Source organism: Aspergillus affinis (genome assembly GCF_023601865.1).
Source record: "Aspergillus affinis strain CMG 70 chromosome Unknown NODE_71_length_185320_cov_88_639011, whole genome shotgun sequence".
Classification (NCBI taxonomy): Eukaryota; Fungi; Ascomycota; class Eurotiomycetes; order Eurotiales; family Aspergillaceae; genus Aspergillus; species Aspergillus affinis.
Window position 1 is genome coordinate 1 of NW_026515852.1, and position 142,512 is coordinate 142,512.

General features: G+C 44.1%; 25 protein-coding genes across 25 annotated transcripts; 18 read left to right on the forward strand and 7 right to left on the reverse strand.

The window, feature by feature from the left end:
- Positions 1-415: 415 nt before the first annotated feature.
- KD926_009775 (uncharacterized protein) lies at positions 416-1,593 on the forward strand (the record flags this gene model as incomplete). Its single annotated transcript, XM_053102256.1, has 3 exons — positions 416-932; positions 989-1,302; positions 1,378-1,593. 3 exons carry the CDS (start codon positions 416-418, stop codon positions 1,591-1,593), a joined length of 1,047 nt encoding a protein of 348 aa, XP_052954215.1.
- A 542-nt stretch (positions 1,594-2,135) lies between these two features.
- On the forward strand, positions 2,136-5,604 carry KD926_009776 (glycoside hydrolase family 47 protein; the record flags this gene model as incomplete). The annotated part of the gene is made up of 4 exons (XM_053102257.1): positions 2,136-2,239; positions 2,316-2,686; positions 2,755-3,317; positions 3,385-5,604. 4 exons carry the CDS (start codon positions 2,136-2,138, stop codon positions 5,602-5,604), a joined length of 3,258 nt encoding a protein of 1,085 aa, XP_052954216.1.
- A 2,202-nt stretch (positions 5,605-7,806) lies between these two features.
- Positions 7,807-8,535, forward strand: KD926_009777 (gamma-glutamylcyclotransferase family protein; the record flags this gene model as incomplete). The annotated part of the gene is made up of 1 exon (XM_053102258.1): positions 7,807-8,535. One exon carries the CDS (start codon positions 7,807-7,809, stop codon positions 8,533-8,535), a length of 729 nt encoding a protein of 242 aa, XP_052954217.1.
- Positions 8,536-9,111: 576 nt separating this feature from the next.
- On the reverse strand, positions 9,112-9,814 carry KD926_009778 (adenine phosphoribosyltransferase APT1; the record flags this gene model as incomplete). The annotated part of the gene is made up of 2 exons (XM_053102259.1): positions 9,112-9,266; positions 9,322-9,814. The coding sequence occupies 2 exons, from the start codon at positions 9,812-9,814 to the stop codon at positions 9,112-9,114; spliced, it is 648 nt and encodes a 215-aa protein (XP_052954218.1).
- Positions 9,815-12,676: 2,862 nt separating this feature from the next.
- Positions 12,677-13,153, forward strand: KD926_009779 (uncharacterized protein; the record flags this gene model as incomplete). Its single annotated transcript, XM_053102260.1, has 1 exon — positions 12,677-13,153. One exon carries the CDS (start codon positions 12,677-12,679, stop codon positions 13,151-13,153), a length of 477 nt encoding a protein of 158 aa, XP_052954219.1.
- Positions 13,154-13,766: 613 nt separating this feature from the next.
- Positions 13,767-15,517, forward strand: KD926_009780 (uncharacterized protein; the record flags this gene model as incomplete). Its single annotated transcript, XM_053102261.1, has 2 exons — positions 13,767-13,916; positions 14,138-15,517. The coding sequence occupies 2 exons, from the start codon at positions 13,767-13,769 to the stop codon at positions 15,515-15,517; spliced, it is 1,530 nt and encodes a 509-aa protein (XP_052954220.1).
- A 316-nt stretch (positions 15,518-15,833) lies between these two features.
- KD926_009781 (Endoribonuclease L-PSP/chorismate mutase-like protein) lies at positions 15,834-16,800 on the forward strand (the record flags this gene model as incomplete). Its single annotated transcript, XM_053102262.1, has 4 exons — positions 15,834-15,987; positions 16,113-16,126; positions 16,309-16,482; positions 16,654-16,800. 4 exons carry the CDS (start codon positions 15,834-15,836, stop codon positions 16,798-16,800), a joined length of 489 nt encoding a protein of 162 aa, XP_052954221.1.
- Positions 16,801-17,367: 567 nt separating this feature from the next.
- Positions 17,368-23,368, reverse strand: KD926_009782 (C2 domain protein; the record flags this gene model as incomplete). Its single annotated transcript, XM_053102264.1, has 9 exons — positions 17,368-18,258; positions 18,328-18,915; positions 18,987-19,458; positions 19,520-19,705; positions 19,766-21,625; positions 22,554-22,579; positions 22,681-22,992; positions 23,073-23,175; positions 23,274-23,368. The coding sequence occupies 9 exons, from the start codon at positions 23,366-23,368 to the stop codon at positions 17,368-17,370; spliced, it is 4,533 nt and encodes a 1,510-aa protein (XP_052954222.1).
- Positions 23,369-23,719: 351 nt separating this feature from the next.
- On the forward strand, positions 23,720-28,768 carry swr1 (putative SNF2 family helicase/ATPase (Swr1); the record flags this gene model as incomplete). The annotated part of the gene is made up of 1 exon (XM_053102265.1): positions 23,720-28,768. One exon carries the CDS (start codon positions 23,720-23,722, stop codon positions 28,766-28,768), a length of 5,049 nt encoding a protein of 1,682 aa, XP_052954223.1.
- A 6,836-nt stretch (positions 28,769-35,604) lies between these two features.
- Positions 35,605-38,736, forward strand: KD926_009784 (uncharacterized protein; the record flags this gene model as incomplete). The annotated part of the gene is made up of 3 exons (XM_053102266.1): positions 35,605-35,732; positions 35,798-36,698; positions 37,738-38,736. The coding sequence occupies 3 exons, from the start codon at positions 35,605-35,607 to the stop codon at positions 38,734-38,736; spliced, it is 2,028 nt and encodes a 675-aa protein (XP_052954224.1).
- Positions 38,737-40,090: 1,354 nt separating this feature from the next.
- KD926_009785 (NAD-dependent malic enzyme) lies at positions 40,091-42,279 on the forward strand (the record flags this gene model as incomplete). Its single annotated transcript, XM_053102267.1, has 8 exons — positions 40,091-40,168; positions 40,232-40,453; positions 40,517-40,720; positions 40,781-40,909; positions 40,966-41,099; positions 41,150-41,416; positions 41,487-41,839; positions 41,951-42,279. 8 exons carry the CDS (start codon positions 40,091-40,093, stop codon positions 42,277-42,279), a joined length of 1,716 nt encoding a protein of 571 aa, XP_052954225.1.
- A 513-nt stretch (positions 42,280-42,792) lies between these two features.
- Positions 42,793-43,680, forward strand: KD926_009786 (uncharacterized protein; the record flags this gene model as incomplete). The annotated part of the gene is made up of 2 exons (XM_053102268.1): positions 42,793-43,061; positions 43,131-43,680. 2 exons carry the CDS (start codon positions 42,793-42,795, stop codon positions 43,678-43,680), a joined length of 819 nt encoding a protein of 272 aa, XP_052954226.1.
- Positions 43,681-44,755: 1,075 nt separating this feature from the next.
- KD926_009787 (uncharacterized protein) lies at positions 44,756-45,166 on the forward strand (the record flags this gene model as incomplete). Its single annotated transcript, XM_053102269.1, has 1 exon — positions 44,756-45,166. The coding sequence occupies one exon, from the start codon at positions 44,756-44,758 to the stop codon at positions 45,164-45,166; it is 411 nt and encodes a 136-aa protein (XP_052954227.1).
- A 916-nt stretch (positions 45,167-46,082) lies between these two features.
- Positions 46,083-50,678, reverse strand: KD926_009788 (putative mRNA processing protein; the record flags this gene model as incomplete). Its single annotated transcript, XM_053102270.1, has 5 exons — positions 46,083-46,110; positions 46,204-46,861; positions 46,927-47,693; positions 48,306-50,482; positions 50,589-50,678. The coding sequence occupies 5 exons, from the start codon at positions 50,676-50,678 to the stop codon at positions 46,083-46,085; spliced, it is 3,720 nt and encodes a 1,239-aa protein (XP_052954228.1).
- A 1,450-nt stretch (positions 50,679-52,128) lies between these two features.
- Positions 52,129-53,055, forward strand: KD926_009789 (SSH4 family protein; the record flags this gene model as incomplete). Its single annotated transcript, XM_053102271.1, has 1 exon — positions 52,129-53,055. The coding sequence occupies one exon, from the start codon at positions 52,129-52,131 to the stop codon at positions 53,053-53,055; it is 927 nt and encodes a 308-aa protein (XP_052954229.1).
- Positions 53,056-59,969: 6,914 nt separating this feature from the next.
- KD926_009790 (glycosyltransferase family 2 protein) lies at positions 59,970-62,264 on the forward strand (the record flags this gene model as incomplete). Its single annotated transcript, XM_053102272.1, has 4 exons — positions 59,970-60,007; positions 60,146-61,015; positions 61,288-61,579; positions 62,151-62,264. 4 exons carry the CDS (start codon positions 59,970-59,972, stop codon positions 62,262-62,264), a joined length of 1,314 nt encoding a protein of 437 aa, XP_052954230.1.
- A 1,098-nt stretch (positions 62,265-63,362) lies between these two features.
- Positions 63,363-69,172, forward strand: KD926_009791 (Oxysterol-binding protein; the record flags this gene model as incomplete). Its single annotated transcript, XM_053102273.1, has 6 exons — positions 63,363-63,657; positions 63,730-64,493; positions 65,319-66,504; positions 66,554-67,929; positions 67,990-68,343; positions 68,402-69,172. The coding sequence occupies 6 exons, from the start codon at positions 63,363-63,365 to the stop codon at positions 69,170-69,172; spliced, it is 4,746 nt and encodes a 1,581-aa protein (XP_052954231.1).
- A 780-nt stretch (positions 69,173-69,952) lies between these two features.
- Positions 69,953-70,894, forward strand: KD926_009792 (putative Ras family GTPase (Rab4b); the record flags this gene model as incomplete). The annotated part of the gene is made up of 1 exon (XM_053102275.1): positions 69,953-70,894. One exon carries the CDS (start codon positions 69,953-69,955, stop codon positions 70,892-70,894), a length of 942 nt encoding a protein of 313 aa, XP_052954232.1.
- Positions 70,895-71,283: 389 nt separating this feature from the next.
- KD926_009793 (NAD(P)-dependent alcohol dehydrogenase) lies at positions 71,284-72,470 on the reverse strand (the record flags this gene model as incomplete). Its single annotated transcript, XM_053102276.1, has 3 exons — positions 71,284-72,204; positions 72,267-72,389; positions 72,453-72,470. 3 exons carry the CDS (start codon positions 72,468-72,470, stop codon positions 71,284-71,286), a joined length of 1,062 nt encoding a protein of 353 aa, XP_052954233.1.
- A 522-nt stretch (positions 72,471-72,992) lies between these two features.
- On the forward strand, positions 72,993-75,012 carry KD926_009794 (FAD-binding oxidoreductase; the record flags this gene model as incomplete). The annotated part of the gene is made up of 4 exons (XM_053102277.1): positions 72,993-73,272; positions 73,348-74,622; positions 74,684-74,859; positions 74,920-75,012. 4 exons carry the CDS (start codon positions 72,993-72,995, stop codon positions 75,010-75,012), a joined length of 1,824 nt encoding a protein of 607 aa, XP_052954234.1.
- A 188-nt stretch (positions 75,013-75,200) lies between these two features.
- Positions 75,201-77,842, reverse strand: KD926_009795 (Het-C domain-containing protein; the record flags this gene model as incomplete). The annotated part of the gene is made up of 4 exons (XM_053102278.1): positions 75,201-75,369; positions 75,449-77,201; positions 77,264-77,436; positions 77,511-77,842. 4 exons carry the CDS (start codon positions 77,840-77,842, stop codon positions 75,201-75,203), a joined length of 2,427 nt encoding a protein of 808 aa, XP_052954235.1.
- Positions 77,843-79,226: 1,384 nt separating this feature from the next.
- Positions 79,227-82,988, forward strand: KD926_009796 (Clr5 domain-containing protein; the record flags this gene model as incomplete). Its single annotated transcript, XM_053102279.1, has 3 exons — positions 79,227-80,560; positions 80,986-81,231; positions 81,326-82,988. 3 exons carry the CDS (start codon positions 79,227-79,229, stop codon positions 82,986-82,988), a joined length of 3,243 nt encoding a protein of 1,080 aa, XP_052954236.1.
- Positions 82,989-83,474: 486 nt separating this feature from the next.
- KD926_009797 (WD repeat protein) lies at positions 83,475-86,147 on the reverse strand (the record flags this gene model as incomplete). The annotated part of the gene is made up of 5 exons (XM_053102280.1): positions 83,475-84,064; positions 84,116-84,203; positions 84,399-85,195; positions 85,254-86,008; positions 86,062-86,147. The coding sequence occupies 5 exons, from the start codon at positions 86,145-86,147 to the stop codon at positions 83,475-83,477; spliced, it is 2,316 nt and encodes a 771-aa protein (XP_052954237.1).
- A 2,162-nt stretch (positions 86,148-88,309) lies between these two features.
- On the forward strand, positions 88,310-90,413 carry KD926_009798 (uncharacterized protein; the record flags this gene model as incomplete). The annotated part of the gene is made up of 4 exons (XM_053102281.1): positions 88,310-88,441; positions 88,688-88,810; positions 88,862-89,009; positions 89,071-90,413. 4 exons carry the CDS (start codon positions 88,310-88,312, stop codon positions 90,411-90,413), a joined length of 1,746 nt encoding a protein of 581 aa, XP_052954238.1.
- Positions 90,414-100,779: 10,366 nt separating this feature from the next.
- KD926_009799 (Zinc finger BED domain-containing protein DAYSLEEPER) lies at positions 100,780-102,693 on the reverse strand (the record flags this gene model as incomplete). The annotated part of the gene is made up of 4 exons (XM_053102282.1): positions 100,780-101,153; positions 101,276-101,411; positions 102,106-102,254; positions 102,324-102,693. 4 exons carry the CDS (start codon positions 102,691-102,693, stop codon positions 100,780-100,782), a joined length of 1,029 nt encoding a protein of 342 aa, XP_052954239.1.
- Positions 102,694-142,512: the final 39,819 nt, after the last annotated feature.

Below are 142,512 nucleotides of genomic sequence, written 5' to 3' on the forward strand. Positions count from 1 at the left end.
TTTAAAGCGCCCCCAAACCCCCCCCCCCCCACCCCACCTTGACACCCGTTACCACAAAATCGTTCTTTCCTTTGCCTTTTTTTTTTTTTTTTTTTTTTTTTTTTTTTTTTTTTTTTTTTTTTTTAAAAAAAACCTCTTTCTAAATATATTCCTTGCATACTATTCACACATCACAAGACGATCCGTTTTAAGGCAACTGTTGTCGCCTTTGGGATTTCCGCCCCCCTATATTTGTGTTTTAACGGATGCGGAAGTCGGAATAGTACATACATACCATTGAATGCCAAACTCGGCCGCGAACTGAGCGACAGTTTTCGTTATAACAGCGCAACTGGGCAGTGGATTGCGCAAAACAATCCTTCTCTCTATTCACCCGATACTTCAATGTGCCCGTTTGACTAAAACACCCCTCGACATGGAATCGGTTCCGCAATCTCTCTCCGGATCATCGCATCCAAGCGCTTTGGGTTCACCCACCTTGATCAACACATCTTCCAACCCGAATCATACTGGCATCAGTGCGAACGAGCATTCTCAAAGGGAGCGCCGCCATGAAGAACAGCCTCCATCCTTCAACAACCTCGGCAATCGTCCCGACACCGAGGACCAGATTCCCAGCAATCGGACTCCGCATCGAAATAGTCGGCAATCAAGGCGACTTACATTGCATCGCTCAGCGGCCAACGGTATAGCATCCACATTTGCGACAAGAAGCTCGTATATCCAAATCGATCCGCAGTCGACGACAGAAGGAACCCAGTTGAGCGATAGATCGGGGCTAGGGTCGCATACCGAATCGCAGCGGCATGCGTCGGCGCACCGCAGTTATCGTCCGCGGTCTTGCACATCATTGCTTAAAGAGAAAGGACCCAGGAGAAAGTTCATTACATTAATCACATCTGCCGTCTTCCTTATCTTTATCCTCGCTCTATGTAAGGCCCGCCTATCAAGAATGCTCGTGGAACCCAAGTGCTAACTAGCCTTGCAGATCTCGCATTTGCTGTTTCCCATTCGAACCTGGGCCGAGAACTGCATATTCTTTTGGTTTTCATGATTTTGATCCTCGCCATTGTTCTATGCCATTCTTTGATCCGCTTTATCATGGTAGTCTTACGAGATCCGAGAACGCTCGCTACCAATCGCATCCCGAGTCGATCGGGGCCTACTGGCTACGCGCAGCCGGAGCGTCCTATTCCTGTTGTCCTTGCCAACGACGAGGAGGCTTTGGCCGAAAGCCAGGGCCCTAGTCGGGAAAAGGTTACCGTACCTCCTCCAGCATATGGTCTCTGGAGAAGCAGCGTGGTAAGTGCCCGATCTCCCACGCTCGGTGATCCATGTCTTCAACAATCGACTAAAGTGCTAATTGAAATAATTCAGAGAATCAATCCCGACCTACTATATTGGCAAAAAGTGAACCAAGAAGCGCATCCGATGTCAAAGCGCATGAGTCGATCGGAGCAACCCTCCAACGCCAAAACTACGACGCCACGGCCGCCTAGCTATACATCTGACAATGGCATTGACTATGTCGTTGAAGCACAACCGCGGTCGTTCTCCCATTGGAACATTCCTGAAGAGCCTGAGCATCGTTAACAATCATAAATCCAACTAAGCATTTTCTGTTTCAAGCGAAGTCTGGGAAATATTGTTGCATCGTCTGTTCCGGAGTTTCTTGATTTTTTTTGTGCCCTGAAGATATCCTTTTTTTTTTTTTTTTTTTGGTTTCGATTTTACAACTATGTGGTTAGAGCGGGCGTTATATGCATTAGCAGCGAGTCATGTGTATTATTGTCCATATGTAGGATTCTGACTAAATTGATTTAAGCATGATTTTATTGAATCTGCGGTGGTCTCCAGAAGGACATCTACATATGGAGTATAGTTGATAAATAGTTGAGGGTGTCTATTAGTGGACGCCCCGCGGAGTAGCAGCATATCTGGCCCGTCACTCCCCCCCCGACTCTCACGTGCGGCACAAGCTGCTACCACCAACCGGTCATTGATGAACCCTCCATGAAACCAGTTTCTTCCCCTCAACAAGACTTGCTGTAGCGCTTGGGAATTTACCACGCTCCCATGTTATATACAGTTATTCCATTACTGCGGTAATGCGCTCGAGATGTTGCTGGTCCCCAATGTTTGAATCCCGCTCAGCATGGACGATGACCTGGGTCTTGCTTTTGTCGCTATGGCTGTCCCTGGCCCAGGGTATGAGGACAGAAAAGATCCATGAGCTCAGGTGGGTATTTTGCGCTGTTTGCGTTTGAACTCTTTTGAATCGAAGCTGACGGATCGGACGCGGTTGGTGCTTGCAGGAAAGAAACACAGCATATGTTCTACCATGGATTTGAGAACTACCTCGAACATGCTTTCCCGGAAGACGAATTACGTCCCCTCTCCTGCCGTCCATTGGCTCGCGACCGAGATAACCCAGGACACGCCGAGCTGAACGATGTGCTGGGAAATTACTCCCTGACCCTGATCGACAGTCTCTCGTCGCTTGCGATCCTGTCTTCCAGTGACGACGATGGAAAACGCGCGTGGGGATATTTTCAGGACGGCGTGAAGGACTTTGTTCGGCTGTACGGCGACGGGTCGGACGGCCCTGCTGGACAGGGTGAAAGGGGGCGGGGGTTCGATCGGGACAGCAAAGTCCAGGTTTTTGAGACCGTCATTCGTGGACTAGGTACGAGATTCCTTGTCGACTGGCTGTGTTTTTGGCCCCCTGCTCACATTGCTGTTGTTCTTCTCTAGGTGGTCTACTCAGTGCGCATCTCTTTGCCGTAGGCGATCTTCCCATTGCCGAGTACAATCCTCCGGAGACAGAAGCCTATTACGCGAAAGCTTGGGATAAATCCGATTTTCCGGAGGGCAGCGGCGGAATAGAGTGGGAGAATGGGTTTATCTACGACGGTCAATTTTTGCGACTTGCCTCAGATCTGGCGAACCGCATTCTCCCGGCATTCTACACGGATACCGGCCTTCCCTACCCCAGGGTAAATCTACGTTATGGAGTACAACGACAGCCATTCTACGCAAATTCGCCCTTGAATGTTGAATCATGTCACCATCCCAACCTGGAATCCTGTCAGAGAAAACGACAATCATCCCCGCCCGAGATCACAGAAACATGCAGTGCCGGCGCCGGCAGTCTGGTCCTCGAATTTACTGTCTTGAGCAGGCTCACAGGAGACGGACGATACGAGGAGTTGGCCAAGAGAGCCTTTTGGGCAGTGTGGGAGCGAAGAAGTGAAATTGGGTTGATTGGCTCGGGAATTGATGCGGAATCGGGCAGATGGGTTCACTCTTATACCGGGGTAGGTTGTCCCTTGGTTGGGGGTGCACAGAGGACTCGTGACAAGAATTAACTCGAACCTTCCGCAGATTGGTGCTGGCATTGACAGCTTTTTCGAATACGCTTTCAAGTCGTACGTCCTACTGTCCTCAGGCAATCGACCCCCGCACGATCTAGACAATCCGTGGCATGCATTCGACCATCATTTCGGCCCTCTGACCGAGCATGAACACTCGGCAGATGCCTTTCTGCAGGTGTGGCACGAGTCCCACGCGGCGATCAAACGTCACTTATACCGGGGAGAGGGCTATCAACATCCGCATCTCATTCAGGGAGATGTCTTTACTGGCGCCACACGGGCGTTTTGGATCGATAGTCTCAGCGCCTTTTATCCGGGACTTCTGACGTTGGCAGGAGAGCTCGATGAGGCGATTGGAATCCATCTCCTGCCGACGGCCGTTTGGAATCGTTTTTCTGGTCTCCCAGAGAGGTGGAATGTTGTCACGGGCAATGTTGAGGGGAATCTCGGATGGTACGGCGGCCGTCCGGAATTTGTCGAGTCCACTTATTACCTCTACCAAGCCACAAAGGACCCGTGGTATTTGCACGTCGGTGAAATGGTCCTGCGGGACCTCAAAAGGAGATGCTGGACTAAGTGCGGCTGGGCCGGTCTTCAAGATGTCCGCAATGGCGAGTTGAGCGACAGGATGGAGAGCTTTTTCCTGGGAGAAACTACTAAGTATATGTACTTGCTCTATGATCCAGCACACCCCTTGAATAACCTGGATCAGCCGTTCGTCTTCTCGACCGAGGGACATCCTCTCATTATACCCAAGAGCACGACAGGAGCGCAACGTCCTCAGCCCCGGAAGCAGCAACAGCCGCCGCAACCGCAGCACAAGGATTCTGTTTGTCAGTCAGCGCCCTTGCCCCCAACCTTCGGCTTATCCTCGACAGCAGCGCGGCCGGATGTCTTCCATGCTGCGACTCTGGCCCGGCTACACCTGATGCCAAATCGAGGGTCGGCGGAAGGGCCTCTCCTGGACCACGCGAAGGACCACCCAAGCGTGTCAATGTCTGACCTGTCCTCCCCCACTAATTACACCTTCTTCCCGTGGACCTTGCCCCCTGAACTCGTTCCGTTTAACGCGACGAGCTCTCCCATGACCGTTCGTCCCACGCTGGACATCTCATTCCCTAGCATCCCGGGCATGGTTCTAGGGTCGAACTCCCTGGAGCGGATTCGAGAAGGGATTCTCATCAAGGCCATCGGCGGACTGCGGTTAAGCATGGTGCAAGACGTACCCTCCCAAGATGCACCAGAAAACCCGGCGGAGGACGAGTTCCGGATCCAGGTGATCAACAACGTGCCACTTGGAAAAGATGAGAAGGTATTCCTCTCGCGAGAAATCACATTTGACGTCCTGGATCCCACCGATCCGAACTTCACCCGCATGCGTGACTCCTCAATGATTGACATCGTCATTGACGTTATCCCAGAAACCGTCCGTCGACGAAACGATTCAGATGATCATCAAGAACCGGCTGCGGCAGAAAACGGCCAAAACCCCATCATCCACGAGTCCTCCACCTCCACCGACGGGAAACTTGGCTACCTAGACCCCTCTTCCCCGAGTATGAGGACCGTACTGTCTTCCCTGATGAATTCGGTGTCAGCGTTGATTCGCGACGAGCCTCAAGCGCACCTGTCCTGGTCGTCGTCGCCGAAACAACCGTCGCTACGACTGGCCTTACCGGCCGCGGTCTCCTCTGGCCTAGGCTCCGCTCCTCTCCCAGAAGTAAGCGATGCAATGACCTTCTCGGTCACAGGCGACCCGTCCAAGAACCGTCTCACCTGGTCTACGATCTACTTCGCCGGCGAGCTCTGCGATCAGCGCATCCCGCGAGAAGTCGCGCAAACTCACCAAGTGCTGGTGGTCAAGCGCGGCGGGTGCAGCTTCTCGCAAAAGCTGCAGAATATTGCAGCATATCCACCCTCACGCCGCGCCCTGAAGCTCGTCATCGTAGTCTCGTCCGACGAGCAGCCACCGGACGACGAGGCCTCGGAGTTCAATTCCCACAACACCTTGGCCGCCATCCGCGCAGGACCCTTCCTCGCCCGGCCCTACCTTGACGAGGCCCAAATGACTGCCGGGGGGACGCCGCGGCGCCATTTGATCAGTATGCTGATGGTCAGCGGAGGTGACGAAACTTATGAATTGCTCCGCCGCTCAACGGGCATCGGTATCAAGCGACGATATACGGTGCGGTCGCAAGGCATTCCTATCAATAATTTGTACGTTATTTAAGTCAGTAGATTAATATTTTCTCCTATGGGGGCTTTCCTGCATCGTGAATTATAATTATAAGTAGGTGTTTAAAGGAGCTATCTACGTGCACAACAGTGACAACATATCCCATGTTTATTCACACAACACCTACTACCAATACAGAAGGCAGTCTATTTTACGAATATAATATTATACTCCGCAACTTTCTTAGGGATTAGGGATTACTCAAGGTTTTTTACGGTGTAGAGACTGACTACTTAGGGCTCTTTAGGGATTTTTTAGGGCAAAATTGATTCGGGTTATTAGTTTATGGTCTATCTCTTCATTTTATCCTTTATTGAGGTGATTAGAGTCATTAGCAAACAAACATAGAAAAGAGAAATAAGTTGATACTAGTTATTAATAAGGTAAGGTAGATGGTAGATTAGTCAAGCCATGTTGTTGCAGCGGGCTGCCGCCAGAGCGGAGGAGTGCGGTTATGGTCAATATGGTCACCCCTAGTTTCCGGCCACTCCACAGTAGTGTCGTCGGCCTTAGTTGTTTCTTTCTCCTCAACACCTCTACTTCCTACCATCAATTTGATCGTCAGAAATCGACTTTTAGCTGCATCTGTTCAGGAAAGGGGGGAGAAAAAAGAGAAAAGGGCCCAATCCGCGATTCGAACGCGGGGCCTCGCCCATTCACTGAATGTAATGGCTTCAGGGGACATCATGTGACCCGAAGGGCGAATCATACCTCTAGACCAATTGGGCTCCAGATAACATTATGGGCGCTTTAATGACTAAGATACTGAGTGTTTTGACTCCTCAGATCCAATCTGTTGTGACAACATCTGTTAAAGAGTGTGATTGGAAGTGATTGATGTGGGCCTTGCCGCCCTTGGGAGGCTCCCGCTGTTTTCTGCCCTACCCGTCTCACCGCCTGACCCTCCGAGCAGCTTAGTACCCTACCTGAAAATTTGGAAGGCACGTACAGTACGGTATCTTTCGGTTTCGTACCTTCCTAATTAGTCTATTTTGACTATACGGTAGGAAGGAGGTGCCAGGGGTACTCTGGAGTAGGCTACCGAAGTGGTTAAAAATGAATAAATTGATTGATGAAGATAATCAACTATTGAGAGGTCAAAGGAGGCCCTTATATCTTCAACGTCTCGTGGTCTTCGTGGCCAATTTCATGGAATCTTCCGCGTCGTGTAGAGATCTTCAGAACTCAGATCTTCTGCATACCAATTAGGAGCGCGGTAGATACTTTTGATATAATGCCATATATCTGTCTTTCGTCTGGGGAGGTAGGCAGCGCGCAGTCGCAGTTCCTTGTTTTGGTAATAATTGTTCGACTAGCATAATAAACTCCACCGGACATATATCTAGATAATCGTCCCAGCTAATAAGTCTTGTCTTTTGCAACACTTCGACAGAGTTATAACCATTACTTCATTCAGCTATATAACACCTGGTAAGAGATTTAAGCAATCCAGATAGGCCAGATCTTCTTTGGTCAAAGCATACTTAAATTATATCACTAGGCCCAAGGTCCTAACAGAGAGGGCCGCTGGCGGACAGCTTAGCAAGTTCCGCAGATCTCTATACGAAGCGGTTCCATGAATGAAGCGGAAAACTCCATGAAATCGGCCATGAATATCACGTAAATATGAAGATAAACGGGCCTTCCTATACGACCCCTAGATAGTTGATCATCTTCATTAATTCAATCGTCCTTGATCACTTCGGCAGCCTGCCCCTGGCATCCAATATTCCTACACAATCGATGCGTGATTGAGCCGGGATATGATGCCATTCTACTTGAAACTAGGCCGAAGTCCAAGGCGCTAATCGAGAAAGTATATTCTCCCGATGGAATAGCACGCCAATTCCTCTCTAGAACACAGTAAGCCCCTGATAATAATCGTAGTTCCAAGAAAACTAAGGTAAATAACATACCCTAAGGTAGTAAACATGAACAAGGTAAGTGAGCTGTGAAGGCAGACTTTATCGATAAGAAAGTCAAGGCAAGGCGGGGGCATGAGACTCCACGTGAAGCACCATTCCAACTTAGGCAATACAGAATACCCACACTCTTCTTCCTACTTCCCTACCTTAAAGATACCCATCTTCCTTTTCTCTCCTTCTAAACTCTCAATTCCTTTCTCAAAATTCAGACACACACAAACAACCTTTAGAACCCACCGGAGAAAAAAAAGCAAGAGAACGAAAAAGAAAAATGCACGAACAAGACCCCCCCGCCAACACCACCGCTTCCACAACCATCACTATCACCACAGACCCTCCCCCCGCCCTCACCCCTCCGAGCCCTCCCAACCGAGCCCTCTACTTCGCCTACGGCTCCAACCTCTCGTTCACGCAGATGCGAATGCGCTGCACCCACAACCCCGACCTCTCGTCCCGACCTGTGGCCATCGCCCGTCTTGACCACTGGCGCTGGCTCATCTGCCAGTACGGGTACGCGAACGTGATCCCGCCCCAGGGGCTGCGCGTCGGCAGACAGATCGAATCCGGCGGCGAGGTGCCGATCTCCGGCCGCGAGGATACCGTATACGGGGTGTTGTATGAGATGGATGAGGCGGATGAGACGCTTCTAGATGGGTATGAGGGTGTGGATACGGAGCGTCCGGAGTCTGGGCAGACGGGGAAGGTGCCGCTGAGTGTAAGGCCGAAGGAGCAGGGGGGTGGGTCTTATAATAAGTGGTATGTGGATGCTGGGGTGACGAAGTGGTTGGTGGATGAGGAGGAACGGAGGCGCTGGATGGGCGATGGGGATGCGTCGACGACGAGGGTCTTGGTGTATGTGGATGAGGTGGGCGTGGTGGTCGATAAGCCCAATGATGAGTATATTCCGAGGATGAATCGGGCAATGCGCGAGGCCGAGACGATAGGGTTTCCGAAGGATTGGACGGACGAGGTGATGAGGAAGTTTATCCCGCCGAACTAGAGGATGAAAGTAGGCTTGTTCTAGAAGCTTCTGCCAGGGGGGGGTTACGTGAGATTCGAGATCGGATTACGACAGTGTATTCAATCAAGTCTATAGAGGTACTCGGGAAAGATAGACAGAACAAACAAGGAATACCGATGGCCCTCGGCAGACATGCACAATCACAAGTGTCCCTAGCGATGCCACACATCAAGCTCATAGAATGTAGACCGGCGATCGATCCAATCAAATCTGGTGTTTCATCCAAACATGAAGGGGGGACCCGAACGCCCAAGGGGGAGCCCCGTCGCCTGAACGGCTCCCGTGCATGCATAGAGCATGCAGAATATCCGCTGCAAGATGCAGCCCAATTCATGATTGAAAGGTGGTGCCGCTCAAAACGGCCGAAACAAAAAACTGGAAGGCATTGGCGGGCATGAGGCGCGAGGGAAGGGTCCCGAGCAAGGGGATTCCAAGATTGTTTCTTGTTCTTCTTTTTCTCTTTTTGGTAGTAACCAAGCCCGCCGGCAAGCTATGCAAATCAAATTCGTCACACAACAAAAGGAAAGAACAGGCGTTATTTTGGTATTATTGGACTTAGTTCTTGCTCTCCTGGCCGGAAAGCAGGGTGTAAACGGGAGCAGGAAGCTTATCCCGGCCCTTCAAGAACTCAAGCTCAAGGATGAAGATGAAGCCCATGAGATCACCGCCCATCTTGTTGATCAGCTCACCCGCCGCCCAAGCGGAGCCGCCTGTGAAATATCCCGTTAGCCTTGATCAAACTATGTGTAATAAAAAGACACGTACCGGTGGCAATTATATCGTCCACAACGATCACCTTCTGACCCGGCTTGATGGAATCAGCTTGCATCTGGAAGAAGTCCTGGCCATATTCCTTCTCGTAGGCCTGGGTCTGGCAGGGGCCCGGGAGCTTGCCCTGCTTGCGCACGGGGACGAAGCTGGCGCCAAGTCGCAAGGCCAGGCTAGGGCCGAAGAGGAAACCACGGGCGTCAAGCCCGACGATAACGTCGGGCTTCTGATCGGCGTGGGCCTCGCGGATGTGAAGCTCCAGAGAGCGGAGGAGGGCCTCGTGCAGCGAGGGGTCGGCGAAGATGGGCAGGATATCTTCGAAGAGGATACCGGGGGAGGGGAAGTCGGGGAACTGGCGCAGAGCAGAACGCAATTTTACTTTAAGATTGGCGAGTTCGGCGGTGCTGGAGGAATGGGAGGAGGACTGTCCGGCGACTTGGGCGGCGGCATCGGGAGTCTGGGTAGTCTGGCTGGAGGTGGATTGGGACATGATGGAAGAGGAGAGGGGAGAGAAGAGAAGAAAAAGGAGAGAGAGAGGAGGAGAATGAGGTGAGGGGTTGCAAAAGATAGCAAAAGGTAAAAATAGTAGAAAAAGGACGTGATAAGCGGAGGGGGGTAAGAAAGAGGGACGGTGCTAGAGGGTTAGAGACTAGGTTAGAGGGCTAGAGGGTTAGAGTAGAGGGGTTGTAAAAAATATTCAAAAATTATAAATGAAAAATTAAAATTCAATTAAAAAATAAAAATAAAAAAAGGCAGAAAGTAGAAGGAGAAGGAGGGGTCCGTGGATGGGACAATACCGACTCTTACACCGCCTGAGGAACGGCGGTCAGTTACCTCTCAGTAGAAGTCTGTATGGCGGGGTATTCCTTACCTGAACCCTCCTTCCGTCTTTGCCAACGGAGAGTCTAGAATCCTTCCATTTCTTCTTCCTCTTTCATCCTCCGGGATTCCTTCAATTCTTCCCGTCTGCATCTAACCATATACTGAGTACCTCTGTACTTCCTCCATACTTACTTCTTGTTACTACCAATACTACCAATTACTCAGTACGCAGAGTCCAGAACTACTGCATCACACTAGCCCTACAATCTACTTACTTTACTACCCTACATCTACCCCTCCATCCTGCATTTTCCCTTCACCTGTGCGCGCTAGAGATGCTAGAAACTAGAAAGGTTACTGCAGGCTACAAGTACCCGGCCATGACTGATTATTTTCTCTGCCTAGCGTGTAAGAAATAGCACGACGCCATCTGCACCCTGTTAGTGGCATGGATCAACAAAGCCACCCCCGATCGTCCGTTCGACGGCCGGCTACGGAGTACCTCTCGTCTTCGGTGGAGTTGATTTGGCAATCCTCACTAACCCTCCTCGGTCTGCCCACCGTCGCATCCTGGTCGTCCGCCGCGGCAAATGGCAATTCTCCAACCAGAACGACAACGCAGCGTGAGTCAGTGGTGATACCCGTGTAAGTTGAGTGGGCACCGTGGACGTCCATGATTTGCCAGGGTCTTTTTTGTCGGTGTACGCAGTCTGGACACTTCACACGTATACAATTATATACGACCCTTTGTCTTTTCCCGGACTTTGTGACACTCTGGGACGGGTGCTACCTGGGGGCCTGGGGGGGATTCCAGGATCTCCCCTCCGCCTTTTAGTAATGGCCGAACATTTGGAATTAAAATTAAATCAAGAATATAACTTGGAACAAAAAGACGACGACAAAAATACAAAAAAGTACGTTGAAGATGTGTCGGCAGGATCCAGGCACGACTCCCTTTGTATCTCCACTCAACCTGCATATCCGAAAGAATCCGGCCTAGAATGCTCCGGTGCATGGGACTATCTTCCCGGAATAACTCCCCCCCCCCCCTCCAGCTGCGGCCTTCAATGCCCCCCGGAGTCTGTGTGATCACGATTTACCCTGTCATTCTCGATGGCAAATCCTGACTGCTGAATGTATTACCCCTTGCGATCGACCTAGACTCCATGACCGACCCTTATACATCATGACCCCATACGGAACAGACCATCCGACTAATAGGGACGAGGAAGACCCAGCGACGCCTGGCTTGTCTCCCCACTCCTGCATCCGACCTGCAGCCTCCTGCAGCGCCGTCCCTCCAGTCCGCATGCATAACGCAGACCGTGCCTTCCCGTGGTGCTGCTTCCCTGTCGCGCTGCGTTCCAGGTGGCATGGATCGCTCATCGCCATCGAGGAGATGGGTGCAACGTAATCTGTCGCGTACTAGATCTAGAATCCGATGGAATTGAAGTATACCGAGAGATAAAAACAAGAAAAGAGAGAGAGAACGCGGCTTCTCTGTTTCAACCGTGGAGATCATTAGCTTTCTTACGCGCTTTAAGTGAGTTAGGGCTCGTGCTTAATGTAGTACGCATGATTCAGGACCCATGTCTTGCCATCCATGGTCTCATGTCTATTTATGAGGTTGACAGCATTGTCTAGTCCCGATACCCTGACGGAGTTGTCTCAGCATGTATTCTATGAGATGAGACAGTCCTCCTAGCAGCGGTTAAAAGCAGGGGGTACTTGGTATGTGGCTTGTAGTCCTTCGGCATATGAAAGACATATGTACATACGTTTCACAGGCTGCATGCTTGATTGGATAGTCATACGAACTAGATGCAGTCTCTGATATCAACGTTTTTCTGTCTTTGGATCATATAGGCAATCGAGAGATCAAATTGATTATTGTAAATGCTTTCCTGTCACTAGAAACATGATCTTGGTTATGAAAAACGCAGCACCTAGGAAAGGTTCTGGCATAAAGAGCAAGGATAAAGTAGTGTCTTGCTCATCCGGCCAGGAATCCGAACATGGAGCTATGGTGTTGCTGTTAGTTCCCCCAACAAAATTCATCACATGGAGATAGGCAATTTTAGTTAAAGCAGGCATAGGCTCTCGCAGAGTGCTTGAATAAGCAAATGTGGCGATGTCACGCACATAGCAATCAACCGTAAAGAAGCTGTCTTCATACAGAGGGCAGGGCTGGGTTGGACTAGAATAATATGTTCCTCCAGAAAATACCGTCAAATCGCCTTTGAATATGATAAAGCCCGTATAAAAGTTAATAATGCTTTTCTCTGGTCATGCACAGAACGGAACCGTATTGTGATGATTGCAATCCATACGTACAGATGTTACTGCACATGAGCAAACTCAGGGTAGGCGTAGTGACCACTGTAGCGACGGGGTCGCCCTCAACAAACATCTCACCCTCTTCCCTTTCTCTGTCTCATCCACCGTCTCGTCATCACATCATTTCATTATCCATCACAATTCTTTCAAAGCACTGACTAGCCAATACAAACACAAGTGTCACGTCAACGCAATGAACCCACCCCCCGGAAGCCCCGAGCCCGAGTACCAGCACATCTGGGAAGAAGAAGAGCTGCGCCGTCTTCGTCAAAACTCGATGCCTAAGCTCGCAGAGCGCTTGAACGAGGAAATTGCCAATGACCCCGAATTGAGCGCGCGCTGCATCGATCATGTCAACGGAGAACCGAAAGCTGATGATACCCAGTCGTCGAACACTAATGGCTTGGAGGGAATATCCGAGCGCAATACCGAGCAGGGCGTAGGCTGTCCCGAAGCGGAAGAGGCAGCCGAACTCCTTGCCACGGTGCCAGTCGAAGCACCTTCCCAGACCATTGATTCTCAACACGAGGACCAGGAAAACGTCCCACCTGTGCGCGGACGATTCTATCCGAACAGCGACAACGAATCGCCCGAGCCTCTGATGGCCCCGCCATCCTCACCAGTCGCAAAACACCTTCACGAGCATCCCTATATCAACGGAACCAAGTAGCTCGACGTTCACTTGTGAGAAGAATTCAACAGCCGCCCGGGGGGGGGGGGAGAAGAAAGAGTTATTTGTTCACATGAAAATTCCTGTTCACACGTAAGCATTCCAGTCAGTCAGGATGAGAAAATGGACAACCACTGACAAGTTTCCCAGACATTGTTGAGTCTTAATACTCCGGATCAAAAGTGGATTTGTATTATTTTATTGTATTCTTGATGGTTAATAACGCGAGGAGAACATATTGCTAGCAAGATGAGAGAGAGCCATACCGGTGAGGGCCAGTGAGGGCCGGTGAGGGCCCATCAGCCGGATGGAGGACTATGGGGATATCGATATGTTCTATCAGCATGAACTGTATGTACTTACTCCGTAGGCGCAAGCAGTCAATGCATCACGTGGACTGCACAGACCATCTCGCTTAGCTTAGCTCCGGATCTCGCCATATCTTCGGGCAACGATCTTCCGCCCGATTTCTTCCCTTTCTCTTTCTTCTGCCTCCCGTTCATCTCACTCTCCATGCCCTTCCGCCTGTGCTTCTGCTCAGAGCAGAAGTGCTTGAGAAGTCCAGCAGATGTGATATTTATCTCCCTTTGTAACATTATTGCTTGATCGCATCATGTCTCCTGCACCTGTGGCTGCTGAGATGCAGCCCGATCACTCGCTACAAACATTAGCCCGAGCTTTCGAAGCTCTTCTGCTAACCACCCAGCAATTCAGCTGCAAGGAGAAGAGCTTGCAGCAAAGGCTGAAATATGCCAACAACGAGGTATTTACCCACCTGCGCCTGCGTTTACCTTTCTATCCCCGGTCACCTCCCCCCAACGTCTCTCATGATGAGAAAAAATGATTAGCTCTAGATCAGGAGGCGCTTTTTTCAAAGCGTCGGTGACGGACATGTCATGTATTATCTGACTGAGACTTCTATTACAAATTGTTCTGGCTTCATCTGATTCTTGATGACGTATACTAACGTTTACACTCTTGAAGTATATGAAACTCGCAGATCGACTTCCCGATGGGCCGGATACCCATACCAAAATCGTTTCGGAGAAAATTCTCGGTCGATACACCGAATATGATCACACTCAGAAAGAACCTTCGAATCCTCAGGCTGTAGTAAAATCTCTCGCAGAGTCTGGAAACGTAGGAGATCAGGCTCTGTCTGCCATTACGGATGGGCTGGCTTGCTACCAGACTGTCGTCCCTTCGCAAGAAAATGGGCTGATGCCTGACCTCAACCAATGTATCGTTGCTACACGAGCTGGCGCCCCCCGTCCCTTGGAAAAGGATTTCACGACGCGCGGCATGAAGGGCAGTTTGCGCTGCCCGTTCGCCAAGTCTCGCAATAAGCCCTCTGAGAATGGAGCATCGAACGGGGTCGAGGGTCACTCGAACGTCCCCAATGATGCTTGCGGACACGAGGATGCGGACCCCATAAAAGCTGAGCAGAAAGATAAACAATCTGTTCACACACCCTCCGCAAGATCCTCGACCACCCAATGCCAAGTTTCAAAGTGCCCCATTAGGTTCTTAGATCAGCATAGTCCCGAAGAGGTTGCCGATTATGTCGAGAGACATAAGCACGAGATCCCTCGGAGTCATGCCATCTGCGTGCAACGATACCAGAAAGACTCGTCGAGCATGCGGCAGTTAGACGCAAAGTATGGTAATCTGATCAGTATGATACGGGGTCTGTCCGTTAAGCACCAGGCTTTCCTGCCAAAGAATGGGCAGAGTAACGGGCCAACGTCCAGTTCCTCCGCCGAGCGAGTGGAAAAATGGGCTGAGGACGTTGGCCTGAAATCGGAAATGCAACCATCCATCAAAGAGGAGGAAGAGGAGGAGGAAGAAGAGAGAAAGGGGCACTTTGATCGCCCACTACGAGAGGTTCGAGTCGGTGAATCCCCTAGCAGGCCTTGGGGGATCCCTGTGCCTGTTCCCTTGCCTGCGGCGCCAGCAGGACCACATTCGCCGGCAGCTCCAGTTCCGGCTTCTCTCAGCCATCCGTCTCCAAAGTCCTCTGACAACACCGATGCGGATGTCTCTTCTATAGCGCCGCTACAAGGCCCGTCTCACGACACGGCAGACGCCGCTCCGAAACTTGGCCGCTGCCCCTTTGGCCATGGAGCACCCCCGGCGGATAACTTGGCACCCGAGACTGAGACTATTCGCAATCCGGATCCCATCAACGACACCCCCGAGTATACTACTGGACAAGACTATGAAGCACCTCCAGAGTTCCATGGTCCCTCCGGCAATCCTGCGGCCAACGTTGTCTTCAACGGGCCAGTGTTTTTTGGCTTCTCGCCGGACCAGACGGCTGCGTTTCTACAACAATTAAGCCGCCTAGGTCATAACCCAACATGACACTATATATATTGATACGACTCAGGACAGTCGAGAACTGCACATATGATGACGATTGATGATCTGTAAAGCTATTTGCATATTTAACTACTGTATATATCTACTCTTTTACCTTCGAATTCAAATTGAATCTTGATCAACGGAAAAACACGGCTCCACCGATGTCGGGGGAGGGCGACCAATCGGGCAAGCAGCTTTCCCGCGGAGTGTTGTCTATACTCCGGCCATGTCTTCCTGGCCTTTCTCAGGCAGGTTCTCTCTCCTCTGGACGCATCTTTCCTTTTGGTTTTGCCCCTCTCTCGTCCCCACTCCCCTCATGCTTCGATTCACCCCTCGTCATTCCCTCTTTTCTTCTCTTCCCTCCCTCTCTCCCATCTTCGTCTCTCATCTCCCTCGTCCTCGCTATTTCTCAACGCAACCCATCGCCATGTCTGCCTTCACTCCCGTCACTGCTGCCGGCGCTTGCCCTCGTATGTTCACCCAACTCCGATTCCAAACACCAGAGCCCACCGGAATGGAATGATCGCAATTATTCCTACGGGTTCCCGCTGCCCTTCAAAGAACAACCCAAATACTAACTATCCGTTATCTTTAGCTGCCGGTCCCTACGTGAGTTCCTCCCAATGAACAATGCCGTTAAACACCCCCTTCAACCATCGGATTCCCCATGCAACGAAAACAACCCCATGTCAAACTGTTACGTCACAGTTTCCCCCCTCACCTCGAGCAATACACCAATTACCACAAAAGACACATCTCAATTGACCACTTCTTTCTTCGCGTACATCTAGTCCCAGGCTGTCCGCGCCAACGGTCAGGTCTTCGTCTCCGGCCAGATCCCCGCCGACGCTTCCGGAAACCTCGTCACCGGTAACATTGGCGAGCTGACCCAGGCTTGCTGCAATAACATCAAGGCCATCGTTGAGGCTGCCGGCTCGAGCGTCGAGAAGATCGTTAAGGTTAATGTGTGTTGATAGATCCTTTCCTTCTATACTTTCATTCCTTGATCCTGCTGCTCCCTACCTATCTGCCTTTATGATGAGGAGAGAGAACGGGGAAAGCAAAGAATCGGGTCCAATATCTAGTGAATAGCCAACAGTTCAAGTTACTAACCAGACCGTGTGTGATTCGAATAGGTCTTCCTTACCGACATGGCCAACTTCGCTGAAATGAACGCCACCTACGAGAAGTTCTTCGCTCATAAACCCGCTCGCAGCTGCGTTGCTGTCGCTCAGCTGCCTAAGGGTGTGCCTGTTGAGATTGAGTGCATTGCCTTGCAGTAAATGTTGCGTTGCTCTGCCCTCCGAACAAAAGGATTATATATCTATGAATTGAATGGAATTGAACCAAATGAATAAATAAATGCGTATGTCTTGCTTTGCACATGTATAGGGTTGAGGAAAGAGGAAGAGGAGTGATGAATAGTCTTGGAGGTGGAGATTGATAGAATGACCGCTCTTAGGAGCCGCAAAGAATGTGAGACTTAACTTATACATTACTAGACTACGGATTCTATACAAGACTGAGAGAAGATCTTTCCTTAATTAAACAATTCATTATAGGTTAAGCGCTGCAAATCCCTAGTGGGATACAACCTGGCAGGCACGAGAAACAATCGTAACGTCGCAGAGACAGAAATAAAAAGAGCAGACCAGAATCGGGAATCATTATGCTAGTACCGGAATAGCCAAACGATGCTCGGACGCGCGCAACTTCATGACAGGAAAAGGAAAAGGAAAAAACAATCAAGACGGGCAAAACAAACAAACAAACAAGATAATAAGATAAAGGATGAGAAAAAAATGCAGCGATTAACATCAATATTCCATGGAAGACTTTCATGCAAAGATTTACCGTCGTCCCAGAGTCCCCGTCATTCGTCCTCCCCCGGTCATTAGACTCTGCTTCACAATGGCGTCGGCCGCTGCGGCTGCCGCAAGTCGTTCTTTCTGACGGCTGCGATCGCGCAGGTAGCCTGCTGCCTCCGGCCTCATGCGGAGAATACGCAGAATCATATCGTCGTTGGGCTCCGCTTGGGCCTCGCGCCGCTTCTCCTCCTTCATCTTCCGCATGGTGCCCAGGTTCCGAGAGAGCATGATACTCTTGGCTCGTCGCTGGCTGGGAAGCCCCAGAACGCTGCCCGTGCCGCTCGAACCAATATGGGGCGGGGCAGACGCTCGGTTTTTGCTGGCTTGCTGCCGAGAGATGGTTGCCGAGGCCATCCGCTCGGACGTCCGAATCAGAGTTTCGGTGGGCTCGAAATAGAAAAAGTTCAGGGTCTGGATCTCGTGATACTTGGGCGATTTCAAGATATCGATCGAGACACCATTGGCCTCGCCGGTTTCATCATCGATGGCATGGAAGAAGTTCAAGAGAAGAACGAGCCAGCGAGAGACGATGTCGACTTCCTGCATAGTGAGAGGCTTCTGGTGCGACGGTTTGTCAGACAGAGGAGGCACCAGTAAACTCTCGATGGTGCTCAGCACCTCCTTCCACAAGCGAGCCATGACCATCTTCATGGCTTCCGAAGTGAGAGTTTTGTTCATGATGGCAAAGTTGTCGTTGAAGTAGTCGAAGAGCGGTGTCAGTGCGTTTTCCACGTCCGCATTGGATGGCATGGTGGTAGCAGACTGCGCACGGTTTCGATTGAGGAAGTTGGAGACAGTGGATATGCTCAGCTTCTGAGAGAGTAGAGATTTCAAGGTTCGACGCGACAAGCAATGGCTAATATATGCAGACAACTAGAGATGGGGGCTCTCGTTAGCGAACAGATTACGATCTAAGCGAGGGGTGACTCTTCAAAGCCTTACCTTCTCCGTTATTTTGCGCGTCATATCTCTCTCGGTGCGCTTCAACGTCCGGAATGATTTGCCAAAGTAGAATTGAATGTCGTCGCGCTCACCCTCCATGCTGACTCGCAAAAGCAGACGACCTTGGGTGTCCAAGTCCAGCCAGTACTCCCGTGGCAAGAAATCACTGAAATGCACCGGGTCCAGCTTAATGGAAGTTCGGCCCACGTAGTCATGATCTCCAACTGCATCCCAATCCCAGATAGTGGCAATGATGTTCAGTGGTCCTTGAGTGGTGATGTCGACGGTGTCGTCCCACCGTGGGTTCAGATTGTTATAGATGATACGAGTCTTGGCAATACGCTTCTGATATTCATCCGCCAACACGACGTATGGATCACTGCCTCCGTTCATATCGCAGGCCTTCAAGTCTTCGGCTTCCACGATCTTGATTGTGAACACGTATGTGGTTGACCTGCGTATCTTTTGTTGAGCTTGCGGAGGGGCATGCTGTGCTATAACGTCCGCACACCCGTCGACATTGATTTCATGTTCAAGCTTGTCGAACTGAGAGAGCGCATACTCAATATTGTTGAGCTTCACTAAGGACTGTGGTCGATCGTTAGCCATGCCCGCGCACGATATATGAGGGTAAAGGGTGCTTGAGCGAGCATTCTTACCTCGGGAAAGAACTGGAACGGCTCGATCTTTTCTTTGCTTGCCCAGGCCTCCTTGGCAATTTGCATCAATTTCTCCTGGGTTGTCTGGTTCATAGCGGCCTCCTGGTCGGGAGAGAGTCGGTCCATTTCTTTGGCAAACATTTGCTCCAATGCTTCGCAGTATGTTGAGACTCCTTTGCCAATCGATTTGGACAGCGCAGTCATGAACTTGGCGTACTGGAGGTCATCATCCCACTCGAGTGAAATCATCTGTTCCACCACCTGGTTGAATGAACGGAAAATGTCGATGACAGAGACGCTATGCCTGTGGTCTTCAGGAACCATGTCGGAGTTGGGGTCATCAGCTCGTACAGTGAACACATCTTGTCTGATCGCCTGTTCGACCCAGTCCATAACCTTCTGGTCGGTTAAGTGGATCCATCGCCACACAAAATCTTCCAGTAGGTCTTCCACCTTGAATGGGAACAGGACGCTATAAATCTAGCGTTAGTGCAATGAACTTGACCAAGGTAGAATAGAAAGGCCGGACATACTCTGGAAGCGCCTCCGTAAAAAGAGCGCGAATAGACGTCAATTGCTTGTAGAGGTCAAAGCCATCCTCCATCGCAATTTCTTCGCCCCTGATTTTTTCCTGCTCGAGAATCCTAACGACCATTTCATGGGCATCTTCGGCAAAGATAGGGAGGACATTCGAGAGCAGCGTGGTATAGGGATTGACCCTGTATTCTGTTAGTTCTGTGGGCCAAGTTGCTTGTAGGGAGCGAGGAAAAGGTGCTTACCCCATGATCTCTGGGTTATGTCTATACCGCTTGCGGATCTTTTGCCCTAACTTCGCGATAGCATCACAGAGTTGAATGATGTGGTTTAGCTCCCACGCCTCCTGCTCTACCGGGACTTCCTGCCCCAGAAGTTCTTGGTACTTTTCTGTCGCCTTTTGTGCAAGTCCATCCTGCACATACGAGCAGAAACGGTCCATGTCTTCTGCATCCTCCGTGTAATTGGGATCCAGCTGGATATGATTCTCTAGCACGTACATGACGGGGCCGAGCGGACGAGGTTTGGCCTCGAAACAATCCATCATGACAACATACAGCTCCCGCAGCAAAGCTTCGTGCAGGGATGATAGTATTTGCTGCATTAATAGAAGATCATGAATTGTCCACTTTTGCCGGTCAAAGATCGCCGAAGCCACGAAGCTGCTGCGCTTTTTACCATCTGATGGAGTCTCCTTGGCAAATGTAAATGCTGAATCCAGGGTGTCAAGGTTAATCTCATTGTCGACAAACTTTGATCGCGCGACATCCAGGAACAGTACTATCCGAGAGAAGCTGGGTAGCCGCCATCGTAAACAGGCCTCATTCAGGAGCTCCGACGACTGCTTGGAGAGGAGTTTGAGCGAGGGGGCTTCGGATGTAGTTTCGAGGTCGCGATCCCTAAGGTCACGGCTCAATGTTTGGGACAGGATATATCTGTACATTGAACGCGGGTCTGGCGGTATATAGGTATACGTGTCCGACTCGTCCGATTCGTTGGTAGCGTCGTCGCTCAGCGACAACGAACTAAGATCAATGGGCTGATCAATAACATATGATATCGGTCTATCGGTGTTGGTTCTCGTCAGCTCCCCATGGGCTGGGTCGAGGTTACTATTTGGAAGGGCCCCAGGTGTGCTTTTGGCAATTTCAGGGTTTGATTGCATGATAGCAAGCATCATCTGGGACAGATCAGGGCCTTCGCTTTTTTTCCAATGCTCATACGCCTCTTCGTTCTCAAAATCCTCCTTTGATAACGTTTTCCGAGTGTTGAGGTTCAAATGAGCCTGGTAGGCCTTGAGGTCTTTGAGGGCCGCCTGGGCCGTCCAGACGCCTCGGTGCTTATCGATATCGGATTGGACCTGCGAAGTGCTCATGTCGAAAATCCTCGCCACATGTTGGACGAGGTGCATGTCCTTCACATCATAGCTCACCGGAGCCAAGACCTCCACGGTCGACGCACTATTCGTTTCCACCAGATCCTGGTCCTGAGAAAGAAGCTTGTTCTCCAAAACCGACAATCGGTTTGCCAGCTCCGGACGATCTTTGGCCCAGTCGTTGTTCTTCAAGATCAGCCCAAACAGCCGGACAAAAAGGGCGACATGTCGGTCCACCATGAATTTCCAGTGATCATCATCCGGGTCCTTGCCCTTGCTCAGTTCCTTGGTGGCGTTCGAATAGAAGATCAAGACCAGGTCCTCCGCACGTCGGTCCTTCTCCATGCGTTTTTTGAATGACTGGTCCTTCAGAGCGTTGAGGAAGGCAGCGAATGTCCTCACCACCAACGGATCCTGGTACTCCTTCCTCTTTTCCTTCTTTGTCAGGATCCCCGTCAACCGTTTCTCCAGTTCCGATATGAAGCCATGGGGGATTCTCGTGCTCTTAGAATCGCGGACCAGGGAGAAATCACTCATAAGATCGTGAAACGTAGTCGCTCTTTTGGGCCGCTGCTGGGGGGTTGGCGCAGTCTGAGCTCGGCGCATACGAGGCTGAAGGAGGTGGGAGAGGTAGGCCACGCGGAGGGCATAATTGTAGGCCGTGGAGGAGTTCACGGGGCGTCTGCGAGAGCCAGAAAGATTGCGCGAATGGCGGACCTCATTCTGAAGGCTGTTAATCCGTCGGTTAATACCCCGGGATTGACTAGAAGCTGTCGACATGGAGTGGGCGTGTCTATCTCGATTTTGCGGCGATCGGGACGAGGGGAGGAGCGGGACGTGGCACCATGGGTAAACAGTTCAGGAACCGAACAGAAACCACCGAGGGAGTAGACAGTAAATCAACTGCTTATAAGGCTCCTCTTGACCCGCAAAATCCAAGAGGCGCGGAGGGGGGTGGGCGTCTTTTGGTTAAGAGGAGGGGAGAAGAGAAAGAAGGAGGGGAGTTGGAACTTTGGAGCTGCGGAAAGCTGGACTGGCGGTTTGGCGGTTTGGCAGTGAAGAAAGGGGCGGGTTGGTTGCGTTTGGTTGGTTTGCGTGCGATGGCTTTTGGTGACCTGAAACAAAACAACCCCAATAATAAGCGATATGGCCAGTGTTACCTCCTGGTATTCATTTGCAAATGATATTGACAAGGTCTGTCATAATAACCAGCAAGTTTTCTTTGACGTCTGTTGCTCGTTGTGTATCTGGGCAGAGCATGTAAAATATATAAATAACTATCAAAGAATACGACGACCCTTAACTACAGGCTTTGATGACCGCAATACACTTTTTACTATGTCTAAGCCCATTGTCACCCGTAAAAAGAACATTTCGAGGAACATGATCGTCGGCGTCCTGCTCTGCTCCATGACGTATTGAGCAATGGATCGGTTGGAACTTGGTGTTCCGCAGTTTTCCTTTGCCTCGTATAAAAAACTATGGCACAAAAACCGAAAGATCTGGAATCCACTGTGGTTGTCAAGTAGCTGACGAGGCGATTACCTTCTTTTCCCCAAATGAATCGACCTGATATCAGACCTTCGATTGACGCCGAAAGACCAAATCGTACTGTATTTATTTACATTTACACAACATGAAGTTAAACGCCCAATTACCAAGATTCCTCACCGGACTTGCGAGCCTATACAATCATATCGGTCATTAGCCAATGGTTCGGGACCAGACGAGGGATCCAATCTGAAATTTGGTCCCCCAACAAGAGGGAAGAGGGTGTCAACGCACCGGAGCGGCATACGATCCGCCAAGTTCCTTTTCCAGACCGTCGGGGAACGTTCGGGGAGCGCTGGGCTTGTCTGGATAGTAGAAGCTCACAACGCCGCAGAAGCTCAAGAAGGTCGCGACAAAAATTCCCAGGTGGAAGAAGCCCCGGCGAGCGGTGACGTGGGTATACTGCTCGGGACTGAAGACACCGAGAATTTCGTTCTCTTCGTGGACCGGCTCGCCGAAGTTGCGCTTTTCCTGCTGGTCCCACCAGCCACCGTAGGGGTCTCTGAAGGCACGCTTCACACGGGGAGGGTTCTCGTAGTTGTTGTTCTGTGGGACGAGGTCAGACGAGTCCAATTCCCACGGGGGATTGCGGATCGACCGCAAGTACGCCGGAGAAGGCATCATACCTGCAACGGATCGGGGTCATTGACCTCCGCAGCCGCAAGAGAGCGGACGTGTGAGAAAGAGGCGCGGGGGACGGCGTAATGGGCAGCGACCTGAGGCAGGCGCCTGGTCAAGAGCCGCTGAGACAGCATCTGTATTTCTAGCCATTAGCATGATAGACCGATATGGCAGGATTGAGTCCGCACGGAGAGGTTGGGACGCACCTTGGCAGTAGCGGGTTAAGATGGAGGGAGGTGAAAGGGAAGCAATCGACAGGGTAAAAAGGGCAGGAGCGGCGGATGAAGTGCAAAGCGGCCATGACGGGGATGTGGATTAGCTAATCACGACAGAACTTAAGTGCCTGACTGCCTGACTGCCTGAGGCCGCGCGCGCTTACCTACACGTCGGGAGGTTCCCCCCGTAGTTGCTGATTGCTCCTCCGTCACGGACAGGAAAAGGAAAAAACCACCTCTCCACGCTATCTGCCCGTCCACCCGCTCTTTCCGTCACCAGTCGCGCTAAAGTGCCGATAACTATGCCAAATCTTTGGTGGCACCTCCACTCAGTTACAGCTACACGTTGATGCCAATTTTTCCCATATTGACCGTGTCCTCGTTGGGAAAACTGGGGTCAGCTGAATAGAGGGCCCCTGCCTCCGTCGTTACGAGACATGCAAAACGGCAGCTCCGATGGCCTTCACCACCAAAATGCACGCGTGACCCCCGATCCCGACACAAATCCGTCTGCTCCCCTCACGCACGATCTTCCCGTCGATTCTGCGACTATCGATTCGATTCCTCCGGTGCCCAAAGAAGACGAATCCGTTATCAACCACCCGGAAGGACCGCCATCGAAGAAGCGAAAGCTGGTGGACTCGGCCGCCTCGCGACGGTCGAGCTCCCGCGCAGCGTCGCCTCCATGGAAGAAACCCGGTGTTGATGGTCCGACCTCCTTCATCCAAGATGGCAGACGCAAGTCCTCTCGAGTCAACTCCGTACCCTCTGCGCTGCCACCCCCGTCCGACAAAAGGCCGACGCGAGCGGGTCAGAAGTCAGTGGTCGGTAAAAATGTCGGCGGTGGGGGCAAAGCTGCTGCGTCTTCGCCCTTGTCGGCATCTTCCTTACACCACGAGACGAATGGGAAGCCCCTTGGTGGTAACGCGACTCGAACTGGGTCACCGAAGAACGTCTCTGTTCGGGGCGCCTCTACTCGACGACCACGCGTATCACAGTCGCCAGTGTCAAAACAAGCACACACGCGAACAAGATCCCAAAGTTCTGGCACGCCAAACTCCGCTCGTCGGCTTCCAAATGGAGGGCTCAACGGCTTTGGCAATGGGATGAATGAAGTGAACGACAATGCGGGAGGACTTGGATTAGCTGAGATCGAGGGTGATGAGTCGCACCAGCGAGTTCCCCGCCTGCGGATCAAGGTCAAGAAGCCGTCGATTGGTATTCAACACCCGTCTCACGTTTTACCTCCTCGCAAATATGGGTCGTTTAGAGAGTGGCTTGATAGCGATGACGGGCGAGCACGGGATGACACTGTTCTCACACCAGAGGGGGCGCATGAAGAGGCTCAGAAAAGGCACCGAATCGCGGCAGCGGCAGAACCGGGCGGCCCGTTGAGTTCTGATGTATGCTCTGCTTATCTCCCGGAACAACAGGAAGAGCCACCGCAACAGTATTCGCACCAGGATCATCTTGTTGCGCACGCCTTGTACTTCAAGAAACTTCTTGACCAGGAACATAGACGTCATCGCCACACGGCAAGGCTTTTTGCGCAGTGGTGCGCCGACGCCTGGAGGAAGCGAAACAAGGATCCTGAAGACATTCTCCGGGAACAGCAGGATGAGGTACGAGGAAAGCGCAAGCTGTTGGCCAAGGATCTTCAGAAAATGTTCGATCTCACTCGGGCAGAGGTGGACAGAATGCGCCTGGCTCACTGGGAAGAAGAACGGAAAGCCAAGGACCAACAGGCTTTGGACCGTGCCATCAAGCAATCCACTATGCTCTTTGAAAAACGACGAATGGAAATCCTCGGCGAAACCGGAAGTGATGCCCCTGATACCAGCGACGGCGAGGAAGCAGAAACAGATGATTCAGCCGACGATGAAGACAACGAAAGCAATATGTCGTCGACGGACTCTGAAAGCGACGGGGGGAACTATGTTGATGATGACGAGGGTTTAACCGCCGAAGAACTCCGGTTGAAGTATGCCAGCCTCTCGGAGGCTAACCAAATATCAGACCGCGCGTCTGTGGAATCCGATGAAACCGATCCGTCGGATAGCGCCGGTGTCTCACACGTACCTGACGCAGTTGAATCCGAAGTACTTTCGGAGGAAGTCGATCCCAAGCCAGTCGAGCTGGATGAAGTTGATCCCATGCTCATGGACGACAGTGATGAGGCATCCACAGACATGGATGACGACATGGGAGAGACCGATGAGGACAGAGATTCAGATGATGCCGACTCCGATGAGGATGACGGGCCTGGTTTATTCGGTTTCTTCTCTGCAAAAGATATAGCCTTGAATGACAACCAATCCCGAAGCGATTCTGACGATGCCGACGATAACCTGGAGAGTCTTTATGGAGGTGACATGAAATTGGCCTCGGTTGATGACGAGGACGAAGAGCCAAGTGATCCTGATGAAGTCTCTCTTGTTCCTAACGGACCCGCCAATCGAGATTCCATCTCCCAGGATATGGATATCGCCGAGACCCCTGTTGACGACGTTCCTTCTGCCGATGTCCCCTCCGTCGACACTGCTCCCGCCGACGACAGTCAGACCAACGAAATTGAAATGACTGATAACCCACCTCGCGAGAGTAACCCCCCCGAGAGCGAAGCCGTCTTCGAAGCACCAACTGAAACCAATACTGACTCCCAGGTGGAGATGTATCCGGACCAGCCTGATGCTTACAATAGTGGCGAACCTTCTAGTGAAGCATCCCCAGGAACGCTCGCCACCAAACCTTCCGAGCCTGAGTCAGTCTCCTCATATGACGCCGCAGCCGAAAAGGGCCGCCAACCGAGTGAGTCGCCAGCTCCAGGGTTGAAGACACCGGTGCCGCATCTACTCCGCGGGAACCTGCGAGAGTATCAGCACTTTGGACTGGACTGGCTCGCCGGTCTCTACACAAACAATATCAATGGTATCCTCGCCGACGAGATGGGTTTAGGGAAAACCATACAAACGATCGCTCTACTTGCTCACTTGGCCGTAGAGCATGAGGTATGGGGACCGCACCTGGTCGTTGTCCCTACCAGTGTGATCCTGAACTGGGAAATGGAGTTCAAAAAGTGGTGCCCGGGTTTCAAAATCATGACCTATTATGGCAACCAAGAGGAGCGCCGTCAGAAGCGCAGGGGATGGATGGATGACACTAATTGGAACGTGCTGATTACTTCCTACCAGTTGGTTCTCCAGGATCAACAGGTCTTGAAAAGAAGGAGCTGGCACTACATGATCTTGGATGAAGCGCACAATATCAAGAATTTCCGTTCCCAGAGATGGCAAGCACTTCTCACCTTCCGCACTCGCGCACGGCTCCTCCTCACCGGTACCCCTCTCCAAAATAACCTAACAGAACTGTGGTCTTTGTTGTTCTTCTTGATGCCCTCGGATGGCGGCGACGCTGGCATCGAGGGTTTCGCTGACCTACGAAATTTCTCTGAATGGTTCCGGCGCCCGGTGGAGCAGATCCTGGAGCATGGCCGAGAAACGATGGATGACGAGGCCAAGCAAGTGGTTACCAAACTTCATACTGTTCTGAGGCCTTACATTTTACGCCGTCTGAAGGCCGACGTTGAGAAGCAAATGCCAGGAAAATACGAACATGTCGTTTATTGCAGGCTCTCGAAACGCCAACGGTACTTGTATGACGGATTCATGTCTCGGGCGCAAACAAAAGAAACCCTTGCCTCGGGGAACTACCTTTCCATCATCAACTGCTTGATGCAGCTTCGAAAGGTGTGCAACCACCCGGACCTTTTTGAGACCCGACCTATCTCGACCTCGTTTGCAATGGCACGCTCTGTAGCCACGGAGTTTGGGGTAAAAGAGCTCCTTGTTCGTCGGCGATTGCTGTATGAGCACCCGCTCAACAGGCTGGATTTGGACTTCCTAAACCTGGTCCCGATATCAAGAGAGGACATATCCCGAAGACTCGCAGATGATAGCACGAGGCTAATGGCTTACGGTCCATTCAATACACTCCGGGAACGTCAGTACCATCGGACCAACTGGAACATGGTCTTCGACGGATCTACGGTGCAGTCTGCACTCCAAGCGCTAGAGAACGACTGCAGAAAAGTTCGGATGGCTGAGCTGGAACGGTGCCTGTACTTCGAATCGAAACGCCACGGTCGTCGCCCGGTATACGGAACCAGTCTCCTTCAGTTCCTCACGGCGGACAGCAAACAGCGACCAACTTCGAACGGCCCGCTCCGGAAGAACTCATTGGCAGATTGGCTGTCTAGCCGGTCCTCTGTCCTGGCGTCCATGATCTTATCGGTCGAAGAGCGTGCGCAAAATCTGGATGGCTATGTGCAGAGATATGCTTGCATCACTCCGGCTGCAGTTGCCTCGGGGATTACCGAGGCAGCCTTGACCCCAATTGAGACTCGACATCTCACTAAGAAGGAGAGATTACCGGCCTATGACCCATTCCACGAGGCCCAGATGCGCCTTTCCATCGCCTTCCCCGACAAGAGGTTGCTGCAGTATGACTGTGGTAAATTGCAGAGGCTCGATAAGCTACTCCGAGATCTGAAGGCTGGTGGACACCGCGCGTTGATTTTCACCCAGATGACTAAGATGCTTGACATCCTGGAGCAGTTCCTCAACATTCACGGCCACCGATATCTTCGATTGGATGGTACCACCAAAGTCGAACAGCGCCAGATCCTTACTGACCGGTTCAACAATGACAACCGCATTCTGGCCTTCATTTTGTCTAGTCGGTCTGGTGGTCTTGGTATTAACTTGACGGGGGCTGACACCGTGATTTTCTACGACCTTGACTGGAATCCGGCCATGGACAAACAGTGCCAGGACCGTTGCCACCGTATTGGGCAAACGCGCGACGTGCATATTTACCGATTCGTCTCAGAGTACACGATCGAATCCAACATTCTCCGCAAAGCGAACCAAAAGAGAATGTTGGACGATGTCGTCATCCAAGAGGGTGAATTTACCACGGACTACTTCACCAAGCTTGATATGCCTGACATGATCGGCCACGAGGAGGGCCTGGAGAGTCAGGATGAGGCAAGCGCTGCTATGGATCGTGTACTCAACAATCGGGTTTCCGGTGGCGGCGGGTCTCGCGTGGTTTTCGAACAGGCCGAAGACAAAGAGGATATCGACGCGGCGAAGAATGCGCAAAAGGAACTCGAGCATGCCGACGATGGCGATTTCGAGGACCGCAGTGTCTCGCAAAGCACACCTGCTCAGACCCAGGCAGGCACGCCGCTAGCAACCGGTCCTGACGACGGAACCCCGGGACCGCAATCCTCGACCACGCCGAATGTGCAAGGGGAGGTCGACGAATTCGCCGACAAAGAGCCCCAGCTGGGTCATATTGATGATTATCTACTACGATTCATGGAATGGAACATGAAGGACGAACCGCTTGTGTTGCCGGTGGACAAGAGCAAGAAGAAGTCGAAGAAGGGCAAGGAGCATCGGCTTCACAAGAGACGTCGTTAAAAGGAATTGGGATTGGAATCAGATAGTGACGGACCGAAAGTGTCCCCTGTAATTTTATTTGTGCTTTATTACTTTTACGGTGTTACCCTTTCGCATCTTCTCTTCACTGTCATTTTTATTGTGTTTGTGTGTGCACGCGTTTGCCCTCATCACGAGCCACAAAAAGAAGGGTTGTCTGGAGTTGGAATGGCGTTTGTTCATATCAGGAAGATGGAAGAAAAAGAGACTAAAAAGCTTTACATGTAGAAGGTGGTTTTGGTGCAGTGCAGTCTTTCCTTCTATGTCTCAACTGAAGGGGAAGGGGGTCTGAGCGCTTCTCTTCTCATTAGCCTCATATTAATCCGATCGATTAGTTTCTCTTCTTCTTTCTCTAGTTTCTTCCCTTCCACTTGTCTCAAGTCTCTCAAGTCTCAAGTCTCAAGTCTCAACTCCTTTGCTTCCCCCTACACCTGAGTCTGCCTTGCTAAAGGATTCATCTGTTCCACCGGAGAGTTTCGACGGCGGACTCCTGGACAGACTAGCGCACAAAAGTGTCCAGCACCAAGAAGTTGAACTCAAAATTGAAAGACCAAGGAGGCGGAGAGAGAGGGAAAGCGAAGCGACGAAAAAGAAGGAATCAATTAAGCGAGATGGCCCCATGTCATTTAATTCCCAAACACCAGCATACTTTGTGCTATGTATGAGAATTTCTGAAACATCAGCAGGGCCTGAGACCGAGACCGAGACTTTCCTGTCTGGCTTGTTTGTCTGCCATTGATATGACGCGCCGATCGAGACTGGAGCATAGAGTGTAGGGATGGGATGGACAGCAGAAAAGCTAATTTTGAGATTAGGATCTGGATTTCCGAGTGAGGTCTGTGAGTCGCCACGATGCACGTTGGAGTCTAGCGCAGGCTCTGTTCTGATTCAATTGACTGGGGGAGAGGGACTGGGTCTAGATTGTTGCAAAAGCCTCCACATGGTCGATGGTAAAGGTCGGCTATGATGATTGTGGACTAGGGGCTTCCAGCGTCCAGGGAAGCATTCCATATGCAGGAAGGAGAGTAGATGTTAAGTTCAACTATACAGCTTTTCGTTTGAAACATACCCACATATACTGTGCAGACTATCTCAAACAGGCAGGTGATGCTCCGGAAGGCGTCGGATGGGAAAAGTTATCCCTTTCTGGCAGTGAGACCGTCATTGTCGGTTTGGCTCTATTTCCCTTCTTTCCTTCTTACTATCTTTTTTGTTTGGTTTTTGGCCCTCTACCCGTCGCTAAATGATTTGATGACAAGAGAAAGAAGCGTCTGGGAAACGTGCTTCGACCCAGACCTTTCTCGAGGGGGAGGACCGGATGATGATGCCGATATGATGCGAAAACCGGACAGATAGTCGGGAAGAAGAAGGGAGTCAAATTGCCGAGAGGTCCCCGAGAACCCTAAGGGTAGAAAAAAAGGCAATATTATTCATTGCGTTGTGCAACTTCTGATTAAGGTTAAACCCCGAACCGAGGAAGTTGATACGTAGTGGTCCAAGTTGGAGTCAGCGCCGCGAAACTTTCAGCACGAGCAACAACGGTCTGTCGTGGCCCTAATGACTCAACCGTGGAACCGCGACGACCCTACCCACCGATCAGCACCGGAGACAGAAAAAGGGCTGGGCTGGGACTGGAGAAACATGGAGGTTGAGGATCATCTATCCTTGGTTGATCTGGCTTGCCCTCGTGGGCGGCGAGCGACATTCGGACCATGGCAACAGTCCGCATCCCATTCCATGCCGAGAAAAGGAAAATCGTCCGTCATACACTCGGACGAAACTCCAAAAGTATCAACCTATCGGAGGACTGCTCGCATCCGGAGACTCCCAGCACTTGGTGAGCTTGAGCCTCTTCTAACTTTGGGGAGAAAAACCCACGATGCTGATTAGGGCAGGGATTGCCCCTGGCTGTCCCCATCTCGAAGGGGGTTCGTTCCGATGCCTGGTTTAGCGTGCACGCGAAGGCCGTTAGGAACTTTAGGGGGAGAAAAAGAAAAAAAAGAAAAGGAAAAAAAAAGACGTGGTACATACAATGGAGGATGGCGGACTGGATTTGGAATCATGCCTTGCACACTGCACCGAGGCCTCACGATCTGCGTGTCGAGTTCCTTATTCGGCCGCAAAGGATCCCCCGGGATTCGATTCCTCCTCCTGCTCGCTGCTATCATCTCTAAACCGTCATTCCGATATCATAAAACCAGCTGTGCTGAGGTGTGATCCCTCCTGGGGGATCCTCAATCCCTCCGTCATGGACTAGAGGATCTCTCGGCCCTACGGAATGGCAGCCTTGGTTCCGCTCCCAATGGGCGCTGGTCTCTGCTGGCGACCTCTATACTTTCCCCTCCTTCTTTTGGATTTAGACTTCCAGCGTGAAACGTCCACGTGGGTACCAAACCCCCCTGATATTCGCCGTTGGCGTTGGAACGGATCTCCAACTGTCCCAAAACGGAGGGTTTTCGGTGCTCTTGCACGCTTTCAGTATGACTACCGCGAGGCACGACCAAAGTCAATAATGGTCCCCTGGTTAACGGTCGAATTGGCCTTATTCGGTACCTTCTACCGATACCTTAGGAGCAGTCGCAGAGTTCAGACGTCCGAGGTGTAACATTTCCGTACTTCGTAGTCGGCTATCGACTCCACTGCTCCGATTTCGTCGACCACGAGTCGGCCAAGATAACACGGCAAGCCCACGCCGTAGAGTGGACAGAGTACAGGATAATCAAGGCCAGCAGATATGACGGAAAGATTGTTTTCTTGCTTGGACATGGCAGAAATCCTTATTTTGATCGGCTTCGCTAGTTCGGTCAGCGGAGTAGACACTGACAGCACGCAGGACCTTTTGGCATAGGTTTAACAAATCACCGCCTCAAGTTGGCTGAATATCCGTGCCAATCGCGGGCCCGTATAATCAACAATGCGTCGTTACAAGTGATTGTAGGGTGTGGAGTACGTGGTTTACTGGGGGCCCTTTCAGCCTCTGCTTCAGCCAGCCCGGAAAAGAGCATGCGTCGGATGAAGATCGGCGGTCAGGTGAGCGTGGTCGCTGGCCACGGGCTGATTTACTGTGCTAATATGCCGTTGGATGGCATGGTGACGAGATGGCTCCGCTATCGCCCTCTGCAGGCGCCCCCCAGATTAGACAGGCGCGCCTGGTTAGGATGGTTCCATGGATCGACTCTGTCGTTGCATTGCTTGCCCGTGAAGAACTCACGACAGAGTCGAAACTAAAGCCCATGTTATCGGTGGGACGTTCTTCTGAGATAAAACCAAGTCCCGAGAATTGCGTGACGGATGGCGGCAACGATAGGTTAGTTAGGGGTGGTGTACCGGAGACGCAAAGGAAATACAATGACCGGTGAGTGGGACGAGATGGCATCTAACACGGAGTAGAGGGCAAATTTTGGGGGGAGGGAGAGAAAAAAAAAAAAAAAAAGAGCCCCACGGCTGTCAAGGGCCGAGGTAATGCCCGTTGATGATGGGCGGACAGATAGACAGATAGGGGGGTGTGCCGTGCACCGTGGGTAGGAAATGTTGAGATGACGAGATAATCGTTTCCGGCGTTCCACCTTTTGCAACTACTCCGTAGACAAAGAGAATCCTGGAGGGCAGGACTATTGAGGACCTTCGGGAAGATCAGTAAGAGTGATCCACCGGGAAGAGATCTTCCCTAGCGCAGGACGAATTGATGATGGTGTCCCCAGACGGACCCAGATCGACCAGGCGTCTTGGAGGGATTTGCAGTCGCTCCACTTTAGAGACCACCGACTAGCCAAATCCTTTCCCTGGAACTGAGAGGGGTCGGAATCCATGCAGGCATGCAGACAGGCATAGTCTGGCATGCACTCCGTGTGAATCGGACTGTCTCATGTTGAGCACTCCACTTCTGTTAAGGCTAGACGGACTAGCCAGTACGCTATTCCCTTTCGCCTCCTGGCAGCATTGAGCAAAGTCGATAGCGTAAAGGTCGGTGAAAGGATGGCACTAACGAGATTTTCATCCTCCGCAGTAGTATGTATGAGAGGATTGTTTACATCGAGAGGATCACGTAGAACCAATCCTTCACCGTTCTTTCTCCTCCCATGTGTCTTGCATTTAATTTTTAATTTTTGGTTTTATTTTTTATATGATTGGTGAAGGCAAAGATAAAAAGCAAGAACAGGAAAGTGGGTAAATTGGGAAGCAATTCAGCATGATTATTGAGAAAGTGCCGTTGAACACATCCGAGGGGAGTTGGGGGGTTTCCATGGTTTTCGGGGAGGGGAAGGAGAAGAAGAAGAAGAAGAAGAAGAAGAAGAAGAAGAAGAAGAAGGGGGGGCGATGATGATTGATCGCCCATCTTCAGAGTGGAATCACCTGATCCGTCGAGATCTCAGCAGCGAGCGAAGTTTATTAAATTAAGGGAGGAAGTGGAAGGGTCTGCAAGAGCTCCAGAGGGTGAAATTAAAAAATATTAATAGAAATAAAGACGAAAAAGAATTGCATCTTCATTATTCATACACTTAAACTACGGAGTTAGACATGAAATAAAATAAGAGAAATTAAAACGCAAATTGAATCAACAAGACCGACTAAATGAAATCATGATTGGCACGTAGCGCCCTGCAATGACGATCCAAACGAATGCTAAAGACTAGTCACTAGAGGCTGTTAGCCTGTTAGTAAGAGGTTCAACGCCAACGAGATCGAAGCCACGGAGCAGGATGATACTGAGCAGTGAGAAGAACTATGACTGAGTTAATCTAATTGACTTCTGGGCTGGGCTGGACTGGACTGCACCGTCGATCCCCACGCCTCCGAGCCAGGAGACTAAGAGGGCCCGAGGTATTTTTAGGTGGTTCTTCCATCATCACTGCATCAGTCATGAGTACCCGTATCTTAGCCGAATCTTGTCCGTCGATGAATCACGTTTCATCCAGATAGCGTCGGCCGGGATGCTGCAGCAGAATGCCTGACGATGGCACGATGGCTGCCGTAGCTCATCTTATCGGCGTGTTTGAAGGGGTGGAGGCAGAGAGAAGTGGAAAGGGCAACGTAAAAGTCTGTATGCATCTCGATCGATGCAGAAGTCAAGTGCCCCGTACTCTATCGCCCGGTGCCTGGACTGACTATCGATCGCTCTACTACTGCGCCGTGACTCTAGTGAGTGTACGGAGTAGATTGAGTACTTGACGGGGGCAACTCGAACGCTCTCCATACCTACCTGGGTAAGGCACCTAATCTACGGTAGGTAAGGTATACGTACTGTACGGCGCTAGGATCATTCCTGGATCTGGTTGTCTCCAACCGGCGTTTGCTCCCGGTGGGGGCCCAATCACGCCGCCCGATAGCTGCGCCAAGTATCAGAAGAGGACTAGCGCCACCTGGATTGGGTATCCAGTGCGGTACCGGATAATACAGCATTAGTACGGTACGGTAAGCTTCCTAGTAACGCGATGGAGATCCTGGGGGAGTTCTTCCTGCCCAGGACGCTGCATACATTTTTGAGTCGACCATCTAGCTTTCCGAATGAGGTTTGAGATGACTATCCTCATCTACCCACTGCTTCTCAGACATAGGAGGAGTTGCGTCAGGGGCTCGCTGACATGAACGAAGGTCTAGGTATGTCCTACCTACGTAGTACCTATGGAGGCGTCTGTTGATGGAGTACGTCCTCCGGACTTTCCCTATGGACCGAGATAGGTCAAATCGAACTATTGGCGGGATGACAATTAGAGGATCCAATGAGATTATTCCCCCGTCACTGGACGGGTCAACTGCAGGGAAAAACAGAAAAAGAAAATCCCGGTGGCCACCGAGTTGACACATCAAGCCCGGCGGTGGTGAGAAACTTCCCATTGACCGAGAGCCAACCACTCCGAGAGAGTTCATTATCATTCATCTCCAACTGCTCAACCTTGGATTCATCGGGTTCTGAAATTTCCATTCAATTGTACCAATTGGAAACACGCATAGAAAAAAAAAAAAAGGGCCTACCAAACTGACAACGCGCATGGAATCAGACACAGGGATCGACAGAAAGCTTACCTCCAACCCTCGTGGGTAAAAAAAAAAAAGATGGAAATTAAATTTAAACACAAATCATTTTTTTTTTTTGCCATCTTCCCAGTGACTCCTGGATTATCGTGAATGACAGGACCCGAGACAATGGACGTGCCACCAGTAGCCAAACCACCGAAGTCCACTTGGGTCCCTGGACCATGTGCCAATCACCTGAGGATGCCGTTCCTTGGGCATCGTCGTGCTGGTCGATCTCCCTTCCCCCCGGAAGAACTGCTTGCCCTGTCCTGACGGTGGGCACGAGCTTTCCTTCGTCGTGACTTGACCTTCGATACCCACTTCTCCTCATCGCGTGCTGTTGGTCCGGATGTATGTACCTCTTAGGTAGGTAACTAATTCCTTAGTACCAAAGTAGCTGTCCTGTGATGACCCTCTTTGCTCTAGATAGAGCCACCCCGGGCTCCATAACATCTATCGCTGCTCATTCCTCCGTACTCACTACTTATATCCAGATCCCTCCTCCCCTTTCGTTGATCTGCCCACGTCTCCATCTTCTCTGATATTACCTATCAGTTACATTGATTTACCTATCCACTTCTCCCCCCCCCAAGTCGTTTATTGATCTACCTCTCCCTCCAATTCTTATTTATTCCTTCCTTACCACCTTTCCTTACTTTCTTTATTTTATTTTGAGGCCCATTCTCAACTACTTCGCTCCAAGTCATACACCTGTTGTTGTTCGACCACTTGGTTCATTCCTGGACATCTTTTTTTCCCTCCCATCACCCCTCCTCGGACTCGAGGAAAGAATCACCAACAGAATGAAGAACTCAATCCCATCAGACGTGTGGGAGAGAAAGAAGGCGATGATTGCGAAACTATACAAAGATGAGGAGTGGCCTCTGAAACAAGTCATCAAGAAGATTCGTTCGGATGATTTCAACCCAAGGTGAGACTCAACGCTTATCATAGAGACCGACTTGTGCGCAGCGACTGACTGGTCACGCTTCCCAGTGAAACACAACTGCGAAGCAGACTAAAGAAATGGCGTGTTACCAAACCGTCTCGCCAGACGCGCAAGAAATCTTCAGATGACCAACAAGAGGCTTCGGGCAACGATGGCAGTCAACGGGATCAATCCTCTTCGGTATCGCCCAAGACCAAGTCGCGTTCTATGCAACAATCCATTGCAAGTCATGTGTCTGCCTCCGAGTCCGAATGGTTTCTCGGCAATGGCATCTATTCTCGTCATGAAGGACCACATGCCACGGCGTCATTTGACGGCCGCTCCTCGACCAGCTCTCCATCAGTGGCAGTTTTGTCGGGGTCAAATCCCTACGATCCGTCGCATACGTCGCCGCTCGTAGATGGTGCTTTACTCGACCCGTCTATGACATCCCCGTTCCATGAACCTTCGTATGCTGTCACCACTGATTGCATGCAACCACCGGTGTCGACAACAGCACCTGTTCAGTGGTCGATTCCTCAATGGTACTCCATGGCTCTGGAAGCCGGGACCCAACATCCGTCGATGCCCTTCTTTACTACGGCACCTTTGAGTCCGCCGATCGACCATGCATTGCAAATGATGCCGCAGCACTCCCATGGGTTTTACCCTCAGTCCCCTAGAGCTTCCAGCTTTTCTACGCAACATATGCCTAATTACCACGACGATGCGAAGGCCTGGCAACGCGCCGTCTCTGTCCCATACATTCCTGATGCCGCAGGCGGCCATCCGAAAATGGACCCCAAGGGCAGGCAGCACACCCCTCTGGAAGGGAAGACGTCGCTGCCTTCCAAAGCACCCAGCCAGCCTCCGGTTGGTCTGATGACTCCCCCTTCCCCTTTCTACTCTAATGGCCAGCACCCCGTTATGTGTGCTCCTATGTATCATTACCCTGGCCCAGAACCACTTGTACACAAGCCGTCGAGTATAGATCTATAGGTACTCAGACAGTTTTCTTTTCCTTTTTTTTTTTTTTTTTTGGTTTGATCGCTTTCTCCAGTTTGCCTTTTCCTGCCTGGTATCATTTCCACGCTATCTTCTTTCTCTTCATGTCTTTTCTTTATTTATTTTCCCCAATTATTTTCTCTTATCTATTCCCGGGGGTTGTCATTGGACTTCCCGACTCGTCATCATCATCTCGGCATTTTGACATGAATATTGGGTGGGGGTTGACTCGTTACATTTGTTTGATGTTCAAAGACAAGCCATGACCTCTAATCGAGGCATGGAATTCTGGCGTATCGGAGGGGGTTGGCACCGAACCAGGGCTTAAGAATTGTCCTGCTTGATATCCACACTTGCAGCAAAGATGGAGTTTTTGATTTTTTTTTGACCCTTTGGAGTTTTTCAGCTTGTACAACTGAGTTCATGTCAATATACGTTTATGTACAGGCATACACAACTTATGTATGTCTTAGTCGATATCCAACCTAGGTTTTAGGGAACAGGGTGGTTACAATACATTCAATTGGAAGACCATGTTATTATTATGATGAACTCAATTCCCGAAATTCGAGAAATGCCTAGAAGGTTCATAGTCCGCGCGTATGTGAATGGAGACAGAAAACTAGGCAGGCGCTGTAGATGCCGCCACCGTTTCGTAGATCCGAGCAGGGACCTCGGCCCATCGCAAGACGCGGGGAAACCGCAGACCGTAGCTCGCCGTACTTTTAGTTCCCTACTCCTTTTCTACTCTACTACCTACTACCACTTCTTTCCTCCATCATTCTATCCTCTCTCCTAGAACCTATTTCCTGAATTCATTACTACCTCAGCAATCATCATGAGGGCTATCCAAGTCAAAGAATATGTCAAGGTAAGTAAAACCGATGTCTCCCCCATCGACCGGACATTCTCTTATTCCTGCACCTCTGTCTTATATGCAAATTATCTATCTATATTATAACAACTTTGTCCACCTGCTAACCTGACCCCTCAATGATACCAGGGCCCCCTAGACCTCCAAGTCAGCACACTTCCCACGCCAGCGGCCTCGCCAACCAACTACCTGATCGAGATCCACTCCGCAGGCACCAACTTCTTCGACCTTCTCCAAATCCGCGGCAAGTACCAACACCAGCCGCCGCTGCCGTGGGTCGGCGGTGCCGAATTTGCCGGAACTGTGTTGGCAGTGCCGACGTCGTCACCGTCGCCACGCTTCAAGGTCGGCGACCGCGTCTTCGGCGCCACGCAGGGTGCCTACGCCACGCACGTGCTGGCCCCCGAGGCCACGCTGCTGCCCGTGCCGAGCGGTTGGAGCTACGAGGACGCCGCCGGGCTCTTCGTGACCGCACCCACATCGTACGGCGGCCTCGTGCATCGTGCTAATGTCCGCTCCGGCGACTGGGTCCTGGTGCATGCGGCCGCGGGTGGCGTCGGGTTGGCGGCCGTGCAGATCGCCAAGGCCAAGGGCGCGACGGTGATTGCGACGGCGGGCACGCCTCGTAAGCGCGAGGTGGCGCGCGAGTTCGGCGCTGACTACGTCGTCGATTATAAGGACAAGGCGTGGCCGGAGGAAGTGAAGGCGCTGTGTGCGAAGCACCGGCAAGGGAACGGCAAGGCCGGGGTGGACATCGTGTATGACCCCGTGGGCATGATCGAGGCTAGTCTGAAGTGCGTGGCGTGGAATGCGCGCCTCCTGGTGATCGGGTTCGCGGCGGGTCAGATCGAAAAGGTGGCATTGAACCGCGTGCTGCTGAAGAACGTGAGCATTGTGGGCTTGCATTGGGGTCAGTATGCCAAGTTCGAGAAGGAGACAGTGGGACCCGTATGGCAGGGCATCTTCGATCTGGTGGCCAAGGGCCAATTCCGGGGCACGGCGTTCAAGGACGAGAGTTTCGTCGGTCTGGAGAGCGTGCCCCGGGCGTTGCAGGCCCTTGGAGGTCGAGAGACATGGGGCAAGGTAGTAGTGAAGATTATTGACGATGAGGCAAAGGGCAAACTATAAAGATCGGAAATCCATCATGTCTTGTACTTAAACAAAGTATCTATATATTCCCTAAACCTAGACTATATAACTCTACAACTAAAAGAATGTAGGTGCGCAAGGAGTCATGCTCTCGTGGGAAGAGATTTGAAAGAGCTAGCATGAACTATGAAGGCCCTGTAAGAATTCCTCTAGCAACTTGGACCCCGGTCCTCCAAGGGGGACAGAAAAACCTGCGTGAACAAATTTCCCCGTCCCCCTAACAATCCAGCTCCAGTCAGACATAGCCACAAGACGTGGCATATGAAAACCGTCCCTCGAAAGCGAAAGGCCCGATGAAGCTGTCTGCTGATCGACCGGGATTTCTCCCCAAGGGGAAAAAACCTGATCGAGTTACCAGACTAGGGCAGCTGGATTGTGTGAGTTGCGATTGAAGAATCGTTGTGACTGTTATCAAACGCCATCTTCGAGTTGTACTTGTATTCAGTGTTTGTGTTTGTTTCCAGATCCTTCCTCCGGTCGAGGGTGGACGTGAGCGCGTACGTCTGCTCATCGGCGAGCGCCCCCAGCCAATGTGTCTAGCGCAAAGAATTCATTAATCTTTGATGCGCACAACACACAGTGCTGCTGCAATGTTTGCAAAGATGCAGGGCAGAGGGAAATGGTGGGAGACACGACACCGGCCGACTTGGTTGATGGGAGGAATAATAACGGGAAAAGAAAAAGAGGGATTTGTTGTTCCTTCGCTTAGCGGTGGTTAATCACGTGACCAATTAACTGTCTGAGTAAGGATCATCAGCTGCTGCGCATCCACTAACTAGTACTAGTACTACCCATGTAGTTACTCTGTACGGTGTAGGATGCACCCAACACGTCACAAGGATGCATTATGTACCCCGTAAGTTCTTGCAGGGCTGATTCAGACTGACCAATCACTGAATGAATATGCCATAGATAGGAATCAAAGCGACATGATCCCATACGCCTACTAGTTTCAATTGGTTATCCAAAATCGACGTCATTCTGTCCTCCGGTGACGTGCGGGTGGACTTGCAACGCTCGTGCTGATACTACTCCGTACTGGACCCATGCGATCAATACAACTGTGAAACAGACCACGGACTTGAGGCTTGGTTCCATGTCTTATGGATCCTATCTAGACCGGGCGAACCCAAGTCACACCAGGCTTTGCGGCCGCTCAAACCGGGATATCTCTCTCTACGTCATTCTCCACTAAGCCCTCTTTCGGAACATGTGTAACCTGCGAACAAGGCTTGTTTTAACCTAGGAGGCTGATGCGAGTGCATTTATATCTGCATCTCTTAGAAAGCCTGGTTGCTTAAACGTTATTGCTACTAGCTTCTCATCGGTAATCATGCCTCCTTCCACGGTCTCATCAAAGTTTAAGCATCTTCCACGAGCTGCATGGGGACCGTTGCAATGCCCCTACGAGGTGATGATCGCCCCGCACCGTGAACATTGATGAAAAGAAACATTTCACTGACTAGTAGAGTAGGGTAAAAGCCTCATCGCTACGGGCCAGTTTAACAAAGGCTCGGCCTTCACCAATGAAGAGCGCAAGAACTTCAAGTTGCACGGCTTGCTGCCGCCAAACGTACAGACCTTAGAGGAACAGGTTCGTCGGGCATGGCAGCAGTATAGCAGCCGCCCAGATGATCTGGCAAAGAACACCTTCATGGCGAGCATGAAGGCTCAGAATGAGGTTTTGTACTACAAGGTAAGCTCGTTGATGGCGTTGGTCAATTTTGGGGGACACTGCTTTCTAACTTTTGCAAACCAGCTCCTACAATCGCATCTGAAGGAGATGTTCAGTGTGATCTACACTCCGACGGAAGGCGACGCCATCAAGAATTATTCAAGCCTGTTCAGAAAACCCGAGGGTTGCTTTTTGAACATTAATGACCAGGATCGGATCAAGGAGAGTCTTTCCAACTTCGGCTCCGGCGAGGAAGTTGATTATATCGTTGTCAGTGATGGCGAGGAGGTACGTTGATCTTGCTTGCTCGGGTATTCGAGGATAGCTGGCTGACATCTTCACCTTCAGATCTTGGGTATTGGAGACCAAGGCGTGGGCGCCATGTTGATCTCCGTTGCAAAATTGGTCATCTCTACCCTTTGTGCTGGAATCCACCCCTCGAGACAGTTGCCTGTCGTTTTAGACTGCGGTACCGATGTACGTCCTGCGAAACGAACATCAGTGCATTTTACAAAAACTGACTGAGGTGACAGAACGAAGACCTGCTGCGTGACGACCTTTATCTAGGGCTTCGGCAACGACGGGCTAGAGGCCAGGAGTACGACCAGTTCGTGGACAAGTTCGTGACCACTGCTAAGGAGAAGTTCCCTCGAGCATACATCCACTTGTAAGTGTGTACACCGTCCTTGATAAACCCGGGCCTGACAGAAAATCCAGCGAGGACTTTGGCCTGCAGAATGCCAAGAGAATTTTGGATCGATTCCGATCGCAAGTCCCTTGTTTTAATGATGACATCCAAGGGACGGGATGCGTCACCCTAGCCGCCCTAATCGTAGCCCTTGATGTCAGTAAGGTCAAGTTAGAGGATGCGCGCATCGTGATCTTTGGCTCTGGGTCAGCGGGGACTGGCATCGCAGAGCAAATTGCCGATGGTATCGTGACAGAAACCGGCAAGTCGAAGTCGGAAGCCTCAAAACAAATCTGGTATAGTCTCCCTAGAAATCGGTTTGAGATAAACTTCCCAGGGACATTACTGACTTTAAGAACATTACAGGTGTTTAGACAAGCCAGGGCTTTTAGTCAAGTCTCTCCAGGATCAACTGACGCCAGCCCAAGTCCCTTTTGCGCGGGATGACGAGAAGGGCAAGGGTTTACTTACCGTGATCAAAGAGGTGAAGCCACACGTCTTGATCGGCACGTCCACCAAACCCAAGGCATTCACGGAGACGATCATTCGAGAAATGACCAAGCATGTGGAACGACCGATTGTGTTCCCACTCAGCAACCCTACCAGGCTCCATGAAGCTTGTCCCGAGGACATCAATCGTTGGAGTGAGGGCCAAGCCCTCATAGCCACCGGAAGTCCATTTCCGCCCGTCGAGCGGAATGGCACGAAATACGAAATTGGTAAGTGAGCTGCAGCCCACAGCCACGCCGGCCCCAATTCTTCTTATATCTGACCTCCCGGCCCCTTTCGCCCCCACGTCTGTTTTTCACTGGCACTTACCACTTTTGCAGCGGAATGCAACAATTCGACATGCTTCCCGGGCATCGGTCTTGGAGCCGTGCTATCACGAACACGGATCGTCTCGAATAAGATGCTTGTGGCGGCTGTCAAAGCACTGGCTGCTCGGTCGCCGGCACGTCAAGATCCCAACCAACCTCTTCTTCCCGACGTGGAAGACGTACGAGAGATTAGTGTGGATATTGCCAAGGCAGTTATCCAAACGGCGGTCCAAGAAGGAGAGGCTCAAGAGCAGGATATCCCCACCGCCGATAAGGAACTGGACGAATGGATCTGTGTTCAGATGTGGGAGCCGGTCTATAGGCCGCTGGTTAAGGTTTAGTGGCTGGTCGGGCGCAGGAATCCAAGCCTCGTCCCCTGTTGGTTGTCTGCACTCTTGTCACCTTGTGCCCTGGAAGTCAGTGGCCAAGGTTGCATGGCTTAGAGGGGCGGTCATTGGCAGTTTCTTTAACCCGACGCGGTTGACAAAGGATGGAAGGATGGAAGGATGGCATGATCTTTACGGAGTACTGAGTACTAGTATATGTTGTTTGAACTGTATGCAGAAAGTGCAATTCCTGGAGAATCAGGCTCGTGTTGGGGCACACGTGGATGAGGTAATCACGTAGCGCTGCGCCTCCCCACGTGGACCCTTTTTTGCAATGATGACGATTTCCGTTTCCGATTAACCACAAACTTCATTATTATCGCTTTCACAACCCGTATTTGTCTTTTCCTTTGAAACTCGCTGCAACTTAAAACCAAACCAGCAAAGATGCGCACATATAACCAACTTCCTTCCCTGTCACACCACTTCTAATTCTCTCATCCTTGCACCTGCATACTCACCGTCATCATGAAAATCACGGCTGTTACAACCGTTTTCGCTCTTCTCTGTGCGACGGCCCCGGGTCTGGGCATTCCTCGCTCCGATGTGGTCGTGTCGGACACCACCACTCAACCACATTCCCTCCTGATATCTGACCTGGAGAAGCGTCGTGGCGGTGGAGGAGGAGGAGGACGAGGCGGCGGCGGAGGAACAAGTGGTGGAGGTAGCGGGGGACGAAGTGGAGGCAGCTCTGGCAGTAGTGGCAGCAGCAGAGGAGGAGGCTCGTCTCGAACTGGGTAAGTCTTGCATTCCAAGCCTACAACATCATGCCATGATTTATCTCGAACTAACATTTTGGCGTTCAGCTCGTCAAGTACCTCTGGAGGAGCCACTCGCGGCGGATCCGGACCGCGACCCGCGTACGGCGGAGGCTCTTACTACTCCGGGGGTGCTCGCTCTCCTTATGCTGCCGGCGGACCGTCACCGTTGGGGTTGACACCTTTCCTCCTGCCCGTAGCTGCGCTGGCTTTCTTTCCAGGGCTTTGGCTATACGGCGCATACGCCTATCCTTACCACCATCACTACAACTATACGGACGAGAACACCGATCGAAATGAGTCCTTGCCCGTGGTCTGCTTGTGTGATAAATATTCCGAATGTGGATGCGACGACAACTCCAACAACACTTACTACGAGGACCTCTTCAACGGAACCCAGCCGGCAAATTCTAGTCAGGTTAGGGTTGCCGAGGTGAACGACACCAAGACAATCTATATCAACGGGACCTTACCTAACGGCACCACGGCGGATGATCCGAACGCAGACGAGGCCGCCTCATCAGCTACAAAAATGCTTGAAACCAGTGGTTACTGGATGATGACCGCCATGGTGGCCGGTACCGTCTGGGGCCTTTGATTTCCCTTTCCTTTTTTCTTGTGATCTTGCTTGTTGTTCTCTTCTCTCCTTTGCTTTTTCCTTTGTTTCTCTAGAACCGTGGTTTGTAATGGGGTGGGATTTTGTTTTTTGACTGGCTTTGTTTGGGTGGTTGTTTGAGTGTGGGTACATGTGGGCACCAAAAAAAAAGGAAAGAAAGAAACGAGAGAGAAAGAGAAACCGCCCCTGAACCCTTTACTATCCTTTACACCATCACTATCATGGGTTCGGGCCAAATTAGGGTGTTCCACGGTTCTAACGGGCACAATGATTGTGCTTGATTCATGGGCTTGAAACACTGGAAGACGGCGTTTTGGCTTCTTTTAGACATAGAATACTGGCACTGGATTTTTGTTTATTCGATAGATACCCCACGCCTAGACACTGGCGTCGCAGGATAATTCGGTTTCAAACAATGGCATTGCTTGTTCTCCGGCTTGGCTTCTGGTCAGTGTTCAGCCATACTACGGAATAAAAGCTTCATTCCCCTCCCCATGTCGGATCCGAAAGGTGTTGATGATCATATGAAAAAAAGACACTACTGAATCCGAGAAGAAGACGGATCCGTGGAACCCGCCAGGTACGCGAACAACAACCGTTCAGAAATGAGGGTCGCCAAGAACACCGGGCGAGGGGATCGACATTATGCAATCAAATGATCCAATTTCTCGTATGGCCAAATTAGCGGTGCTTCCAAACGGCCGGTCTCTTCACTAACCTCGCTTTAGCGCTCGCTCCTTCTCCCGCGACCCCCTTTTCCCTCGTTTCTTCCCCCTTCATAATCTCTCCTTCTTCCTTCCCACCCCAGTCAATCCTTGTTGCTTCCTTTCTCTCTACAAGAGCTGTCACTCGTTTCCAGCTCCATTCATTCTTTTTTGTCGTTCAGACCCTATACCAGAAAGGAGGGAGAAAAAATCTCAGCATCATTCATTCAAAAACAAAAAACAAAACAAATAAACAATCGACGATCTATCTGATCTGATCCACATCACTCTTCTTGCGACAAGACAACTCCGAATCAGATTTCAATCGCAGATCCAACAGAGAATCCTTCATCATGCAAATCACCAACATTCTTCTCGTCGCCTCGGCTGCCTTTGCGCCCTTCGCCTTCGCCGCGGAGCAAGCTACTGCGCCCGTCACTCAGATCATCACTGTCCAGAGCGTCGGCGCGCAGCCCTCCGTCACCACCGTGAATTCGTCGTCCTCGACTTCATCGGTGCTGCCCATTACCACTAGCTCCAGCTCCAGCTCCGTCGCGAGCATCACCCCGAGCTCGTCCGCGACCCCGTCTCCTACGCCTAAATGGAGAGCCTCCAGCTCCTCCGTTCGGCCGTCGCAAACCTCCGCCGTGCCCCCGGCTTCGTCGTCCGTCTCTACCTTCACCGGTGGTGCTGCCCCGGCGGTTAAGCTCTCGGGTGCTATGGCCGGTGGTGTCCTCGCCGCTGCTGGGCTTCTCTTGCTCTAAGGGACCCTTTTTTTCTCTCCTTAGTTCTTGCCTAGTGGCCTGTTCAACTGTTCTTGGGCTCTCCTATCCCTGTGGCGACTCCAACGATCAATAACATCGCCCCGGGAAATCTACGACTGAACTGTAGTCGGCCACGTTATGGTTTGATCTTAGTTATGCGACAATGCGACGGACAATGCGACGGGCAGAACAAGAACAGAAACCCACAGTCCATAACGGCTCTTTCCACGGCAAATTTACGTGCCTCTTTCATGTGATCATTTCTTATTCTCCATTACCCTTTTATATTTCTATTTCTATTGTACACACTCCTAACCGAGGCCATCTTGGTTTCTACATGACGGATTTGACGGTATTCATGTGTTGGGACGGGTTATTGCCTACACTTTATTTTCTTGTATCCTACTTAATTCTGATTCTAATCTTCCCCCCTTTCTCCTTCGAGATTGGCATTTATCTATTGCCTCTGCCGGTCCTGGCTCTTTTTTTCTTTATCAGTTCTATCTTGGTTTATACCCTATTGACATTCTTGAACTTCACCAACTACCTTTTATCTTCTCTATTTTAGTTTCTCTTTAGTTTGGTCCGAACCTAACTGTTGTCCCGAAGTAACGAATCGAGGACGAACAATGCAGTTTTACGTGTTTATTCCTACTTTGAAAGTAGATGCTACGTAGATTCCTACATGGAAATAAACCAAGTAGAGGACGCAGTTTGTCATATATTAACACATTGTAATGAGCGGAGTTTGATGCGCGCATGCTCCGTCTTGTCCGGCTTGGAGAAAGAAAAGAGCACAGAAAGCATTCCACTCCTATGCAATAATTTACAAGGGGAATTTTTGCGGCGCAGGAAGCCGAAAAGCGTCCAAAAGGAATTGAAAAACAGAGGCGACTCCGCCAACAGAAGACTGTAACTATGTTTCCTTGAAAGTTGCCTCGTACCTATAAAAGCAAGCGCATTAATTCGTTAGCGACCCATTTCATTACTGCGAAGATCTTCCCTCCTATGAATCTGATGAGAAAGATAGTACGTACCGTTTTCCTCGGAATGCCCACACGCCCCAATTGCCGCATGAAACGTCGTGGGGGTCCAGGTCATTCAGATCCCATCGTAGACTGCGGAAGATGTTCTCCCCGGGTTCCAGCAGGATGTCGAATTCCCCGGCGCATTTATCACCAACCCACTTGATGTCCCTCTCCATATCCCACTGGGTGTACCCGGTGCTGAGGATGGGGACCTTGGTTTCCAGAAGCTGCGGCAGGGTCTCTTCCCACTCGTGAGAGCTTGCCGGGTGGCCGAGACCAGGATGGAAGAGCATGAAGCAGTCCAGGTAGGGGTCGAAAGGCTGGAAATACTGCGCTTTGTACATCGTATGGAAGTAGTCGACGTACGTCGAGATCTTGAACTGTCCGCCCAGTCTGTCCTCGACGATCCCGCCGAACGGGTTTTCGGGCGTGCGCTCCGGGAGAGGGAATTCTTCGTCGCGGTTCGCCATGCTCTCCGGTCCGATGAAGATGAGGTGGATCAGGGACCGGGGGAAAATGTGACTGAGCTGCAGCCAGACATCACGGGGCAGGGACGACTCGGCGCGTGCGCCCAGGATGAAAATCCGGACGGGCGGTGCTTTCAGTCGTAGCCCTTGGATATCGGCTCCTTCTCCGGTCTTGGGGGGATGCAGGGTGTATCGCAGAGCTGCAATGGATCCAGTCAGCTCGGATGAACAAGTTGCGCCGGAAGATGGGGAGAAATTTGCTTACCGCTGACACTTTTCAGACCTTCGGTGGTGAGTCTGCTGGATTTCCGAACGCTATAGGGGCTAAGCTCATGCAGAACACTTCCAATCGTAAGCGGGTAGGTAAGCATCCTAGTCACTTGTCTCATACTCCGGTCGTCATTGATCGCGTCGAACTCCCGTGTGTAGAGGAAAGTGTCCCAATTGGTCATGTTGATGACAAAGTTCTCATCCTGCAAACCCGGATAGGCAAACTCCGGGAAGAAGCGTCCCGAGTGTAGGTCATGGTCATCCTCGTTGATCTGTCGGATAGTGTCGCAGATTTCCAGGTGCGCCTCGAAGTCGTCCATCCAATGTCCCTCCGAGCAGTAAATTGGAACACCGCAGTCGGGACATTCAAAGTGGGAATGGGCCGGTGGAAGACTCGACCCGTGCTGGCACTTGCGCGATTCGGGATCGTGGGGCGATACGGGTGCGCGCGTTTGCTGGTGGCTCGGATGAGGGCAGAAGGAGTTTTGCTTGATGAATGCAGCACGCTGTCGGATCGCAGCGGCGGGCGACTGGGTGAAAGGGTGGAATAGATTGTTAGGCTTCAGCAATGCCCGGTCCTGCGGAAAGTGACCGAATGTCGCGGACGAAGCCTTGGACCGGAGGGATTGGATATTATGCGATGCATTCTGAAGGCTATGGGGCGATGCTCGTTTTGCCTGCCCTTGCAGGTTCTTGGAGGACAGACTGCGTGAGCCAAAGTTTCGCACAGAAGCGGGACATAGTCGTCTGGAGACCGGCAGCCTTTGAAGAATTGTAACGGGTGAGGTGGGTCCAATGGCTCTTCGCTGGAGCACCTGTAAGCAGCGTCCACAGGTATGCTCGCCGGCCATGGTGTGTGCTGGTTGAGAGGTGAGGGACTAGGGGATTGAAGCTGGCGGTGGCCAGCCTGGATGGAGTACCGCCGGCCGCGCGATTGAAACTCGGTCACGTGGTCTGTCCGTGGTATGGAGAAGGGTGCTCAGTTTATATCATTTTGATGGATCCTTATCTACAGCCATGGACACACAATGGACAGTGACCAATGACTTTCTGTTTTCAGAAAGCCGCCGATACAAATAATAAAGTGAGATGATGAGTTCCTGAGCACATTCAACTCAAGTGCTCTGAAAAGCCGCCGATACAAATAATAAAGTGAGATGATGAGTTCCTGAGCACAGTCAACTCTAGTGCTTGCAACAAGAATATCTTGCCCCAGTTTAACAGATACGTGATACCCACAAATACAAAAATCATATGTTCATTCTATCAACTTGTATCACTTTCCTCACTTCCGCTTTCTAATTTTGTCTTTCACACATACGGACAGCAGTAGTCCATGCCTCGCAACATGTCCGACTAATATTATGCTCGCACCAACAACATTCCACAGTCGACGACAGTGGCACACCAGATGCCGTTTCAAGGTTTCTTTGTACCTTCTTTGATCGGTGTTGAGCATTCGTTGGCCTTCTAGAGAGAAGTCCACTATTGGAGCGAGAGTGTCGGCTCCCCGGCGCGGCAGAAGGACGGTCTGCAGATGCATGGGAGCCGGCACCAAATGTCGCATACACCTCCAATGGCATATCATGCCATGACTTGCAGTGACAACAAATAACGAATAGCTTTTTGATCGATGGCTCGTGACCCGATCGTTCCACCTTGTTAACTGGTTCCTTATGTCGTGGGAGTATTGCACTGGACGTCACATTCTTTGGGTCCTTCTCCTTCTCTAAAGGATCTGGAGCAGATCCACGAGGGGTGCTAGCTGGGTAATCACCCACAGGCGGTGGAGTTGGGGCAATCTCATCAGCCGTATCGTATTCCTCCGATCCTTGATCTTGTGATATACCGCTCGACAAGGAAACGTTTGACTTGTCTGCTTCATGGCCCCGCGCATTCTGTTTAGTATTGACTTCCCCCAAGCCAATATGTTCTCCAACCTTCGTGCGTCTCCTAATCGCATTAGATTTAACATTCTCTGGAGTAGGCTCAACCGTTGCACTTTCGTCCTGTCCGATCTTTTCTGGGAAATCTCGACGTTGCGATTCTTTCCTCAAGGGGGAGCCCATAGGATGTTTTGTTGGGTTGGATTTAAGATTATGGTCTAAAGTCGGCGCAGAAAACCTTTTTGCGTGGCTTGAAGCTGTAGTCTCGCCAGAGTCCGAAGATTGTCTGCTGCCACTGCTTGGTGATTTGAGTATATGAGACGATGGGGATGCGGGAACTTTTCTCATTTTGTTGTCGGTGTCGAGAGGAGAGCTGCGCGGCACGATCTCTGGTCCACTCGGCCTATCCATAGCGCGAGAAGGAAGCAGGGTGTGCGAGAATTTGGTGCCAACTGCTCTTCTATTGGGAACAGCTGCAGATTCTCGGAGGTTTATACGATCACTCGAAGCAGCAGTGGAACGGCGGTCAGAATTGCTGACCGTAGCAACTCCTGCGAGAGGAGATGAGGTGAATTTCTTAGAAGTTCTCTGCGAAATATTATCTGTCAACGATCGTATTGGGGCATTTCTCATTAGACTCGGATGTGAATTTGGGGTGGGGAGTTGATTATCCGGAATGCTGGCTACGTGACTGTTACCAGATGTAGTCGAAGGCTTTCGACGAGCTTTGGTGTTTTGCTGATGAGAGCCATCCATTTGCATGGTATCAGAACCTCGACCGAGCTTTAAAGTTGCCGCGAATGAGGCACGATCAAGATCAGGCGAGCCTGAGTTCAACAAACTAGGGTTAGGTCCGTCGTGTGGATTGGATCCATGTTCTGAATCATTAACCACTCTATCTCCAAGAGTCGGTTTCCGGTCTATGTTAACAGCATCTGGCGAAATCGTGCCTGGGTGTAGCTGTGTCTGAGACTGTACTGGTTGTACTGGTTGATTGGGATATGGGAGTAACGCGTTGTTTGTCACAGCCAATCCTTCAGATATTGCCGCTCCAAGGCGCACCGGTAAAGTGGTGGGAACAGGAGAGGCAGCGTCCTGCCGTGGCTCAGATGCTGTGCCTCTGACTGTCGCCTCAGTTTTGATCGACTGGCTTCGCGAGGGGTATTTATCGCCCTTGTCCATAGAGCTTGATCGGGACCGAGATGTGCGCCTTGAAAAAACCGAGGAAAAGCGTGAGGATGATTTAGTCTCATCACCGCTGGCACTCGATGCTCTGCTTGAACTGCCCAATGGTTGTTTTTTTGTAAGACGACGGGATTCTCTTCGCAAGGTATTTGACTCTTTGGTGGTTTCCGCTTGTTCAAGCTTCAAAAGTCGTTTCTCAAGTTCGATTCGATCTGCCTCTAGGCGTATTGTAGCTCGTCTGTTCTTTTTTTGGGCGACGTTGCCACCATTACTTGACTCCGGGCCTTCTTTGGTAGAAGGTCTATTTGCGAAATGTCCCGGAGCAGGGCCTTGCGTTGAATAGAATCGTGACTCTGTTTCACTTGGAACAACATCCATAGAATTCAGATGAGTGTGGGGTTGATCTTCACGCTCCTTGGTTCTCGTTGCGACGTGGTAGTCTGGCTCCTCGGGGCTTTGCTGGACGGAGACTGGCTTCGTCTGTAAGTCCGTACGTGGTTGAAAAACATTGCTGTGTCTTCGCTATGAGATATGGAGACAACATAATTTAGTGAAGCGCAACGACTTCAGAGCGAAGAAGACTCACGTTTCCTGCTTTGTCGAAATGCAGCAGGCGTTGCAATTGTTGTGTAAATGACGACCTGCGTGGTCTTGCAGGCTGGGTAGCTGGATCCATTCTGTAGGGAAACCAACCTGATGGTTTCACATGAAGATGTGCATAAATCCCCGGAGTATCACGTCAGGAGCACCAAAGATAATAATCCAAGAAAGAATAATGGGATTTTTGGAAACTGTGGACTCTGACAGGCACAAATTGTGTTGGACAGGTGATTTAAAGATGCCGAATAGGAAATATGCGGATTGGAGATGAAGAATCTCTACTGTCAGTCAAGACACACTTGAAGGGTCTTACAAGTGTACAAGGTCAATGAATTGTCAAAATAATTGATTTAAGAGTGATTGGGGGGGAAACATGTAGGTGGCGGAGTAGGCAAAACCCTAATATTTTTTGGTTGAATTGGGTGAGGGGAGGACATTGAGGAAGCCGATTAGGAGGGGAGGGGGCTGGTAAAAAAAAATAAGAAAAGGAAAAAGAAAAACGAAAGACAGATGTTGGATTGCAATCAGATCAGCGGTGGCTGACAGGGTAAGCTTGGTGATTGGGCTGAGGCTGCCAGACTAGTAGATAGGTCGCTTTTCCATCTGAAACCTCAGCCTACAGATGTATGGACGTATCTGCACCGTGGTTTGATTATTGCTACCTCCCCGGAGGTTGGATGAAACCTTGCCAGGTGGTCAGGTTGCACGAGGTAGTATTATATGTAATAATCTGCTCGATGGGAGGCGTGTGGCAGTATTAAGCAGCCCAATAGCGGGGTTGTCGATTATAGATATAATATATGTGTATATATGACACTCTTGATAGATTCTCTCAGATATCGTTGGATGCATAGCTAACTACTAGAGAGGTGAGTATATTTTCCTGTCTTCTTGATATGCAATAGTTTTGCTAGGAATGCTCAAGAACGCACACTGAGTGTGGGGTAATGGGTTGGAATACTCCGCCTTTTAGCCATGGGAGAAAAGAATGAAGGGTGATACAGCCCATCACGACCTGAAGACACCCATATCAAGCTAAAGCTAGATAGGCCCAAGAAAAAAAAAGAAAATTAACAGCAGCGTGCCTGAGATGGTACCTGGGTACTCAGTCCAGGGGATCCCCGTGTAAATACTAAGTTGTGGGTGGCCTAAGTAATTATGTATTCATTGTTCTTTCAGCATAGCCACTCTTGGCAATCTGAGCATCCTGATTCATATATATCTCACTCAACTCTGGAACAACCGGAAGGAATCCTCACATATCCTTTATCAATGGTTCCTGACGTTTTAATTCGTCATGTATGGACAGCGGATCATGTGACCGTTGACATAAAAGGGCCTCATCGCCCGCAGTCAGTGAAACGATATCTTCTTTCACACCATTCCTACCTCGAAACCACGACAGTAGGACCCCGATTCGATTACGTACCAGTTGAGTGACTGCACACGTACGAAATAATATCTAAAACCCTGGGCCCAAGATACACAGGTCAGCCATTACCAAGAACCCACCTGGGTTTGTCACCATGGCATACCGAAATCCGTTTCACGAGCCACCACCCAGCTATGAAGCTGCAAATCGCAGCTCTGGAGGCATTGCTGATGCAAATCCACCTCCATATCACAACTGGCAGGAAGCTGTCCCAGACACCGCTACCTTCCCTCCGCCTCCAATAACAGGCCACTACTTTTCAGGCACCGGGAATGCTTCCAGTGACGACGCCGAGCGTGCCCATGATTTTTGTGACGGGACCCCTCTTTATAACCCAGTCATGCCATCTCATGCTGTGTACAGTACTGTGCAAAGACACGACGTCCGCCCGGTGCAGCCTCCAGAGTTTGCTGGCCAACTTCGCCTCTCCTCCCAGGGATACTGGAAAGTGACCACAGCCAATGGGGCCCGTGACTGTTCGATCTGGACCAATTTGCCTCTCTTCTTTACTCAAGCGGACTCTCCTTTGCTGACTAGTAGAAGAAAAATCATTTATTTCGAAGTGAAGTTAGTTGGTCTCCGCAAAGGGCCAGGCGGGGATTCCCCTGGATTCTCCATCGGTTTTCTAGCACAGCCTTATCCTAGCTGGCGCTCTCCAGGCTGGGAAAGAGGGAGTCTTGGCGTTTTTTCTGATGATGGGTGCCGTTTCGTGAACGATTCATGGGGTGGAAAGGATTTCACGACGGGATTCAGTGTCGGAGAGACAGTAGGCTTGGGGATGACGTTCCAGCTTGGCGTTCAACGAGGCGACAAGAAAAACCTTGACATCGAAGTATTTCTCACTCGACAAGGCTATAAAGTAGCCGGTTGGGATCTCCATGAGCAGCAAGATGAGGAGGCTGGAGGCATCAAGGGACTGGAAGGGAATTTTGACCTATATGGTGCTGTTGGATTGTTTGGGGGTGTTGATCTTGACGTGCATTTCAATCGTTCGCACTGGTTATACAAGCCATTGTCTTAAAACCCCATCTGATTTCTTGTTTCATGAGCTTCAATAATGAAGAGAAATTTGCTTCTTTCATGGAATGTGACCTGAGTATCTTTGGACATATAGATGGCATGACATGTCTTGGCGACGAAGGAAGACATATACCAAAGCCATCTACCCCACCAAAACTCCCAAGAGGATTCAATTTGCTGTGATACTATTTATAATCAATACTTGTAAGCTGTCCGAGCGTAATCGTCAGCACAACTGGCAAAAGGAGTGTGGTAGGTAGAACGAGGAAGTGGTCTGAACTCCCGGTACTTTGTGGACGGAGTCCTTCTGGAAAATTGGAGAGCCTGCTAGGATATACCCTTGCTGACACTTGTACATACATTAGTGTATCGGGGGGAAGCATATTCTGCATTTCCGTCCAAATTTTATATGCTTAAGCTGTCCAAAATGGTTTGGTTTGGACAAGGGTGCGTAGGGCACGCAGGTTGGAGATTGAGCTGCGCCTCTGCAGGACTTGACGTCATATGTCTGTATGAACCCTAAAGGATTCTCTAGGATAGAAGGACTTGTACTAGAGCGGTTCCATAGATGTTATGCATAGGGTAACGGACTAACAATATATGTCTATGTGACTGGCTTGTGGGGAAGTGGGATGGGGGAAGTAAGCAGCACCCCCACCCCTTATCGGGCTATGGATCGATCATGCTCATCCATGAAGCTTTATTTATGACATTCCATCTTATCTCACGGGTGTCCCAACACTGTATAGCTGGAATATGTTTATATACAATACAGCCCTTATACAGCACAAGGCCTGGAATTCATAGGAGGGGATTCGATGTCTTATAATTCACCCAAATAGCGAATGAGAGTTCAATCGTAATCACGCAATAAGTCTAGGACTCTTGTATCTTAGGGATTCATCTATGGACTATGGGAAGGGCCCCAGGTTATAAATATGCGCCGAGAACTTCTTGGTGACTTACTATACTACAAACGGTAGATAGATGAATGACTCTTTTATGAGATGTTTCGTACGAATTCCATCCAAGCTTCTAGTTGCAGTATAGTGTTGTTATTATGGAGGGATTGCTTTCTAAAAGATTACATGTTTTGGGGTGGTTTCATTCAGGATGAATTGTTCTTGACGAATGGGTGCATGACAGAAATTGTGTCTATAATAGGTAATCACAAGATAATGGAATAGGCAAAAGGTCTAGCTGTACTTGTGATTGTTCTAGGCCAACGTGTGTACATGCATCTGTCTGTACTCAATATATTCCCTCTTCCTCGCCTAACAAAAGCAAATGAGTCCGGTAAATTTTATACATGTATGTAGAGCATTAATTCTAAGAGTTGAGACTTTCCACAGTATGGGCCAAGGGGCGGGTTTCCTTCTCATTCTAACGAGCTAGCTCGGAGGAAAGGGGGAAAAAGAAAGGGGGGGGGTAATTCTCTCCCATCTGTTCCAATTTTCAATGTGCTCCGTGATCATTCCTACTCCGTACTCGGAAGGTTCAAGGAGACTGAAATGACGGTGGGGATCTAGGTTGATAGTCGATGATTGGCTTGCTTAGTCGCATAAGAGGTGCATTAGTCGATGTTACCAAAATGGTCTCGCCCGGCCGAACCTTCAGTGATACGCAGTACTGTACGATGCTCCGTACGCTGTCTATGATACCTACCGGGCTATCTATCCAGCTTACTAGTCGCGTTAACAAAACTCAAGTAGGGATTTATGCGAGCTGCAACATACCAACACACCAATATACTATTATAATTAGAGAAGACCTGTTGTCCCGAACTTACGCAAAGAAATCCAAGATAAAATAGAATCTATGGTGCGATGGAGGATAGATCAGATTAATAGGGTCCACGATCGCATGTGCTATATACTCGGAAAAACCGAAGACGCAGATATGAAGATGTACTGTACATATTAAACCCTCTTAACAGTTTTATTACTGATCGACTGGGATCCCCCTAATCCCATCGCCTCTGCGGCCCTATGTCTAAACGAGGCATTGCTCCCACTTAACGATATTTCTATCAAGGATGCTCCGTAATTTGCCGCCTTTCGATGCAGTGACTTGTTCTTGATTAGCAGCTAAAAAAAAATACCAAGGGCAAAGAGCTAATCGCTCATCTTTGCCTAACATGTAGCGGGCGCAGCAGAACACTGCCTCTCAGGAGATAGGCGATACATAATACGACTAGGTACCTCGGATTTTTCAGACCATACCTGCGGTAGTATTCCGTAATGCGTCCGAATCATCTGCCAGCCGGGTAAGCGAGCCCACAAGGCTCGTGGTGGAGATTTGTTTCTGTTTTCAAGTGAATCATGAAATAGTCCGACCACGTAGCTAATAACAATACGTTAGATTCACGGAGTAGTCAATCGACTTACCTACCTGGGTAGGTAGGGAACCCCCATCATATTACCATTACTACCTATTACTAGTTAGGATGGTTGAGGCCACTTATCCACAGGCGAATGGAGATCCACCTCATCGCTGCGAGCTCCACCAGTCAAGCGCCTGCACCTGTGCACTGTCCGCTTGCACCAGGCGCTAAGGTTCTGCCTAGTCGTTAGTATAGTCTACTCTGGAGACCGAGGGCCAAGGAGAAATGAGTCTGCCGTTTCTCTATTTTCATCGGGTCACAGGGTAGTATGACTCGGGATGCCAGCCACCTTTGGAATGCAGAATAACCAGCTTCGGAGAAAATATTGAACGTTGGTTCTGGAATTCTCAATTGGTTTTTTTTTTTTTTTTTTTTTTTTTTTCTAATCGGGGTTGGAAGTGGAAGATTTCGAATGTTTGAGGCCACCCAAGCATCATGTGAACTCCCTCCGTAAGGAGAATGGGGAGGGGAGGGATCGACAGCATAGGTAGATGCATGTCATTTTCCTTAGTACCCCATGGCCTGTTATGAACATTGAACCTAGTATTCCCGTAGACGTGCCGTCAAATGCTCCATACTCGTCATTTAATGATGTTATTGTCTACTAATTCGTATACTTTTTCCTATGAGGCTGCGAACGAACTCCAGCCTGGCAGATTGAAATACTCATGCCATTAGGTTCAGTAGCAAACCTAATATTGATCGCCAGGTCAATTCCCACGGCTTACTCCGTCCGGTCTACAGAGCACCAGCCTTCAGCTTTGGGGAAGTGGACAGTGCATTCATGGGTGTGGATATCCTTTCAGCGTCCCACCAAGGATTTACTCGGAGTAATCCTCCGTTTTCACCTGCCAACGGTTCCGTGTGGATATTGTACCCTGTAATTTAGATTTACACATAGCGCACCTGGTTACTCCGTAGTTTCTCCAAATGAGCACAATTGCTGAACCTTCGAAATAGTGTCTACTATATTATAGTATTTGACCGGGAGGTTTTTCCCCCGTCCGGAGTACCTCTAAACGGATTTTCGGCCATTCCCGGGTATGAGTGGAGAGCTTGGCGGATTTTAGTCCGTGCAGCCGAAAGATACGCGTCTGTTTCACTCTCGCCTGTGATAATATCATAATAGGTATGTGTATGAGGCCCCAGGAGTGTAGGACACCCCGTACTTGAGTCGACTGTGGCTTTTGTGCCTCTGACTGGTCCGTGCCTACAAAGTACCACATGCGCCTTGATGTCTTAGCTAGGCAGACATTCGTCGGCATCCAGAGGGCCCAGTTGCCTGCGAGCCCGTCCAAATACACAGACTCCAAATTGTTACTCGGTAAACGGGATTCCGTCCATTAGGGCAGATACCCACAGCAGTAGCTATATCGCCTAACCTCAAATAGTAGTGATAAGAGCAAGTGCCAATTAATCGCACCGTGCTCTACTCAAGGCTCCGTGCGATTAATGACACTTGACATAATCCGTACAGTATAACTAACTACTCCGTACTTAACTAGCTCAAGCATTGTATAGACCGACTCAAATCGTTTCATCATTAATCAGATATATCCGAGCTGGTTATAGGTAGCGTTGGCTAGGCCTACCGACCGACCGTGGTGTAATTTATTACGCCGATACTCAATAGGTAGGTACCTTATGCTGAGAATAGACTACCTACCTACCTTACTGAGCATGTACACTCAGGGTGGTTTACTCCGTATGCATGTTCATGTAGCTAATATCATTTGCGGTTAGGGCCCTTTTTAGAGTTGGTACAAAAGTACATGTACAATGAATGATACCGACCTACGCTTACGGAGTATTATGTGGTACTGAATAAATACATACTACAGTGTAAACCCCGGCAGCTTCTGGGTCTGACTCTGAAGCATATTGCCGTTTGGGGTAAGTTGCAGGGGAATTATTCCTCATCTGCAGCCACCAAGCCGGGCGATGTACTGCCATACATATGTACTCCATACTCCGTACACCCGTGCTCCTTTTATTTTTTGATTAATTGATTTTGCGTTTAGTTTTCCTTGTCACGGGCACGAGTCCCCCCAGATCCAGCATGATGTCAATGCGAGCCAACAACCCCCATGTTGATTTGGTTATAGGAAATTTGAAATGGAGCTCGAGCCGCAAGTTGATTGCCGTCACCTACCTCTACAGCAATCCTTTCCCTATAACGCTCTACCTGGTACCTACATACTTTGTAGTGATGGGCGGAGAAATACCTCTCCTCGGAGATTACGATGGCTCCAAGGGTGATTGGCCAGGAGTTGCTCGGATATCCGGTGCCACTCTCCCTTGTCTAAATGAGGAAGTACCTACAGTGCCTACCGGGCTGACAATGCATGCAGTCCGGCTAGTGTGGATTTAGTATTTCGATTCTTTAATCTCTTGGTTGCATCATCTAAGCCCTCGAAGGCCTAGCTCCTTACTTACATTATTACATATGGCTAAATTCGTCCTGGCCTATGGTGTACAGGCTCCCACCTCCGTTTCTATTTTGAGTGACCTTTTGTCAGCTATATATGTCTAGGTAACTAGTTTATAAAATATTGTACATATGTACAAGACTATTACTGAGGAGTCCGCGGTTTTTGTCCTGTACTGTGTGCGCATTGAACGCGACATAATTTACAAAGTACTCCGTAGAGTCTTTCATGTCCATATCTATAGCGTGTCATAGTCTCAAGCGTTGCCCAAATCAGATAAAAAGGCGAACGGGTTCATCTGTATCGGTTCTAGTGCCCGTAGAAGAACTAATCAGGTACTTGATGGCCATGACATCAACTCTGGTGGCCTATGGAATTTCATTGCTCCCCCACCTAAGCTTTGTGACCTATCCACGGTTAATAACGGGCCACCGTATGTAGGCAACACGAGGCCGCAATGGGCTGATGGTGGCTTAAGTTCTGTACTGGCAGAAGGTTAGGCGATCGCCGCTAGCATCAACGTCGTGCTCAAATTTCATCTGAAGCCTAGCCGCCTTGGGGACTTATGATACAATATGCATGGACTTCCGATTGCTAGGTATTATGTAACCATTTTAAATGCGAGGATCTCGAGTTCTAGCCCTAGTAGGAGTTTCTTTCGTTGTTCCCGTATAGATTCCGACGTGTCCTATAGAACTCTTTGGACCATTTCATTCCTCCAGGGCTGTTTCTCTTTTCTTTTTTGGCTTAGTTCTGAGTAGTAGTGTCTTATCGTGTACACAGTACATATCATTAAATATGATTGCAATTCGGGATCCCATTATGTCAGAAGCTGGGTCTAGTTACTAGGAGTAACCCGATTCATCCAAACCTGCACATCTAGATCTGTTACTACTGAGGTCGTTGTTATTAATATTCCGGTTTATCAGCATCGCTTGACTAGAATCTTATTCAAAACTTGAGTACTTGGTAGACAACGGTGTAATTTATGGTGGTATACTAATGGGCAAACGGAATTACTGCGTACGATGCCCGGGATAATGAATTTCAACATTCAGCCTTCTCCTGCCACCTCAGTTGTACTTCGTACGGACAACGTACTCCGTAAATGGGACGAAACGGCCCCATTGGAAACGGCTAGTATGGCCCGCACTTGCTTTCTCAGTTAGATTTCCCGTTCTCTTTCCCTCCCAAAGTTAGAGGGCACATTAAAATAAACCGAACTTACATTCGTGGTGGAATACGGCTATCATTTTCTTGTTAAAGAGTATTACGCCGGTCCCCAACACGCGTCCGAGCAATTCGGCGACATCCACCATGCCAACTAACCAGGATAACCTTAGCTCCTTCCTTAGCGTTGTCGTCGTGCTTGAGGAAATAAACCCACACACCATTAAGTGTCTCCACCAGCAGGCCCATGTCAATGCACCGTAGCTGCATGGGCCGCCGCCAATCCCTTCTCCACTTTTAGTGCTCTCCCTCAATCCATCTAGATCCAGGGTCTCTGACGCACGAGGCAAAAATACACCTGCATGACACTCAAAATGACAAAGGAACTAGACATGGAAAAAAAGGAGAGAGAAAAAAAAACCTTTTTAGGGATTGGTTTAATGGATTTTGTCTGGATTGCGGTCTTTGGGCATGTGCCTTCCCTGCCATCGACCCATCTGAACCGAATAAAAGTCTCTAATGTTGCATGTTAGTTGAGATTCACTTGTTTTGAAAAACCCATTAACCGGAAAGATCCCTCCCTCCGGACCTTTTTGTTTTGGTTAGTAGTTCTCAGGAGCTCTCGTCATCCAGACGCTCGTTTACTACTTTTTATCTCCCTCCCTCCCTCCATTTCTTCTTTTTGCCCCCCTTTTTCCTCATTCCTTCTCAAGTGCCCTTCGTTTTGCCTTTCCCTCCCTTCTATTCCCTCTCCCCTTCTTGCTCACTCTGGTGGCAATTGATTCTCCAAGGCAGTGCTATAAGTAGGACTTGCGGCATTGACCTATATCTCTGTACGACTTGAACCTAATCTTAAGACACCGGAGAACATACCAACAAAGAAAAAGATTCGGGGAATCGGTCTGTCTTAGTATCATACAACGTCAGACCAATATGGAGTTCCCATTTATGCGAGCTTTTATCGCTCTTTTGTAAGCTTCCACACTTCTCTCTTCCCATCGATCTTTCCACCACTAGGTGGCGATTCTCCGTGCACCTGCACGATTTTCAAGATAACTTGGTTTCCCCCTCTCTTTGCGGTAGAAAGGACCTAATTTGTTTACCACCAGTCTTTACCGTTATTTTCGTCTTGTTGTGAATCTGTTTTCATTTTGGACCTTCAAGCCCATTCCTCCCCCGGAAAACCCGAAATTAACTGCACAAGATGTTACGGTTATTATCCCTACTCTTGAGGGATGCGGCGATGAATTGGTTGAGACTATCAGGACTATCCTTGATAATCACCCATACGAACTCTTACTGGTGACAATCGAGGCCAACCGAAAGAAAGCCGAGAACATGTTAAACTTGATGCCTGCTTCCAAGTCAAGGATCCGCCTCTTCACCGTGACACATCCCAATAAACGCCGTCAAATGACAAAAGCCATTCCGGAAGTTCGCACCCCGATTACGATCTTTGCAGATGACGATGTGAGCTGGCCGCGCACAGTGCTTCCCTGGATCTTAGCTCCCTTTGAGAAAGACGAGCGATACGGAGGCGTGGTCACATGCCAGCGACTTCGTCGTGCTGCTGCACCGACTTTATCTCAGCGTATTTGGGGCTTCCTGGGCGCTCTCTACCTGGAAAGAAGGAACTTCGATTGCGCAGCTACGACGCACATCGATGGCGGACTCCCCTGTATGTCAGGGCGGAGTGTTGCATACAGAACGGACATCCTTCAAAATGAAGGCTTTACTTACGGTTTCACTAACGAAGAATGGTGGTTTGGGAAATACCAATTGAATGCCGACGATGACAACTTTATCACACGTTGGATGGTATCGCATGGGTGGGAGACTTTCATGCAGTACCACCCCGAAGCCGAAGTTCTCACGACCTTGGAAGATAACCCTATCTTTCTGAAGCAATGCGCCCGGTGGTCACGAAGCAACTGGAGGAGCAATCTTACGAGCATGTTCCATGAAAAGCACATTTGGCAGTAAGTACTCAGATCCCTTGATCTTCCTTTTCTTTTTATTATTTTTCACTTCGCATTTCTGGTGGGGGGACGGACGCCCTCGCACTCCCTCGCAATACGCATGGCGATGAATGCCTTGGCAATGGCAATTTGTGGAGCATTGTCCCGCCGCTAGCAAGACAGCGCATGATGAGGGATTCATTGGAGAATAATGCGTCCAGCTGGAGCAACCCATCATTGCAGGAAATACCTCGTTTAGACCATGCACTAACATTTTGATTCTGCGTTGCTAGTCGCCAGCCTTGGAGCGCATACGCCGTCCATCTGACAACCCTGTCGCCTCCAGCTCTTTTGGGTGACTTGCTGCTTGTTTTATTATGCCATAAAGCCACGGCGTCCTGGGACGAAAGCTCGCACATTATGGCCATGCAAGTCCTCGGTGTATGGATGTTTATCAGCAAGTTTATAAAACTGTTAGGCCATTACATCCGATACCCGGTTGATGTCTTGTTACTGCCTGTGTCCATCCTTTTCGGGTATTTCCACGGAGCAATCAAGATGTACGCAGTGCTAACCCTCAATGTGGTAAGTTGCATGATTTGGATTTTTGTTGTTTCCTCGGGTCTACACAAACGCTTGTGCGATACAGGTCTTGTAACCCACTTCGTGGAGCCCTGCGCTTGAATTTAGCCCAGATGCTACCTCAAGATGAGTTCTAGACTTTGCCCTACTGAAACCTTCATCCCTCATGGTGTATTAACCCCTCATGTATTTGGGTCATGGCCTCATGAGTCCCATGTCGCCAGAATGTACTTTTGGTGCTCTCTGGCTCTGGGCAATTCGGCTCCGATGAGCCGAGTTTGATTTCTGTTCATGTTCTTGTTTATTTTTTTTTTCTTGTTCCACCCCGCGCTCTCGTCGCATCTTTCCCCCTTTTCGGTTACCCTCTGATTTTCTATTACCGTCACCCCGTATACACTTGTTTTGGTGGAAGGGGGATTCCCCCAAACTTTTATTCGCCTGTCCCCATCGCGATATCATCCCTTGCGGCCCCGCTCACATGCTCCCCATCCCATTCATTCGATTTCTTTTTCTCTATGGAGGGAAAGAGAAATTTCTCATGAAGTTTGCTAATTTAATTTCTTCCGCGTGACAGACAACATGGGGTAGCAGAGATGGTGCCGATGACTATGATGCCGAGCGCATGAAGAAACGAACAGACAACGACCGAGTGAAGCAACCGTATTATCCGAGATTCATCACTCAATAAACATGGCTAAACCAATGAATGCGATAATAGCAAGCCATTTCTCCAACATTTCAATGAACCTGCAAAATACATCTGACACTCTCAGCCTTTCCGACTTCCATCTGATTGGCAAAAATGGCGATTTGCTATGTATTGTCTTCTTTAACGATGCAATGCGTTTATGACACAATGCGCGAGGGCGGTTTGGTTCGATCATGACGCGAGATCTAAACGCTCCGAAACGCAGAACAACATCGTGATTAAGGAAGCAGTTTTTGTCTTCCTTTCACTGAAAAATCATCATTTTGATGAGCAGAATATGCAAAATTTTCTTTTTATCTCATTTTCTTTTTTATTTTATTTTGTTGATTCCCCATTCGACTCTGTCTTACTGCATTGTGACAGACACCAGGGTTAACAGAACCAAGTCTTTTGCGCTGTTGACTTATCCGTTTTTCTCTCGATCCCGCATCACCTCCCAAACTAATGTTGCCCCTGGAAGATGGCATCCAAGGGTCTTGTATATTACAAAAGCGTGGACGGGTTCCATGGTCGCTTGTCCAATTTTCTTATCATCCTATGTCGTGTTAGACTGGAAGCTTCGGCTTTTTTGCCCTTTTCTCTCTCTCTTCTTTCTCTGAGACCTTTCTCCCTTTTTTGTGGCATGATATCCCTTCTATTTCAGTGTTACTAATCTTGTTCTCATAACATCTAATGAAATTCACTTGTGACTCGTTGGAAAACTTCTGAAGTTTGACTACATTAGAACCCACTTTACCCTGAGGGTGCAAATCCATTGTATGAGTGGGAAATCCTAGTAGGTCCGATATGATAGCGACGTTCAAATTTGATTCGTATCTTGTAGTTTCTGAAGCTTGGAATTGCTTGATTCGTGACTACATACGGAGTATTGCTGGCGGTGGGGATTTGAACCTCATGTGTTGACCGCCCACGGGCGGTGAAAATAGTGTCACTTCCGAAGTCTCCATGAGGCCCATATTTTGCTATCTGCATACGCTGTCCGGGCTTGAGTGGCTTCTTGTTCTTCTATATCACCTCATTCGCGAACCACATAATACGATTATATTTACCGAACAACCGCCAGAGGTCAGAGAAGCAATGCCGGTTCTCCAGATTGCCCGAATATCTTCAAGGCACGCGATCTTATCCACTACCCCAAGATTCGCTGCTCTACAACCCCGTGGTTTCCATTCTTGTTCATCGAAGGCTGCTATAGCCCATCCCATCACTGCGCATGGCCCCCCACCTAAGGCCCCTTCTGCCGCACCAGAGTTCACTGGCCGTGTAGAACAGCAGAAGAACCAGGCGGACGAGCTCAAGTCGCAATTGAAGTCTCAACGGGAGCCGCTCAAAAAGCGTTTTTGGAAGGATGTGAACGTTGAGAAAAAGCCGGGTACGTGTGCTTCACAATACGCGTGATTTTTGGGGTTATCTGTAAACTGACTTCGTCCTTTTCCGGCTGCAGAAGGGGAATATCGAGTCCTGTTAGACGCTCGGCCCGTTCGCACGCCCACTAAGGATATCCTCTCCATCCCCCCCACGAAACCCCACCTAGCCCATGCGATTGCCTTGGAATGGGATGTCATGACGACCGCTCAGCAAGCTTTGAAAAACCACCTGATCCCACTTACCTCACTCACGGCCCGAGCGACCGACATTGCTCAGGAGGATGATCGGGGCGAGACAGGCACCAGAGACCAAATTATAACGACCTCAATGCGCTACCTGGATACGGATACTTTGCTCTGTTGGGTACCCGAACAGGCCGAAGAACTTGATGACAATGGCGTGAAATCGGAAAGCCTTCGAGACGCTCAGATGAGAATCGCCAAAGACACCATTGCCTTCTTGAGCACAAAAGTATGGCCGGGAATTGACATCAAACTTATCCTAGACAGCAACAGCATTTTACCAGTCTCCCAGTCTCAGGCTACAAAGGACATTATTCGGCTCTGGATCTCGAACCTGCATTCACATGACTTGGCCGCCTTGGAAAGAGGAATTCTCGCATCCAAGAGTTTGCTGGTTGCCGTTAGGCTGGTTGCCGAGTGGAGTGAAAACTTCCGGCCAATTCAACGGTCAGAGCCCAAGAAATTCGGTATTGAAGAGGCAGCAGAAGCTTCGAGCCTCGAAGTCAAGTGGCAGACCGACATGTGGGGCGAGGTTGAAGACACTCATGATGTCGACAAGGAAGATTTGAGGCGCCAGATTGGAAGTGTTATTGTTTTGGTGAGCGGCGATACAAAATGATAGCTCAAACATGCTCGGATAACGGGGTAGTCCAACACCAACCTGGGGTTTCCCGTCGCAGCGTGTTTGTATATAACGGTCAATGAGTGCGATTGATAGATGTACTGTATAGTATGTATGTATTATAGTTCCTAGATTTTGATGTATATGGCATAATGTCATAATGTTGTCAGGCTTTCTTTCTCCTGTCCTCTCCCTCGAAGCAGAGCAATAAATACGGTTACCTACGGAGATCCAAATGAAGAAGGGAAACAAGGCGATCGCTGCAGTCACGAGGGACTGTTGCCAAGGCACGGGAGCCGCTGTTCAGGCACGGTGGAAACCTGTGTCCCCTCTTGATCTCTTGAAAGACAGTCGGAGTTTTATTTATCAGCCATCCCTCCCATGTGGTATCAATAGATCGACTCTAGTTACCGCCCCCCTATTCCTCTTACGACGGCTATAACCTCACATGCGATTTTTCTCTAAACCACTGGACGAACTCGGTGGTGGCTCCGTGGTTTTCTAGTGATGACGGAAAAGGGCGAAGGGTAAGTTCCCTCCGGCGTTCTTGGGATAGTCAGCTTTGGTTCCATGGGTCGTCGCATGGGAGGCTGTGTCACTGTCCTGGGACTGATCATCCCGCCGGACAGTCACAACTTCGTAGTGGAACATGGGAAATGTACACATCTGCACGGCTTGTTTAGATACCTGTATCAAGGTGGCCACGAGAAGTTTCGCTAATGTATAATGGAAAAACTCCGCAGACATAAGCGTTCTCGAAGTGCGCTGGCACTTTCGCTCTTGAATCGTGACAGGTCAAAGGACAGTCACGAGGAGAGCTTTGGTCGTGACAGCAGTAGTTCATCTCGATCCTCGATTCCCTCATCAACCCTGAACAACAACCCGCCTGCCTCTCTTCCCATCCCACGAAGCTCGAGTCGTCGAAAGTCCCACCAGGAAGCGCGCCCGCCCTCGATGGCAGAAGAACCCTCCTTGGAGCCAACGGGCTCCAACCAGAGTGGCGAGAATATCGAGAAACTACCGTCGGGGACACAGGTTGATAGTAAGAGCATGTCCCTAGACCAGTCTGTGCGCACCTTTCGACTCTTCGAAACGTTACGTAGCGGGGACACGACTGCGATCTCGAAAGCCATCCGAGAGACGAAGGACTCCCAGGGCACCGGTGCCCTATCTGGCACGACCGTACTTCACCTGGCGATTCAATGTGCCGAGCCACAGGTTGTGGAATATATCCTCTCCATCGACGAGGATCTCAACGTCAATGAACGCGACCGAGATGGCAACACCCCCCTTCATCTGGCCGCCCAGCTTGGTAGGGGACCGCTGGTACGCGAGTTGCTCAACCGGGCGTCTGTCAACGACTCTATTGTGAACTATCGCAGTCAGACTGCTCTCGACGTTGCCCGTACCCCGGAGATCTTCCAACAACTTCAGCTAGCGCGGTCCCTCTTCATGGATAACAAGACCCAGGAAATGCAGCGGCTCATATCTCAGGGTGATTACGAGAAGCTGGAGAAGGTGTTAGAGGAGCCCCGTGTGGAGGGTATAATGGATGTGAACAGTCTGGATTTAGTGACTGACCCCGCCACCGCTCAGTCTGGGGGTACTTTGTTGCATGAGGGAGCGAGAAAGAAAGATACCAAGCTCATCCAAATCTTACTCATGCACGGCGCCGATCCTTTCCGGCGTGATAAGAAAGGGAAACTTCCCCAGGACGTGACGAAGGACGACAGAACACGTGCCATCCTCAAGAAGTCACCAGCTGCAGTTATTGCCCAGCGTGGTATTCAGGAAAAGGCCATCTTAGGAACGAACTCTGGCCAGGGACTCTCTGGAGGCCGCGCTAGTACAAGCGAAGCCCCCTTTGCGGGCAAAGAAGCTCGTGAAATGAGAGGCTACTTGAAGAAGTGGACCAATTATACGAGTGGTTATAAACTGCGCTGGTTTGTCCTCGAAGACGGCGTTTTGAGTTACTATAAGCATCAAGGTAAAGCTGCCATTCCCCCCAACAGCGGAAAGTTTCTAAACTGTTGCAGATGATGCGGGATCTGCTTGTCGGGGCGCGATAAACATGAAAATTGCCAGGCTCAATATGGATTCCCAGGACAAGACGCGTTTCGAAATCCATGGAAAGTCCTCTGTCAAATACCACCTGAAAGCAAATCACGTAGTTGAGGCCAAGCGCTGGTTTTGGACTTTGAACAACGCCATCCAGTGGGCCAAGGATGAAGCTAAAGAAGAACAAAGACGTCAGACGAGAGACGCAGAGATGTTACGCCAAGCGAAAATGGAGCAGATTGAAGGCCGACCGCTCGAGAGTCCCTCCGAGTCTTCTAACTTAGCAGCGGCAAAGTCAAATGGCAAAGGCCTCGCTCCTCCATCTCTTGGTGTTCCAAGTAGCAGCGGCACAAGGCTGAGCACGTACGCCTCTCGCACAACCTTGGAGAGCACGCTGGCAGACGACGATGGCTCGGTATTTGAGTCCTACGATCAAGGTGGTGGCGCACCGAGTGAAATCAATCGAATTTTCAGCCACGTGACTACTGCGCCTGATATGGAGGGTGATGATGACGACTATGGTGAATATGCATCCAGTCGTGAGATGCCGCCAGCTGATAAAGATGCTTTGAACATCACAGCTCAATCTACAAAGATCCAGCTGGATATCCTTGCCAGTGTGTCCTCTTCACTGCAGGCCGAGAAATCGAGCCACCCGGACATGTCTCTCGGTGATCCTGCTGTTGATCAAGCCCTCGGTGCTTACGAAGCAGCCGTGAGCAGCCTTCAAGGATTGGTGCAGAATCTACTAAAGATATCCAGGGATCGCGACTCGTATTGGCAATATCGACTAAACAGAGAGGCACACCTCCGCAAGATGTGGGAAGAGAGTATGGCACGAGTTGCTCATGAGCACGAGGAGCTGCAATCGAAAATGGGAGAGTCCGAGGAAAAGCGACGCCGAACCAAGCGGGCTCTCAAAGAAGCATTAGAGGGTTCGTCGACCAAGACTGGTCACATGGCTGATCAACCGCCCCATATGAAAGGTGTCGATGACGATCTTGACGGTACTCCCAGCGAGCAGGGCATAGGGACCTCGGAGTCAAAAGACGAGCCCACAAATGACCAACCTTTGCGTCGAAAGAAATCGACAGTGTCCCAAATAAGCAGCCTATATGATTCTGCATCAGACGATGAGGATGAATTTTTTGATGCGATCGATGCCGGTGAGATTGAAGTTGAGAATCTCGCCACCGCAGAAACCAAGGACGAAAAACCAGAACCTGAAGAAAAGACCACGGAGCTACGTGCCGTGAAACATTCTGAAATCGTCCCTTCGTTCAAAGGCTACGAGGAGCCTGTGAGGACTAAGCTGAAAATGGACTACGATAACAGACCCAGGATCTCGTTGTGGGTAAGTTGACACCCCTGTCCTAGTCAGGCGCGTACGACATCTAATAGTGAACTGTCGCAGGGTATTTTGAAATCTATGATTGGCAAGGACATGACCAAAATGACACTACCGGTTTCATTCAATGAGCCGACGTCGCTGCTGCAACGTGTAGCCGAGGATTTGGAATATGCAGACCTTCTTGACATAGCAGCTGATCGATCCGATTCGATGGAACGCCTGGTTTACGTTGCTGCATACGCTGCGAGTGAATATGCTTCAACCATCGGCCGTGTGGCTAAACCATTCAACCCCCTTCTGGGAGAAACGTATGAGTACGCGAGACCTGACAAGGGATATCGGTTTTTCGTTGAGCAGGTCAGCCATCACCCGCCGATTGGCGCGGCATGGGCGGAATCAGCAAAGTGGCAATACTATGTAAGAGTCCAACCCCTGTTAACCATTATCTCCATTGCATAGTACTGACAAGTTCCAGGGTGAATCTGCTCTCAAATCCAAGTTTTACGGGAAATCCTTCGATATTAACCTGCTCGGCACCTGGTTCCTGAAGTTGCGTCCTGCATCGGGAGGTGAAGAGCTCTATACCTGGAAGAAAGTTACGTCTTCCGTGATTGGCATCATCACTGGTAACCCCACCGTTGACAATTATGGGTTGATGGAGATCAAGAACTGGACTACCGGCGAGGTTTGTTATTTGGATTTCAAGCCGAGAGGTTGGAAGGCTTCGTCGGCATACCAGGTAACTGGCAAGGTGGTAGATAGTGAGGGGCTACCTAGATGGAGCATGGGCGGCCGTTGGAATGACAAGATCTATGCCCGCCACACGCCCGGGTTCGAAGCACAGGTATCAGGCCAGGATCCAGAGTCGGCCAAGACGTTTTTGGTTTGGCAAAGCCATTCCCGCCCGACCGGTGTTCCTTTCAATTTAACCCCGTTTGGCATCACACTCAATGCCCTCACCGAAGACTTGGAGCATTATCTACCACCTACGGACACTCGCCGCAGACCGGACCAGCGTGCAATGGAGGAGGGCGAGTATGACCTGGCGGCCAGCGAGAAACATCGGGTTGAAGAGAAGCAACGAGCCAAGCGAAGGGAGATGGAAACGAAGGGAGAGGAGCATCGGCCTAAGTGGTTTGTTAGGGAGAAATGTCCCGTGACCGGCGAGGAGTACTGGGCTCACAATGGGAAATACTGGGAGTCCAGAGACGCCCAGGACTGGAGTGCCTGTGACGACATCTTCTGAAACACGAAAACCATGTGTTAATTGATGTAAACGAACCATGCAGTTAGCTGGCTGGCGTGTCTTGCTTCCTCTTCACCTTTCTTGTATGAACTAATTGCTATTCTTATTCCTTTTTTCCCTCCATTTTTGGCATTAACTATTACCATGATGCATGGAGACTGCACACGGCCACATAGCGATTAGCAGATAGAGATTCCACCTCGCCTGTAGAGAGCAAGTAACCAAATCCCACCTAGAAGGTTGTAGATGGGTTGGGGTTTAGGCGCGGCCTTCCGCCCATATCAGCCTTCCGCTTTCCGCCTCCAACCCACGGACCAGGGTAAACAGCGCGGCGGAACAGTCCGTTCAGCGGCCTTCGCCATCCCTCTTCACCCCCGCCTGCCCCCCGTATAATTCTCCTAATATTGATTGACCCTACCGGAACAAGTGCGCTCGCCATTATGGTGCGCAAAAGGAGCTCATCTGATGTTTCTTCGACTTCCTCTTTTCCGGAGAGAAACCAGGTACAATCCTCCCCGCGTTCCCACCCACCGCATCCGATGGAGCTTGATATCGCTTTGACATACGCACCATTATTCCGCTTGACTTCCTTCTGACAGCATCTAGGAGCTGGAGAGTATGTATGACTATTTGGCTAAAGTCATTCTCCTTGGACCGAGCGGCGCCGGAAAGTAAGTAGCTACAAATGGATTCCTCCCCACTGGTTGAAAGGTCCGATAACTCATACGAAGTACCGGCGCATCTTAGATCTTGTGTGTTACATCGATTCGTGAAAAATGAATGTACGAATCCGACCTTCTGCTGAGCCTGTTTTATTCCCGTTCCCGACGGAATAACCGGCTCGCTAATGCAACCGTGCGCCTTCTAGGGAGAGTGCTATCGTCACAAACCATCGGGGTCGAGTTTTCGTCGAGAATCATCAAGCTAGGCACGGGCCCACGTCGAACAAGAATCAAGTTGCAGCTCTGGGACACGGCTGGGACAGAGAGATTCCGATCTGTGTCCCGTTCCTACTACCGCGGCGCGGCCGGGGCTATCCTAGTCTACGACATTTCCTCGCATGCATCCTTCGCTTCCCTTCCGACCTTTCTGATGGATGCGCGGGCCCTTGCTTCCCCGAGTCTCACCGTCTTACTGGCCGGTAATAAAAGGGATCTCGCGACCGACCCTCTCCCACATGCGAGCTTCGTCGACAACCCTCCCCAAACACCATCCAGTACATCCAGCAAACAGTCCTCTTTCCCATTCGACTCAGGCGGAGGAGGGTCCATGCGTTCTACCAGCAATATGGTAACGGGCACGAGGCTGAGCGCCACCCAGGCTCCCGAAGGTCGCCAGGTCATCGGTGATGAAACGTCCCGTTGGGCGGCTAAATCGAACATACCCGTGGCGGTGGAAGTTTCGGCGCTCACGGGAGAAGGCGTTGAAGAGCTGTTCCATAGATTGGCCCGTATAATCCTTACAAAGATCGAGCTAGGTGAAATAGACCCAGATGATCCTCAGAGTGGGATACAATATGGCGATGGCGGCCTGTACGGACACGGCACCAGTGATGTTTCGAGCATTCGCAGTCATATGACCGTTGATGAGAATGCTGTGCATCTGCATCCTAAGGGTGCAAGGAGAAGGGGTGCGAACCACTGGAGAGGTGGTGTAAGAGAATGGGAGGACGTGTTTCGACTAGGTGGTTCGCATCAGAGGAAAGGTGGCGGATGCTGCTGAATGTTCTACATACATGTCTCCGCCTGCCCATGTCTGTCCTCTGCACCAATGTGGCAGACTTCTTTGGCTCTATCTAATTCTTGTTCTAGCGCGAGGTACTTCTATGCGAGGTACCTCGATCACCTTAGCTGATACCCACAATGTCCTTCTTTTATCATACTGTTTTGCCAAAACAAGATATTTTCAAATTAATTCAGCCGCATTAACACTTTGCGCTCTTCACCAGGACTCCACATAGCTCTCTCCTCGCTATATTTTCGTTCTAATTTTTGTTTCTGCCATACCAGACGCCTTCATTTAACACTCGTATATCCATTATAGGGGTGGGGGGGGGGTTCAAGATTGTACCCGCTTCCTGACAACCAGTCTCAACTGCAGGGCGTTTGAGATCATGGCCCGGCGATTAGCGTCTTAATGCCCTTTCCGGCCTTGACCTCTTTGAAAGCATTCTCAGCATCTTCAAATTGAACAACGCCGGTTATCAGTTCCTTCACGTTGACTTTGCCAGAGGCAACCAAGTCAACCGCAAGTTTGTAATCGCCACTGCCATAGCGGAAGCTGCCCTTGACGTTCAGCTCCTTCGTGCAAGCCGCCATGATCGGGAATGTGATCTCACTCCGGCCCATGCCGCCCTGGACGTACGTGCCACCCGGCCGAACAAGGTGAATGCCGGTGTGTATCGAGGGCTCGGCGCCCGAAGCATCGATGACGACATCGGCGCCCGCGCCCAGATCGTTTTCCTTGATGATTTCGTTCGCGTTTTCCTGGGCAGGGGCCTTGGCCGGCTCGAACGTGGCCGTGGCGGCATATTTACGGGCGAACTCCAATCGAGGCTTTTGGATGTCCACGGCGATAACCTTCGAGGCGCCGTAGGCCTTAGCCACAGTACAACACAGTAGTCCCACTGGACCGGCACCGAAAACGACGACGGTTTGACCCGGGGTGATGCTGGCTTGTTTCACAATGTGCACGGCAACGCCAAGGGGTTCCATGGCTGCGCCCTCCTCCAGCGAGATGTTGCTCGGGAGCTTGTAACAAAAGTCCTCGGGCAGGACATAGTACTTGGCGAGAGTACCATCGTAGGGCGGGGTGGCGGCGAAGGCCATTTTCTCGCAGAGGTTGTATTTGCCGGCCTTACAGGGCTCGCACCGACGGCAGGGGGTGCCAGGTTCCATCGCAACATGATCTCCCACCTTCAGGCTCGTAACAGCCGACCCAACCTTGCTGATGATACCTGAGGATTCGTGTCCTAAAACCATAGGCTCTTTCACGACGAACTGGCCAATTGAGCCGTGCTCCCAATAGTGAACCTTGGATTGCGAGGAAATGTCAGTTGTTGAGACGTCAAACGTTAGCCGGAAAAGCACCTTACATCACTACCGCAGATGCCCGTAAACTTGACATTGACAATCACATCATGAGGATTTTTCAATTCTGGGATAGGCCGGTCTTCGAACTTGACCTGATGGATTCCCTCGAGGACAAAGGAGAGGTTCTAGGAAGGCAGAAGACCGTGAGCTTATTTGTTCCTTTGATTGATCTTGTTCACCTAACGTACCTGGGCGTTTGCGATCATTGTAAGGGCCTTTAGATTAGAGCCTGGGTAGCAATTTGTCCAATGTAAGTCGCTCAATAGAATTAACGGGGTGGGGGAGGTCTGTGAGAGAGAACGAGGACAAGGCGGGGGAGATGTGAGTCTTATAATGGCTTTCAAGTGGGGAAGGGGAGGGGAGGGAAGAAAAGAAAAACATGGACACACTCAGAATGGCTATACTACATGACAGAGATCGGAGAGGTACTGGCTCTGTACACCGGAGGTACAGGTCGTCGTACTACTCCGTAGGAATGGACCCGTATTTCCCCCTCCCACCCTTTCATCATGGCGGGGGGAAGCAAAGAAAGGCAAGGTCGAAGGACCGAAGGACTGAATTTAACCGCATTTACCCGGTGTCGGCCCACCAATTGGCCCGAGAAGATGACATAAGACGCCGCCCAAAAGGGACTAGTTCCTTAGGGACTAGGTAGCTTGCCATCATGGTAAGTCTTCTCATACATCACCAGTCCACCTTGAGAGAGCTTCTTCCCTCCAGCCTTTGTCATGGTCAGACCGCATCCTCTTCCCTTACGAGGGTCTCTCCGTACACTCCAATTCCAATCCAGGGTTGGCTGCTGCAGAACCCTCCCACGCTGCCCCTCGGTCCAGTCAAGACATATTCAGGCTTCTTTCCCGCGCAGTGCCAATGAGCAGAATCAGTCATTCAAAACCCAACTATACGAGAGCACTCAACAGCGGTTGAAGCGGGAGCGTGCGGAACAGGAGCGCCATGCCCAATACCAAACTCAATCCCAGGGTGGCCGCTATGCCGCGTTCTTGTTTGGTAGGTACCCAGCTCCTCGACCACCTACCGTGCACCTGCGTCTCTAACCGTATGCCAATTTCTGAACTATCACAGCCCTAACCTTCTTCTCGACGGGAGCCTACTTCCTCGGTTCCCTAAAACCCCCCGGTCTCCCAACTTCCTCGACAGCTCCCCTACTCGACGTGGAACCTTTGCAACACAATGTCTCGCAATCGAATCTCCAAGCCGCTTGGGCCGACTTTGTTGAAATCCTGGGAAAGGAAAATGTGTCGACCGAAAATGGCGACTTGGAAATGCACTCGGGGTCGGACTGGTCTTCATATTCGCGGAAGGAAAACGAGAAACCTTTTCTTATCCTCTACCCTTCAACGACCGAGGAAGTCTCGCGCATCATGAAGGTTTGCCATCAAAGGGTCATTCCGGTCACGCCCTATTCCGGAGGCACCAGCCTGGAAGGCCACTTTGCACCCACGCGGGGCGGGGTATGCATTGATTTTCGCCGCATGGATCGCATTTTGGAAGTCCACGAGAAGGACATGGATGTGGTAGTGCAACCGGCCCTGGGATGGGAGGACCTGAACGAGCAGCTCTCTACAAACGGACTATTCTTCCCCCCGGATCCTGGCCCCGGCGCCATGATCGGCGGGATGGTAGGTACAGGTTGCTCGGGAACCAATGCTTACCGATACGGAACCATGCGGGAATGGGTTCTTTCCCTGACTGTTGTGCTTGCGGACGGGACCGTCATAAAGACCAAGCAGCGCCCGCGGAAATCTAGCGCCGGTTACGATCTTACCAGGCTTTTCATTGGGAGCGAAGGAACTCTCGGACTTGTGACCGAGGCTACTCTGAAATTGACCGTCAAACCCAAAAGCCAGAGCGTTGCCGTTGCCAGTTTTCCGACGATCCACAACGCAGCAGAGTGTGTCACGCGGGTGGTTGAGGAAGGTATACCGGTTGCTGGCGTGGAGATATTGGATGACATCCAGATGAAGTGCATCAACGACAGCCAGGCGACTAGCCGGCGGTGGAAGGAGTCGCCCACGTTGTTTTTCAAGTTCACGGGAACTCCGGTTGGCATCAAGGAGCAAATCAGCATGGTTCAAAAAATAGTCTCTGGCGCTGCTGGTCGGTCGTTCGAGTTTGCTCGCGGCGAAGAGGAAATGCAAGAATTATGGAGTGCGCGAAAACAGGCACTCTGGAGTGTAATGGCAATGAGAAGGGGCCCCGAAGACCATGTCTGGACGACGGATGTGGCAGTTCCGATGAGCAGGCTGCCTGACATTGTAGAAACAACCAAGCAAGATATGACTAAAAGTGGGCTACTGGCAGGCATCTGTGGTCATGTCGGAGATGGCAATTTCCACGGTAAACCCACCTTCCCCGGTCGTCAACTAATTGCATTGCTAACCTAACGTTACATGTACAGCGATCATTCTCTTCAATGAAAGTGAAAGAAAAAACGCAGAGGCGGTTGTTCACCGAATGGTTAAACGTGCAGTAGAAATGGAGGGCACTGTGACGGGAGAGCATGGAGTCGGCCTCATCAAACGGGACTACCTGGAGCATGAAGTCGGACAGTCTACTGTGGATACAATGCGGCGGGTAAGTCCTACATACAGCAAGCGTACAATCACAGTACCGACATACTGACATCAAATGCAGTTAAAATTGGCCTTCGACCCTCTCTGCCTGCTCAATTGTGATAAGGTTGTTAGAGTAGAGCCTCCGTCCCCGGGGGACGTTAAAGAATGGTGAATTGCACATGTCTTGTGAGGCCAGCGCTTTTTACAGACTACTCCGATTAACCATGAGAATTTTAATTTTTCTCTTCCGGTAGGCTCTTGAAAGCTTGGAACCGTACGATTATCCCGGCTCCAAGCTATTACCAGAATCAAGCACCATTGATGCAAAACCAACTTCCGATCGCAAAAAGCCTTTCCCACTCAATAATCATATCCTCTTGGGTTGGCATCGTAGCGCGGACGTCCGCCGTATCCATACGAACCTTCGACATACTCGCTGTTGCTGTTGGAATAAGCGCCACCTTCCCGAGAGTACTCATCGTCCCCATACCTGTCGCGGGCATCACGGGTATAACGAGGTGCAGATTCTCTTTGAGAAGGTCAATACTTAGAGCATATATGCGGGAATTATTCACCTCAAGACTGGAGAGAATAATATTCAAACTTACTGGGACTCATAACGTCCACCCTCGCTTTCATATGCTGGATAGCGCGATTCGGTGTCATCACTCGTTTGCGCCTCATATCTGGGGCGGCTTTCATATTCGTAATGACGGTCGACGTGCTCACTACTATACTCATCGCGTCTCGAGATAAATGTCACCTGCGACTCGCGATACTGAACATCGGTATATTCCGATTGGCTCTGTACATAATCGCTTCTTCCTGAATAGTCGTAACGTTCCTGAGCCTGTTGATGGCCGTAGCCATAGTCTGGGCGATCGTCGCCTCGCTCTAATCGGCTGTCATCATGATATGAGGGTCGACGTTGTTCGTCATCGCCCGTCTGAGGTCGGTCGGAACTATTATTCAGTAACACTGAGCTAACGCCGCTCACAAGGCCACCGACCAGCCCACCAAGAGAGCCGCCACCTGTAGCTTCTGCTGCGAATTTTCCGAATTTGCTGTCATCTGCTTGGGCTTCCTCGTTGGGGGTATGGTGTTTCTGGATACTCAGTGGTTTGCCGCATCCATGACCCGAGTCATGAACTCCCTCCCGATGATTCTTCCCCTGGTACACACCGTCCCGAGATAGATGTTCCCGTAACATCTCTTTCTCCTCCTCGCTTTTCCCATGCCACCACTCTTCGATAGTGCCAAACATGGCTTGACGGACATCGCTCGCACCGTCTTCACCGAACGCGCGGAGGGCGGGATGATGAAAAACACCTGATATGATCCTATCCAGCGTTCTGTCAACATCAATGTCTTCATTGTCCCAGCATTCCATCAGCTGAGGCACCGCCCATTTGACAACCTGAGAAGCTACTCGGCCCGCAGGCTCGTTGAGTAAGTTTGAGAAATGATCTTTCGAAAGCATCGAGTGCGTCGGGTTGGAAGAGGAGTCATCATCAAATACGATATGCTGCTTCTCCTTGCTGCTTTGAATGACTTCAGACGATCCGGTTTGTAGCTCAGTCTTTACCTGCTGGAGAACTGGGAGCACATATGGCGCGATGACAGAAAAGACGAATATCGTTATTTGTTCTTGAATCTGCGCGACCAGCTCCGGTAGAACTGGGATCTTCTCAATCGCACTGTTAATGGATTTGATTAAATTATCGTGCCATTCCAGGATGGGATATATCTGCTGATGCACATCGTCCAAGTAGCGCGTCCACTCTTCGGGTTCTCGAGGAGAAACTTGTTGGCTGGTTTCTTTGGCGGATTCCGATCTCGACTTGAATTCGTTCATTTTGTCGGCCTGGCCGTTTGTGTCACCGATCAATCCATCTGGAATTTTCCCGAGCAGCTCCTGTATGAAGCTCTCGGATGGCGTCCCATTCTGTGATTCAGCCATAACACCTTCCAGAGATTGAACTTCAGACTGCGTTGCTTTATCGGACAATTCACCGAGCACGGAATGGAAGAAGTCAACACCACCAAAGGTTCCCGTGATGATAGGATAGACGTAGTCCTGGGCACCCCGGATTTCTACTTTAGTATCACGGCCAACGTGAGGGAACACGTCCACTTCGCCTAGCTCGATCAGGCTCAATTCCGCGTAATTTGAATGCGCCGCATAGTCTTCAAGACAATGCAACCCGGTTCCGAGGAGACGGAGAGCTTCGTGCAAATCTTCGTCATTTCTCGAGCTTGCGTACCGACGAGCTAGCTGGATGGATCGATGAAATACCCGTCGTACCAGACCTGCAGAAGTTGCAATCCCCAAGTCCTCGGAGGCTATGTAGTTCTTGAGGCCTACATTCATCGAGGGCGCGTCTTAGTTAGCCCTTTCCCCAAATATGATCGACCTTACGTACCAGTTCTTGGGTCAATGGAAAGTTCACGCTCCTCCTCAACTGGGCCTCTTAGTCTGGGATCATAATCCCGGGCATCCTCCCCCTCGGCATAACCGAGAGGATTATCTATGTGTTCCGTCGGTTCATAACACCCAAGACGCTCTGTTGTCACCTCAAACTCTTTGGTCCCGTAGCTAGTGAAACGTCAATAAGAATTTGAAGAGTCCATGGTTTGTGAAGATGAGCATAAGAGGGAGGAGGGCTTTACCCGAAACTGAGGAATCCCAATACCCATATCAGAATGCGAATAGCCTCAGTGCTTACATATTTCAGCGTTCCGACATCAACAGCCTGGCTATAGTCACGCAACCAGTTTCCGAAATAGACGCGTTGCACATCAAGCTTGTTGAATTTACGGCCACCAGCAACGCGGGCCAGGAACAAGGTTAAAAGGGCATCTTCAATATCCCCATGACGCCAATTTTGGCCTTCAATACGGGATATAGAAGCGATGTTTCCTGCTCCAAAGGCTTGGGTCTGCTGAAAAAAAGCAAAAAGAACGAGAAGAGAGAAGAGCGGGATCTTGAACTGGAAATCCATGATGCTCTGATTAATGTACGCAGGATTCTCAAAACCCAGTCGGCCTGATTCTGGGCGTGAGAGAAAAAGTGAAAGGGAAACGGGGGAAAGAGTAAAAATATCAGCTTCCAGATTCAAAACGTGCCGGTCAATGAAAAGGAGGCAAGTGGTTGCCCCGCCATGTACTCCATAGAGAGAGAGAGGAAAGTGGGGGGGACGCTCCTAACTTGCTGGTCTACACTCTACATAGTAGAAGTTACTCGTACAGGCAGGTGAGAGTGGAACGTGATTGCCCAAGTCCATCTTGGCTGCATGAGACAGACGCCAAGCAACTTGGCAAATCGCGTCGTTATCGTGAAACCCGTCAACACCTTCTGCTCTCTCAAGCATATGGCGGCCTGATAGGCATTAAATATGAATGAATGAATGATCTCCTCTAAGATTCATGATTTCAGATAGGAATAGGTCAAGAAGGGCAGCATTATCCATCTTGCTATTCTCTGCAATGAGTGAGCCCCCGAATGCGATCAAGTGATTTTCAGCCACTGTCTCAAGCCAACGGCTCCAGTCTCCACCCTGGTTTTGCCGGTAATCTGTAGATAGTTAGTGAACTGGAGTAGCAGTGGGCGGTGTAATCCGCTGGAAGGGTGCGTGAGATCAGCATCATGAAGGATTTGTGGACGGCGAAGTGTGGGAAGCTCCGAACAGAGTACTACCTACTACCATCCATGGATGTATATACATAGGTACTAGGTAGGTGGTAGTAGGTACGGGGTAACTTGGAGTACGGAGTAGTAAGACAGAAGTCACCCTCCGCATCCGTTGGGGCTTCTTCCCCTCTCCTGCCCTTCCGGTGGCTTGTTCGAGCCGAGTGGGTCTGTCATTCCGAGCCCGTCCCTTTTGCGCTTTTCGCTCTTCCTTTTTCCCCAACCCCCCCCCCCCCCCCAGTCTCCGACCATCTCTTTCTATGCCTCTATAGATTTCCGTGCTCTTTCTTTGCTCTACATACGAAAAGGGCGGAAAGGATGCTTGGGGATAGGACCGATCCTCAGGTCAGTCTGAATGCTTTGTACTAGATCCCGTACTCAGGTCGTCGCTACTTCTCTCCTAGGAAGTTAACCTTCAATTTCATGAACGGTCAAGGTTTGATAACATTCATATATACTTGTGCGGCCTTCTGCGGCATTGACCCTCAAATTGTGCTCCTATATGCATTGTGTTTGGCCTCCCTGTTACTGTTTATCACGACCCACTGCAGTGGAGGATTCGGAATTGCAATTTGTACTTGTCCCATTGCTCAGCGCCGTCAATTAATATGTGTCCCGCAGCACATCATTAAGAGAAAGGAGGAAGTTCACTTCTTTCAGAGAAGCCAGATAGGGGGGCAGGAAGAAAACATAAGACCATGGCGCGCTCCGAAAACCGTCTCGCTCGAGACTCACCGCTTCCACCGAGCGCTCAGCGCTTCAAGACCGGAAACCTCGTGTCAAACCATCAATCCGAGCGCAATTCTCATTATACCCATTCAAAGGTCCATGCCTCTGCAGATCTCGCAACACACCCTAGCGATGATAGAGGGTTGCTAGTTCACTCGTCTGGCAGACCTCCTATGTACAAGGATACCCGCCCTCCGCTAGATGCACCTGACGGATCGAATACACCCAAAACGAATGCTCATGGGTTTGCCCAGAAGGACAGGAGGATTTATCGCGGCTCATTAGCCCGCGAGGATCACCTGAATACAAGTCCCAGTCCGCCGTTTGATCTGCCTGGAAGCAGGGGAAATGCCGTCAACTCTTCGCCGAATAATGCCAGTATGGAAAGAGTGCATACAATGCCCATGACCAGAAAGATGTCTCGAGATCAATTATCGTCTGCGTCGTCGACGTTTCCGCCAGCATCTGTCGATAACGAGGGCCCTGCAGCATCTTCGAACAACGATAGGGACGGACGTCGAAATGATAAATCATCTATCACTAGGGCAATGACTCAGAATTGCATCCATCATCGATCGGCTAGCGGAACTTCCGAACTATCGACAACAAGTGGTTCCAGCATAAGTAAACCAAATCCGCACTATGTTCACCCAATGCGCCAAGCTCCTCGCACATATACGCCGCCTTTAAACCAATCCTACCAGGCATCTATTGCGGAGAGCGATAGTTCAGCCAACGGAGGCCATTCCGGGGAAGAGCCCGCGGCACAATGGGGATCGGATAGCTTGCATCAATCCATGCGTGGCTCATCGGGGCAAACACCGCGCTTATCATTACAACTACAAGAAGATCCATTCACAAAACTCCATGGCACCTCGCAAACAAATCTTAGCGGCCGTCAGTCTTTCGGTTATTCCAGAGACGCTGGGAGTCTTCTAGACACAGCTTCTCCAATCTCAAGGTCGTCGCTAGATTTCTCCTTTCGAACCAAGACGAGGACCAGTATGGATCCTATATCCCGAGCGGCTACGGTACAGGCGGCGCGACAAGCATTTGAAGAAAAAGAAGCAGCTAAGGCGCGCAAATTAGAAGAACAGCAGTTGAAAGCAGAAGCAAGAGAAATCAGGCGGAAGGAAAAGCAGCCCTGGAGAGTTTCTCTGAGGCAGGATGAAGAAGGTTGGCAAAAGGAACGTTCTGAGGTCCACGGCGTACCTGCTGCCCCCTCTCGGCCTGCCTCGCAACCACAGCCGGCACCGGAAACATGGAAAGCCCAGCCGAAGAACACATGGATGCACTTCTTGACGTGGCTACGGACCCGACTCTTCAAGATAAGAAGAAGAATCAATTGAGTTAAACCGTTCTCACCCAGCTCTACCTGGCGGCTTTGCGCGGGCAGCAAACATCTTGTAGGAGTCGCCAGAGCTAACCATGTGACCCTACCCGGAATGTAGGTAGAGAATAGCTAATTTAGCTATATACATAGAATATACAATGGAAGGTATCTACATCGGAGCCTGGTACTGGTACCGAGGCATTGTTAGACACTAACTATTTGGTACAGTACATACATACCTAGGTATTGTATTAGACTGTAGGTATGGTTTATACATTTACCCGTACCGAGGTATCAATATCATCACGTGATAGCACAAGTGGTCCGCGTGGTCACCCCTTTTTATGGGCGACCGTACTGCATCATTATTAGCACTGCTAAACTACGGTGCACAGCAGCGACAACAGGTGCCTTCTTCGCCCATCACATACTCCCCCGATCATCACCACCCCCAAAGGCAACGGGGCTTGTACCCAGAGTCGCACCTCCAGCTTGGAGGAGGTGTCTCCAAGCAAATCCTTCATCATGGTTTACGACTGGGATGGCAAACGGGAAATCTGTTTTCAGATGTATATCAAGGAAAAGAAGGCTTTAGAAGAGATCATGGAATTCATGAGGAATACCTACCAGTTCGCACCAAGGTGAGTAGGCAATTTCAACAACCGCCATCTTTTCCTATCCTACTTTTTCTTGGTTTGAGATTCGTTAATAAGGTTGTATGGATGGCTTTTCCAGCAAGCGTGCATTCCAAACACAGTTCAAACGATGGGGGTTCCCCTCAAAGCAAAACCCAGCCCATAAGAACACAAACCTCGTTGCGCGCGTCAAACAACTATGGGAAAAGAATACCAGCCAGCGAGATATGCTTCGCATATTGAATGAAGAAGGATATGAGATCAAAGAAAGAGAGCTGATGCGGGTACGCGCCAAGAACCGCTGGCTTTTACGAGTGCCCAATGGAATGAAGTCACAGAACAGCCTGCCAAATTCTGTTCAGGTACCGGAAGACGAAGGCCTACTTGCGCTACACGAAGAAGTTTACAAAACGTCAAGCCCATTCGACGATGGCGACACTGTTCCCGATGACGTCCCGAACTCACACCCTCCTTCCCCGGGTGTGTCCACTGAGATTCTGTTGAAGCGCAAAGAACGACTTGATCGATTAAAGGCAGAAAGTGCCGAACGATGGGCAGCTAAAAAGCGCCGGCGCCGTACCCGAGGCTGGGCCGGGCTACCTGCCGACCCTCCAGGTCCTCCTCGTTTCCCTTCCGAAACCACTATTGACGAGAGTAAGAAATATCTAGGGTTAGACAGTGTCATGTACCGTCAAATTAGAGACCAATTTCAGAAGATATGTGAAGAGGCGGGGTTCATAAAGAAAACAGTTGCCGGGCCTGAAAGATGGCAAGTGGCGAAAAATAAGTTGATACAGGAATCCGAGCATCTTCAGGGGGTTTTTTGGGAGGACCCGAGTCAACTGGACGCAAAATCTCTCGCTCTAGATGTTGTCTGTACGGATGTCACCAAGAGAATGAGAACATTGGAGCGCCGAATGACGATCGCGGAAGCCAAGAACGCGCTTGGAATAAATCCCGAAGAGAGCCGTCAGATACGAAATGCATTCTACAACACCCTCAAAGCGGATCACTTTACAAGCAAACTGGAGGCTGGCGATGAGCACTGGAAAGAACTGAAAGAGCAGTGGGTCCAAAACTCTGCACTACTGCAACGAATACTCGCCCCCGGCCCAGCGGACTCGGAACATACCACGAGATTGAAGGCTCTCGAGGTCCTTTGCCGGGATGTCATGAAGCGACTTCGCGATGATCAGACTAAAAGAGACTCAACCCGTAAACAGTCTGTGCATCATCAGCCCCAGACTCACCAGAATACCGACGACGGAATTGCGTTTGGTAATGCTATTGCTAATGGAATAAGCACACTTGCTTCCCAAGCCCTGGCCAGCGCTCCTGTTGCTTCAAATGACCTAGGTGATATGCAAATAGACCCCTCACTCCTTCAAGCTGCGAATGACCCCACCTTTGCTGCAACGGGGCAGCATGATTCTGAACACTCTTTTGGCTACGTGAATCCTATGCTGGAGCAGCCCACAATTTTGCACATTCCGGTTTACCTCCGTATTAATCCCCAGAGTCAGCTATATGGAAATTCTAAGACCTGGGTTGAGAAATTGGCGACAAGGTCTGTTGCTGAAATACGACAATTGGTCGGTGCCAAGTATCCAGATGCCATCATCACTAGGATTGAAGGCCTCGATAAGGACGAGGACGGGAATGGCATCCCATTTGTTATTGATGAGGACCACGAGCTTGATGCATACTTGACTCACGTTCAAGGCAAGAAGGCATCATTTAACCTTGCTCTAGATCGTGTCTGATCCCTCGTCATCACCGCCACTAGCAAGTATTACGGATTTTAAGCTTAAAGGCGCTAAGTACAAAACTGAGACGGGTGCAAACGTAAAGAAAATTGCAAAATTCCTGATTCCTATGCAACGGGGCTGTGGTGTATACAAACTATAACATCTAATTTATCGGAAATTGCCTCGAACAATACACGGAAATATCTGCCGGATTTCCCTTCAGCACCATTTAGAAATTCAAAAGCCCATTGGCGTTAAATAAGGAGTGGGTATTCAACATTTTGGAGTTCAATTGACCTGACTTCAAATTCGCGCTTTTCTGTACAAAATGATCCCTTCTAAAGATATAAAGTCCCTCCCCCCCCGCCCCCCCCCCAAAGATCGCCCCCCCTGGCCCTTCTCAAATACAGGTATAAAAAGGCCAGAAAATCGCGCACGTTAGAATACAAATACATAATTGAAGCCCAATATCATCGGTGTCAGATAAAAAATGTCAAGAATTTAGCCGGAAAGCGCATGCACAACGTCGTGAAAAAGTTTATTGGCGGGAGGCAAAACGAAAGGGGGAACATCGCCAAAGACGCTAGCCAGACTTTTGCTCTGAGCGGTTGATGGATCCGAGCGAGGCAAGGAATCAGACCCATGGGGAAGGGGTGTGATGCCGGTCCCACGGAGTTTGCTGCCAAACAAACTCGCAAGGCCGGAATGAAGATGAATAGCCGTGTCAGGAGATGACTGGCTGGGATGAGAAATCTTTTTCGTGCTACCAAGTCGTTGTATATTGGCCGCAGAATCCACAATGATATAATCAACAGAACTTGGGTCTGCAAGCAGGGCCAGAGGGCAATACCTGAGCGGAGATTGATAAACCAAGGACAAGGAGTGAATATCATAGACCCGTACACGGAACTGAGGTTGCCGTGTTTTCTTCGCGGGTTGATTTTCCTGCACATCGGGAGTAGCGACGGCAAATGTCTCGGTCATGGGACTCACAGCCAGCAAGGGCGAAGCGGTAGCAGGAGAGTTGCCTCCGGCCAAAGGAACCACCCTCACCGTGTCATCAACAATGTTCCAAATCGACAGAGACTGTTCTGAAGCGATAGCCAGATGACACCCTGTAAATCTGGTTACACAGGGCTTACCAGTGTACAAGCCGGTTCTGCTGTAGTGGACTTCACAGCTTTGCGCGTCAATGAGAATAGCTAGGCCAGCATCCGACGGGTCAACCGACTGCGCACAAACAGCAAGCACTGAGCCATCCTGGGAGAAGCTTATGGATGCCGCACTTGATTGACCAGGTGCATGGTTCGTGAAATATCCACTTAAGTCAATGCTGCTTCGGCATTTCCACGCCTCCAGAGAGCTGGTATCATTTGCTGCTTTCAACCCACTACGATACCTAATACTTGGACACCAAAAACGTACCACCATATCGAGGCCAATGGTAGCGAATTCATGGCTTCGTGGCCGAGAAGCGAGCTCCAGCACCGGGAGAGGGCCATCTCGTGAAAAATGAGGCCCATCGACACGCGTCGCCAATTCCCAAGTACCTGAAACGGTATTCCACTTCCAGAACTTCAAGTACGTCTCCCGTACTGTGATGCATGTCGCTTCTTTTTGACCTAGTAGCTCCAAAGCTTCGACGTCCTGTGGGTATGGACACCAATCATCGACAGTAGCCATCCACTTCCCGTCATGGGAAATACTTAAATGAACGACATCCGGGGCAACTATTTGCGAACCTTCAGGGCTAACACTCAAAGTAGTTGCGTTCGTACGTGCAAGTGCTTGCCGAGAGAGGTGGCTGTTCGTGTTGATATCATACGTCTGTAGAACAGAAGAATTCGGCAACGGGCGACCACACTGTGTCAATTGACGAGAGGCTGGGACGGCTAACAGAATCCGATCAGGATGCTGAGGGTGTAGCGCGGCTGTAGTGGATTGGGGCGCGCAGTAAGTCGATAGTGGTACTGATCGATCCTGAGGCCTAGTCGCCTTCGGATATAGTTGCAGACCAATGATGGTGGCAAACGGTTGCAATTCCCTCGCGGATAGCAGCATGATACAATTATCGGCTAATTTGACAACATAGGTGTTTCCAGTCGAAGACACTATGATGTTGCAAATTGGAGACGAGAGATGAGGAAGGAAGTGTTTTCTTCCCGTTTCCAGCTGCCATAAAACCATAACAGATTCATGGCCACCAGAAATAATGTAATTCCCTGAGTCAACATTAGCTGGCTGTATGGGATGGACGGTTATCGCACGGGAAAAACTTACCATCCCTTGACCACCGAACCGCACTGACAGGTCCTCTATGCCAGTGCAATCGTCTTGGTGCTGGCTTCCTTGACATTTCAGAGTTGTCCTCTTCAAATGAACCGATAATGTCATGATACAGCAATATGGAGCCGTATATGTCTCCCAAAACAAGGTCGACCTCCCCTGCGCGTGATTTTCCGCCTACAGTGGACTCCTCGGCTCGGGGGGTGCACCGCAAATCAAGACAGGTTATGTTGACAGGTAACTTTACTTCGCGCCAGGAGTACGAAGGTACCGAATTTGTGGTTTCAGTACAAGCCACCCCGAGAAGAACATTCTGGCTGCCATATGCGACAATGACCTGTCCATTGCGCACAACCTTGATCTGACTGATTCGAGCAGCCGTCTGAAGGACGAGTGTTTCACGTGGGTTACCGTCGCTCAGTGTGGTGATCACTATTTCCTTCTTCCCATCTTTATGCTCCCGCAAGGATGTGAGGCGGAACCCCGTATGGTCATCAGTTTCATGGATGCTCAAGTCAATCGATATTGTCTTGCCTCGAGAGTCCAGGCATGAAGTCTGTTCACCAGAAAGCCAATCCCATCTAGTCACCGAGCCAGTTGAAGTGAATATAAACAGATCCTCCTGGTTGGCGGGTGAAAGCGCATATCCAACAATGTGTTGGCCGGATTTCAGCTGCAGTGTACGGTAGAGACGAGACGTAGTAACGGAGTAGACATGAATAGCCGACTCAAGCCCAACAAAAAGGTACCTACAGAAACTATGTTAAATCATACTCAAGCATTAGGGAGCGGGGGTACTTACTGTTCATCAGAGGTAAGGACTGGGTCTAAGTTGCTGAATTGACCCGCAATGGTATTTGATAATGTCCAGCCTTCTGGGGGTGTCATTGGTTTCTGGACACTGTCGTTAAAAGGAACAGGATTAGATTGCGGGAGTAATCTAGCACCTGATTTCCCAGATGTTTGGCGTTTTCCTGGCACCAAAGTCGAGTCGGTATCATTCTTGCTATAAGAAGCACGGGGCCTCTTCGTTCGCCCTTCGTTTAGGTGCATATTTCTCGCTGGGGTTGCATCACTGGCTAGAGATCTCTTCGTTGCTCTGCTGGGTTTATCAGGGGTGGTCATCATATCCACAAGCTAACAGGCTGGCAAGTGGAATAATGACTTTTGTTTCATGTATTATATCGCAGGTATAGCAAGAGAATGTAAAGTGGTTAGTTGATCGGTATTTCATCAGTGATTTTTTTTTTTTTTTTTACCCAATTAGTTCTCCAGTCCCGAGCCACAGCACGAAAACGGGTTAGTCCCTATTTGGTTAGCGTATTTAGTACATGGCAAATTGTGGGCCGGGGGTCCATTCAGAAAATCTCTCCGGTCATTGAAACAAAGACTTCATACAGCCATAGCTACCTACCTACCTTCTGCCGATGCTACTGTCTCTCTTTGTTCTCACCCAACACTGTCCCTAGAATCGTCAACCTCCTTGGCTCTAGGGGAGAGAATCGAAGCATACCCATAAATCAACATCTGAGTTTACATTCTTTTCATCGAGCGTATTTTGGCCTGATCATAAAAGACCAGAAAAATGATTATTCCTGTCCGATGTTTTTCATGTGGCAAGGTAAGGCCTCTTCTCGTATCCTGTATAATCAAGCAACTTGAATAACCCATTCTCTGACGCTTCACTTATCTAGGTTGTTGGTGACCTATGGGAGCGCTATCTCCAGTTACTTGACGAGGGAATCCCAGATGGGTATGTTTCAGATCTTTGGCTAGAATTTGCTCGATATTGGGACTTTAAATAACCGTTCTCAAGTGACGCCATGGACCAGCTTGGTTGCAAGCGGTACTGCTGCCGCCGCATGATCATGACGCATGTGGATTTGATTGAGAAACTTCTGCGGTAACTATAATCTCCTCTGTAAGCGTGGTGTGTCGTACTGATCCAGCCTACTCAGCTATAATCCGACGGAGAGGGAGAAATCGAAGAATCAATTATAAGTTCTTTCCGCCGCCCTTCGCTCATCTGTCCAAGCATGTACTTAGCAGTCGTCACAATCGGTCTGCCAAGTATTCACAATGTCTCATCACCCGTTAATCAATGCGCCTGATTATCTCGATGTCGAAGCGCCTTCCGCTTGCTTTTACGGACCATTGAAAGCTCAAGGATCGTTGAAAAGGGGAAAAGGCCTCTAGCAAACTGTGAACACAATGGATTGGCTATCCGCCCCTTCTCTCGTCTGGGAAATAAAGGCCGGCAAACAACTGTCAATTCGACCGATGCTGTTTGAGAAAGTACTGGTCCAAAGGAAAACGCTAGTTAGCAATGAGAAGGCAAAAAAAAGGGGGAAAGCAACCAGTCCTCTTATTTCGAGTGTCGGCCTATCGTTCATGCTCCTCCTTTTTTATGGGAGCGCAGGGTTTTGTGGACGTACATCCAAGATTATAGATGCCCCTTTGCAGGTGGTTGTCCATTCGGAGCCTTGGTTATGCATTGATATTCCACATGAATGAAGCAAGAATCGACCAGATACCATTCCATCGGTAAGGAAACACCGCGTGATGTTAAGAAGTGAATTACGCGCCTACATAATAATAACAACAATAATCAAGCCCACTCTGTAGATATCATTGGAATCTCCTGGCGTGGGTTTATGTTTTTGAGATGAAAGCACAATTTCACAACCTCCGCAATTCCGAACCCCTGTCTATGGCGCATGAAGTGGCTTGGCTAGTCCGAAGCAGAAGGAATTACCAAGGTGACGGCTAACCGAGATCATGTGGTATCATCATAATATGCGGGGGATCCCATCTCAGGAACGGTGTCGGTGCCTGGGCATTTCACTTAATCAACTTGGCCATCTTTTTGCATCATGTTCCTGTTGAAGAATCAACGCCATCACGAGAGTGATTGATCGGTCACAATAGTCTCCAGTAGGTCGATCCAGCGCGTCCAGTTCACATTTTCTAGTACGTGTGACAAGCTTGAACTATTTAAACAATCGTAATCTGCTGAAGATAAGCCTTGTGGATAATCTTCCAAAGTGAAAATGTCCATTCTTGATGGTACAGAGGGCAAGACGGCAGGTGCTGGGAATGGGAATGAAGCCGAATCGACCAATACATCCACAGCCGCCTTCCATGTTGGCTCTCCGGCGAATGATACCCGGTCCGAATTAAAGGTACGCGCGAAGACTCCAGTTCGTCAGATAGGCACAGGCATACCTAGGTCATATAAATTTGTATTAACGTATGCATATAAAAGATACGAACATCCCCATCGATTGACTGCGGCTTGGAAAGAAAGTGCGATCACGATGAACCTCCCCAATCTGTGATACATGCCCCTTCGGGTTTCAGGGAATTTGTGAGAGCCTGTCCTGAATGTCATTAAATGATCCTTCCGACTCATGTTTCGAGTCACGCAGAAATTAGGATTTCCGCGATTCAATGGCCAATCGGTTCCCAAATCAGATGCGATGTCGTCCGTGGATTCCGATATGACAATGATGAAACTGCCTTTGGCGCAATTAGCTACTAGAGGAACGAAGGTTTGTTACGTACCCCTGACTGCAAGCTTGAAAGCAGGCTGAAGTTATCAGAAATCCTCCTCCAGCCCGATATCACCTCCCCCACTGTCTACTGCCATTAAGCCCGCGCAGGATTTGTCTGAGCGCGGGACCCCTCGAGCGCAGACAATGCAAGACTTTGAAGATATCGACAGTTCTTCACATTCAAACAACCTCGAGGGTAAGTGGCTGTTCCAGATGTCCTTTCCTTGTGCCTCGGCTTGGTATTGACAACAAATCAGATATACCAGAAGGAACCGATGCTCTTAATAGGATCAGCGTTGAAGTTGGTACAACATCCCACGGGCTAAACTGGGATGTGAAGCACGTCTCGGATGGTCAAGCTGAAATCAGATCCTTGAAAGCAGCGCTTACTGAGTGTTGGTCACTTTGTAACACACTGGCCAGTCTGAGCTATATTCACCAGCATCGGCTGAACTGTAAAGACGATGTGCACGAAGAGGCATGGAAATCCTGCTGGACACTCTGTCGGGAATTATATAATTCCCAATGCAATGACCATGGATGTCGGGTAAACTCAACACTTGATACCTGTCGAAGCTTCTGTCAAACATTGTTCGATGCTAGAGATTGCGACGATGAATTGGCAGACTCGGTCCTTCGCGTCAGCTTCGAGCTCAACAACCATCTATATAACACACATGATCGAAATTTGCCAGACGCTTTTAGAGAAAGGACTCTAGACTTTTACATTACCTTATGTCATCGTCTTATGAAGCAAAGAACTGGAACCAATGACTCCGATTCTCTACTAAGCGCCTGCTGGTCACTCGCGGAGATGCTGTTCAGTATACGACAGGCTCAGAAAGGGGGGAGGGTGTTAGATGAGGAGTTACTTGGCTCTGCTGTACAAGCCTGTTGGGATCTTTGTGATATCTACCGAGAAGGCTGGTCTCGACGAGGCCTGCGTAATTCTGATCGCGGCACGCCCCGGCCAAGCCAGACGACATATCCCCAGATTGTTCGGACTAGGGAAAAGGGACCTTCTAAGGCTCATCTCAATGATAAGGCCTCACAACAAGGGAATCCCGAAACACCTACAACCATCTTCGAGGATACTGCCGCAGCTTCTCCTGATGAGGCGCCACTTCAAAACATATTTGTTTTAGGACAAGGCCTAGCAGCGTGGCGATCGAACTCTTCAAGCATTTCCGAACAATCCCAATCCTCTGAGCATTCAACGAATACAATAAAGACTTCCTCCAACGATCTTAGCCTAGGAAGCCTTAGGATACTGATGGCAAAGGCTGCAATCAACTGCGGATATTTGCGTGACGGTCCGCAGAGCCTGCCTTCATTCATCAAATCACTTTCTTCAGACGCGTTTGGGTCAATGTCTTGGCAATTGTCTCTACTTAAAAATTACAAGAGGACCGTTGCAATTGATCCTTGTTTTCGAGAGATAGGGCTTCAAGCCCGTGCCAGTGCTACCGAGATAGCAAACGCCGCACAATTAGCAATGCAGGCAGGACGATTTCCTTGGCTTGGGGATCTTTACCGCTTTGTATTTGGTTTTCATTTAGATGAGGCAATCGGCCATAAAGACATCATGCTTGAAGTCTAGTTGTCGATACCACTTATTTACTTGCCACGCTTGCTATTATTGTATATACTGTAATCAACTACAGAATTCTTTCCGAAATTACTGAGAGAAACAAATGCGCTACCCCATGAACCAAGCTGCTATTGCCCGGCAGGCAAGCTCGATCGCCCACCTACAAGGATATCCATTTACAGAAAGCTATAAAATGAAATTTGGCGGCAAAAGGTTAAGTATCTATTACAACATTTTACGGCAGTAATATGTAGCCAGTTGTTATTTACTTACGTAAGGATTAGGGCTAGGATTCCAAAAAGGCAATAGACTTGTTATCCAGTTTCACCTTACTAATAGAGAGCATCCAAAGAGTATGATAGAGATAAAGTAGCGGTGTCAATTTTTGCTTTAATCAGTGGTCAAAATAAAAAGGGGCGACTTCCATGAATGGTTATCAATCAAGAGCCTACAGGACTCTTTGTAAGATAAGCACATTGGTTGATATTTGAGGGGTACAATTATGACGAGAGAAGAAGACTCAACCCCCAAGCCGCTGGTATACAGATAGTTCAATCTTTGAAAAAAGACCCACCATACATAGACACAATAAGAAAGAACAAGTGTCCCGGGAGAGGATAACTCTCAATCTCACAGTTAATAGTTGTATGCGCTAGGTAACCAATTGTGCCACCGCCACTAACTTGATTAGGACAAGGAATTTTGTGCTCTATATTCCTGAAACAAGCTTAAAATTGCTTAGTTGCATGCGGCTGTGCAGTACCTAAACAGACTGGACAATGTGGCCGGGTTGCGTATTAAGGGCAGACAGTCATAGGCTCATTGCGGAGGGAATTAATGTAGTTAACAGTAACTGGTTCCTTTGAATCCATATATAGTAAAATTGAAGACTGCAGAATGATTTTTATTGTGTACTTTGTTTGGCATACCTTCCATATCTCTATTGTAGACGCCGGCCCAGGCTTAGTTAGCGCTGGGGAATACAATAAGTGAGTAACCTCATTCAAATCAAGTGTAACGGGTTGAACCCGATGTGGGCCAGGTATGGCATACCGTGGCCGGGCTTACTAAAGAAGGCGGTAAAGAACAACAGAAAACCTCTGTTAGGGACTGACTGAAGCTGTGTTTCCCTTCTGTTCTTCAAGCTATTGTAAACAGTTTGTGGCCTAGCTACTATAGACTCATATACTAGCTTTAGCCCTTCACATCAAGTAGTGTAAGTATATGCTCTAGTAGCACTTTCAGTGGCGGTATAATTCATTAGTGTATATGTCCCGCATAATTATATACACATTTGAGAAAATCCTTTGCATAAGCTTGTCTCCGTGGCGCAATTGGTTAGCGCGTTCGACTGTTAATCGAGAGGTTGTCAGTTCAATCCTGACCGGGGACGTTGTTTTTGCTCCATACCCAGTCTGTATGGGAAGAGATAATTTTTTTAATACATATTATATATATATATATATGTATTGAGATTTAGTACAATTTTGGTACAGTTAATTTTGTAAGGCACTTAATTATATACTGCTTTGTCTGTTTATCTAATTAATGCCTTTTCCAGGGGAATTGCTAAGGACACCCCAACTTTTTACTAACGGTACCCCATCTGATTATCTAATATCAGTTATTATGTAATCTCGCATTTTCCATAAATTACTATAGCAACTCCATACACTCAATTATTATTTTTATCATTCGATATTTCCCACTCGGTTTTAAAAATCAAGTTATTGATCAAACAATCTATATACTTGACTACCTATCTATTCACTCTTCTACTCACTTTCTACTATGGCAACCCCATTTGATCAAACTTATGATTCCCTCGAGGAAATGCTTTTAGCTCCTCGCAATTATGCAATTTCTCAAGGCTATACTATCACCACGATTAGATCAAACCCAGGTAGAAATATCTGTATTGGCTGTAATCGTGGTAGTCAGTATACTGATCGAATTAATGTATCAGATGGGACAAAATGCCGAAAGACTAATACTAAACGAATTGGATGTGCTTTTTGCTTATATGCTAGTAAATCAAGTGCTAAAAATTTAGATAGAAAATGGCACGTAAAAGTGAGCAACCCTGAATATAATCATAAGCTTGAAAATAATATGATCGCACATCCAGTAGCACGAACGATCAGCCAGGAACAACAGGCTACAATTTATCGTTTTCTTAATAAAAATATCCCTTTACAACAGATTATCAGCGTAGTTAAAAAGAGTAATCCTACTCTATTAATTGTACCAAAGGATTTATATAATCTCAAACAGGCCCTTTTACGGGAACGTCTTGCTGGTTGTATGCCAATTCAATATCTTCTAGATTAACTACTTACTTACTAGTGAAAGTTTACATTTAAACAAGATATAGAGGAACGTATTACATTTTTTATATTTACTTACCCTGAATCAATTCGTTACACTAATCAGTATAATAAAGTGTTTATTTTAGATTACACATATAAAACAAATCGCTATAAAATGCCATTACTCCATATTATAGGCGTTTTACCATTAAATATAACGTTCAGTATTGCATTCTGCTTTATACAAAATGAACAGAAAGAATCATATAAATGGACATTAAAACCCTTTTTTTTAGGATTTGAACCTCTAAAATTCTAATCTCCGGTTCTCTGTACTGACCGGGATCTTGCTCTATTAGGTACATTTTATAAAAATTATCTAGACTACCTTTACTTACTCTACTTATGGCATATTAATAAAAACATTGCTGCAAAAGTAAAAGAGTGCTTTACTACTGATCAAACATGGAATGAATTTCTTTTAAACTGGCAGAACCTTATTAATTTGCCAACAGAAGATAAATATAAAGCAAAATTATAAGATTTTAACAAGAAATATTAATCAGTATCCCCCTACGCCTTACGATATATCAAAGAAATATAGCTAATCTATAAAGAAAAAGTGATCCGCTGTTGGACAAATCAGCACTTTCATATTGGAAATTCAACAATTTTACGAGTCGAAGACTCTTACGCATTTATCAAGAAATATATTCAAGTTTTAATAGGTAATATCCTAACTGTTTGAAACCGAATTAGTTATATATTAAATTGTCAGATTGACACACTAATACGTAAGGTTAAAGAGGATCAATTACAACAGCTAATTTTCTGTCAGTTCCTCTTATATTCAGATATTAATAGAAAAACCTTACGCTATTCACTTAATCTTATTTATGATCAAATAGATATTGCTAAAAGAGCTACGTCCCTTGCCCCTCTATCGGAATGTACTAATAGTTTTACTAGGATAAGAGGCCTTCCATGTGCCTACCGAATCGCACGATTATTAGAGATAAAGTAGCCTATTCCATTAACGGATATTCATCCGTTTTGGAGGCAAAATATAGCACCAGATAATCAATCTGAGTACCTGCTATTACTCGAATCGCGACTGCCTATACCAAAGGCAAAAAGATCAGACAAAAAGGGTAGAAATTCGGATAGATTAGGTATTGGAAAGGGGACTTCAATTGCAGCTGTAACAGGCAAGAAAAAAGCGCTTTCTAAGTGCTCGAATTGCGGGGAAATTGGGCATACAATCAGGTCATGTAAAGTATAATACATTTAACTAATCTGCATACTAACTCGAGGCATCTTAATCATATAAAAGTTGATCAAAATATCAATTCTATTACGAGGGTGTGCAGTTGTGGTGAGATTACATAATAACTGATATTAGATAATCAGATGGGGTGCCGTTAGTAAAAAGTTGGGGTGTCCTTAGCAATTCCCCTTTTCTAGCGATTCATTTGTTAAAGAAACCAGCAGGAAATTAGTTAGTTACATCTATTACGTTATAAATTGGCCAAAAATTACTATAGAGTAAGGTACGTACCAAGTATATTATTATTAACTTAATATTCTAGTCTTCTTTAATAGTTTATTTAGTTAACTGTAACCTTTTCGTCTAAAGTTTTCAAAATATTTATTAGTAAAAAAATTATCTACCGGTAAAAAGACAGTAAGTAGTCTAAAAACTTTAAACAGAAAGCTATAACTAGTAATTAAATAGTTTTAAATAGTAGAAACGTATTTACTAATATAATTAAAATAATAATTTTATATTTAGTTATTATTATTAATTAGTTTAGTAATTAGTTTTAGTTAGCTATTATAATAATTTAACTTTTTTATAAATAAATTATTTTAATTTATGTTAAGATACTTTCTCTAATATATATAACAGTCTACAAAGGAACTTAATAAAAAATAAATATATTTAATGTAATTAAAGAATAAAATAGCATAATAACGAGCTAGTACAACAGTAATAAATACTATTATTAAAATTTAAAATTTATATATATAGTAGAATTAGTAGCCTTTTTATATTATATAAAGATATTAAAATAAGATTTTCTGATATATCTAAAGTATAATAGAAGAAAGAAAAAATAAAAAAAAATTATTACATTTTATATAATATATTATAAAAATATATATAATTTAAAAGATGCAAAAATATATATATTAAATAGCTATTTATTACTTCTAAAAAAAGTCTAAAAGGTAATAAGATAGTAAATATAACAATCTATAAAAAATTTTAATAAAAGATAAATTTGTTTCTAACTTATAGTCAAGAATTTTCTCATATAAAAAAGGCTATCTAAAAAAGAAAATTTAAAACTTTTATACACTGTTTAAAATTTTACTTCAATTAGAAATACCTGTAGAATATTTAAAAAAGTTTTAAGTGTTTATTAGAGAGTCTTTCGACCTTATATTAACTAACTAGAATATTCTTTCAGAACGTTTTTCTGTACCGGAAAGTTCCCTGATTTCAGAAGATCACAGTAAATAGATACAGAAAGAAGTAATTAATTAATTATAACTAATAAATAGATTAATTAAGAATTAGTGAGGCTAGTACTAGTAAAAGAGTACTAAAAATATATATAGAAACTGAAAAATGAAAGATATACTACTACTAAAGTTAAAGGTTTTTTTTATTTAATAAAGCTTTTGACTCTGTACAGTTTTTTCTTTTAGAAAGATAGACCAGATAGTCATTAATTTAACAGAATAATAATAATATTATTATTATTATATATTGTAAGGTAATTTTTTTGGATTCTAACACATAATATATATTTTTTATACATATTAAATATTATTTTAATATCTTATCTTACTAATTTTTTTTCTTTCAAATCTATATCTATAAAGTATTATAAGTTTTAAGGTTGTTATATAGCGTGTTTGCTCTTAAATAGCTATATTACTATTATTAGATCTTTTTTATCATTATGAAGCCTAGAAATTTATTTTATTATTATAATTAGATAGTTATAAATAAGGATTTAAAGTTATATTTTTAAAGCTTTATAATTAACAATACCATTAAATTTGAACATATAAAAAAATATAATAAATAGCTATTCACTAGAGTAATATCTTATAATATATTTAATAATTTTACAGCTATTGTAATATAATAAAATACACTAATAAAGTATAAATATAAACTTATTAATTTATTTATTAAATTATATATTAAATTATTAAAAGCAATTATTACTTTCTTATATAAATATAAAAAGATTATTTTTTAGAGCTGTATATTTTCTTGATTTTTTATTTATTTTTTGCTTATTTTCAGTTTGTAAAGCCTTTATTTCTTGTTAAAAATGAAAGTTTGTATTTATTGCTATTTATATAACTTTTCTAAGATATTAGTGATAAGAGACTAAACTAAAAAAAACATTATTATCTTTTAAAGACTTTCTGGCCTTTAAACCTAACAACTAATATAGCGAGAGTTTTGAGGTATTTAAAAAGTTAATAATATTAAATTTTAAGTAAGTAATAATAGTATTAATATACAAAATTAAAAAGTAAATTTTTTAAAAACTTGATATTAATTAAATGGCTTAAAATTAGCTCTTGCAAAATTATTATATAAATTTTTTAAAGTAAAGACTGTTTTACGTATAAAAAAATGAAGTATAAAAAATTCTATTTATTAATATAGTTATTTTGAGCTTTTATTATATTTTTAACTAATTTATTGTATTTACATTTAAGCAGTCCAAAAATATTAACATTTAGTGAATAAAAAAGATAAGATATATGTAGAGATATATAAAGACAGATAATTATATTCTCTATATAAAATTTATTAAATTTAGCATTTCGATAGCTTAAATAACTATTAAGAACGAGTAATCATTTTATGTCAATTATGTAACGTTTTAAATAAGACTTAAATATCTCTTTTAGCTAGCAAAAACCTATTTTATCAGTTTTTTAGCTATTTGCGCTATTAGTAAGTTCCTAATCTTAAAAAAGATTAGACTCTTAATATTAAAGAGCCTAATATTCTTTTTCTTTCAAGATAATTACTGGCAGAATAGAAATTTCTTTAAAACTTATATACTTTATGATTGTAATCTATTTACATTTTTTTATAAATAATTATATAAAGTTATTTAATTTTTTTTCCTATAATTATAATTTTAGAGGTTATATAGAGTCCTATTACAAAGTTAATTTTATTAAAGTTTCAGATCTTATTTTTTATAAATGTTATATTCTTGAATAGCTTTGTATACAGTCTTAAACTATAGTTTTATTATCTTTAGATTCTTTTGTTTTAATAATATATAATTTTTTGATTATATCTTCAATTTAGTTCAAAACGGCATCTAACCCCAAAAAATTTAGTTAACTTTAAAATTATAATAATTGCATGTACGTTCTTGTTGAATATTTTAAAGTAGTAACAGAGGTGCGCAATTCAGCTGTAGATTATGTTATATTAATATAATAATTTTTTTAAAAATAAAAAAACAATTAAATAATAAATAATTAAACTCTATATATAGAAGATAGATTCCTTTATTATTAGTTAATTCTCTAATTAATTATTTTATTAATAAAGTTTTAATTATTTACTCTATTAAATTCTTTAACGTCCCGAATCTGTAATTTTAAAATAAATAAAGTCTTTAATTTTTTTAATTTTTTATTAATAAATATTAACAATGAAATCTAAACCATATAAATTAATAGACTAAATAAATATATTATATTATAATAACACCTATATGATAATAACAAAAATTAGAATTTTTATTTAATATTTTATTTACTGATTAATATCTCCATAAAATTATATATTAAGTCTTTAGATTTAAAGATTAATTTTTAAATATAATAGACGTTTCAAAAAAAATTAGAGGAATAATTATATTAAATAAATTAATATTTTATAAATATAATACTTACTATTGATATAAAAAGAAATTATCAATACTAAAATAATTCTAATAAATATAAACTTATAAAAATTGTATAAAAAATTTAAAAAAGTAAAAATATTAAATTTTATTATTATAAATAAATTTTTTTAATATAAATTCGCTGAAAGTTTAGTAAGTATTCTACCAAGATTAAAAAAGTAAAAAACTATATAGCTTTATATTAACTTTTTAATAGAAATTGTTATATAAATTAATAAAAAGATTTTGAATTATGTGCTGTGACCCATCCTAGCTTAGTCATACTTCTCGCGGTGATGCTAACGTAATTCCCGCCCGAGCTGCGCACCCCATCTCAAATCGCGTCTTCCTACCCACCTTCTTTAACCACCTACCATGCCACCAATTAGCACAGAATCTCGGCCTGAATTAGACCAGCAAGAGGGCAAGATCTTATTAGCCCTACAGGCTATGCAGAAGGGGCAAATCAAATCTATTCGCGCAGCAGCCAGGCTATTCGGCGTACCTGAATCAACACTTCGCAATCGTGCGCGCGGTATACAATCTCGCGTCGATACACCCCAAACGGCTATAAATTGACCCAATTAGAAGAGGTTTCGTTTACTAAATGGATACTCTCTATGGATTCGCGAGAAGCAGCACCTAGGCCAGCTGCTGTGCGAGAAATAGCTATTATTCTCTTAGCTGCGTGTGATAGCTACCTTCCGTCTACTGTTGGCAAGAATTGGGTATCAACCTTTATTAATTGTCGCGAAGAGCTTCGCTCGCGCTTCTTAAAACGTTATAACTACCAGCGCGCCCTAAATGAAGACACAAAATCACTACGTGCGTGGTTTGCAACCGCACAGCGGGTTATCGATGAGAACGGTATACAATCAGAAGATATTTACAACTTTAACAAGACAGGATTTGCAATAGGTCTTATATTTGCACAGAAGGTAATTACGTGAGCAGATTACTATAGTCGCCGTTACCTCCTACAGCCAGGAAATCGTGAATGGGTTACTGCTATTGAAGCAATCTACGCAGATGGTTATTCGCTACCGCCCGGTATTATCTTTAAACGCAAAGTAGCTATTGCAGGGTGGTTTGAGAATCTACCAAGAGATTAGCAATTAGAGGTCTTAAATAACCGCTGGACTACTACTGAGATTGCTTACGCTGGCTACAAAAGCTGTTTATCCCATCAAAAAATTCGTGCGTACGTGGCCGCTTTCGCCTACTGATTCTTGATGGCTACGGCAGCCATTTTACGCTCCAGTTCGACCGAATCTGCGCAGAAAATTATATTATTACTCTTTGTATGCCTGCGCATTTTTCGCATTTACTGCGACCGCTTGATGTTAGGTGCTTTGCAGTATTTAAACATGCGTATAGTCACTTTAGAAGTGATCTTGCGCCCAGAAGATATAACCATATCGACAAGTTTGATTTCTTAGATAGTTACTAAAGCGCGCGGCTAGAGGCCTTCCAACAGCCAGCTATCATTCAGAATACCTTTGCAGCTAGTGGCCTAGTGCCAGTCGATGCAGAAAGGGTGCTTTTAAAGCTTAGTATATCTCTACTAACGCCAACACTACCAGGAAGCCGGCCAAGCAGCAGATATAGCCAATTCATCCCCAAAACACCAAAGACTGTTATCTAACTACAAAAGTAAGCTTCATTGCTTAAAGAACCACTAAAGAAACAGTCAAATAGCCCTCCAACACCATCAAAAGTTATACTAGATCAGATTATCAAAAGGTACACCATAACAATGCACAATGCAGCACTTCTTGCGCAGGAAAACACGAACCTACGCGCTGCGAACGAGAAAGTCAAGAAGAACCGCAACCGATCGACTAGACAGATACCCGATACCCTGCCAAGAGGGTTTGACTGTTGAAGAGGGTCTACAGCTAATTGCGCAGCTAGATTTACCTACAGAAGCACCTACGGTAGAATCGCATGCGCAGGGCGAATTGCCTATACAGCAAGATCAGTTGGCAAGAAGGGCCTCAAGGTATAGTGGATGCAGGGAGGTTGGCTACAGGATCAATACGTGTAAAAATCGTTATATTTAGCAGAATTAATACGTTCTGGTAGATAGAAACGATTTTGAAATTTCGTAGTAGGGTTAGGTGCGCAGCTCGGGCGGGAATTGCGTCATTTCCCTGTAGCTGGTAATGAAAATTCCTTTTCTGTCTTGTTTTTGTTAATAACTATATTAAATTAATTATTTTATACTAAAAGATTAAATTACCCCTCCGTCAAACTAAATTATATAAGTATTTAAATGAATTTTACTATTTAAATTTTCTATGACTCTTATTAGTTATTCTAGGAACTAGTAGATCTTCGCCTAGCTATATAGCCCTAAATAAAAGTCTTTTAGTTATATTATATTACTGGCGAGCCATCCGTATCCGGAGACTTAGATACATTAGATAATAATACTAAAAACCAGACGCTTCTATACCAGGATATACTGAGTCCGAGCCATTAATTGATTAACCAAAGAATCCTTTATTATCATATTCTCATTCTAATTATTATTCCGCGATAATAGAGGACGACGATTCAGACTCTAATAATTAGACTAGTAAATAATTTAAAATCTAACTATTATTAGAATATAACTTGTCGTTAGAAGATAGCTCGTAAAAAATATAATTATAATAATATAAATAAATAATTAAATTAAATTTAAATTTATACTTTTAATAAAATCGTCCGTAACTAGTGTGTGACAAGTCCCACGGGACTCCCACGGGACTTATGGGACTTCCCACGGGACTGTAAACAGTGCAAACAGCTAAAGACTGGTGAGTAGCATAAATTGTGCATTTTTCCTGGTAATTTTAAATATTATATATACAATATTACTCCTGATAGCTCTATACATTCTTAGAGATAATAAAAAGATAGAATATGATTATTTAAATGAAAAAATAGGCCTAAATTTACTTATATCTTACATGGTAGTCATCTAAATTCTTTGGGCGTTTCTTTGTCCTTCTAGACGTCCGCATTTGACTCAAACCCTCGTTATTGATTGATATAGAAGGCAATTGGGGTTCCGTCTTATTATCATCATCTTCTTCTTCTCCTTCTGCATGAGAAACAAAACTCTTTCGTCTCTTACCTAAGCACACGCTGGCTTGGTTGGGTTAGTGTATAGACTATAAAAAGATCAAAGTTATGCTGTTCCTCATTTTTATCTTCATTATCCTCTTCATTGTCACTGATCGGATCCGGGGTATACTGAGCTAGGTTCGCCTCTCTTTTCAAAGCCGTTAGCTGTCTCTTTTCGGAAATAGGCTCTTTCTCTTCGTCAGATTCACCTGTAAGATCTGTAGTATCAATATCAAATTGAGAGATACAGCGAAACATCATTAGGTGTTGTATCGTTGTCTCGTGGAGATGACTCCGTCGATAGTAGCAAAGATCACGAGCAGAGTTAAAGAGACGTTCTACACCAGCGCCAGGAGCAGGGATAGTAAAGACATCGCGTGCTAGACTTGCGAGTATAGGATATTGGTGCTCATTCTCTCTCCAGAAGTCACAGGGTTATTTATTTATCGTCCCTGTTAGGTAAAGTTTAGAATGAGAGATACTTTAGATTGAAGAAACATACCACTATTAAGATAATGGGTAAGCTCGTTATCAAAGGCTGGTCCAGCCTGCTTCTTTTGGGACTGGGAGGATTCAAGAGGACTATCTTTATCGAAAAGAATCTCAAGATCATCCTTCTGTGTCGACGGTAGACTGAACTACAATTGCCGTATCTCCTTCTAGCGCTTTTGGTAGGGCTCAAGGGATTTTTCAACATAATCACGGTAGGTTTTACGCCATCGGTAGTTATTATCTGACCATTCAGGCTTTGAGAAGAACTGTAACTTATGCTGTGGTACAAGGATAGTACCGACGGCAAAGAGATTTCTATGAATGTTCTCGGTCTGGCTATAGTAGTCAGAAAGCTTTTAACGACCTGCTTCGAGTGCTTCCCGCATCGTTGTCTTCCGAGCAACTCGTTTCCGCTTCAGTTGGCTGATAGGGAAGTCTGTGGTCGAATAGCTTGTTGTAGATTCTGAAGATTTGATAGATTGTAACATCTTTAATCTTAGAGATAGCCGTAGTCCATCGATAAAATGGCTGGATAATACAAAGAAGATAGTCAACCTGTCTCCACTCCTCCGAATTCAGTTTAAACTGAGGATAATTGTGTTCACTGCAGTATTCATCAAACTCTTTTGATAGACGTCTAACGCGCTGGAGCATCAAAAATGTTGAATTCCATCGCGTTTTGACATCTTGGATAGGCAGAAGTTTTGGCTCTTTGCTTTAGAGATTCAAAAAGGCTTCTTGCCGCTGGGGACTAGCGTTGATATCTATAGCTAGACCACGGACCTAACAACCTTAGTTAGTAGATAGGCTATTTTAAAATAGAAGTAAGACGAGACATACCTTTGCAAGAGTATAGATGATACCACGCTTCTGAAGATAGCGGAATGAACTATCCCGTTCAGCTGACCACTGCTGGCTTGGAATGTCGTTCTTTAAGTCAAGCTTCATCATTGCTAACAGATCCTTTAGACTTAGTTGAATGACATGGGCTAAGCAAGGAATCCGGACAATTAGCGTATGATCCGCAAGATTGAGGGACTTTATTGATTCCTACATACTTTCAAGCAGAGTGTTGTTGTTCAATGCATTATCAGTGATAATAGTAAGTACCCGATCTATAACCTGATGCTCCTGTAAGCGTTCAACTAGAACACTACTGAGATTCGCGCCAGAGTGCTTCCCATGCAAAGGTTCAAAGCAAAGAAGAATTTCCCGATATTTCCACTTCTTATCAAGGAAATAGCCAGTGATTGCCATAAAGTATTGTTGAAAGGGAGACGTCCAACAATCAAGAGCAATCGAAATCTTCGCATCTGATGGTAGCTCTGGTAGGATATAGCGCTGGTCTTCTTGGACGATACTTCGAAGCCGGCGTCGAGCAGTTCGGGGAGTCAGAAGTATAGGCTTAGACATAGCTAGCTGGGCCATTGATATAAGATCGGCAAAGTCCTTATGCGCAAGTATCCGGAAGAAAAGATTTGACTGGGCAATAAATCTGACTTGACGTCGCTTCCACTGCTCGTCATTGAAAGATGGCTTCGAACGCGGTAAATTTTGTGCCTAGATAGCATAAATATATCGATAGTTTAGCTAAATAGAAGATAGAGGATTGATATATACCGCGTATTCAATTGATTGCCGCAGAGTCTGTTGTCTTGTTGTACTGTTACCAGCTTGAACGCATTTTCCAGCTGCAAAGTGGCGTTTCATTGAATTAGTTCCATTTGCAGTCTGCTGTAGATGTGAAAGGGGTTTTCTACATCTTCGGCACATAACTATCGGCTCGCCGGTAATATAATGTGCCACTTGGTCAAAATGCTACCATATATCGGCGGAATGCTTTGTATCCTATCGCATTCTCTTTTGATTCGGTCCTGTCTTTGTAGAACACTCGGTTTGTAGCTACCAGATAATAAAGTCATCTTTATGCATTTCGGTGTATTTAACCCAGAGAGCTTCTTCCGATCAGGGCCAAAACGCTCGAGGGTCGAAGGAAGGGTGAGTGGCGGTATAAACTCGGAAACTGGTGTTAAGGCAGTAGTTTATTAGTTAGACAAGCTACCTGCTATAGAGATAGTATCGGATTCGAAATCGGCAAGAGGGTCAATTGGATCACTTTCGTAGAGAGAGGAGGGCCCAGCGTTAGAGAATTGTCCGAATTGAGACATAATTCAGAAGAAAGGATTGTATAGTCAGAATAGTAAAAGAAGAAAGATTAGTTAGACATACCTTAGTGAATTTGAAGTTGCGACCGAAGGAATTGGACGAGGGCCAGGGTCAATTCAGCTGAAGACATAGTTACTCTATCATAAATTTTCTAAGAGACCCATATTAGGCACTCTTCTAATTGGTTAGTCTCGTGGGAAACTCCTATACTCCCGTGGGAAGACCCATGGGACTAAAAAGTTCCATCGATTTTCAGTCAATTCGATCCCCCCGAGGTTGTGATAAAAAATATTTTACCTATGCATAGATCTATACACCTCTTAACCTCCCCTACATAATTCTACTACTTCAGAAGGTAAAAAAGGGAATTCGATAATATATACTACTCAGAATATCAGGAATTAGCCAATTTAGTTTAACAGGGGCGGTACAAGTATTAAAAAGGGGATCTCGTTAAGGATAGTAGTATTGTACTTATATAATTATATATATTTCTTGCTCCATATGCTGTTACACTTTAACTACCGCCGTATCCCCTAAGAGTAACCACTAAAGGGCTAAAATATTTCAAAAAGGAGGGGAGCCTATAGTTTCTAATACGCAATAATCTATATACGAGTAGATTTCATTAAATTTCGTAAGGATTGTAGCTGAATTAAAAGAGATATTAATGTAGAAACTAAAACACTGTTTAATAACGGTAAGTTAAAAACGTCGGATGAATCATCATTTTATCCATCCTAATTAGGAGATTTATGCAAAAATATACGTTTGGCGGGACTGATGGGAGTCCCACGGGACTCCCACGGCAGAACTAAGAGACAGGGTCTTAGTCCCATGGGAGTGGAACTAAATTTTTGCTAGTCCCGTGGGACTTGTCACACACTATCCGTAACGCCCTTAACGCTTAAAATGTGTGTTTTAAAGCAGCTTATTAATTACATTAATTAATTAATAAATAATCAGAATTAGGACTAGCGGGATTAAAACTAATAATCTGACCTCCTAGGGTCCGAATTTGATGAAGACGCTCTACTTGATATAGAGTTTGACCTATAACTCGATTTTCTCATCATACCCCAGGAGCCAATCAAATCCTACGAATCAAATACGTTTTCCTTACCACTAACTGACCGCCGATTTGTCTCAGAGCAAGAAACTATGGATATTATTAACGATTTCACTCGGCAGCACGGCTACACCTTGACTATGAAGAATTCAAAAAAGCTCTCGTCAAGACAATTATCCTTTCCGTGCAGCTAGTAAGCGTGTCGCCGGCACGGGTAGCGGTACTCCGACCACACTTTGGCTTAGTTAACGTATTCCACAAACGAGCGGCCACCTGTGTATTCCCATAGAAAATGGCCATTTTATAGACTTGAATAACACAGCCACAATACATTATTCATGGATAAATAATAATTATTATATATTATAATACTTCATAGTATATATAAATTTCATTATTAAGCCTTTACAATACCTAATAATCTAGGTAATATAAATTACAGTCATATTATTGTATTTTATAATAAAACCCGCCATACAGCCTTCAAAAAATGATTTAAAATTCATAAAAACCCATTTTTATACTAAAGGTAGCCACTTATATACCCCATTGTTTCCACAGATTCTAGGATTTTATTGTAGTTGTGTTATTCAAGTCTATAAAATGGCCATTTTCTATGGGAATACACAGGTGGCCGCTCGTTTGTGAAATACGTTAGTCAACACTTATTGCTTAGTCAACGTAAATTTGCCCGCTTGAGCGAGTCACCTGATTGCGGACCAATGGTTGTGTTGTTATCGAGCAGACTCGGACGAAAGCACTCTTTATATGCTCTGCTTGCCGTACTGAGGGCCATCGGATGAATGAAAAGGCATGCCCAAAGTGTTATCTCCTGAGCCAAGGACTTCCCGATACGGACTTCCGATACGAACTTCCCAGTACAGAAAACCCTTCCTGAATGCATTCCTGCCTGAGGCAGAGCCTCAGTTAGTACATAGAGGCCTTAGATTCTCGCTCCTAGATAGCCTTTCTTCTCCATGGGAAAATTCCTTGACTACGAGTCATAAACAAACTAGTCTTTTACTAGGCTCCTTTGTAGACCGTCACACAAAGCGGCGAAAAAAGACTGCCTAATTTGTATATTTTTTTTCTATTTCTTATTGAACTTATCTGTATTAACGTAATCGGACACCGAGCTGGCGGCAATCCACTACCACAAGAAAGCACGCCCGTGTATTCGACCAAGTCAACGAATTAAAGCCTCTCAACGCCATACAATTGCAGTTTATTATTTCGTTATAGGTAGTCGATTTATCTGAGCATTTCAACCGATTATGGACTTCCCTATTACAATTGCTGCAGCGTGGTGGCTGGCGTGTAGAGGTTGAAGCTGCTGCATGATTTGCTATTTCTCGCTCTCTTTCCTGAGCCTTTTCATGGCCTTTTTGACCGGTCAAACTGTCTCCCTCTTGAATAAAGCGTCGTGAGACCTTTTTGGCTCTAAAGCCCTGAGTATTTTATTACAGCTAAATAATATGGATTATATGGTATATTTGCATGCTATACTATCTATCTTTTAGTTATAAATAGGGTATATGTACGCGATCTCGTGGCTTAACTACTAGGTCCACGCGTAGTTAAAAATCAACCTCTTATATAGAGCAAATACTGTGTAATACAGGCCTACTGTGGTGGTGAGGTCCTTATCTATGGACGGGTGTGCGCCCTTACTACGCACCGCCAACCGCCGCGACCGGCGACTGACTAAGCAAGATGGTCACGTGGGGCGTGCCAGGAGCGAGAGGGGTGTGCCTGTAACACTGCCCATTAAAGAATACCATAAAATAGACCTTTACTAAATTTTTAAATTTTTTTAATATCTTAAAGTTTCTAAATAACTTAATTTTTTAATTTTAAAATCCTTAGATCTGTCTTTTAGATAACAATCTTCGTAAAATTAATAGACCTATTAAAAGTGTAAGAAATAAATTTTTCTAAAATTTATATAAAAATCTATATTCCCCTAGCTAGCTAACCTTAATACTTTGAATATCAATATACTATTAAAATTACTACTAGAATGAAAACTTTTAATTACCTTTATAAAAAAATTAATTTTCTTACTAAATACTAATAATAATAATACTAATTTTTATTTTATTTAACGTAATTCCTGCCCGAACTGCGCACCCCAAAACACATAGTAAATGTGATAATGATCAACAACCATACGTTATTTTTACTTGGATATTAAGATATAGACTTTTCTTAGTTAGTATGTAAGATGACACATCCTTAGTTTTAAGCAGTTAATATGATTATTTCGATGCTTTACTATATATAGCGGTGAGATAAAATTATATTAATTTCTTACTTTAATATTTTTAAAAGTTTTTAACGTTTTGTAGTCCTGGCTGTTTTATAATTAATATAAACAAGATATCTTAATAAAGATTTTTAATTAGATTATATAATTAATATATTACATAAGTGATATCTAAATATATTAGTTTATACTTAAAGATTAATAGTATATACCTCTGAAACCTGTTTGCTAGCACCAGCCTCGTTACCTTTTGTATCCCCTTATGGGTAGTGAGCAGCTGTCCAACGTCTATCTATCTTTGTACCTCTAGATCGCATCTTGCTTCGTAATATGCTGTATAAAATATTATTACATGGTTAAGGTCCTCTTTTCCTCTGTTACACTTGGGGCACATCAGGGATTCCTATTCTGGTATTTGTGCTTACTGTAGGAAAGCTGCCAGTCCCACCTTGCCTGTCCGGGGTTGTATTAATACTGAACTCTCGGCCTTGTGCAGACTAACCTGAAACTTGAATAGATCCTTAGTCTGTATTAGACTTTTTTAGATAGGTTCCTGTGGAGTCTCTCTCTCTCTCTCTCTTCTTTCTATCTCTTTAAAACAGTTTCCTATATTTTGCGCTTTTCGGTCTACTTCTTCGCTGCTGGCGGTAGCGCTCATCCTACTCTTTCCTGTATGTAGACCGTTGGTCGGGGTGCTCTGTTTTCTGCCCTTTTGTATATCCGTTTTGTGAGTTCGCTGCTTTCTCGTCTCGCAGCCCTTGCATGGTACCTGGCCAGTTTTCCTGTGAGGTAGTATTCGATTGGTAGAGTATAAGCGAGTATCTCTAGGGTGAACGTCAGTGTAGCTCTAAAGGCCCCCGTGATCCTTCGTAGACATCTGGCCTGGACCTTCCAGGCCGGGCGGAGAGGGGGTGTGCCAAGCGTAACGCGCGTAGGTAAGGGCCGGGCGGCGCCAGAGACAACAGGGGTAAGGCGGCTCGCGGTCCCCTGTGGCAAAGCCTTAATAGGTCCGGTCGATTCCAGTACTATCTCCTGCCTGGCATTTCTGCTTAGACAGTAATTTTACCCGTCTCTATTAGCGGAATCCCGGCTCATGAGATTTTGCTACTGTAAATATCTCGGGAGTTTGCATCTTAAGCCAGCCGCAAAGGCGAGAGTATCATGGGCGATATCGTACCAGAAAATTCCTGGAGACCTGAGTACAAGTCAGGTATACTATTATCTCTCTTTAAGCTAACTAATATATATATCCGTTCCCTTGACCCAGTATACTATCTACGCGAGTCTTACTAGGGAGTGTATCAGCGATATCACACAAGTGCAATCTAAATACGAGTTAGAGGCATTTCTGCCGGCAATACTACCCAGCTCTAGTCCAGGTACGAGCTGGAAACACTCTCGTTCTAGTACTGTCTGGTCATTGCTACGGCACTACGGCGCTACGGCACGCTACTTCAAAGAAGTAGTTTCCTGTTACTACAAGTGGTCTTCCCCTAACAGCCGACCATGTCTTGCAGAGACTACCACTGGCAGTATCCAGCTGGCATGCTGCTTGTGTAGTAGGCCGCTACTAACCTAGCTCAGTTCCTACTATATGCTTTTATACTCTGAAATGGTACGCTGTATCGTACACTGTATCTGTTTAGGTAATAAGTGGTTCGGTCTCAGTATAGGCTTTGCCTTTAACACCTCAGGTAACCACTATCCTGTCAGGTTTAACAACTTCTATAACTACAGAGAGTACTTAGGCTTTGTTCTAGCCCTCGCTGAGGGGGGCTATCTTGTCTTTCAATATACCTTTGTGTTTAGTGTCTGACTCAATCCCAGAGCTAGCTGAACTCGAGGGTATCCTGTCACTACGAGAACAGCGTTGTGTCGGGTGATTTTCATATCCCAGTATACCCCTCTAGCGATCAATCTGGCTCTTTATAGAGCTTCCAGGCACCCTTTTAATAGATATTAAACGGTTTCTCGCATTTGCCTCGACCAGTTTTTCAAAAAGTCGCCCTCCTGGTGTAGGAAATATTTGCCTAAGAAAATATGCCAAAAATACGCGTCGCGTCGTGTCGTGTCGCGTCGTGCCTCTTTAGGACACCTCCCCTTTTCCCCAGGCTCGGGAGCGCAGGTAGAAAAGTGAGCTTAGTAGTATTATAATAATTATAATAGAAAATTTTAAAGAAATTAACTATTCTGTTAGTACTATTATAAATAAAAAATATAATCCTAAAAAATAGTAATATTTTAATTATAACTTAATAAAAATAAAAGACAAGTATAATCATCATAAAAGTGAATAAACTTAAATAACTAAAGAATCTACGTTATTGTTATCTATTTCACATGTAGTCTCTGAAGATCCTTTATGTTTAATAGACAAATATCCTTCGTTTAAAAAGATTTTTAGTTTTTTCTCATACTTTATAATTTAAGTTAATTAATTTTTTTATTAAATATCTATAATTATTATATAGTTTTACTGTTGTTTTAGGTACAACATTCTTAGGATTTCAAAGACATGGATTAAAATTCTTTTCATTATTCCTATTAGGAATAATAATATTGAAAAATTCATTTTTTTATGACTTTATTTTGATTTATCTATACTATATAAAAATTATTTATATTTTTATAAAAATTTGATTGACTATATAAAAATATTACTGATATTAATTTAAATCTTAATTGAAGTTTATTATAATTTTTTCAACTTACCTTTTAGTCGTTGAACGTCCTTATTTTATTTTATAATAGAAAAAATAAACGTTTTAAAAAATAAAATTTAGATTCTTTGCATTACATTTCTTATTACCTTTTGTATTAGCTGCATTAGTAACTATGCACGCTTACAATAGTAAATTCACCAAATAAAATCGATATTAAATAAATAATATCTACAAAATCTATCCTAAATCCATTAGTAATGAACTTCTTCTTTAAATTTAGCTGTAAAAACAGCATTTTTATTTTTTGTATTTGTTTGAGTTAGAGCCAGAAAAAGACAAAATATATTTTAAGGGTCCGTTTGTTGGTCTACGAGTTGAGCTCTTCAGGATGTCCTTTAGCATTATTGCCGTTATTAGTATTAATTGAATTCATTTCATACTTATCTAGAAATGTATCATTAGGATTAAGACTAGCGGCAATCACTGAATAATTGTGGAGTTAATCAAGGGTATCTTGAAACTGCTTCCCGCATATAGTGAAATTTTAAGAGAGCCCTTTTCAAACCCTATTATATACTCAAGCAAGATTTCTAAGTCATCTATATACCTTAAATAAAAATCTATACCTTAGTATTCACTTTTAATCAGTTCCAAATAATATAGTATTATTACCTAGTAAGATTAGCCTTTAAAGGGACCTTTAAGACTATTATAGCACTTATTTTTACTATAGTACCCACTTTTACTACAATAAACCGGTTTAGATATAATAAACAGTCTTAGATAGTCCTTCAGGATATATAAATCAATAATAAAGATACTGACGCAACTGTAGCCCCAATCCGGTTGGCTAATACTTCCCTTTAGAAATAACTCTTTTCTTACCTTATATAATATCTGCTATCTATTACCCCGCTAATCATTACCTCACTAATTATTAAGCTAATCATTAATCCGCTACTAATTATCGCTATTAAATACACAACTATAGTAATATTTAAATATATTCGAATCGATATCCTAACTATAAAAATATATGTTCCTTATTTTATAGCCCTCTCTAATGGAAGCCCTTTATAATTTATCTTAAATTAATAAAAAACCTTACTATTACTTACTATAAGGCTTATATTATCGTGTTCTCTAATCAATTAAGGATTGAGCGGATATCTAGAGATTTTAAATATATTAAAATCTTTATAGTATCGATAGATTATAATATTACTTTTATAGCCTACATATAGATAAAAAGGGAATATACAATCGTTGTTATCTCCTGAGCCAAGGACTTCCCGATACGGACTTCCGATACGAACTTCCCAGTACGGAGAAACCTTCCTGAATGCATTCCTGCCTGAGGCAGAGCCTCAGTTAGTATATAGAGGCCTTAGATTCTCGCTCCTAGATAGCCTTTCCTCTCCATGGGAAAATTCCTTGACTACGAGTCATAAACAAACTAGTCTTTTACTAGGCTCCTTTGTAGACCGTCACAATCGTTACGGCCGAACTTATAAGGGTTATCCTTATCTTACAGTTGACCCGGGATTATACCTTGGTTTATAGGCTTTTAATGGTCTACACTAATAACTAAAGGACTTTATTTACTATTTAATCTGTCGGTATAGGCTCGAGACAGTATCTATTTGAAAAGTTGATTAATTTATTTATTAAAAGGTGTTAAGCTTATAAGAATTCCGAAATAATAGTATTTTATTAGGTCTATACGCATTCAAAAGTATCTAGTAATAAGATACCTAATAAGATAATTAAATAAACTATAAGATAGAAAAAATGAAATAGTTTGTTTAAGCCTTTTAAAGCATTTAAGTTCTACTTTTAGAGTATAGGTTAAATAACATATCTAGGAAAAATTAACTAATAATACACTATAAAGATCTTACTACCACTAAAGTTAGTATATTATTCCAAACGCATATTAAAAAAAAAAATAGGGCTTAACAGCTCTCTTATTATAATCAAACGCGCGGACAACTCTTTCTATTTTTATAAATCCTAAAAATTGTAACTTATAATCGATTATAACCGTTATAAACTATATACGTAAAAAAATGAGATATAGCAGGGATATTAGACAAAATTGTAAGAGAATATAAAAAGATTATAAAATTAATTCAGGAAAAAAAAGCATAAAAATTAAAAATTAAAAATTAAAAAAATTTCATAAAGTATCTTAAAGTTAATTATTAAGCGTTATCCTTTTAATATTCGAAATATTAAACCCTTTATTATAGTATCGACCTAAAGTAATAAACAAAAATAATTAAATTAGTAAAGATCTAATACAGCTACAAATTCTTTTAACTCCTTAAATAGATTTCTATAAATAATATTATTTCTAATATTATGAGAGCGATTAATGTCAGCAACATTACATAATTTAAAAGATAGTAAAATAACTAATATTAACTAATATTATTTTTAATATTATAATAATAATTAATACCAACTATATTGCGCAATCTAAAATTTAGTAAAATCATTAATATTAATAATTTTAAAAATAGCTAATATCATTAACTTATTTTGGAATACGTTTTAGTGCATTATCTGAAGGGAAGAGAATTTTTATGTAAATAGAGAATAATCGATTCTTAGGGTTGATAAGGGTGTCCGGCCGGATAAAGATTACTTTATAGGTAAGGATCAGTTCATAAGAAAAAGTAATATGAAGGCCCATTTAACCCTCGTGCTGCCGGTTGTCTCGAATGTGAAGAGGTAGGAAAAAGTTAAGTTTCTTATATTAGCGCAGTGAGATGAGCTAAAATAGTTAATATCATCCCTAATGTTATAGCAGTGATTAATATTAGCAATACAATACTGTGCGATTAAAAAAATGGTAAAATAATTGATATGAGCTAAAATAGCTAATATTATCTCTAACGTTCTAATAGCGATTAATATTAGTGATATTGAGTAATTTAAAAAATAGCAAAATAGCTAACATTATCCCTAATAATACAGTAACAATTGATATCAGCAATACTACGCGATTTAAGGGGTGGTAAAATAGCTCACGTCAGCTATTTTTAACAAATAATTAACATCAGCTCTTACAACAAAGTAGCTAACGTTATTATTTGCTTTAAAGTGCATTTTAGCGCGTTATTTAAAGAAAGAGAGAGGGGGTTTGGCGTAAATAATGGGTATTCGATTTCGGGGTCAACGGGAATCCCTAATTATATAAAGGTCAATTTATAGGTAAGGATTGGTTCAAAAAAAAGTAATATAAATGTCTATTTAACCCCCTCGCAATCGACCGATCATCTCACTGCATTGATATAAAAAGCTTATTTTTTCCTACCTCTTTCACCTGTTGTCTCTAATCGATCATTTTACTATACTAATATAGAAAGTTTAGTTTTTTCGTAATTGAGACAACCGGCTGCGCAAAGATTAAATAGTCCTTTATATTACTTTTTTTTTATAAATCTATTTTTATCTACAAATGATTTGTTGCACCTTGCAAAGCAATCGGTGCTGCGGTCATAATCTCTACGGCAAGCCGTAAAGTCCCGCCCTTAACATTCCTCAATAACTTACTTACAATGGATCATGTTTCATTAACGGATGCTGCATATATCCTTTTTTAATTAAAAATGGCAGTTAATCTTGAAATCGATTATTCCTTATCTGTATTTTTTTTTGGATAAGGCGCTAAAACATGGGTTAAAATAAAATAATGATATTAGTTATTTGCTAAAAATAGCTAACGGTAATTATTTGCTATTGTCAGGGTCCTAGCTGTAGGACCGCTGACCGGAGAGCTTACTATATAGTACGTTGACTGAACGACCTGTTGGTCATTCATTGTGCCTTTTTGGCATGTAGTACAGTGGTAAAGTCAACGGACCGGTGCCTTACAGCTATCCCTTAGATTGTATAATATTACTAATATTAATCGCCACTGTAACATTAGAGATAATATTAGCTATTTACTATCCTCCGGACCGCGTCATATCGCTGATATTAATTGTTATTATATTATTAGGAATCGGGTTAACTAAAATAGCTAATATTAGCCATTTCGTTATTTTCTAGACCGCGCAGTATCAGTAATATAATTGTTACGGTAACGTTAGAAGTTTTAATTACAGGAATCTATTTAAATAGCTGAAAGAACCTGATTGATTGATTGATTGATTTATTCCATTATCCTCGATTTTGGCACCGTACAGGGCCATGCTAGAGTTTACAGTAGTAGTATATTACATAGTAATCTAATATAATTAAAATGTTTAGTTAACTATTATTCAGTCGCGCAAACATATTGTATAATTTATTTGATTAAATATAGTCTTTTAATTACTTTAATATAAAGAATTGTTAATGTACTATAGTTGTAGGTTTTTGAGTTATTTAAATGTGTTTTTATAATTGAAATCCCTAACATTATAATAACGAGCAATATTAGTAATATTGCGTAACTTAATAGGTAATAAAATAGTTGATATTAGCTAAAACTATTTGATATTATTCTTAATATTATAGTAGCGATTAATGTTAGCGATACTGTACGATTTAAGTATAATATAATAGTTAACGTTAGCAAAAATAACTAATATAAATTTTAATGTCATAGCAATAATTAATATTAGCGATATTATAATCTAAAGGATAGCGAAGGGAATTGTTAAGGACACCACAGTTTTTTACTAACGGTACCATAAAACTGATTATCTACTTATTATTATTATTATATTGTGCTTACCTCTCAAATCTATCAATATTTTTGACTTAATGACTTCCTATGGCTCACTATTTGAATAGGAATTGGACTTAATTTACCACTTAATTTCTACCATACGACTCCCGAGACGAGATGCTTGCAGTCCTCCGTCACTACGCCTAGCGAGCTACACCCCTTGCCCCTTTACCAGAGTGCTCTAATAGCCTCGCTAGGACAATGGGCCTTCCATGCGCCCACCGAATCGCACAGTTACTTGATTCGAAGCAGCCAATTCCAGTATCCGCTATTCATCCATTTTGGAGGCAAAGCCTAGGAGTAGAGGACCAATCTGTCTACCACTCCTAGAACCTCAATTACCTATACCAAAGGCCAAAATATTAGACGGAAGTGGGAATAACAGTGTAGATATAACGGGCAAGAAAAAAAGCACCATCTAAGTGCTCAAACTGCGGGAAAATAGGGCATACAATCAGGTCATGTATAGTATAATAAATTCAATCAATCTGCACGCCAATTTAAGGCATCTTAATCATATGAAAAGTGATCAAACTATCAATTTCAATTCAAGTACGAGATGTGCGGTTGTAGTGAGATTATCTAATAGGGAATTGCTAAGGGCACCCCCAACTTTGCTAGGGTCACCCCTAATTATGTAATACCAGTAATTATCTAATATGAAATATTAGGTAATCTGTATCTGAAATACTATAGCAACAGCATTCTTAATTTGTTTTTTATTCTCTTTTTACTACTACTTCTTTCAAAGCAATGAAACTTCCAGTTAAACAGGTTTTTGATAGTAGAGAGCTACTACTTGTTTCTATTCGTTAATATACTTTCTCTTACAGCTATACTATCACTATTATACGGTCAAATACAAATAAGAACGTCTTCTTTAGCTGTAATCGTGATAACATATATTATGATCGAATCAAAGTGCTAAACAGAGCAAATCGACAATTAACAATTATACGGCAAATTGGCTACCCATTTAGGCTATACAGCAGAAAAGTTATAGAAGATAAATAAGAATTAAAGGTACAAAATTTAAGTTATAATTATACAGCTGATAACATTTTAATAAGATATTTAATCGCTTGTTATCTTACAGAGGAACAGTTTCAGTTAATTTAGCGTCTATCAGAAATTAAATTAAGGTCTTGTGATATTTTAGCCCTAATTCAAAAACAATATTCCGATACTTTAGTATCATCTAAAGATATCTATAATGCACGAGATATTTTACGAAAGAAAAAGCTTAGTAATAACACTCCATTTAAATATCTACTAAAGACTCTACAGGAAAATTCTTGGAAGCACGCTATTAAGTAAGATTATAAAGGCCACATTCTCTTTTTATATTTGCGCATTTAGAATCAATTCAATATACTAACCAATATAATAGAGTAATTGTACTAGATTGCACTTATAGAACAAATAGGTATAAGATGCCTCTTACATATTATCAGTGTATCACTATCAAATTCGACATTTAGTATTGCCTTCTGTTTTATGCAGAATGAGCAAGAAGAAAGCTATATCTGGGTTTTACGGACATTTTTCTCATTCCTTGAACAATGCGCGTACCAAGTCGTTAACTTGGTATTCTGGTCTTTTTAGTAGCTCAGTCGGTAACCGTCCTACAGACTTACTGAACGGTCTTGGCGGGTAGAAGCGCACCTACCCACTGCCAAGCCCGTGACACTTAACAATTCCCCACCTATTGGGATTTATTATATATTAATCTACGTTTTATAATATTTTAGTTAATTTATTTTTAAATTTTTACTATTAATTTTATTATTTTCTTATCTGAGTCAGATGATAGCTTGATTTGTAATTAGATTTTAAAATAAGTTACCTTACTTTTTAGTTTTTTACAATAAAATGTAACGTATTGGAGTTTTTTTAAGGTTGATTATATATCTATAGATCTATAATTAGAGCTTATTAAAAGCCATAATTAGTGATCGCGATATTTATATTATATTAAGATTTTAATGCACATTATTCAAGATCTTAAAGGTCGATTGAATATATATTATAGTTCATTATTTATAATCCGACGATTAAATTGAATATATAATTTAAATAATCGGTAATATAATTCATTATTTCGTTTTTATAGGTTTTATTATTTTAAATATAATAATAATAATAATAATAATGTTACCCTTTGTGCCTCTGGCCTCATGGCATGCCGTGCATAATGTAATGACGGACCTAGGGTCTTCCTTTCCCCCATTGCACTTCAGGCACATCGGGGAATCCCATTCCGGTATCTTTACGTGATGTAAGAAGGCTGCAAATCTTACCTTGCCTGTCCGGAGCTGTGTTAATACCGAGCTCTCAGCCTTGTGCAGACCGCGGTACCTGAGGCTTAAACAGGTCCTTAGTTAGTCTATATCGGACTGCTTCAGATAGGTTCCTGCGGAATCTCTCTTTTTCTTCTTTCTACCTCTCCAGGATCGCTTCCCATATCTTGCGCTTTTCGGTCCACTCCTTCGCTGCCGGCAGTGGCGCTCTTTTGATCCATGCCTGGACCCAGCCCTGTGGTATGGGCCTGTTGTATCCTACTTAGGCTGCAGCATGACCGCGGTTAACCGCGGTTAGTCATCAACATAACCGCGCGGTAAGGTAATGATTATAGCTAGGCTATAACCGCGGTCACCGCGATTAACCTCACCAATGTAAATAATGCAAACCTGCCAAGATCATGAGAATGCATAGATTATGCTGTTTTTCTTGTAATTTTTAGGGGTGTAACGAACATTCGACGTCAGCCGATATATTCGACGATATATTCAAAGATATTTGCCATATTTGATGTTCGCTTATATGACTAAAAACTATCTCTAATTGGCTGGTCTTGTGGGGAAAGCTTTGATATCTGTATTTCTTTATAGCCACATATATGCACTATACTGTAATATAAATATATCCCATATTACGTGGCTCAGTTCAACAGTTGAGTTGCGAACTTGTTCAGCTACTGAAGTAGCAGCTGATTCAGGTAAAGGCTCCTGAGGCTCCTGAGACTAGGCGTCCTACTCCTTCCTTTCTGTAGACCATTGGTCGGAAGATGCTGTTTCCTACCCTTTTGCATATCTGTTTTGTGAGTTCGCTGGTTTCTCGCCTCGCAGCCCTTGCATGGTACCACCCGGTTATTTTAAATATACGAAGCTACTAATATATAAAAAGAATGAATATATTTTTCTATAATTATATAATATTATACCATATTAGGAACGAAATTATTTAAGAAATATATATTTTATTATATCGGACCGTTTTGTATACTAAAAAAATAAATAAAATATTTAATGAATATTTAATTAACGCTCATTAAAAAACCGAATACATCGAGTATTTAATCTATAAATTAGATTATAATACTAAATATAACTAACAGATCTTTACGGATGATATAAACGCGGCCAAATTTATAAAAAAATTTAAAAATAATCTGTAAAAACATTAATATTAATCATAATAAACTTTTTCATATTTTCTATATTTATTATTATTATTATTCAATATTACTCTATTTCTCTCGTTTCTTTTAATTCTTTTATCTTTTAATCCTCTTTTTATATCCCTTCTTTTATACTCTCTTTTTTTTATTACTTTCTTTTTTATTTATTCCTATATATTAAGTACTTTAACCACACTTATGTCCTGTTATTATCCTATAATATTATTTAAAAAAATGTAAAAGACCGCTTAAAGTAAAAATTCCCTATAAAAATATTACTAGAGAGGTCTCCAGGAATTTCCTGGTGCGGTATCGACTATGATACTCTCGCCTTTGCGGCTGGCTTAAGGTGTACCAGATATGTTTACAGCAGCAAGACCTTATGGGCCGGGATTCTGCTAATAGAGACGCGTAAAATTACTGTCTAAGCAGAAATGGCAGGCAAGAAATGGTACTGGAATCGACCGGACATGTTAAGGCCTCGCCACAGGCGACCGCGAACCGCCTTGTCTCTGGCGCAATAAGGCGCTGCCGAAGCATTCGTGGGAGGTAGAACTGCTGTCTTTAGACATGTCCGGAACCTTTGATAACGTGATCAAGGCTAAGCTCATCGAAATACTACGCAGGGAGGGAATCCCAGAGACTATTACGGCTGAATAGACAGCTTTATGACAGACCGCTCAGTGAAATTTATTTATATTCAACGACAGGGAGTCAGACCCATTACCCACCAAAGCAGGGATCCCTCAAAGATCTTTCATTTTACTTACTCTCTTTCTATTTTATAATTCTGACCTGATCGATTTATGTAACCCGACCGACCTAAGGGCTATTAGGATCGGCTTCGTTGATGACGCAAATATAATAGTTTAGAGACTGACTACGCGGTCTCCCTGGCGAACACTAACTACGCTGCACAAGAGATGCTTGGAATGGGTGACCGCCCACGGAGCCAAGTTTGCACCAGAGGAATATGAACTAATGCACTTCTCACAGCGCAAAGAAAAGTCCTCGGTAGCCCGATACATATCGGGCCCGTGATCAAACATCCATCCAAGAGCATCAGGGTCCTAGGATTGATTGCACCTGCACACGAGACTCAACTAGGGGGTTCACGCAGCAGTACTACAAGAAAAGATAGTTACCCAAGAGAATGCACTCAAACGGCTGACAGGCTCAACCTGGGGTCTCCCCATGCTATAAGCCCGAAAAATCTATAATACAGTTGTCTGCCCGACTCTCACATGCAAGTCACGCCTGGCACATCCCAATCGGAAGAAAACACAAAATAACACTCTTTCTTTGCCTGGCCCAGAAGGTCCAGGCCAGATCTAGATATTAAAAAAAATAAAGGATTAATAAGTATCATTAATAAGCTTGCTCTTTACGTAATTAATTAAAAGAAAAAAATATTAAAAAATTTTTTATTCTTTGAATTAGAAATACGCCCACCCAGTCTTTAAAAGAAAAGAAAAATCCAAAGCAAAATATTTATAGTATTTAAAAATTAATAAATCACAAACATTATAATCTAAAAAATTTTGCGGAAAATCTGCTACTTAAACTTAAAGATATTGATATAGAGGAAAATCTAAATCCTATTTAGTACTAATGTTATTTAAAATATTACAATATAAATAATAACTTAGATACGATAATACTGCTATCTATTAATATATTATATAGAAATAACTAGATACGCGATAATTATAGTATAAAAGTTTACGAGTTAAACTAATAAATTAAAAATTTCTTTTTATCCTAATATAAATTAACAAACCGGGAGAACTATAAAATAAATCCAAAATTAATAAATACGTAACATATTTTTTAAATTTTTTTTTTGGTGATTTAACGGACAAGGCAGTCTTTAGATAAAAGAATAAAAGTATTTATAAATACTATTAATAGAATTCGGACGTCGCAGAGACAATCTAAAATAAGAAAAAAGTTACATATTAAAGGGCAAGCGATAAATTAATTAAATATTTTAATAAAAAAAAGGAAACCAATTAAAAACGTAAAAACAAATTTATAGAAAATATAGCTCTATAAATTTCCGAAAAATCTAACTTCAATATATATAAATCTATAAAATAAGCGAAGGATTGTAACCTATCTTTTTAAAATTTTAAAGTATTCAATCTTTATAAAGGAGAAAATTTCATAATTATATTTAAAAAAAATAAAGTTTTGTTATAGGTAATTTTATCTATAAAAGCTTATAATTACAGAAAATTTTATTAAAATTGGATTCTGCCCCCTATAAGCCCGACTTACAATTACAAGCGGAATAACAATTGTAGTAATTAAAAAAAAATATATAATGGAAAATACTAAGATTAAACACAATTTTTATAAGCTTTATTAAAACTTTAAAATAATCAATCGTAAAAATTTAAAAAATATTTACCTAAACTAACTAAAATTATTAATATATCTTTAAAATATTTAAAATTGCACATACGGTAATTTTAAAAAATACACAAAGAAATTTATAAGATAGCAAAAATATAGCAACTAATAATACTATTAAGTATTTTAAGAAAGGTCTTCGAGATTATAATAGTACAATAATTCTAAAAATAGTGAAGTCTAGGAAACTTCTACTAAAATATTTAAAAAAAATTGAGATAAATTTATTGAACCTATCTCATGTTTAATACTATCTATAATATAAACGATTTAAAATGTAAAGCAGCCGGGATCTTCTTAATAAACTGGTAATAGAGGCCCGCACGGACCTACTAAACCATCCTTATCTGATAGCCCTAGAATATCTGGGAGCTAGATAGGGCTAAAAAGACCTAGAGAACCCGGATAGTAATTGCTATGATAACTGGATCGTAAAGAACTACTGCTGGCAAGGAGCTAGTGAGCGACTAACAATAGAGGATATCAACTGGGATCAAGTCCTAGAAGGAAGATGCCTATTACTAGGGGATTTTAACGCGCATAGTCTCCTATTGAAGCCCCAGGCAAGAGCTCGCGTCAACGCAGGAACTCTGGAAAAGCTGATTCGAGGACCAAGGTCTCTATATCAATAATGAGACAGGGGTCTTAAGTCTTAACAAGACCGAAGAAAACCCCAGGCATTTCTATTATTGATCTAAGCCTCACTACCCAGACCATGGGACCACTGCCAATGTGGCTGATAGATCAAGAATATCCTACGGGATAAGATCATGAACTAGTAGTAATGGAATGGGTACCTCTAGATAGGGAGTCCACCGATGTCTCAGCAGAAATCACAGGCTGGTAGATCCAGACTCTACAGACAAATCCAGAACTTCAGAAGCCTCAGAAAAGACAAAACAAGCTTGGAGCCATCTATCAAGCCAGAAAAAACAGCTTAATGACACTTGCCAATATAATAAAGTGGCTAAAGAGGCTTACTGGATTCAAGAGAGTCTTATAACTGTACTGAATTAACACGCAAAGAAACTGCGGGTAGCAACTCGATCAAAACGATAGTAGGGCCTAGCGATAAAAAAAAAGCCAGATAAAATTACGCTCGAGCAAAACGGGCCTTAATGACACAGAGTATCTAGGACAGCAAATATAAGGTAACCTGAAATATTTACTATAACGCTATTCGAAAGGCCAAGCGAGAATGCTGAAAGGCAATCATAGTAAGATCGCAGGATAGGGAAACAGGCCCTTGCGAATCGGAAAGGTACTGGCAAGCACTTCGATATACCAAGACCAGTGGGGCTAGTATTATACTAGCCCTACAGGGCCTAGGGGGCCAAACAGTAGTTACTATCAATGAAAAAGAGGCCTTAGAACGAGGAATAGCATTTCTACCGGCCCCGGAAGAAAAAGACCCTGAGTGACTACTACCAGGGACCTAGCACACCCAGATCGATAAAGCGAAGGTCAAACAGGCACTATTTCATCAAACGATTCAAATGGCCCCTGGTATCGATAAGCTGAATTTTAGAGCTTTGCGATTGCTATTGGACTGGGACAGGTCCCGGCTAATAGCTCTAATAAGGCAGTATTTCAGGCTAAACGTCCATCCAGAGATATATAAAATAGCTAAAGGTATTCTGCTGCGGAAGTCAAATAAGCCAGACTATACAAGAAGTTAAGGCTTATTAGGTAATTAGCTTACTCAACTGCCTAAAAAAGGTAATAAAAAAGATGGTAACAGAAGCTATAGCTAACTATTGTAAGGACCCAGAGCCTACACCCGGGTCAAATAGGATCCAGAAAGGGCTGAAATGCTGTAGACGCCATAGCCTGTCTGATACAACGAACACATGAGGCGTGGGGCCTAAAATAGCATAAGTACCTTCTTTCTCGATATAAAAGGAACGTTTGATTATGTTAACCCAGCCAAACTGATAGCCCGGATGATAGAACTCAATCTAGATAGGGACCTGATACGCTGAATACAATCCCTTCTAACTGACCGAAGGGTTCAGCTAGTTATCGATAATATTCAGTGTTCGGAACATCCTATCAATTCAGGGATCCCCCAGGGATCACCAGTATCTCCAATCCTCTTTATTATCTATCTCAGCGGGGACTTTAAGGCTGTAAAGACAGCAAGTACAGGAGATCTAAGCCTTATCATTTGCGGATAATATAGGTTTCCTAGCCCCAAGGTATTCAGTAAAAGAAACGTGCGAAAAGCTACAGCAAGCTGCAGAGATAGCAATCAGCTGAAACCAGATAAATATAGTCCAATTCGATACGGAGAAAACAGAAGCAATCCTCTTTACCTAAAAACGAAGCCAAAAATTTGGGATCCAGACTTAACGAGCCCGTGTAGTGGACGAGATATACCGGGTCTCATTTAATCAAGAAGTTATCTGGTAACTAGGTTTATTGCTGAACGCAGGTTTTAATCTAAAAGTTTACTACAATACGTGCCTACGGAAGGCCCGTACAGAGGAAACCCAAGTGCAATCTCTGTGTCGCAGACAGGGCTTATCCCCAGGCCTAGTACGCAAGATCCAGGTAGCTGCAGTGCAGTCAATAGCTCTCTCTATATAAAGTAAAACTCTGGTAACAGGGCCAGAAAGATCGGCTAGAAGAGGTACAGTAACTACTTAATCGACAAGCTCAGGAAATTACGGGAATGCTTAAAACTATCCCTAACGGCCCTCTTATTCGGGAGGCAGGTCTAACATAAACGGAATATCTACTAAAATCTAAACAGCTAGAATATACTATCCGGTTTCTAGGTCTACCCGAGAACTACTCAGCAAGATAAATTCTTCCGGTCAGCTTTAGAGAAGGGGGTCAGCATGTATAACCTGACAAACAGCCAGAAAAGGACCGAAATTGGGCAAAATCAAACCGGAGGCCATGCAAGGTCAAAGATTAACATCTAGTACGCCAGCTAAATGATATCCTACCAGTGGACCCCTCAGGAGGTTTTGAAACCTCAATACAGATCTCAAAAAACAACTTTTCAAGGCAGATTATTATCAAGCCTACAGAGGAAGCATTACAGGCAGCCTAAGCAGCCCAAATAGCAGTTTAGACTATATAGACACATTGATCTAGACTAGAAGATAGGAAAACTAGAGCTGGAATAGTATGGCAAACCCAGCAAGGCTGCTAGAAGACAAAAACATTTCCAATAAGAAAAGGATATAAAGTCTTCGATATAGAGCCTCTAGGAGTCTACCAGAGATTACAGCTAGTAAATTAAACTATAACGCAAATATCCGCGTCAGGCTGCAGAAAGATCTCACTAGCATAATAGCATTTACTCGTAGAACTCGTACAGAAGCGTTAAGAATAAACAGACAATACTAGCTAAAGAATAGTCTTAATCGGAGATTACAATTAACCCAGAGAACCTATAAATCTGAAAGAGGCTAACAACTGGATCCTATAGCAGTAACAGTTACTAAAGGCCTAGCTAGCCGATACTTTCAGATAAAGATAGAATATGCAGCTATCGGATCATACCTATACCGCATAAAATTCGGGAAAGAGCGACTTGCCAAAACTGCCAAGCTCTTAGAGAGATAGTCTCTCATATACTAGTCAATTGCGGGCAATAGCGGCAGTAACGAGAGATACTATATATAGCTCTAGATAGAGCGGGAATAGTAAGGCCTTCTACACAAGAAAAAATTCCCAGAACGCAGGTTCTTTGGGGAGTCTAAAACTACTAAAGCCCTACTGGACTTTTTAGCTAATACAGACGTGGTCCTTCCCAGAGGTTAGTACCAGAAGGATCAATACAGAGCAGAGAGAGACAATGAATGAGGCCTAGAAACCCTAGAAGCTGAACCAGCTGGAGAAGGCTAACAGGAAGGATAACCTGGGTGTTATCTCCTGAGCCAAGGACTGCCCGATACGAACTTCCCAGTACGAACTTCCGATACGAACTTCCCGATATGGAGGACCCTCCGGTAGGCATTCCTACCGAGGCGAAGCCTCAGGTAGTACATAAAGGATAGATCCTCCCTCATAGATAGCCTTTCTTCTCCATGGGAAAATTCCTTGACTACGAGTCATAAACAAACTAGTCTTTTACAAGGCTCCTTTGTAGACCGTCACACTGGGTACGCGGCATGCCTACCTAGGCTATACCTATTCCGCTAAAATCTTAAGGAGAGCAAGCACGCTCAAGAGCCATGCGCGAGAAGGCAGTATAGGGCGAGAAAAAGAAACAGAATGTATTTAAAATAAGAGGATAGATAGCCTTAGGAACTGAGAGTGGCCTGAGGCCTAGCCTCGGCTGACGACACACAGTCTGTCATAACGCTAGGCGCTCGGTGTGGACAATAAACCTGATTATAAAAACAGTTAACTCATACCTAGTGCGAAAAATTATCAATATATTATACTAAAAAAAATTATATAAATTTTTAAAAGATATAATATTTTAAATCTGTATAGATAAAATAGACTTTAATTATTTTTTAGTTATAATTAAATGTTCCAAATCAGCACTTTACCTTTATAAATAACCTTAAAATAGACCTACATTTCATTTTATTACACCCGTTATAATACTCTACAGTGCCAACTTTAAAAATCTAATTATACTAATTATTCTTAATATGTTTTAAACGTTATTACTAATCCTGAATACATACTTTAAATAATTAAATTTCTATTAGCCACTGGCCGCCTACCCTACCTTAAGGAGATAGCCTTCATGAGAGTTACGGAGAACGGAAAGGTAATTAAAATATATAAAGAAGTGGATCGTAAGGTAAAAGCCCTACTAGAAAAGGATTATAAGAAATATAAAAAATATAATAAAAATAAGGCTGTTACTAGACGAAATAGAATAAGATCCCGGTATAGAAAATAGTAATATAGGCCCCGAATAGTAGTGATCTGGGGTGGGGTTCAATCATAAGTATGATTGAAGGGAATAACTGAATCCCTGAATCTCGATGATTTAATTACTGAATATTCCTACACTATTATCAAACCTATAAGCGGTAAACTAGCGATATACTTAGAGACTCTTTATACGATATTGGGTTATAAGGGCTATCACGGGCTTGATTAGGTAGTATGTGAGGGTTTATAACTACAAGGGTTTATGGGTTATGGGGTGGCCAAGGTAAGGGTAATATATTATAAAAGGACCTTTATTTATGAAATACTTTTATGTGGGCGATAGTTAAATATATGTTTACGTGTTTGAAGCCTAAGAGGGTTAACTAGAATTTCAATAATTCTATAAAATGATTTAGTATACTATACACTACCTCCGCAAGCTCCAGCGTGGCCCCGTAGGGGTGCCGAAAGGGAGGATAATGGAATGGCACATCCAGCAGCGCATACGATCACTCAGGAACAGCAGGCTACTATCTACCATCATCTTGATGAGAATATCCCTCTACGGCAAATCATTAGCTCGATTAAAAAGAGCGATCCTACAATTTTGATAATACCAATGGATGTATATAACTTTGAGAAATCTTTTCTTTGTTAATAGCTTGCTGGCCGTACGCCAATTCAATATCTTCAAGAACAACTATATACCTATCAGTGGAAGTTTGCATTCAAACAAGATATAGAGAGCTATATTACTTTCTTTTTGTTTGCTTACCCTGAATCAAATCGATACGCCAATCAGTATAATAGAGTGTTTATTTTAGATTGCACATATAAGACAAATTACTACAAAATGCTATTACTCTATATTATATGTATTTTTACTATCAAATATAACGTTCAGTATTGCATTTTGCTTTATACAAAATGAACAGAAAAAATTATATAAATAAGCATTAAACCCCTTTTTTTATGGCTTAAACTCTTAATATTCTAACTTCCGGTTTTCTGTACTGACCGAGATCTCGCTCTATTAGGTGCATTTGATGATAATTATTTAGAGTATCCGCATTTACTTTGTTTATAGCATATTAATAAGAATAATGCGGCTAAAGTAAAAGAATGCTTTGCAACTAATCAAATATGAGATAAATTTCTCTTAAACTGACAGAACCTTATTAATTTACCAGCAGAAGATAAATATGAAACTAAATTATAAGATTTTAACAAGAAATATCAATCAGTATCCCCTTACGCCTTACAATATATTAAAGAAATATAGCTAATCTATAAAGAAAAGATAATTCGCTATTAGGCAAATCAATATCTTGATCTTAGTAATTCATCAATCTTGCGTGTAGAGGGTTTACATAACTTTCTTAAGAAGTATATACAGGTTTCGACTGGCAATATATTAACTGTTTGAGACCGAGTGAGGCATGCAATTTATAAGCAGATTGATACTCTAATATATAAGATTAAATATAATTAATTAAATAGCTTTATCTTCTGCCAGTCTTTCCTATATTTAAATATTAATAGGAGAACCTTACGCTATTCACTTAACCTTATTTATAATTAAGTAGATATTGCTAAGAGAGCTACACCCTTTGCCCCTTTACTACAGTGCTCTAACGGTTTCACTAAAATAATGGGCCTTCCATGTGCCTACCGAATCGCACGGTTACTAGAGGTAAAGCAGCCTATTCCATTAACGGATATTCATCCCTTTTAGAGGCAAAATATATTACTAGACAATCTCTCTGAGTATCTGTTATTACTCGAACCTCAACTGCCTATACCGAAGGCAAAAAGAGTGGAAATTCGGATGAATTAGGTATAGAAAAGGGAACTCCGACTGTAGCTGTAACAGACAAGAAAAAAGCACCTTTTAAGTGCTCAAATTGCGGGGAAATTGGGCATACCATCAGGTCATGTAAAGTATAATAAATTCAATCAATTTGTATAGCAACTTGAGGCATAAAGACTTTATCATAGAAAAATTGATAAACTATCAATTGATTTAATTACATGGAATTCGATTGTAGTGAGATTACATAACAACTAATATTAGATAATAAGTTGTGGTGCCGTTAGTAAAAAATTGTGGTGTCCTTATCAATTCCCATGGGGTGTACACCGGGAATTGCTAAGGGCACCCCCAACTTTGCTAGGGTCACCCCTAATTATGTAATACCAGTAATTATCTAATATAAAATATCAGGTAATCTGTATCTGAAATACTATAGCAATAAAATTCTTAATTTGTTTTCTATTCTTTTCTTACTATTATTCCTCTCGAAGCAATGATAGTAAGAAGTTACTACTTGCTTTTATTCGTTAGTATATTCTCTCTTACAGCTATACTATTACTATTATACAATTAAATACAGATAAGAACGTCTTCTTTAACTGTAATCGTGATAACATATATCATGATTGAATCAGAGCGCCAGACGGTACAAATCGACAATTAATAATTATATAGTGAATTGGCTGCTCATTTAGGCTGTACAGCAAAAGAGTTATAGAAAATAAGTAAAAATTAAAAGTATAAAACACAAGTTATAATTATATAGCTAATAACACTTTAATAGGATATCCAATCGTTTGTCATTTTACAGAAGAACAGTTTCAATTAATCCAGTATCTATCAGAAATTAGATTAAGGCTTTGTGATATCTTAGCCCTAATTCAAAAACAATATCCCGATACTTTAGTATCGTCTAAAGATATCTATAATGCACAAAATGTTTTACGAAAAAAGAAACTTAATAATAACACTCCATTTGAATATCTATTAAAGACTCTACAAGAAAATTTTTGGGAATACGCTATTAAGTAAGATCATAAAGGCTACATTCTCTTTTTTATATTTATACATTTAGAAACAATTCAATATGCTAACCAATATAATAGGGTATTTGTGCTAGATTGCATTTATAGAATAAATAGGTATAAGATGCCTCTATAATATATTATCAGTATATCATTATTGAATTCGACACTTAGTATTGCCTTCTGTTTTATGCACAATGAGCAAGAAGAAAGCTATATCTGGGCTTTACGGATATTTTTCTCATTCCTTGACCCTTTATAGTGGTTCTTGGTCAGTTCGTCACATTAAGGACACAACAGCTTTTTGTTATGGGCACAACAGATCGCTTACTTAATAACAGTTTATTATGTAATCTCGCATTTTCCATGAATTAACTACTAGTTATGGCAACTCCATACACTCAATTATTATTTTTATTATTCGATATTTCCCACTCGGTTTTGAAAATCAAGTTAATGATTAATCAATCCATATACTTGACTATCTATCTATTCACTCTCCCACTTTCTTTCATGGCAACCCCATTTGATCAAGCCTACGATTCCCGTGAGGAGATGCTTGCAACTCTCCGTGACTACGCAGTTTCTCAGGGCTACACGATCACCACGATTAGTTCAAACAAGGGAAGGAATATCACACTTGGGATGTGATCGTGGAGGGCAGTATCATGATCGAATTGATGCACTAGAGGGTGCAAAGCGCCGGAAAACTAGTACTAGGCGAATTGGATGTACCTTTCGCTTATACGGCAAGATCTCTAATGGTAAGTAGCATATCAAAATCATTAATCTGCAGCATACCCATGAACTTGAAGATAATATGATTGCCCATCCAGCAGCCCGTACGATTAATCAAGAACAGCGGAATACTATTCAGCATCTTCTTGAGCAAGGCACCTCTACTCGGCAAATTATGGGCTTGATCAAAAATAGCAATCCAAATATTTTGATAATACCAAGAGATGTATATAACCTCAGGATAGCCCCTCGGCGCGAACAAATTGATGGCTGTACACCAATACAGTATCTTCAAGATCAATTAAGAGCTCATGAGTGGAATTTTGAATTTAAACAAGATATAGAGGGCCATATTACATTTTTTATATTTGCTCACCCTGAATCAATTCGATATGCTAATCAATATAACAGGGTATTTATTTTAGACTGCACATATAAGACAAATTGTTATGCAATGCCATTATTATATATTATAGGGGTTTCGCCATCACATACAACGTTCACTATTGCATTCTACTTTATACAAAATGATCAGGAGAAATCATATAAATAGACATTAAAAACCTTTTTCTCATGGTTTGAACCCCTAATATTCTAACCTCCGGTTCTCTGTACTGATCAGGATCTTGCTCTATTAGGTACGCTTCATAAAGATTATCCAGATTATCCTCATTTACTCTGCTTATGGCATATTAATGTTTTTATTGCTGCAAAAGTAAATGAGTGCTTTACTACTGATAAAACATGGGAGGAATTCATCCGAGATTGGCAGAATCTTGTTGGTTCCCCTACAGAGAATGAATACAATATAAGACTATCAGAGTTGGATAAGAAATATCAATCAGTAACCCCCTACGCTACACATTATATTAGAGATATATAGCTAACCTATAAAGAAAAGATTATTTACTGTTAGACTGATTAGCATTTCCACATAGGGAATTCATCAACTTCACGAGTCAAAGGCTCACATGCATTTATTAAGAAGTATATTCAAGCTTCAACAAGCAATATACTAACAGTTTGGAACCGAATCAGGCATGCACTAGGAAGTCAGATTGATGCTCTAATATATAAAATCAAACAGGATCAATTACAAACGCTAATTTTTTGCCAGTCCTTCTTGTATTCAAATATTAAAAAAAAGACTTCACGTCATTCGATCAAACTAAATCAAAATTAAGTTGATATTGCTAAGAGAGCAACACCCCTTGCCCCCTTATCGATTTGTACTAATGGATTTACTAGGACAATGGGTCTTCCTTGCGCACACCGAATCGCTCGATTATTAGAGACGAAACAACCAATTCTACTAACGTAATCGGACACCGAACTGCCGTGACACCGAACTGCCGGCGGTCCGCAGCCACCCTACCCACCAAAACACGTAGAATTCAACGATCAATTCAATTTGAAGCAATTCAACTCTATATAAATGAAATACACAGAATAAAACTAGGTATTGACCCTATCCGGACACTTGAGGCGATTATGGCCTTCCTTGCCGCAATTACTGCAGCGAGGTAGCCGGCGTTAAGAGGTACGAACCTGATTCCTTGCCTCTTCAGCATTCTTATTTTGAGCAATTTGACGTACAGTTTAGCCATCTAGAGTGGCTGCCTCCTGTAGATATCGCTGTAAAGCCTTTTTACTGTCCTTTTTATACTGATCTCCTGCACGGAATTGGTACAATTCGTGTTCAAGTAGTGCAACCTTCTGCATTGCCATTTCCGTACCTTTATAGGCCTTATCAAGCGTTTGATCTGCGATAAGTAAAGATAATCCGGATTTCTGAAACGCTTCAAGCTCTGCTTTTTGATGATTCAGTTAGTATAGGTTCTGAGGCGTTTTACCGAGATACATAGATTGATTAGAGGACAAAGTCGAAGGTGGAGGAAACGTTTGACTCTTTAAAGGCTTTAAATTTTGAATCACTTTATTTGGATCGTACGGAAATAGGCCAGTAGCAGTAAAGCTTTGTTTTATATTCGCTTTATTGAAGGCCTTAGGGTGCACCCGTAGATAGTGATATAGAAAAGCAGCTTTATCAATATGGTTGATCCCTTGCTGTGTAGCTTCATGGATTCGACAGCCGTATAAGGTCTTTAGCGGTGCAAAACAAGTAACATCAAGTGGTTGAAACCTGTGGGATAAATGCGGCAGCATATATAAAGGAATAATCTTCCTTTCTTTGTAGAATTGATCAAATTCAAGTGTTAAATGACTCCCATAGCTATCGAGAATTAGAAGGCGATACTGGCCTACTGTTTTTGAAGCTGTATATTGGTCGAAGAATTGAAGCCATTCAAAATCGAGTTTATCATTTGTTTACCCATTCTCGTTTAGACTGATCCGCCAGTTATCAGGCAGGGCTTTAAACCACTTCTCCTGTTGCATTTTATCAGCGAAAATAATCTGCGGAGGTAGTACGCTACCCGTAGCATTAATTGTAACAATAGAAGTGACCCATTCGCGATTTCCAGATTGGATTGATCTTGCATTCGTCTGACGGGATTCAGTGCTGCATATAACCTTTACAGTTAAAGTAACTCCCATTTAGAACCCTGTCTTATCCATATTATAAGTATCCTGTTTAAGAATCCTATATTTTTGTATAGTGTTCTGCACTAATTTGAACTACCGCTTTATAATTTTGGGATCCTCGCACTTTGTACATTGATAATTAAAACGCTGTATATATCTTGACTTTAATTCAGCTTTATATCGAAGAGTAAATCGGTGAATCCAGCGCTCGCTAATAAAGGCCTCATTTTGTCGTTTCAGCTTCAATTTTGAAGATAGGAGAAGTTCAGCGAGATAGCGGACCTTCGCGATAGTAAAAGGATAGCCGCGTAAATCCATATCTAGGATCGTTCGCTTCAATACCAATTCTTCATTTTTAGATAGCTTTCTGCAATTGGCATCTATCTCAGTGCGAGATTTGACTCCTTTCAGCTGTTCTTTTAAGGTACTTATCTTGACGTTAAAAGCAGTCGCACACGCCTGCTTAGAATTAAATTGGCCCTTATAAAAGGCCTCACAAGCGAGGACCAGTCTCCTATCTCGAGATAGGCCTTCCATATGATTGAATAGCTTCAATTTTGAATGAATTATAAAAGGTTGGATTCTAGCGATTTGAAGCGGTGAGGCAGGCGGCGGACCACCGGCGGTTCGGTGTCACGGCGGTTCGGTGTCCGATTACGTTATCCGCTGTTCATCCGTTTTGGAGGCAAAATCTAGCACTAGAGGATACATCTGAATATCAGTCACTACTAGAACCTCGTCTACTAATAACCAAGGCAAAAGGATCAGATAAAAAGAGGAGGAATAGTGGAAATTCAAACGAACTAGATAGAGAATTGAGTGGAAATAGGAATTATAAGACGCAAATTGGAACTGGAGCTAGGGAAAAAAAAAAGTGCCCTTCAAATGCTCAAATTGTGATAATATTAGATATACTATCTGTTTATATAAAGTATTCAATTGATTTTTTTTTGCCAAATTGAAGCATCGTAATTATATAAAAGTTGATCAAATTATCAATTCGAGTTAATTGAGAGGGTGCGGAGTTGGTGTGAGATTACATAATAACTATTGTTAGGTAACTAAACAATGTGTTGTGTCCGTAACAAAAAGCTGTTGTGTCCTTAACAATTTCCCAATAGGTGTGTTATTGATTAGATATTTTAAATAATTTAAAAAATACTCCTTTAATTAATATTAGCTCTTACATAGTGCCAGGCTACTCAGCTTTAGTGCGCAAAAACTAAACCCTCAATAATTGATTCTATTATAGATTAACCAGAAAATGTCTTTCATAAGGTACTCAGGAATACATAATTAAAAATTATAGTTATTAAGTAGTCTATATTTTATATGAAATATGTTTTTATTTATAATATAAAGAATTATATTCTTATTTTCAATGAAAACTTTTTATAATTGCTATCAAGCGAAAATCAGTTTTGCATATAATTTTAATTTTACCTTCAAATTTATTATTAAACCGGATTGCCGTTATCTTATAAAAGGTGTGATTAATAGGTTAATAGATAAAGACTCAATAAATATTAATAATATTTAAATCTGTATTACACAAGGGACTAGGCTTCTTAATAGATAGCTAATTAAAAGCGTTAATGTTAGGGTCCCTATATAGCACGTTGACTGAATGGCCTGTTGGTCATTCATTGAGCCTTTTTGGCATGTAGTGCAGCGGTAAAGCCAACGGACCGGTGCCTTGCAGTTAATTAATTAGTTTTCGCGCTTAAATTAATGAAAATTTTTAGGATATAATTATTATATATAAATAAACGTTTTAATAAGGTGTAAGTTAAGCCACTCTAATATAACTATTGATATAAAAAAAAGATTGCTAATAGGCTTTAATATAGGGGAGCGCTACAGAGACACCCCACGTGACCAGGTGGCTTAATCAGCCGCCGGTGCCGGCGACACGCTTAATAGCTCAAGGAAAGGACAATTTGTCTTGACAAGAGCTTTTTTAAATTATTCATAGTCAAGGCGTAGCCGTGCTGCCGAGTGAAATCGTTAATAATATCCCTAGTTTCTTGCTCTAGGGCAAATAGGCGGTCATTTAGTGGTAGGGAAAGCGTATTTGATTTGTAGGATTCGATTGGTTCCTTGGGTATGATGACAAAATCGAGTTGTAGGTCAAATTCTATATCAAGTAGAGCGTCTTCATCAAATTCGGACCATAGTAGGTCAAAAAACGCGTTTTCTGTTCCCATAGTGACGAGTATGGTGGTTGTATCTCACATTGAAATATATATATAACGTGAGATGAAAGTGGTGAGGTCCCACTTGCGCGCTGCGCAGCGCCAGCACTGGCGGCTGACTTAAGCCACCTGGTCACGTTGGGGTTGGGTGGGGGGGTTGTCTTTAGCGCTTCCCTTTATTTAATACGTGAAAATTAATATATAGTTATCGATTAGGGTAAAAATATGATAAAAATAAGTAATTACAAAAATAATCCTAACAAAATTATAAATTTTCCAACTTCATAGAGAAAAAATATTTATTTAATAATAATGTTTAATTCTTACGTATTAAGCGACCTTTTTTTAGAATTTCTTTCAATACGTTGATTTTTCCTTTTTAAAAGGATTTAATAATAATGCTACTTGACTACATAATAGCGGAACTATCCGGTAATATTAATATAAGATTTTAAGTTTAATAAAGTTCTTGGGAAAATTAAAGTAAAATAGTGTTAAATTTTTTTAAAAATATAGTAATTCTAGCTTATTTACGCGCTATTCTAAAAGTTAAATAAAAGGAAATCTAATAAAGGCTTTTTTCGACTCAAACTTTAAATTAAGTTAAACTTAAATAACATATAAAAATATTATATATAATTAATTAATTGAAACACTGCAAGAACATTAGCAACATAAATTTAATAAAAGCATAAATTACCAAATAAATCATTTCTTCAATACTAAATAAGTAGAATGCTATTTAGAAAATCTATTAGTATATTTACAAATATTTTTTCAACTTTATAAAATATTACAATAAGCCATTTCTTATAATTTTTTTAAATAAAGATGGCCATTGGCCCAACGGAGTAACAATATTATTATTATTATTAAATAATTTATTGGTAAAAGAATTTTACTATATCAACAACAGAAGTATCAGAATAGTCTTAAATTGATATAATTATTTTATATAAATTAATAATAAATCAATCTTAATTTTAGATGTCTGTCCGGCTAATGTAAGGCTCCAAAACCCGGAGTATGTGACGAACTGACCAATGCCTACTATATAGAGCGATGCGCATAAGTCTTCGACTTGGTATTCTGGTCTTTTTAGTAGCTCAGTTGGTAACTGTCCTACTAAACGGTCTTGGCGGGTAGAAGCGCACCTACCACTGCCAAGCCCGTGACAGAGTAGGTATTGCTTAATTGAAGAATAAACTGCACGAGGTGCTTAAGTTGCACGGCGGCAGCCGTGCAATTCCAAAGGTCTCTGGGTCATGTGACATAGTCACATGACCACCTGGTCAGGGCCCTGACAGCTAAAGAATTACTCTCTAAATAATAAATATTAAGTATCCGGACGGGATATACTTAACTATTTAATATAGTTTTCTTTATCGAATAAACTTAAAACTAACAATATTTTATTAAGCAATTTTTCAACCAATCGGCAATAGATATTCAACTAACAGTAAGTTTTAATATAGCGTTTCATTGGTTAATATTTTGCGTAAGATTAGGATTCGGGAAATTGCTATTTTTTATATCTTTTTTAAGAAATTGTTAATTTAATCGGTTCTTCGTTAGAGACGTGATATACGGATATATAATTATTAACATTAAAAAGAGTATTTAGATAGTGGTAGTAGGAAATGTTGGTCCACTGATATTCGCTCATGGCGTTGGACCTGCCTGCTTTAGTTAGTGTTCATGTCAGCTTACCCACAGTCGATCGGCCGTAGATAGTCTCGCCGCAGAGCGCTAGTCCTTCATACAATTCAAGCATCCTACACCTACAGTTCCGTCAGGAAATTGTAATAGTTCTTTCTAATATGTTACTAGCTAGGACGTCGGTAAACCGTGAATTAATGAAATATATAATAAAAATATAAGGATTAAAACCAAAATCGTATTTATAATTAATATATAAAAACATTTTCTACTTAAGTACTTTAATATATATATGTATAGATAGATATAGATACAATTTGCCAAAATACTATATAAACTGATAAACTCGCAATAAAAGAAATTTTAGTTTTAAATTAAAAAAGTAAAACCATCGTAAAACTTAATATTTACAGTTTATTTAACGAAATTAATAAAAATAAATGTTTAAAATCACAATATCGGAACCGATAAATAGTTTAGTATAGATTCAGATATTAAATTCCGCGAAAGAATCTTTATAATATTTTTAAAAAAAAGTTTAAAGTTAATAACTTTCATAAAGGAAACTTTAGTTAAATCGATATTTATAACAGTAATAATGGGGGCTTTATTATTAATAATAATATTTTTAGTTTATTTCGTCAATACCTCGTTAATAATAGTAAAAGAGCAACCCGAATTAAGATAGATTTTATCATTTTATTAAATTAATCGGTTTAATTTGTTCATATTTTAGTAATATTATAATACTAAATTCCCACGTGCGTAATATCGGAGCTGTTTTTATATTTAATAATTAGTAATTTAATAATACTAATAAGGGTCACAGAGTACTTAACGGGGATTTAGTAAATAATTTAGAGAAGTAATTAAATAATGATAGAACTTATTGTTAAAAGGAAAAAAAAAATTTAAAACAGTTTAAATATATGATACGGTATCGGTTTTTTAATAACTTTAATTAAATTATATCAGTTAAAAAATTAATAAACAAATTTATTTATTAATTTCTATAATTTATTAATTTCTATAATATAATATATAATGGGCAGTGTTACGGGGACACCCCTCTTGCTCCTGGCACACCCCTACGTGATCATTCTGCTTAGTCAGCCACCGGCCGCGGCGGTCTAGCAGTGGAGGCCCGCAGCGCTCGCCCCCGTAGGGACCTTACCACTACCACTACGGTCGGACCTATCGACATTGAATAACATGGCATTTTGGACTTTTTTGGCTTTAAAGCCCTGAGTATTTTATCACAGCTAAATAATATGGATTATATGGTAAATTTGCATGCTATAATTTATATCTTTTAGCTATAAATATGGTATATTTACGCGATCTCGTGGCTTAACTACTAGTGATACGTATTAGGATTAAGCCTTGTAATAAAATTAGTACTTTTAGGATGACGCTGGTTTTATAAATATTTGTAATTAATATTAATAAATTTTTTTTACGATGCGTTGCCTAGGACTATCTTATTATTTTTATTAATAATTCCCATTCTAATAGCTCCAATACAGAAACCGCTGATATAGTATAAATCTAGGAACTTTTAGAAAATCTTGATAATATAGATACGGTTAGTAGTATTAGTAAAGTGTTCAATAGGGGGCTTAAAGATATTAGATATTTAATCTTAGAAATTAATACTTAATTAACGGCGTTCAGAAAATTTTCTATAAAGTCTTTAAAAGAATAATTTAATATTTTTACTTTATTTATTTATTGTGGTTCTGATTACGCTTTGTAGTAAGATTCTATTGTAAAAACTATTACTTTTTCAAGATCTTTATTAAGTCCATAAATAGTACTTTCGTTAAACTAAGGAATATATTACTATAAATAAAAGTTTATTACGCTCTAAATAGTAACCAGTTGCGCGAAGCTTTCGAAGCAGGTAATATTTTAAATGTAGTAAATTATTTTCTTAGTAAGAGCTATTAAAATTATAGCTGAGTTCAGTTCAAATTTACCTTAAATTAACATTTGAGCGTATAAATGTAACTTTCTTTAATGGTATTAATATAGAAAGCTTTTTTTTTAAGATTAGAAATTTTTACAGTACATTAATTTTAAATAATTTTCCGTAAATATACTTAGATCTTCAATTAGATAATTTTTTTTTTAATTTTTACTGTCGTATAATCTGTCGATAAAAATATGAATATTTTATAATAATTTGAGTAAAATTAATCTTGGTAAGTTCTATAGAAATAAAATCCGGTTAGAAGAAATTGAATCTTTAGTCTTTTAGTACTTATTTATAGTATTATTATAACTTTCGGTTTTAGAATGTCTTTTGGGACCGGGAGATCCTAGCAATTTAGAGAATCTGATATTATACATTTTTATTTCCGTTATTATTTTTTGTTTTCTTTATTTTAGGCTTCTTTTAACGAGGTTATTTTTTTTATGTTTTATTATAATTAAAAAATTTGTTTAAGGATTCTTTAGAGATTATTATTTTTTTATTAATAACTCAAACTTTGAGATTTTCGGCTCCGATTTAGTGTCGTATAGACTATTAAATGAGATTTTTTAGGGATTTCAAATAGTAAAAACCGGGGTTTTAATAATTTTAAATAAACTTAGTTTTTAAAAGGTTATTTAATAGGACAATTTAGTCGTCAGCTTAATATTTACTATAAAAAATATTTTTGTGTAAAACGAGAGTCTACATCAGTTTATCGATAGTTAAATTATATAATAGTTACAAATTTTGGTCTTTTGATAAAAAGATATAAAGTAAGTTTTTTCGCGATAGAGTTAATCTGATTAGTTAATAATGGGAGTAAAATTGAACACGATTTTGTAACTTTTAAAAGATAATTTGGAGTTTTATAATCAATTAGATAAGACGTAATTTAATCGGTAAAATCATAATTAAGAAATTGGAATTAAGATTAATATTGGGGCGATAAATTGACCAGTCGGAACAGTATATTAAAAGTTTAGTTAAAGTTAGTGGTACTTTAGTCGTTATTAAATACTGAGTATATTAAATTATAAAAGATTTAAATTTAGTAACTAGTTACGACTTTAACAGATAATAAATAGTATTCATTGAATATAGTAAGTTAACGAGACGTTAATCTAATATCGGTAAATTGATATGTAATAAAGTGGGGTCAATACGTAATTAGATGTGACGAAATTAAGTCCCGGTAAAACGGGCTAATAATATAGTAAACGATTCAATTGGAAATACTACGATAATTAGATTTAGTGATATTAATTAAGGACTGAATAGGCTACTAAACGATTATAATAAAGAATATTAGCTTATAAAGCAAGATAACGAATCAGAAATTTTTGATTTGATAAAAACTAGATAAAAAAGTAGAAGGGATAGTAGAATGAAAATATCTTACTATTTCTGTACGAAATCAAGATATTTAAAAGACCTATTATTTTTGAGAGTCTGCTAGAGCGGACGGGAATTAATTACGGATGTTGATTAATGATGACTGACCATTTTCATTATTAGCTTAGGTGTGCAATAATTTAACATTCCCCTAAATATATTTTCTAGTGGTTTCGTAAGATTGTATTAATATTTGTTAATTATAAGGATTGTTTTGAAAGGTATTAATATATATTCTTTATAGGGGTAGGTACCTATAAAACGGTTAAAAAAGTTAACATAAGAGAACATAAGAACTTTAAGCTATTTATAGTTTTAACGCATAATATTGGTTCTTAAATCTGGCTTTTAGATCTATAATACCCTTAAATACCCTTAAATATCTTCTTTTAAATAACTTTTAATATTTTTAATATTTACCGTTACTATTTAATTAAACGACCTATAATCTTTTTCATTCAATTAAAGGGCTCCCTATTTTCCGTTAAATTACTTTGTAAAGAACTATGTATAATAGCTGCTAAACAAATTTAATAATTGAAAGTTTTAATTATTTGTTGAGCTATTAACCTAATTACCTATTTTAATTAAAAATAAATTTAGTTTTAAACGGACTATTTTGCCCATGTGAGTGAATATAGGTTTAGAAAAATTGCGATAGGTATATATTTAAAATGTTAATTATTCTGTAAAGGAATTAATAATATTAGAAAAATAGAATATAAACTTTATTAAAGAAGAAGGTTAGGCGGCTATTATTATTTTTGAATAAAAGAAAGATTTAGTGGTTATTGTTGCTTTTAAATAATTATTGTCCTTTGAATAGCTAGTTGTCCTAAAAGCTTTAAACGGTATTATTAATTTTAGTCTCGGGCGTATAAGTAAAAAATATTCTGATAAAAGTAGTGAAAATATTTTTAAGAATATAAAAAAAAAAGTCTTTAAAAGAAATAATAATTTTAACTTTAAAAAAAAATTCGTAAATTTCAATCATTAACGTATTTCACTAGCGAGCCGCCACCTCACCGCGTTTTGACAGCGGTCGAAAACCTCGCTCAATTCAACCACCAACCAACCATGCCTCCAAAAGCGCGTCAAAATTCAAGAAATCTAGCTGAGCAAGAAGGCAGAATTCTACTAGCGATTTCCGCCATAGAAAACAAGCAAATTACCCAAACCACTAAAATATACCACGTTCAACTTTACGCGACCGACTTCATGGCAGCAAATATCGCAATCCAACACGCGCCAATAACTATAAATTAACTCAAAATGAAGAGGAATCACTTGTACAATGGATTCTGTCACTAGATCGACGTGGAGCGCCTCCCCGACCTTCCCATATACGAGAAACGGCCAATATTCTTCTTGCTGCGCGTGGTACTACACCAATTCAGAATGTTGGAGAGAACTGGGTCTCTCTAAGTTCATTAAAAGACATGATGAAATAATGACCCGCTATACTCGACGTTATGATCATCGGCGTGCGAAATGCGAAGATCTAAAGTTATGGGAAGTGCTACAGACACACTCCCCTCCGCTCCTGACACCCACCCACGTGACTAGGTGCCTTAGTCAGTCGCCGGTGCCGGCACTGCGCGCAGGTGAGGACCTCACCACTTTCATCTCACGTTATATACATATTTCAATGTGAGATACAACTACCATACTCGTCACTATGGGGACAGAAAACGCGTTTTCTGATCTTTTAGGGTCCGAATTTGATGAAGACGCTCTATTTGATAAAGAGTTTGACCTACATCTCGATTTTCTCATCATACCCGAGGAACCAATTGAATCCTACGAATTAAATACGTTTTCCCTACCGCCAACTGATTGCCGATTTGTTTCAGGTCAAGAAACTATAGATATTATTAACGATTTCACTCGGCAGCACGACTACACCTTGACTATGAAGAATTCAAAAAAGCTCTCGTCAAGACAATTGTTCTTTCCTTGCAGCTATTAAGCGTGTCGCCGGCACCGGCGACTGATTATAAGCCACCTAGTCACGTGGGGGTAGCGCTTCCCAAAGTTATTAGGGAGTGGTTTAATTGCGTACAAAATCACTATAATGCAGCATGGGATTACAATTCAGGATATCTACAATTTGGATGAGACTGGCTTTGCTATGGTCCTAGTAACTACTTAACCAGTAGTTACTAGAGCTGATTACTATAGAAAAGCTTCTCTTGTACAGCCAGGCAATCGAGAATGGGTTACTTCTATCGAATGTATTAACTCTACTGGTTGGGCATTTCCTCCATGCATTATCTTCAAAGGGAAGATCTATATAGAGGATTGGTATCAAGATTTCAAACCCCCGCGCGATAGTAGGATTAAAGTCAGTCCTAATGGATAGACTACTGACGAAATTGGGCTTCGCTAGCTTCAAAATCTCTTTATTCCTGCTACTACGAGCCATGTATCTGGGAAATATCGTCTTCTGATTCTTGATGGCCATGGCAGTCGTCTTACGCCTCAATTTGACCAGATGTACAGTGAAAACAACATTATACCTATCTGCATGCCTACACATTCTTCGCATTCACTACAACGTCCAGATATTGGCTGCTTTTCACCACTAAAACGCGCGTACGGACGTTTAGTGGAGAATAAGACGCGTCTTGCGTTCAATCACATCGATAAGCTTGACTTTCTAGAGGCATTTCCACAAGCTCGCGAAAGTGCTTTCAAAGCAGAAACTATTCAAAATAGCTTCGCAGGTGCTGGCCTAGTTCCACTTAATCCAGATAGGGTACTCAGTCAATTGAATATCCAGCTAAAGACCCCTACACCACCAGGCAGTCGATCGACTAATTCAGCGCCTAAAACACCCTATACTACTAGGCAGCTAGAGAAGCAGGCATCTGCAGCAAAAAGACTGCTTAAGGAACATAACCAGAACTCTTCATCTTCGCTAGAAACGCGATTGGACAAGCTTATTAAAGGTCATGAGTTACATCTTAATGAGCTTGTTCTTGCGCGCGAAGAAATACGTGGATTACGTGCTTCTCATGAAAAACAGCTTGAAAAGCGAAAGCGATCTACTAGGCAACTAGGGAATAGCTATTCAGGAGGGTCTAGAGCGATTCCAGCGTAAGAATGGGGTTCATGAAGTTCAGGATACTATCTCTATAGATCCAGCGCTTTCTGCAGTTGGGCCACGCGTACGAGCTCCACCACGATGTTCTGATTGCAATACTTTGGGACATAAACGGACTAGTTGTCCTAATCGCATTAGTAATTAGTTTTTATACAGAAATGTAATTGTTTTGTTGATAAAGCTCTAATATTTAGCCCGTGGGCAGAAATTGGAGAGGAGGTGGCGGCTCTCTAGTGAAATACGTTATATTACTGTTATACTTAATTCCATTTTCTAGATTTAAAATATTTTGAAGACGCAATTTAAAATAACTTTTTTTTTTACTTTATAGATATTATTAAATAATTTTTTGGTTTATTTTATCACTTACTTTACTGTCACTTAATAAAGTGCAAAATTTTAATATCTTATACATATTATTGTTCCCGTTATTTATTTTTGTCATTTTTACTATACATTATGGTATTTTAATCACCTATTTAGTTAGTTATATCAATTATAGTTCCGCTTACATTTTCCGTTTTTCTCTTAATAGTTTATTTATAATCTGTTAATGAGTTCTACATTTAGTGAATAATAAGTTTATATTTTTATAATAATTTTTACGGTTACGTTTTTATAAAAAAATTTAAAACAATTATTAACGGAACTTCCTGTCACGGGCTTGGCAGTGAGTAGGTGCGCTTCTACCCGCCAAGACCGTTTAGTAGGACAGCTACCAACTGAGCTACTAAAAAGACCAGAATACCAAGTCGAAGACTTGGTATGCGCATCGCTCTATATAGTAGGCCTTGGTCAGTTCGTCACACTTCCAATCTCCTTTTCGTTGATAAAGATTAGTTAAAAATAACTATATAAATTATCATATCTTTTTTTTTTTTTTCCTTTTTTAAGATTGTAGTTTTTTTTTCCGATTTATTTTTAGTTTATTTGAGTATTTTCAATCCTTTTTAGCATTATATTGTTATATTTAATTTTTTCATTTTTAATTAATCGATCAGATAATTTTTGGGAATTTTTTTTTGGAATATTTTATTTTTTATTGATTTAAACTTTTTAAAAGGTAATAATATTACATACTTTAATATGTAAATCCCTAAATATAATTATAATAATTTAATTTATTAGGCGTATGAAGGCTTCATGTGGGAATTAGGCTTGATATAAAAGTTGGGTTTTATATT